Source organism: Simochromis diagramma, unplaced genomic scaffold (genome assembly GCF_900408965.1).
Source record: "Simochromis diagramma unplaced genomic scaffold, fSimDia1.1 OVJJ01000646.1, whole genome shotgun sequence".
NCBI classification, from domain to species: domain Eukaryota; kingdom Metazoa; phylum Chordata; class Actinopteri; order Cichliformes; family Cichlidae; genus Simochromis; species Simochromis diagramma.
In genome coordinates, this window is record NW_024387279.1 from 1,220,937 (window position 1) to 1,332,019 (window position 111,083).

General features: G+C 40.8%; 4 protein-coding genes across 7 annotated transcripts; 3 read left to right on the top strand and 1 right to left on the bottom strand.

Moving 5' to 3' along the window:
* Positions 1-1,559: 1,559 nt before the first annotated feature.
* Positions 1,560-4,858, bottom strand: barx1 (BARX homeobox 1). The gene is made up of 4 exons (XM_040003228.1): positions 4,220-4,858; positions 2,887-3,166; positions 2,338-2,422; positions 1,560-2,059 (listed from the first exon to the last, which is right to left on the bottom strand). Exons 1-4 carry the CDS (start codon positions 4,419-4,421, stop codon positions 1,895-1,897), a joined length of 732 nt encoding a protein of 243 aa, XP_039859162.1. The 5' UTR covers positions 4,422-4,858; the 3' UTR covers positions 1,560-1,894.
* A 3,355-nt stretch (positions 4,859-8,213) lies between these two features.
* On the top strand, positions 8,214-13,629 carry LOC120715933. The gene is made up of 3 exons (XM_040003227.1): positions 8,214-9,759; positions 9,835-10,008; positions 13,172-13,629. The coding sequence occupies exons 1-3, from the start codon at positions 9,114-9,116 to the stop codon at positions 13,189-13,191; spliced, it is 840 nt and encodes a 279-aa protein (XP_039859161.1). The 5' UTR covers positions 8,214-9,113; the 3' UTR covers positions 13,192-13,629.
* A 5,757-nt stretch (positions 13,630-19,386) lies between these two features.
* Positions 19,387-53,231, top strand: ptpdc1a (protein tyrosine phosphatase domain containing 1a). Of its 4 annotated transcripts, XR_005691763.1 has the most exons (11): positions 19,387-19,807; positions 27,018-27,113; positions 29,825-29,996; positions 30,389-30,469; positions 30,590-30,708; positions 40,138-40,275; positions 40,367-41,466; positions 42,457-42,642; positions 46,168-46,278; positions 46,360-47,946; positions 52,380-53,231. XR_005691763.1 is itself a non-coding variant. In XM_040003206.1 (10 exons), the coding sequence occupies exons 2-10, from the start codon at positions 27,026-27,028 to the stop codon at positions 46,471-46,473; spliced, it is 2,109 nt and encodes a 702-aa protein (XP_039859140.1). In that variant the 5' UTR covers positions 19,859-19,877; positions 27,018-27,025; the 3' UTR covers positions 46,474-47,465. The 4 variants fall into 4 exon arrangements, 3 of the variants coding, with proteins under 3 accessions (XP_039859140.1, XP_039859139.1, XP_039859141.1); XM_040003206.1 differs by lacking the exons at positions 19,387-19,807; positions 52,380-53,231 and adding an exon at positions 19,859-19,877 and having other exon boundaries at positions 46,360-47,465; XM_040003205.1 differs by lacking the exons at positions 19,387-19,807; positions 52,380-53,231 and adding an exon at positions 19,942-19,984 and having other exon boundaries at positions 46,360-47,465.
* Positions 53,232-53,355: 124 nt separating this feature from the next.
* Positions 53,356-70,654, top strand: wnt7aa (wingless-type MMTV integration site family, member 7Aa). Its single transcript, XM_040003224.1, has 4 exons — positions 53,356-56,568; positions 56,817-57,043; positions 61,501-61,772; positions 69,104-70,654. The coding sequence occupies exons 1-4, from the start codon at positions 56,498-56,500 to the stop codon at positions 69,581-69,583; spliced, it is 1,050 nt and encodes a 349-aa protein (XP_039859158.1). The 5' UTR covers positions 53,356-56,497; the 3' UTR covers positions 69,584-70,654.
* The last annotated feature ends 40,429 nt before the right edge of the window (positions 70,655-111,083 follow it).

Below are 111,083 nucleotides of genomic sequence, written 5' to 3' on the forward strand. Positions count from 1 at the left end.
TTTCTACCACTCTTCTGTGTTTCTTTATCCATTACTTTTACCTGTTCATCTACTACATTTAGCTGTTTCCTACAGCTGTTATTTTACACTGATTACTTTTAGCTAACCACCCAGCTAATAGTATTACTTAAATGTGCCTGTTGTGCCGTTTTCCACATTTGCTTTGCATTTTAAATTAGTCTTTTTTCTATTTAGGAAACCTTTGAACTATAACTTTGAGTCAAAAAATTGAACCTGATTTATTATTAATAATAATATGAAAATACTGTTTTTTATACTCATGTAGCATTTGTATTTAGAGGCAGTGAAGCTTTGAGACTCCACAGTTCTAATGATGAGAGTGATGACAGAGCCCGCGTTTGTGATGATGCACCGATGCCTGAGAGTGTTTAATGCGAGGAGCCCGACGAATTTCCGGCGGAATTCGCAATTCCAACTCACCATTTATTTTTTATTAAAGACGCAATTCAGCGTTTGTTTTTCTCAAGTTGATCAGCTGAAAAAGCTAGAAATGCATAGAAATGTATGGCTTTAATGAACATTTAATTTAATTTAATGAACATTTAGAAAATACGGGATTAGGCCCCCGACGTGACAGCAAAACAACAAAGAAGAAAAGAAGAAAAATGTATTCGAAATAGTTCGCCGATCAGCTACGCGTCAAAGTAATAATGTGTTCAGCAGGATAGCTTTTTAATGAAAGCTATCCTCATCTATCTATCTATCTATCTATCTATATATCTATCTATCTATATATATATATATATATATATATATATATATATATATATATATATATATATATATATATATATATATGAGGTCTGCGAGTAAAGAGAGTAACAGAAGACATATTCCGGCATTTTTATTTGATGTATTTACTTTTTACTAGTAAACCTTTATCTGTTCACTGTTATCGTTCAGCTTTGGTTTACTGAGATCAGAATTTCGTTTTATTGCCACAGAGGCGTTAAGGGAAAACTGTCTTTAATAACAAGCTAAAGAAATAATCTTCTCACCTCAGGTTTTCACTATTATTATAATTATTATAATTATTATTATTATTATTGTTGTTGTTGTTATTTCGCAGTGGTTCTTCCTGTGCAGTCCAGATCTGTCAAGTTATTACCTTTTATATATTCTGATTAACATGTTCACGATAAATTCAAGCTAACGATACTGTAACATATTCTCCTGCATTCGCATTCACCTAAATGGCCCTGATACGCTTCATGTGAAAGGAGACCTATTTTGTATTCTCACCCCCCAAAAACTCCTCATTAAATAAATCCATATTTTTATTTCGATTAAGAAAGAGAAGCCCCAATGCTGCTACATGGAATCATGACATTACCACAGCAGGACACACAGGTCAAGAGCAAACCTGAGCGCCTTTACGCCCCCGTGTCTCTGTTATCTGGAGCCTCGTGATTCGCTGCGAACTTGTCTGAATGTGCAGATATGTATCCATGTTAGTCGCGTGTGAACAGGGCCGCGCGGGGCCGGTGACGACACGCTTATCTTTAACCATGCCCCCTTTGCAATAAACGGAGAAGAGCCTTAGTGAAAATATATTTAATAATTAATCAAATGCAAAGTTACACAAAGGGAATGCAGGACAGATAAGTGAGAGCTGATCCTTAGAATATAAAGAGTTAGACCTACTGCAAATATTTGAGTCCCCTCCTCAACAGCAGCATCACGAGGGAATGCCACAAAAACGCCGGGCTGCTGGAGGATGTCGCCTCGTGCACGTTAGGTTTCTGTAGGGCTTTTTTTTCTTTTTCTTTTTTTCTTTTCTTTTTTTGCACCAGGTGGCCGTACGGTCCAGCAAAAAATCCCCCTTTTTTCAGGCACTCTGAGCGTCCCACAGGTTCATAGATAAAGAGGCTGGTCATTCCTCCTGAGCGTTCTCTAAGTGGGAGCTGGAGCCATCGGGCCGGTCAGCCTCTGCGGTGGATCGCTCCTGCTCAGAGAGCTGCTCGCTGCTGGGGATGGAGTTCTTCTTAGGGCGACCTTTGGGCTTGGTCGGGGACTCCAGGCCGCCGCCCTGCAGCACCTGCGGGAGAAACTCGGTTTTAGCCTCAGAGTACAGACGGTGACTCATACATGTGATTTGGCGTCCTTAACAAAGTTGCACACCAACATATTCAATGCGAGACCCCCCCCCCCCCCCCCCCCCAAGAAAAAAAAATACTGCTGAATTTATTCCGCTGAACTGCATTTCCCATCAGGATAAGTTGAAAGAATGGAAAGCAGAAGCATCTCTTTACTTTTGCGTTGAGCTTGCATGTTAAACAGACTGTAGGGATTGTATTGTAAGTCCAGCCAACTTACAATTTTCTTCCATTTCATCCTCCTGTTCTGGTACCATGTTTTCACTTGGAGCTGACTCAGACCGAGAGACTCTGCGAGATCTATTCTGTAAGACACAAAATCAAACATATCATTAGAAGAAGAAAAAAGCAGTGTGGACCACACTTCCAAAGACCTCATCAAGTCACCAGGATAATAATGAGGTTTTATTGCTACCTGTTGCAGCTTGTAATAGCCTCATTTCGCTTTAGCTTTCTAAAGGTGGAACGACCCAGATCAAATGGAAGCTCTCACCACCGGCCACCGTGAAAGCGCTCAGGTGTGGTTTGAGCAGCCAGGTTAACGCAGCAGTTTTAGATTAAAAGCTGGACGAGGTTCGTTCGTTTAAACACACACTCAGTGTTTCAGTGCAAATAGGAAACAGATAATAAAGACATGAATCAGTGATGTGAGAGAAGTTTTGCAGTGCTGTGAAGCAGTCTGCAGGTTACAGGCTGGAATAAATCCTACAGTAAGTCCCGGAAAAGCAGCTGTCTTTTTCGCCATTATCCTCGGCGGTTTCCTGCGCACCTGTCGGGTGTAGAAAGGTACTTCTGCTTCTCGAATCGTTTCTCCAGGCCCATCAGCTGCAGCTCGGTGAACACGGTGCGGCTGCGGCGGCCCTTCTTGGTCTTGCTGCCTGCGTCGGCTCCGTGCTCCAGCTTCCCGCGGAGGTGGAGGTCCAGCGGCAGGTGGTGGGACGCCGCGCCTACCTGAAGGCCCGGGGCCGCGGACAGGAGCGGGGAGCCCAGCGAGCAGGACAGCGGGGACATGGGGAACTTTAGGAGGCTCGTCTGGTCGGCTTTAAGCACTGTGAACATGCCGGGGAAAGGAAACAACATATTACCCACGGCAATGAGGAGCAGATTTCAAAACGAGTTGGTTTTATTTACTCGATGTTTTCGAGGAGTGGGGACCCAAGGGGAACAACGGCGTAAACTACAAGTGGACCTTTAAAATCGATTCCCTGATCGTTTAAGGTGGGCAGCTCTCGGAGGCTAAACGAGTTCCCCGCAAACGAAAAGTCGTTTTAATATCGTGTGTTTTCTGCAGAGGACGCATGTGACAGCACGCACACGCTGGAGCAGATTTCAAAGCGCTGCTGCCACACGGACAGAAAAGCATGAATGACGTAGATACGATCAAGTTCTACTTATTTCTGATACCAAACATTATAAGCGTGGAAGGTTAGAATAAGGCGTCAGTATTATTGTGTTATTGTCGTTAGACATGTTTTCAAAGGTTAAAGGTCACATGATGTGAACATTAAACGAAACAAAGCACAGCTTCAAGCTTTAAAATTGGAGTAGCTACTGTGAATATTAAAGAGGCCTGAAATTATTATTAATAATCGGGAAAGGAAATTAGTCTTTCTCGTTCTGTGACTCGAATTGGAAAAAAGGCAAAAGCAGTTCTACCCTAAACTATTATTATTATTATTATTATTATTATTATTATTATTATTTCTAGATATCGATCCATCATATTTAGATACCGTCACCGAGCGCTCATCAAAAGAAGAGCAGAGATTAACATGAATCTCATCGGTGATCCACGCTTTAACTCATTTAAGCTTCTAATATGTTTTTGTTTCTTATGTTATATTCTGTTTCTTAAACAGATAAAACCCATTATTTAACAACTTTACAGTAATTCATTTTCATAATGCGCCAGCCTTTTTCTTGTTTACAGTGTTACTTAAAAACAGCGATAAGAAAGGAACCATTTCCCCCATGCCTACATTTGTAATTAAATGTGAAATCCCCTTTGAATATTTCGCTATTGTATTAAATATTAATGCGTGTATTATCCCGGTGTGTTTTTTCCACACCGCTATGAAAGACTCATCCATCTATTGCCTTACCCAGTTGGTTATGGAAAGGCCGCGCGGAGAGTAGAGCTTGTACTCCGAATTTAAGCAGCTCCCCGGCCGGAGCCGAAACTTTGTGCTCCGGGTGATCTGTGAGGATCTCCTCTATCATGAAACTCCTGTAGCGATGAGTTCTGTGGTCTGCATGAACATCCGGAGGATAGTAATGCGCCCCCATGTCCAAAGGATGCTGCATAATCTGGCTGTCGGTCACCGGAGCGCGTTTACCCGATTATCACTCCCTTTCAGTGGCCCAAGCCGGAACTCATATTCCCTCTGTTGCGCTGCTGTAGTCCGAAGATCAACGCTGTGGGCAAAGTTATCCTCAGATTTAGGATCAAGGCAAGTATTGAGTACAGGTTGCCGACTTTTTCTGTGCGCCTGCGGCTCCTGGTTTCTTTTTTTCTCTTTTCTTTCTTTGTGTTTGTTTGTTTGTTTTTTCTTACGCTCTACTTCTGTCCAGATTTGATCCCATGTGGAGCAGAAATCTGGAACCGAAAGCAAAACTTTGACCCAAAACTCCCAAATCCTGCCGCGTTCATGCCCGGTCCCTGCGTGTGAAGCGCGGAGCTCGGAGCTATTTGTCAGGAGCGGAGCTCGTCACCTTGGCAGTGAGTTGAGGAATAAGCTTCGGATTTTAAGAGTCTCGTCATAGCTCCACCTCTTCTCGGGGTTTGTGTGCTGTCTGCCTTTGCTGACCCAAAGTTACATGCAAAGCCACACTTGTCCTGCATGGATTTATGCAAAAGGGAAGAAAATAAGGACCTGAGAGGACGGGCCTGCAAGTGACTTTTATATGTTATTAAAGTCACGAGCCTGGAGACTTGGAGCAGTTAGTGTGATACTGCAAAATGGAACACAGGGAACAAATGTTTGATATGTGATGCTTTTTCAGAATGTGATATACTTTTTTATTCATAAGCAATCTGTTGTTGGTTATTACCCATATTAGGCCATTGCATTAAAATGCATTCATTTCGCCTGTAACGCTGTTGCCAATAAATAATCAATAAATGAAACCCATCCCCTTTTCTCTACTGCTGTGTTCCTTTATATGGTGCAATGAATGTAAAAAAAAATATTACCGCAGATATGATTCAAAATCATTGCTGTCTCACCGCTGAGGTAGTTCCCTGCTTTAGGTGAAACATCTCCGGCATCTTCACTTTTCACTATTTTTTCTCTGAAATTGTGAAAACCCTCCCACAGGACAGCTTCAGCGGCTTTGAAAGGCGCTTGGTCGCACTGTGTTTTAATCTATAGAGCGGTAGAAGTAAAGGACAGTGATTCACACAATATTTGTTTTAAGTTAAAGAGCAGAGGATAGTAGCTAATGGATCATACCACTGTGAGGCATAGGAAGGGGAGTTTTCCAAAACGTAAACATGTGTTTTTATTATTATTATTATCATCATTATTATTAATAATAATTCGTTTATATTTATTATATATTTTAACATTATATAATTCTATTTACTCTGATGCCTAAAGATGAGGAGAACAAAAGGATGATTTTTATATCTGGAAAGTTTTTAAGTGAAACAGCTATGAAAATTATTTTTACAGAATTTATTTCTCTCTCTCTTTAAATAAATACGTAAACAGGTCTAAACAGAAAATCTAAACACCATCTAAACACCACCACAACAAAAGAAATGACCAGGAAGTAACAATAAGGGCATGTTGAATATCCAATAATCTGCAAAAGGTTTTAACCACTTGTTGGTTTCAGTTCGCATTCTTAAATCCACAGTCTCTGGGACTCTAAGTGCACTTTGTGCAGCCACATGGCTGTGAATGATAATTCCTGAGAGCTCTGCTCGATGTGCAAGAAGACACCGGGTCAGAAGAATAGTGCTCTGTGTTCTCACAGATCCTTGTACCTGTCAAATAGACTCTGTGTGGCAGCGTACAGATGAGAGCTGATGCTATTTGGTAAAGTATGATAATGATTCAGCTCTGCACACTGCAGGTTGTTGGGTAACAACCTCCCCCTGGTGGTCATTTCGGAGATTGCAGATTATGCTCCTTGATAACGTTTCTGCAGTAAAAATCAAGAAAAAATAAATATACGTGCCTTTAGATGCTTCTACTGCTGCCCTCCATAATCACGTACACAGGTTTTGCTTTCCTCACCTTGTATGTTTTCTTAACATACATATTTCTCACCAAAAATAACAAAACAAAACATAAAACCCCGAATGTGAATATTTTGTTCTTTTCTTATGGATAGTTTTCACTGTTTTTCATTTTCAGAGAACGACACACTCAACGGTCATTTATTAAAGCAAAAACTAAATACAGATTATGTTTTCTGAACAATATTATAGTTACAGTGCACAAAGTAATCTAAACCATATTGGTCTGGCTCATTATTTACAATGTGGAGATATAGAATAGAATAGAATTCAACTTTATTGTCATTGCACATGCACAGGTACAGGGCAACGAAATGCAGTTTGCATCCATCCAGAAGTGCTTTAGTGATATAGATATATTACAATATATATTATGAGTGTTTCTTGAATCTTTACATAGTCAAACTAATAAATTGTATTTAGGAAAAACAAGGCGAGTTCCAACAAACAATATGCTACCACTAAATGAGAAGAAACATTACCATTTTTTGAGACAAAAACATTTAATAATGTCACTCATTTCAGACAATGAAGCAGTTTCTTCACAGTTGATCACACTGACCTTGATTTTCTATACACAAAACTTAAAAGAACATCAGAATACAGTCGCTATTCAGTATACACACCTTATCCTATGTATTGTACCAAAACAATGTCCATTTATTTTTCAAATATAGAAAGAGCATCATCTTTTTCAAATTTTTCATTTGCTGACACTGATACAAAACTCAACGTCTTACAGGGTATAAGTGAGTTCAGCTACAGCAATGTTCAGATTGATGTGTGTGGTAGCTCATAGTCACTGTCAAATATCACTCATGACAACTTTTTGCTGGTTTGTATGCTTGTATTTGCTGTTCTGACCTTCCTTTACCATGCAGCCTACCTGCATCACTATAATAAACAGCCACTAGGATGCACCAGTGGACTACAGGAACGAGCTCTGTTTCTCAAGGATCATCTTTCTGTTATCCCGCAGAAGCAGCAGTGTGGCCTGTCGAATGAGCTCTGTACAAAGAAAAGAAATCTGACTTCTGCTCTCCTAACCTTTACCATATCATTTTTCTGAATTCAGGGGGTCATTTCAACAGCTAAAAATAATTGCTGGTACCCAGTGGTGCTTACATTGTAGGTATAGTGGAACAGGGGAGTAAAAAATAGACAAAAGCAGTTTAGCACTACAGCTAAATATTGTTTTGTGTTTGTTTTTTTCCTCTTCTTCTCTTTTGCCTACATTTTAAGCACCATTAGTTGCTAAGTTCTTTATATCAAGGGCGCAGCTTTGGTTTAGGCATTGGTGGAGACAGATGATTCAACCACCGAACGCTGCCCTGTTTCTTTTTTTTTTTCCTTTTTGTCTTTGCTTCTTGATAAAAGCAGAAATATACTTGCCTACATATGCCATTCTACATGCTTTTAAACCATTTAAAATTACAATTCATAGTTTTATATGTGAATTATATGAAGTTAAATTACTATTAAGCAAATGACTGACTAAGTATTTTAGGCTTTAGTTTACTTCAGCCATGTAACACAGGGTCTGGCTACCATAATCTGTAGTGGGCAAAAGCAAGATGACTGATCAGAGTGAATCACAGTCTGGCCCAAATAGAGAAGCACCAGTTTCTAGTGCAGGGTTTAGGCCCTTTGGTATGATCCCTATGTTTAATATGGTCACAACTGAATTTAGAGGGAAGGATTCAGATATTAGTCTAGGTGAATGGAAAAGTAATTTGCAGACAACATTTTCTTTGCAAGGAGTTCCTGTAGATTTTAGAGCAGAATTAACACTCTGTTGCTTAGAAGGCAAGGCTAAAAGAGATTTTAATTCTAGCACCAGAGAAGTGTAATTGACCTGAGCTAATTTTTAATGAGTTAGATAAGTTGTATGGAGATAAAACAACTGCTTCGGTCCTGCGCTCTCAGTTCTTCAACGCTCGCCAAGAAACACATGAAGACATCAGTTCATTTGCACTGAGATTACAAGAACATTTTCTCAGGTTAAAGAGGAAGGACCCTAGAGGTATGAATGACGAAGATATTCTTCTCAGAGATCATCTGGTTGAAGGCTTGAGAGACACTGCCCTTAGAGGTGAATTCAGAACAAAAATTCTAATGAATGATCAGTTGACATTTGCAGAAATTAAAGCAGAACTAATCCTGAGGGAACACGTTTATGGTGAAATGGTTGATCCAGTCCAGTGTTTTGCTGCCAAAGGTGAAAGATACAAGACCTGTAATGCTAAGGATATGGAACAGATCAAATCAGAGTTGTGGGAGGACATGAACAAGCAAATGACCACACAATTCAATGATTTATCACAGACTTTGATCAAAGAAATCCGATCAGAACTTCATCAAGCTACACAAGGGACTTTGGACTGGAAACAGACTGACCAGTCCAGATCAAGAAAGAAAGGAGGGAGCAGACCCAGAGTCTACTCAAACAGGTATGATGAACAAGGTAGCCCCATCTGTAACACTTGTTCCCAGCCAGGCCACATAGCTCTGTTCTGTAAAAGCACGCCTAGATCTGGATCGTTAAACTAGACGACACCACTGTGGCGGCCCAGACAGTGGGTTGTGTCGATGCCAATGGGCCTCAAACTGATGTGAAAAAACTGATTGGAAAACTTCCTAAAGTCAGCTTGTGTCTTGATGATGTCCCAATACAGTGTATTCTGGATACTGGATCAAATGTGTCACTGATAAAGAACAGCTACTTCTCTAAACACTTTGGCAGTAATGGTATGAAATTGAAGGATGCAAGCAGCTGGCTGGCGCTCGAGGCTGCTAATGGACTAGATATTCCATACCTGGGTTATGTATTGCTACATGTGAAGATTGGACAGGTGGAACTCCCTGAATGTGGTTTTTTGGTGATTAAGGACCAATGTTTAACCGACAGTGAAGGCGTCCTGGCTATGAATGTTATTTCACAGTGTTACGAAAAAATGGATCAGGAGAAGCCCTTAGCCTACCTCTCCTCTAGTGGAGCCGAACAGAGAGCTTGGACTACTGCTTTTCAGATTTGTGCCAGTCAGGCACGGTTTGCAGCTTTAGATGGGTCCATTGGGCATGTACGTACCATAAATCGCCGTCCTATACAGATTCCCCCTCGGAGTGAGATGTTGGTTTGGGGTCGTACGAAGACTGGAGTGGACGGCAGGGATTATCAATGCCTGGTGGAACCTGTCGAGGTGGGTGAAGTCTTAATTGCTAGAACATTATCTACAGTCCATGATGGGAGGCTTTTGATTAGGGTCCAAAACCTTAATGACTCACCAATGTACCTTTACAGACATCAGAAGTTGGCTAAGACTTTTATTATTGACCCAGCAGATATCATACAAGAGAATAGTGTGAACATGACTCGTGTTGGTGTAAACACAGTGAGTATGGACCAAACGCAAGCCCTGCCCAAGGAGAAATGCATGTTCCCTGATTTAACTGGTCTTCATTTGTCCACAGAGGAATTGGAGAAACTGCAGGCTTTATTGCATAAGCACAGAGCAGTGTTTGCTGTGCATGAGGAAGATTATGGATTGACAAGCACCATGCAGCATTCAATTCCTACAGGCAATGCTGCACCAGTCCGTGAGCGCTATAGACAAATTCCACCAAAGTTATATCAGGAGGTGAAGAGTTTGATTCAAGGTATGTTGGATGCTAACATCATTGTGCCTAGTTGCAGGCACAATCGGCTTCTCCGATTGTGTTAGTCCGTAAGAAGGATGGGACACTTAGATTTTGTGTGGATTATCGTAAACTTAATGCTGTGACCCATAAAGATGCTTACCCTCTTCCAAGAATAGAAGAGTCACTTGCCAGTTTGGGTAACACAAAGTATTTTTCCACACTTGATCTTGCCAGTGGATATTGGCAGGTTGGGATGTCCCCACCAGACAGAGAAAAAACTGCCTTCACTACAACACCCATGGGTTTATTTGAATTCACCAGAATGCCCTTTAGCTTGTCAAATGCACCAGCCAGCGAAGAAAAAAAGAGGCAAACACAGCGCGGACCCGACGACACATCAAAATCTGATTCTGACGTGTCGGGTCCGCGCTCTGTGTTCACGTTTGTATGCAGAATCCATAAACCTGCTCCCAGTTACTGTTTTAGCTGTATGGTGTTTGACGACATGTTGTGAGGTTTAACCTGAGATGCTGGCGTTTCAGGCATAATAACGTTAATTTACAAATCGACACAGGATTGTAATGAATCAATATCACTTTATTCAATTTAGCATGGATTGTAATCAGAAAAGCGATAATCAAAACCAACCCCTAATCAAGAACTTGCAAAGTAAAAACATGATTTATGTCAGGTAGCCCTTTTGTTATTTACAGTTAAAAAGAGGATTAGTGTTACTGTGCGCTGGCTGAGTCTGTTTCTTTTCTTAGAAATAGTTTCTCCTGCCTTAGAGAAAATCCACTTGCATGGAACAGAAGAGGCTGTGGAGTGCAGGAACTACACTGCAAGCTGGTAGATATGCAGGTATTCCTGGGTCCTGCAGACTATCACCTAAAACCAATAAACAAAATGATTTTCTAAACTGTAGCAATGTAATGTACGTATAGTGTCAAATACATTTTTGTAGTCTTCATTAGCTTTAATTCACATGGAAGTGTTCCTAAAGTCATATGCTGTAATGATATTTACATTATGAAAACATGATTTTGGACATTTCAGGTTTTTCACTTCGGCAGATAAAATGAATTGAGCAAAATCAACTCAAAATATTCCCACACGCCAGAACGTCCTCTCTTCCTCGCTGGCTCCATATCTGTCAGTGGAATGATCACCTCTTCGCTCTCTGTCACCATCAACACACTCCACGAATCCCGTGGATGATTCACTTCCTTATATCCGTTTGAATCAGGTACCGAAGCAGTTACGTGCGTAATGAAGCTTCGGACGTCACTGGTCACGTGACTTTTGCCAAACGAAGCAAGCCTCGACACAGTGCTTCTGAACCAGTGTGTTGTTTTTTTCGACACACGCTCCGGAGCGTCAGCTTCAAGCGGGCCATCACTACGAGCAGGTATTCCCCCGTAGGGAGTGGTCCATAAAAGTCTGCACTGACACTGTGCCAGGGCGTTTCCGGTAATGGTGACATCTACAGAGGGTCAGTGTGTGTGACAGGTGTGCTAGCTTGGCATGGCAGACAGTTTTGAACTGCAGATTCTGCTTTCTGATCGATCTCTGGGAACCATACTTTGGTACGTAGCAGCGCTTTGGTCTTGACGATACCCTGGTGCCCTTCGTGTGCCAGTTGTATTGCTCTTTCTTGTAGGACAGTTGGAATGACTATCCTCGTGCCTCTGAGAATGAAGTCAGATGAGTCGGCTACTGTTAGTTCACTTTGAACATGTTTGAATGATTTCAAAATGTCAGCATGCTGGGATTTCTGTTAGATGCCACGTGTTGTTCCTGATGTGACCGATGACTTCCTGCAGAACCTGGTCTTTCAGAGTCTCTGTTTTTATCTCGTGAAGTGTCATGGCTTTTGGGGTGGAGTGATAAGAGAAGAAATTGACATACTCTTCTGCAACCTTACATGCACGAGCACTTTCAGTCTCCTGTGTTGGCACTGGATGACGTGACATAAAGTCAGCTGGATTATCAGCACCTTTTCTGTATTCCACTCTGAAGTTATATGGCTGAAGTCTCAGTCCCCATCTTTCTATTCTGGCAGGTGGTTTTGATCTTGGGTTATTCCAGATGATTTCGAGTGCCTTGTGATCGGTCACCAGTGTGAATGGATGTCCATAAACATATAAATGGAAATGTTCGCAACTCCACACAATGGCGAGTGCTTCTTTCTCAGTCTGCGAGTATCTCGTTTCCACATCACTCAGTGCTCTGCTTGCATATGCAATAATGTGCTTCATCCCCTTTTCATCTTTTTGACAGAGAATGGCACCCAGTCCTACTGGACTAGCATCAACTATCAGTTCAGTCTGTCTGCTGGGATAGAAGTAGGACATCGTCGTGTCGCTTGTGAGACTGACCTTGAGTGCCTGCAACGCAGTTTCTTGGTCTTGACCCCATGTCCAAGGGGTGTCCTTGTGCGTGAGCCTGCGCAGTGGCTCAGAGATCGATGAGAAATCTCTGATGAACCTTGAGCAGTAATTGGCCATGCCAAGGAGACTTTTGATGTCATCAGGTGTTTTTGGGTTGGGAGCGTGTTGAACTGCTGCAACCTTTTTAGGATCTGCTGAAACGCCACCTGCAGAGAAGATGAAACCAAAAAACTCAAGTTTCGTTTTATTAAATTCACACTTCTCTCGATTCAGAGTAAGACCTGACTCTGATAGTCGCTTAAAGAGAGCTTTAAGATTGCTGTCATGATCAGCCTGGTCCCTGCCAAAGACTATAATGTCATCACTGAGATTTTTGACTCCGTTCAGTCCTTGCAGCGTCTGATAAATAGCATTTTGGAACACTTCAGCTGCAGAAGAGACTCCAAGTCCCAGATGAGTAGTGAATGTCGTAATGTAGCGGCTGTCAGGGTGTAATTCAAGTTGGTGGTATCCTGCCCTGAGATCAAGTTTTGAGAACACCGTAGATCCATTCAGCTCATGGATTACATCATCAATCGTGGGCGTGACGTGTCGTTCTCGTTCGATTGCAGTGTTCGCTTGTCTCATGTCCACACATATCCGTACGTCATCCGGATTCTTTGGTTTTGGCAGTGTTACAATGGGTGAAACCCATGGTGTTGGTCCAGTAACCTTTTCAATAATGTCATCAGCTTTTAATTTCTGAAGTTCGTCCTCCACTTTTTGACGTAAATGAAAAGGAACACGTCTGTGTGGTTGACAGGTTGATTTTACATCTGTGTTTATGTGCAGTTTCACTTGAAAATCTTTGAGTTTTCCAATTCCCTGGAAAAGTTCTGGGTGTTGTTCTACTAGCTTGTCTGCAACAGAACGTTGAGACTGAGAAGAGACCGCAGTGACAATATGGAGGAGTCCCAAGGCTTTTGAGATTTCAAAACTCAAAATATTGAAACCTCCTCCTTTAATGACAAAGAAGGAACACCTAACTGTTTTGTCTTGTTTTTCCACACTGCACCTGAACGCACCACACACTAGGGAGAGACGTAGATGAGTGGTATGGGTAAATCTTGATGTCTGTAGAAGTCAATGTAGGACGTGGTGTCAGTTTGTTGTAGGTAGCTTCAGTTAAGCAGTTAGCAGTGGCCCCAAAGTCGATTAGCACCGGTATCTGGGTGCCCCTTACTCTGATTTCAGTATGTGGGAGTTTAGGATGTTTAGCTGTGTTCACCACATATACATAGGCGTCATCACTGCTGGATGTGTGTCCTGTCTCCACATGTGCAGCGCTATCTGTTACTTGATTAACAGTTTGCGGTGGCAGATTTTTCTTATACTTCTTTCCACAATGTGTCTCTTTTCTCTTTGAGCGACATTGCTTTGCAAAATGATTGTATTTGCCACAAGAATTACAGATTTTGTCTTTGGCTGGGCAGCCTTGCTCATGAGGATATCTGCCTCCACAGTTTCGACAGCGGTTATTCGGCTGCCATGAGGGTGTCCATTTGTTTCTAGCCGTGGTGTCACGTCCTGTTTTGTGCTGTACTTTATTAACTGCAGCTGTCTTATCAGCTTCCATCCCTGTAGCTTGCAATTCAGACAACTCACATGCACGCCCATGATTTAATAGATCATCCAAAGTTAAATCAGGTTCTCTGAGTGCTTTTCTACGCAGCTGTGATGATGTACAGCTTTGGATAATTTGTGTTTTGATTTCTGCAGTCATGTCTGCAAACTCAGTTTTTGGCTAGAATCCTAAGCCTGGTGTGATAGTTGTCCAACGTTTCACCTGACTCCTGCACCGCTTTCCTGAACAGATAAATCTGATACTGCACGTTTTTCTTAGGCGCAAAGTACGCTGACAATTTCTGTTTTGTATCTGCGTACTTGTCGTCATCCGTTGCTAACGTGTCGTAAACGTCATGCACTTTTTCACCAGCCACATGCAGCAATAATGCTCTTAATCTCGCACCCCCAGTAATATTCATTGCGGTGGTGTAGTTTTCAAACCCCTGAAGCCATTTCGTCCGGCGAGGTCCGACGGAACAGAGGTCGGTCTCCGTGTCGAAGGGTGGAAGTGGAGTAGCGTGTGCAGCCATGTTCTTGTCTCCTAAGCTCCGGGTAGGGCAACTTCCTTCGTCTTGCTTTGGTTGTAACCTTTACTCTCATCGCCAATGTAATGTTTGCATGCCTCAAACATTAATGATGACACCTTCAGTATTTCTCAGTTCCATTCTTTAATTTTCAGGCTTGCAGCGGCAACACAGTCTGCAGCGCTAACTTGTTCATCTACAGTTTTCGGTTGTCTCCTTTTTTTTTTTTTTTTTTTTTTTTTTTTTTTTAAATATCTCCTTCCGCCTTACATTCGACCTTTCAAAATAAAAGTTCTGTAAACATCACAGGTGTAGTGAAGGCAGTTTTTTTCTCTGTCTGGTGGGGACATCCCAACCTGCCAATATCCACTGGCAAGATCAAGTGTGGAAAAATACTTTGTGTTACCCAAACTGGCAAGTGACTCTTCTATTCTTGGAAGAGGGTAAGCATCTTTATGGGTCACAGCATTAAGTTTACGATAATCCACACAAAATCTAAGTGTCCCATCCTTCTTACGGACTAACACAATCGGAGAAGCCGATTGTGCCTGCAACTAGGCACAATGATGTTAGCATCCAACATACCTTGAATCAAACTCTTCACCTCCTGATATAACTTTGGTGGAATTTGTCTATAGCGCTCACGGACTGGTGCAGCATTGCCTGTAGGAATTGAATGCTGCATGGTGCTTGTCAATCCATAATCTTCCTCATGCACAGCAAACACTGCTCTGTGCTTATGCAATAAAGCCTGCAGTTTCTCCAATTCCTCTGTGGACAAATGAAGACCAGTTAAATCAGGGAACATGCATTTCTCCTTGGGCAGGGCTTGCGTTTGGTCCATACTCACTGTGTTTACACCAACACGAGTCATGTTCACACTATTCTCTTGTATGATATCTGCTGGGTCAATAATAAAAGTCTTAGCCAACTTCTGATGTCTGTAAAGGTACATTGGTGAGTCATTAAGGTTTTGGACCCTAATCAAAAGCCTCCCATCATGGACTGTAGATAATGTTCTAGCAATTAAGACTTGCACCCACCTCGACAGGTTCCACCAGGCATTGATAATCCCTGCCGTCCACTCCAGTCTTCGTACGACCCCAAACCAACATCTCACTCCGAGGGGGAATCTGTATAGGACGGCGATTTATGGTACGTACATGCCCAATGGACCCATCTAAAGCTGCAAACCGTGCCTGACTGGCACAAATCTGAAAAGCAGTAGTCCAAGCTCTCTGTTCGGCTCCACTAGAGGAGAGGTAGGCTAAGGGCTTCTCCTGATCCATTTTTTCGTAACACTGTGAAATAACATTCATAGCCAGGACGCCTTCACTGTCGGTTAAACATTGGTCCTTAATCACCAAAAAACCACATTCAGGGAGTTCCACCTGTCCAATCTTCACATGTAGCAATACATAACCCAGGTATGGAATATCTAGTCCATTAGCAGCCTCGAGCGCCAGCCAGCTGCTTGCATCCTTCAATTTCATACCATTACTGCCAAAGTGTTTAGAGAAGTAGCTGTTCTTTATCAGTGACACATTTGATCCAGTATCCAGAATACACTGTATTGGGACATCATCAAGACACAAGCTGACTTTAGGAAGTTTTCCAATCAGTTTTTTCACATCAGTTTGAGGCCCATTGGCATCGACACAACCCACTGTCTGGGCCGCCACAGTGGTGTCGTCTAGTTTAACGATCCAGATCTAGGCGTGCTTTTACAGAACAGAGCTATGTGGCCTGGCTGGGAACAAGTGTTACAGATGGGGCTACCTTGTTCATCATACCTGTTTGAGTAGACTCTGGGTCTGCTCCCTCCTTTCTTTCTTGATCTGGACTGGTCAGTCTGTTTCCAGTCCAAAGTCCCTTGTGTAGCTTGATGAAGTTCTGATCGGATTTCTTTGATCAAAGTCTGTGATAAATCATTGAATTGTGTGGTCATTTGCTTGTTCATGTCCTCCCACAACTCTGATTTGATCTGTTCCATATCCTTAGCATTACAGGTCTTGTATCTTTCACCTTTGGCAGCAAAACACTGGACTGGATCAACCATTTCACCATAAACGTGTTCCCTCAGGATTAGTTCTGCTTTAATTTCTGCAAATGTCAACTGATCATTCATTAGAATTTTTGTTCTGAATTCACCTCTAAGGGCAGTGTCTCTCAAGCCTTCAACCAGATGATCTCTGAGAAGAATATCTTCGTCATTCATACCTCTAGGGTCCTTCCTCTTTAACCTGAGAAAATGTTCTTGTAATCTCAGTGCAAATGAACTGATGTCTTCATGTGTTTCTTGGCGAGCGTTGAAGAACTGAGAGCGCAGGACCGAAGCAGTTGTTTTATCTCCATACAACTTATCTAACTCATTAAAAATTAGCTCAGGTCAATTACACTTCTCTGGTGCTAGAATTAAAATCTCTTTTAGCCTTGCCTTCTAAGCAACAGAGTGTTAATTCTGCTCTAAAATCTACAGGAACTCCTTGCAAAGAAAATGTTGTCTGCAAATTACTTTTCCATTCACCTAGACTAATATCTGAATCCTTCCCTCTAAATTCAGTTGTGACCATATTAAACATAGGGATCATACCAAAGGGCCTAAACCCTGCACTAGAAACTGGTGCTTCTCTATTTGGGCCAGACTGTGATTCACTCTGATCAGTCATCTTGCTTTTGCCCACTACAGATTATGGTAGCCAGACCCTGTCGACAACGCCAGTTGTAACACACCCAAAGAAAGACTCTAGGTCTGACCAACCGTCTCAGTCGTGAGCAAAAAGATGACAGTCAATAAAATTCTAAAAGATAATTTATTGACAAAAAAATATATATCAAGAGACAAAAGATAAAACAGTCCAGTGTCCCATTTATGAATCGTATAAAAACACACAGTCCCAAGGCCAGAGCCAGCTATGCCACACGGCCAGTTGCACTCCACGTGTTGCCTGTAACAGGGTTAGGAGTTGTCCTTGGAGACCCACCACCCTGCAAGCATATAGCCAGTGGTCACTCCAGCCTCTGCAACTCTGCTACCTTTAGGCTGTGGCATATAATAGGCCCCGGCCTGCACAGAGAGACAAAACGACACTTTCACTATAGAATTCATAGCACAAAACCCATCCATCCCAAACATCTGATTTCATCACATTACATACCTGCACAGAGAGACAAAACGACACAGCAGTGTTTGTAGTATGGGCTATAAGTAGACTAGTGTATCAGTGCAATCAAGTACACCTGCCTCTAATTAGTCCAACCCCATTCCAGCCATTGGCTCACCAAAAATGTGACACACACACACACAAAACCACTCCCAACCCAGTGCAACTTCACACAATAATATGGAGCTGAATTAACACAGGCACATTAGTCTACCATGTTACAGCCATATTCCATATAAATCAAGTATCATACAAAAATAAAAATAGCTTCAAATACAGTTAAGACAATAAAAGGATATGACTTTAAGGACTTCACAACATTAGTTCAGTTATACTACACCAACATCTGTTATACATTAGCACTAAGGGAACACTGAATGACCTGGTGGGTTTTGTCCATAAAACTACTCGTCTAAGATTACCACAAAATTATCAATTTCACCAGTGATCTTGTATCACCATTGATCTCTGAGCTTTGTGTTGGTTCTTCTGTCACCTGACAAATAGGACATACATGACAATAAGAATAAAATGTGTAGCTGCTTCAGTGTTTCTGTCAGTTATGGTAAATGGCCTGTATTTATATAGCGCTTTACTAGTCCCTAAGGACCCCAAAGCGCTTTACATATCCAGTCATCCACCCATTCACACACACATTCACACACTGGTGATGGCAGCTACATTGTAGCCACAGCCACCCTGGGGCGCACTGACAGAGGCGAGGCTGCCGGACACTGGCGCCACCGGGCCCTCTGACCACCACCAGTAGGCAACGGATGAAGTGTCTTGCCCAAGGACACAACGACCGAGACTGTCCAAGTCGGGGCTCGAACCAGCAATCTTCCGATTACAAGGCGAACTCCCAACTCTTGAGCCACGATCGCCCCAGATCGTGGCTTTAGTTTGTGCAGATCTAGACTCATCAGTAATGTTTGTAGTGTGAGTGCATTTTAAAAACAATTTGTGCAAACTGCACTACAAGGTGGAATATTTGCAAAATCATGACTACTTTGTGATATTTTGTCTCAAAAATTAACCCTATGAAAATATCATTACCATTAGGATGAAATTATTGTGTCTCCAACATTTTAACGTTAGACATATAATTCTAACAGGCTCTGTAAACTAATATCCTGGCTTGCTCGAGGCTGCTGTTTTCTCTGACACCTTCAATCAAAAATAGAAATGCTGCTCTGAGACTGAGAGAACTAATAGTGCTGCATGTTGTTCAGTTAGTTTCCAAAAAACGTTATTCATGGTTACATACAATTTTAGACTGATGTTGGCCAAAGCCTAGCATAGCCTGTAACATTATTGTGACGGACACATTTTATGAGTTAACTTGGCTTTAAGTGACTTACAGGTTTCTTTGAAAAACACTTTCTTATATCCAGGTTCTTCCTTTTTGCTGCCATCCTCCTCTCCTCCTTGCAGGTCCTCGCAGCGCAGGCTTGCCGCTGCTAAAACTAAACAGAGCTCCCTGAGAGGCACAGCCAATCACATTGCCCATATTTGTCACATGAGGTAGGACTCCAGTAATTTAACGCTTTCTGCACCGCTGGGTGAATGAGACGTTGACAGATCGTTTTTTTCTTTTTCTTTTTTCTTTCTATCGATCAAATTATTGGTGGGGACATGTCCCTTCCGTCCATGCCAAATCTACGCCCTTGCTTTATATACTGAAAATGATATCTTAAATTTAGATGAATAATTGTGAAATTACATCACAGGTGAAATTCTTTACAGCTTTACATCGGTTGTACAGTTCCATTGTTTTGTTTTGTTTTTTAAATTCTATCGCAATAGAGCCCAAATGCCTTTGTTTTCACTTTGGGGACAGTGGCTCTGTAGCTTCTGGATAAACAAACTACCAGACTACAAAATGCAAATTGAGGGGTGCTCGTGGTCACGTGACGCAATTGGACCGTTCCCCACGACCAACGTGTCAGGTTGCTAAGTTAGCTAGTAAGCTAGCTGCACTTAGCTGACCAAATGATGTGGTTCGAAGAAGAAGATGCCGCTTTGCGACGTGCCAGCGATAAGACTGTTAGCTGGAAGAGATGAATCGACTATGTCAAAAATTGTAAAGACAGCTACGTACTCGGACGACAGGCAAACAACGGTAAGCTGGGCCTTTTCTAGTCACTGTGCTGGCTTCAGCTAATACAGCAGAGTAAGCTAATCAGCTAGCGGTAAGTCCTCATCTTGCAGCATCAGCACCACCGGGCCAGCGTTACCCAACGCTCCGGAGTCCGTCCTGGCCAAAACAACAGTGTGTCTCACACAAATTCTGATACATGTAAGATAGTGCTTGTGATGTTTAAGCCAATCGCATCGTTCATAACTATAATATTAATGTAACCATTAAGACTTTTAGCCAAGCGTTAATTGTTAACGCTGATAGCGGGACCGAGGAAATCAGAGCTATAACCTCAGCAACCGCTGACAGCATGCTGTTTGTACAGGGACAAATCTGCGTTTTATATCAGGGTGCTAACAGCAATGGGGGCAGGAGGTAGATGATGAGCACAGCAGGTCAGCGTAAAGATTCTCTTGAAAGCTTAGGAAGGCAGCATGTTCACGTTGGTGTGGAAAAAAAAGAAACGTGTCAGTGTGCTGCTATGTTTGCTCAGACGGTTATTATTATTACAGAATGTAGTTCTCTGTTTAAATGTGCTCACTCCGGTAAATCTTTCTTCATTTTAATGCCAGGCTCATCTAATAGCCGGTATTTCTTCAGTGTTAAAAGAGTGAAATGTATGTTGTTGTTATTATTATAATATATTTAATATTGTAAAAATTTGACCGATTTGAAAGCTTACTCAAAATGCAGTTTGATGATATGACAGCCAAAGCTTCCTGAAGAAACATTACTCTACAGATTATGTGACATTGCCCACTTATTCTTCCAAACAATATAATTTGAAGACAGATATTATGTGCACCTTACTGAGGCAAATGTGGGAGTTAATGATATTGATACTGCTGAATTGCTTTGCCTGATCCTATTTTTTTAAGCAAGAAATAGTCACTTCCTATTGTGCACATCAAATACGTGAATGTTATGAGGCTCAGTGCTTAATCTGACCAAGCAGCACCTTCAAAGGTGGTGTATTTGGGATCTGATGATCATTGTTTTCCCATTATGTGACATTTGTTGATTTAAAAAACAAACAAAAAAAACAAGCAGAATAATCAGCAGTGGAAATGCTAGTACATCGCCGTACTAATTGTTGCTCAGGACATTTAAGACTTGAGGGCAAGACTTCACAGACTTGCCCTCAAGAAAGATCATTCCATGCCTCTAATTGTGTTATTTATGACTCTCACTCATAAGGGTTGTCAGTGGTTAGGGGTCATTCATAATTCTCCTGTCAGACTTTTCCCTGTGTTGTGTGATTCTGCCAGACAGAAGAGACTGGGTGTGTGAAGTGATTAGTAAAATGTCCCACTGGGGTTTTGTTGCTCTCTGGTTTAGCTCGTTAATGAGTGACAGGTGAAATAGGATGAACACCAGCTCTTAGCCTGACAGTAAATTGAGCATTGTGCTAGGGCTGCTCAATTAATCGAATTTTAATCACGATTACGATCTGGGCTTTCAACGATCATTAAAAATGACTGAGCCGATTATTAGCCCCTCCCTCATTTATCCGCGACACCTCAAAGGCCGGTCCGTGAAAATATTGTCGGGCATAAACCGGTCCGTGGCGCAAAAATGGTTGGAGACCGCTAATTAAGAGGAAGCTCGGAAAGCTAAGCAGAAGTTATTTGGAGAGGAGAGTGACTGCCGTTGGTTGAAAAGAGAGGTAAAAAAAACTTCAGTGGTGTTGCACACTATTTTATATTATTTTTTAAAGTCATTGTTAACCCTTTAAAGCCGGTCAGAGCAGCACGCTCTGTTTTGTGTAACTATTTTTAAGTCCCTATAGAACCTGAACCGTGTAAGCTAGCACAATAATTTGTTTTGCATATGAAACCGGAGGAGTTGTACTTACATCTTATGCCATCAGCTTGTCCTCAGTCACGGTTTCCTTCCACATAAAGCTTTGCAAAAATTGCATAAAAAGCGCTTGCAGGAACAAAAACATAATATTCCAGAAACACGCTTTGCCGATCCGATCAGCTGTTCATAACACTTCCCACAGTTAAACAGACGTCAGCGCGAACTATCACATGTCCGCCATTTCCTCCCCGAAACCGGAAGTGACGTCATTTTCGCGGAAATTGTAGTTTTTTACTCGTAGGCCTTAAAAGCCTATACTGGTCATGTTTGACTTTTCTGAATAGTTGCTGGGATGCTTAGAACTTGAATTGCACTGCTGGAAATAGTTTATTTTGATGCACATGCTGTTTTCTTTGCAAATTTGCATCATAGGATTGTTTTTTTTCGTTTTTCCTGCAGTATATAAAAATTGGTGTATCTCCAAAATAAAACTATGAAGACACTCAAAATAAATTTCCTGTTGTTGTAAACGGACTTGGTTCTATAGTAGGTCTTAAAGGGTTAAATAAATACCGTCAAATAATCGCGATCTCAATTTCAGTGAAAATAATCGTGATTATCATTTTTGCCATAATCGAGCAGCCCTACATTGTGCTCTTTGGCACATCATCCAGGTTTGTGATCAGACAGTCCAAAAACATTGGTCTCTTGTTTTTCCCTAATCACTTTTCTTTACTTTGATGGAAAATTTTATGAGGTGAAGGAAAAGATTATAACTAGTCTACCTAATAATGTGACAGTGGATGTTGTTGACATAGATCTGCTCTGTTGAAACTAATGTCCTGAAGGTGGATTACGAAAAGCTTAACTTAGGTACTTAAGTGTCATGCTATGTTCTTAGTGTGTTTTTCATGCAGCCTATTTAAAGAAAAATCTCACTTATCGGGTTGTATTTTCTTAAAGGAATGTATACAAAGTGAATTGAGATGTTTGTCATCCTGAGGTTAGTTGTGCACTCTGTTTACTCGTATGTTCTCTTCCTGTTGGAGAGAGATGAGAGATGATTTCATTAAACAAAGGTCTGAAATATCATCGTCTGTAAATAATGGCTGTCAAATAACAGAAAATACAGTTTAACAGTATTTCAACAATGCTTATAATTATTATTATTTTTTTTAAATGAACTGGAGGAACTCTAATAATTGGGTGGCTGTAGCTCAGGAGGTGGAGTAGGTGGTGGTTCGGTCCTTGGCTCCCCCAGTCTGCATGCCAAATATCCTTGGGCAAGATACTAACCCCAAGTTGCTCTGTGATGCATCTATCGGAGTATGAATGTATGTGAATGTTAGCTAGAAAGCACTTAAGTTGTTTTAAGTTAACTGTTACTTTAGGAGTGTTTGCATTCATAAATAATAAAAAAAAAAAAATAGAGCTTTTGAAAAGGTTTCCCAGTTTCTTCTTTTTCCTTACCTACATTTTACATATAAACCATCTCAGCAGGAGGAAAAGGAAAAGTTTCACATGTTAAAATATAAATGGTCATTCAAAATCTAGCGATAGGTCTGGGTCGCTAAAGAATGACATCTGGTCCAGATCTGGAACAATGTCTGCCTACTCTAGAGTTGGCCTGTGCTCTAAAGTAACGCCTGTGACTAAAATTAATAAATGATGATAATAATAATAATTCATAATAATCCTTAAAACAGATAATACAGCAGCACTTAAGTTGAGGCTACAAAAATTGCAAACTGGATAATAGCAAACCATCGATTTACTCTGCTCATATACTTTATTGAAGATCTTTTTCTAAATCTGTGCCACATAATGGTTCATTCCTGTGAACAACTTTATAACAAGCACATTGTATTTCAGCAGCGTGGTGTTGAGGTGTAATTTCATGCATGATATGGTCCATCCTATCGCAGCTGACAGGGTAAAATGCAGGTTACACCCTTGCCAGTCAGTCGCGTGGCTAACAGATGGGCAGCCATTCACACTCACACCTACAGACAGTTTCAAATCACCAGTTAGCCTACATTATAATGCCAAAAGTATTCGCTTGTCTGCCTTCACACAGATATGAGCTTGACTGCCATCCCACTCTTAATCCATAGGGTTTAATATGATGTTGGTCCGCCCATTGCAGCTATAACAGCTGGTGAGGCAATCCTTACCAGAAGAGTTGAAGCTGTGTTTACGTGTGGGAATTTGTGACCATTCTTCCCGAAGCACATTTGTGAGGTCTGACAGTGATTTTGGATGAGAAAGTCACCTCTGTAGTTCATTCCAAAGGTGTCCTGTCGGGTTGAAGTAGGGCTCTGTGCAGGCCAGTTCAGTTGTTCCACACCAAACTAACTTATCATGTCTTTATGGCCCTTGTTTTGTTCACTGGTGCACAGTAATGTTGGAACAAGAAGGAGCCATTCCCAAACTGTTCTCACAAATATCATCCAAAATGTCTTGCTATAGCATTAATAGATTATTTTCACTAGAACTAAGCTGAGCTCAACTTCTGAAAAACAACCCCACACCGTAATCCCCCTTCCTAACTTAACACTTGGCACAATGCTGTCAGACAAGTACTGTTCTCCTGGCAACCATCAAATCCAGATTCATCCATTGAATTTGTTACTCCAGAGAAAACATCTCCACTCTTCTAGAGTCCAGTGGCGGCTTGGTGTACACCACAGCATCTGATGCTTTGCATTGGTTGGTGATGTAAAGCATGGATGCAGCTGCTCAGCCATGGAAGCCTATTCCATGAAGCGCTCTAAGCACTGTTCTCGAGCTAATCTGAAGGCCACATAAAGTTTGGAGGTCTTAGGTCTATTGACTCAGCAGAAGGCTGTGGACCTGTGCACACTATGTGACTCAGCATCTGCTAACCCCACGCTGTGATTTTACATGGCCTACTACTTTGTGGCTGAGTTGTTGTCATTCCCAGTCACTTCCATAATGCCAATAACAGCTGACTGTAGACTATTTAGTAGTGAGGAAATTTCAAAGCTGGTTCATCCTGTCACAGGACCATGCTGAAGTTCACTGAGCTCATGAGAGTGACATATTCTTTCACAGATGTTTGTAGAAGCAGCCTGCATGCATAGATGCTTGATTTTATGCGCCTGTGGACATGGAAGTGATTGGAACACCTAAATTTAGGTGATTTAGGTTGAGTGAATACATTTCACAATATAGTGTAGCATGCTTGTCCTTGGACTGTGAGAGGAAGCAGGAGACAACCCAACATGCATGGAGAGCACACTCAAACTTCACATTTAAACTAGGATCTCAGCACAGCGACGAGAGAGAGGGGGCCAGGCTATGCAACCGGATTTGTTAATCACCAGTTGTTAGCCAGCGCACTAGAAAAGACGAATATATGAACTGAGACACAGAGTTGTGCTATATTCTTATGGAGGCTCTTTACTCTGCTGGCTGACTTGTTTCCAGATTAGTCACATTACCGTAACTGAAACATGGTGTGAGGAAAACCATTTAATGGGCCATATTTCTTTATTAACACTCAGTGGAAGCGACTGTCACATCCCACACTCATTAGCCGGTAACGCTCAGCTTTCACACACTGGGTCATGTCCACCAACACACCAGCTTCCCAGAGGAGCTTATGGATACGGCACAAATGCGTGAGGCGTTTTGGCTGATTTGTGTCTAATACTCTGTTGAGTGAAGAGATTTATTCACAGTGGCTTCGTTAGATCAGTTTCACATAACTGTTAATATTTGATACACATGCGTCACGTTGGTCATGAAGAACAGCTTCTCACTCACCAGCTTGTTATCGAGAGCTTCCTATAAACAAAGCCAAGCGGTGTCAGGCTCCAGCCCAGCAGAGTCTTGAACTGATTGGATAGGCTACCTATCCAAAACACAGGCTGAAGGTGGAAGCACTTCAGCCTGTGTCATACTAAAAAGACAGGCTATAACTTTACACTGTCAATTATTCAGAGACGTTAGGAGTCTCAACAATAGTGTCCTAAACGTGGAATGCTTTCAATTGTGTTTTTTAAAAAAAAAAAAAAACCCTGAAGGGATTGAAATCTCTTAAATGACAGAAGCGGCTGCCTGAATGTTTACTCTTCCTGTTTGCAGTACTAGTCAAATACTTATTTTTAGGCCTCACAAACACAGACTGCTGGATGCACCAGAGTTTTTACACTTTCAGTCTGCCTGTAGGGTGCATGTGTATTTGGTACCAGACATGAGTTGACGTGTTCACAAAGAATTGGTGGATGCATGAGTCTTGTGCTCAGTGACTGATAGAACTGTAAGACTGGTTAGATCACTCCTCAGTACCTTGTGATTTATTTTGCTGGAAAAATAAGAGCAAAATTTTCAGCGATTTCTGAAAAAACAGACAGGTTAGAATGATTTGAACATTTTGTTGGTGCACATTATGTTCACGAGATTGCTTGCTATTTTTTATTATGTGTTCAAAGCTGAGCTTGTGTTTTACAGCTTAGCACAGACTTGGTTGTTATCGTGCAGCCATCATTAGTACACACTTGTTGAGCTATTCACTCTTCTTTTATATAGATAGATAGATATATATATATAGGTGTGTGTGTGTGTTTGTGTGGCAATAAAGCAGGCCATTAAGGCCATTAGTAAATCTGGCCTGCAGCCTCGTTGCTCTTTGATTAAGCTCTCTGCATTAACTTCAGGGAGGAAGGAAAAGTCAAAGGTCAGGGAATCATTTGCCCATCAAAAAGTCAGCATGTGCGATACAGTGACCCTGCTCAATTTTTGATGGGTCTCACAGACAGCCTGAAAGGTGCAGAGTTTCACTCCTCCAGCAGTAGTTAGCACGCGATGTTGAAGGCCTATTAGAGCTCTGGGTGTAACGTGAGAGATGGTTGGTCCCCAAAGTTAAATTGACACTCTGGAAGATTGGTGTGGCACAACTGTGATATCAGGCTACATGTTCAAGTAAGGTATTGGTGCTCTGAAAGAGGATGTGGTCACCTGAATAATTGATAAATGTGTCATCAGTCTTGTAAAACAGGAGAAATCGGAACTTATTGAAGTGGATTTGGAACAAATTATCATGCAGCGATTTTACTGCGTGCTCATCTTGTAGTCTTTGTGATTCTCATACTTTGTAATGCAGCAGCTGCTGCTGTTGTCCCCAGGCTGTATGCACCTGCTCCCAGAGGTGCAGTGGTCAGACCAACACACAATCTGCTGACACGGTGGCTCAGTTTGCACATTTCCCTCTCTCCCCTGGGCTCTCCTGCCAGGCAACGCTCTTATATCTCATCCGTGTGCACACCTTGTCACTGTTTGTGTTATCGGCACGAGAAAAGCTCCTGCTATGTTTTTTTTTCTCCTCCCACCTGCGTTTGACACAATGTTTATTCCCACCTTTCAGCCCGTGCCATGGCAGCAGGTGTCAGCATACTGAGTGACCTGCCTAACTCCATCGGTGGAGCCCGCAGTGGAGAGACCAGCACAGAGATGGAGGCAGGTAGGAGAGCTCTGCACCACACAAACAACACAGGAACAACACCTGCTTTTTATTTGGCAAGGAGATGGCACAGGACTGAGTTAGGAGTGAATTTCACGTCTGGTTGGGTTTTCTTTAATGTAGGTTTACGGAGCATCAAGATAATCCTTATTTTATTCTCAGCTCTTATACGCAAAACAGATGAATGAAAATGTGTGTGGTGTACTGTATGTAACAGGTGGATGAAATGAGAGTGTGTTGTCTGGCTATTCCAAAACTTGTTGAATGATTAGAGAGCCACTCAATTCATAATTGTCGATTCAAAGGTCACTTTGAGTTTCAAAAAACAAATATGGTGGTCGAAAACCTATGTTGGAGTCCAAAATCAGAGGCTGATGTAATGGTGGCTGGTTCCATCTTTTTAATACTGTCACTGTTGATAATGGGTTGGGAGTATGTAGAGGCAAATATATTGGGAAGTGAAGTTACGTTCCTGTCTCATTGTGTGTCAAATTGTGAGTTTACAAGCCTGGGGATTTTCACAGTGTGTACCAGCAATCTTTTTTCCAATATACACTATGTGAAGTAAAGTACTGGACAAGCAACAGGTAACATCTACAGGAGCTGCTCTGCCGTGGAAACCCACGCCATGAAGCTCCCAACATGCTGATGTTAATGCCAGAGGAGGTTTGGAACTTTGCATTTACCGAGTGTTGGCAACTTTCATGCACTATGCACCTCAGCACTTGGTGAGACTACTCTTTAAACTTTACAGGATTTTTCCCTGCAAAGTTGAGCAGCTGTGGGTCGTAAACAATTAAATTCTGCAATAAAACCACTTGGAACCCCTAGAAGAGAAGACATTTCACAGACTGACTTGTTCCAACTGTGACATCCTTTTTATACTACTGTGTTTGAATTTGGTGAGCTCTTTAGAATAAACCATTCTTCCACAGATGTTTGTAAAGACAGACTGCATGCCTAGGTGTTTGATTTCACACACCTGTGGTACTGGGACTGTGGGCCAAACTCTTGTCCATGTCATGTAAGTTTGTGGTGTGTGATTTCTAAACTCAGTGAGTAAGGAGGCAGTGTTAGTAATGTCAGGGCTGCAGACCCCAAATCATCATCAGATTTATAACACGTGTTACCTGGAGAGGTACGTTTTCACTGAGCCAAGAAAGAAGAAGAAAGTTATATAGGGTCCGAGTGAGAAGGCACAAGACAGACAGCTTTCCAAAGCGATTCCACTGCTGTGACAACCATTTAATAAATATCTAAAAAGTGATGCTCAGGCTGAAAAAACAGAGGTTCCTAATAGTGAATCACTAACTCAATCACTCAAGTTAAAGTCTAATTCTCCAGTATCCATGTGATAGTACCAAGAAATATAAATTCAATTTATATATTGATTAATATGAATGTTTGTCTGAATGTTTTTGGCTTTCTGTGATAGTTTATTAGTACTGTCAGATGTCTGCCTGGTTGCACTGACTGAAAGACTGTAAGACAGACTGATCTGTGAAATATTACAGTAGGAAGTATGAAGGTGGCAGATTTTCAGCCGGTGTTGTTGAGGCTCTGTCCCTTGCAGCTAGTGAAAGCAGCTCTCACTTTTTTGTCAGCCAGCCGTCCTGCTGCTCCCATACACTCACAGAGCCCACAGTATCACTTCACCTTTTGGATGCAGTTTAGTGGTAGACTAGCTGATGAACTGTAGCGCAGCCTTCAACCACAGCTTGTTGTCTTCATTTTAACCAGTGCATTCACGTTGTTACAGCAGTTGAGTTTGTTTGTTGATGCAAAGACATAATTGCTCTTGTATGTGTGTTACATGTGTGTTATATATACAAGAGACATGCATGCATATGTCTCTTGCATTGCTTTAGATTAATATAATGTGGGAAATATGATTCGGGCCAATAACAAGGATTTCATTTAAGCTATCCTGTGTATAATTGACGATTACATTACGTTAATATGAATAGGAACTCACCTGGCTCTCCAGTACAGTTTTCTGTTGAATATATTTGGATCCAGTGCACTTGGTTAATAATGATCCAATCAAAAGCAGAAAAAGGTGTGCCATTGTACCTGCTGACCAGTGCCGTGTGTTCGTGGCTACTGTAGATGTACAGCTTTAAAAACCAAACAAGTGTGACATTTTACAAGCAGCCTGCCTGCCTCAGATCTGTGACATGGTGTGTGTGCGCACTGTGTGAGAACAACATAAGCCCCTGTCCCACCTCCCATTGACGACTTTGGAGATGGTTGTCATGGTGACACTTCAAATGCTACTGATGAACTGATCAGCAATGGGCGATTGTTGAGCCATGATTCATCATGGGCACAGAAGTGCTGAGCCAGGAGCCTTTGTTAGCACAGAGGCGCTGGCTGTGGTGTGCAGGCAGCAGCACTATAGGATGCAGCAGCATCAAGCACGCCACTCCTTCGCCGGTGAGATGTTGGCCAGAGTGAAGTGGCATGACCGCAGGCGCTCTGCCTCGGACATCCTGCTGAGGGTTCTGCAGCGGCAGTGCAGATCTGCCCTGGAGTTCCTCTCCTCCTCCCACACGGTCATGGTGGCTGTCAGCATGAACCAGCCTCAGTCCGTCACCCAGTGCAAGACCAGCAGATGTAACCACACTGAAGAAAATGAGAAATGTTGCAATTTCTATGATATCTTCTTCTGCAAACAAAGAATTTCCTTATGTTTCTTTTTGTACCATTAGCCAATACAAGGGTCCCTACTGCAAAGTACACCAAGATGGGTGAGACCCTGAGGCATGTCATCCCCGGTCACATGCAGTGCTCCATGGCCTGTGGAGGGAAAGCCTGCAAATATGAGAACCCCTCTCGCTGGAGTGATGAGGAGCAAGCCATCAAGGGACTCTACTCATCCTGGTATGTCGATATCTTAGAGTGTCCATGTAGTTTAAAGTGGGCAGATGTACAGATGTACTGTTCCTCTAGTGGAATGTTAAATAGCCGCATTTAATAGCCATATTAAATGGCCATTAACATGGCCACAATTTCAAATAATGAGGGCAGTGTATGTTTAAGTAAACCCTGTGAGGGTTGTCATCTCAGCCACACAGCTCTGACTCTTAGCAGGGCAACCAATCAAAAGGAAGTAGAGTTAAAGGGAGAAGAAGCTAAAACAACTTGTGTCAGGCATAGAATAAAGTGAGGGACTGCACCAAACATTCAGTATTAGATACTGAATAGTTTTTAGTATTGATATTGACCATCTTGCTGTTTTTACTTGTTCAACCTTTCATCTTCTCTTATTACAGGATTACTGACAACTTGCTAGCTATGGCAAGGCCTTCCACTGAGATCATAGAGAAATATAACATAATTGAACAATTTCAAAGGTCCATTCTATTTCTTTCACATCTCATTTAAAATGAACATCGTTATAAAGAGAAGAACTGTGAGACATAGAACAGCTCTGCGTGTCTGTGTTGACTTGTTTTGTGGACTGCTGTGCTCAGGTGTGGTTTGAAAACCGTTATTAACCTGCAGCGACCTGGAGAACATGCCAGCTGTGGAAACCCACTGGAGCAAGAGAGCGGCTTCACTTACCGACCTGAAACTTTCATGGAGGCAGGCAGTAAGTTCTCATATCTACTTATTGCTTATACACTGAACTGCCCCAAACATGGCCAAAAACGGTGTGCACGAGTAGTTGTGTGACTAGGTAATACCCTTTTATAATCATGGTGGAATAGCTTGTTTGACGGCCTCATTTCTAAAACTCTTAATGTCCACCACACTTAACTTTGCAGCTGGGCTTCATTCATGAGGTTAGCAAGGTTTGGCTAAACAAGTTGCAAATATAAATTCTATTCCTTCAGCAGATAATGTATAGTTCAGTTAAAACATGTGCAAAAAAACTGTACAAAAGCACAAAAAAAGAACAGTTACACAGTTATTCACTGTTATCATACAACACTGTGAAAAATTCTTATGCCACCCCTCATTCCTCTGTGCTCTGCTTCCACGTAACCAGACATTCTTTGTCAAGTTTTTTAAGCAGTCTTGAGCAATTATTGTATAGTTTTTTTTAATGTGCTAAGCACATGTGCACCTTTATAGAGCTGTTGTAATCTTGTTATACTGTGTATAATGACAATGAAGGCTTTCAGTTCAGTTCAATTCAATTCAGTAGTCGACCAGACCTACTGAAGGTCTTTTAAAGACTTTTCAATTTCCGTCCAGTGCTTGTACCTAGGGCTGGGCCATATTATACCGTTCACGGTAATACCGGTATAATGTTAGGCAACGATAGGAAAATGAAATATCGCGATAGAATATGAGTAAAACGCGCATGCGCAGTGCCTTTGTTTTCATACGCACATGGCCGATTGTTGAGTGAAACAGATGAACCAGAATTGGTTTGTAAAAATGGTGCAACTTCAGTGATGTGTAACTGGTTTGGTGTTTGTCTGTCAGATACACGACAAAGCACATTTTTTTGCAGAACATGCAAGCGGCCAGTCGTTATTGTCGTATTTGTCGGACTAAGATGCTCTTAAATCTGGGAGTAATCTGGATCCTAAACTCCGTATTCTTCAGGTCAAACGAACACTGCAGCATCACTGAGAGTTAAAAACTGTCTAAATTCTTTCATCTTTAGGGCGATTGTGGCTCAAGAGTTGGGAGTTCGCCTTGTAATTGGAAGGTTGCCGGTTTGAGCCCCGGCTTGGACAGTCTCGGTCGTTGTGTCCTTGGGCAAGACACTTCATCCGTTGCCTACTGGTGGTGGTCAGAGGGCCCGGTGGCGCCAGTGTCCGGCAGCCTCGCCTCTGTCAGTGCGCCCCAGGGTGGCTGTGGCTACAATGTAGCTGCCATCACCAGTGTGTGAATGTGTGTGTGAATGGGTGGATGACTGGATATGTAAAGCGCTTTGGGGTCCTTAGGGACTAGTAAAGCGCTATATAAATACAGGCCATTTACCATTTACCATTTAATAAAACGATCAGCATTGCTGCTTTACCAGGTGTAACTATGAAGTTTAACTTCCAGGCATCCATGAAAACAAAATCTATTACATTTAACGGAGTTAGAAGTTAGCAGGAAGCTAGCGGAAGTTAGCTCGCTAGTTTCGCTAGTTACCTAAGCATGATATTGCATGTTCTGACTGAGAGATTTCTGAAAAAATTCAAACGTACAGCTCTGCTATCACTTCCAACATAAATGAAGACAGGAAACTAAACAGCAGTGACGTTTGTAAGGTTACTGAAGTTTGGCTAGCTGGTATACAATGATGTGCTACGTGATCGCTAGCGACACAGCTATGTTAGCATAACATAAACAGTGAAGCTGGAGGGCGAACACTAACTTTTTTCCACTTATAAAAGTTAACGTTAAGGTTCCTGATAGTTAGAGACAAATGCAGTCGCATGGCAGGATGCTGTAAACGGACCAAACTTCAGTCAGGAGAACAACTGAGATAATCCATCCACAATACGGGGTTAGTCATTACTGCAACAATATGGGAATAGAGCAGCTGCCAGAGAATTCAACATTAATGAATCAATGGTACAGAAGTGGAGGAAGCAAGAAGAATGAGTTTAATAAAGTTTGATTTATCTGACTGCTTTGTTTCGCTTAATGTGCCTTATAATCCCGTGGACCTTATGGTCCGAAAAATACGTACTGCACACTGCAGTTTAATGTTGCAAAGCACCTCTTTTTAACTTCAGTGGATATTATACATGGTTACGCTCAGGATATGTCAGCCCATTTCTACTGGAAATGCCTTTTGGTTAAACTTTCAGCAAGGAATTTGCATTTGCACTGTTAAATTTTTATAAAGCTTTAATGTACATAAAAACCAGCTTCTTGTTTAAGTGAAAATAAATGGAAGGTTGTCTTTTTGCGCTAGTAATGTTGTGGAGTTGTATTTTGTCTCGCATCAATTATATCGTCAGTTATATCGTTATCGCAAATTTTCAAATATATATTGTGATAAATATTTTTGGCCATATCGCCCTGCTCTACTTGTACCTCATCATTTATTTGTTAAGCCACTCAACACTGACTTATGAACCTTAACTTTGTATTATTGTACGGGCTTTACCTTACAATATAAAGCACCTTAAGGCAACTGTTGTTGTGATTTGGTGCTACATTATATAAATAAAATTGAATTGAGTTGAATCAATTTTTCAAGCATAAAAAGCCACCAAACTCAAGGGATGTGTGTTGTGTCTACACATAATAGACAACTTGGCAAAGAAATAATCTTTTTTTTAAACTTTAATGTTTAGGTACATTGTTACTAGTCTGAAAAATTTCAAAGGTATTATGTTTGACAGTCTTCAGATAGTATTTTACAACCAACAAATTGCTTCCCAAAGAGCGACTGGCTGAAAACTTGGCATATCTCAGCATAGTGTGCAGTGTGTTTTTAAGAAACTGGATAAGTGGAGGACAAAAGAGAACATGTCAGGCCTATAAAAAATATGTATACAGCAGATGAACACTGTGTGAGAGTCATGCCTTTAAACAATAGGAAAAAATCTAGAAACCTGAGAGATTGGTCTGTTCGCAGAAGACCCAAAAGAACTGACCTCAGTGGAATGGTAGCCATGTTTTTTTTTTTTTTTTTTTTTTTCAAGAAGTCATTTTATGGAATGGCACAAGTTGAGGTTAAAGCATGCCAAAAATGGAAATCTTTGTTTGAAATGATTGTCACCAGACAGAGGAGGTCAGGACGAAGGTATAACAATGATTATCTACAGCCATCTAAAGCACGGTGGAGGCTCAGTCATGGTTTTGGGGCTGCAATTTAGCCTGTGGTGTTGGGGATCAAAAATGAATGTAGAAGACTACAGTCATATTTTGATCCACCATGCAAAAGTGTCTGATTGGCAACAGCTTTATTTTTCAACAGGACAGTGATTCGAAAGACCTACCAATGCAGTAAAAGCGTAACTGGATAGAAAAACACACAGCGGATCACTATCAGTCGTGGATTGGCCCGATGTGTTAAAGGCCTTTCAAGCTCAGAATTGTTCAGACTTTGTTTTTGCCTTTGGGCTGCAACGATTCTTCAAGTAATTTGAATGATTCCATTATAAAAAACCTCGACACAAGGTCTGTGCTTTCATGTGTTGTTTAGTGCACGGCTCTGTAGCGTGTTGATGTGTTAGACGGTGTAAACGCCAGTGTTTTATTAGCTAAAAACAGACCTGCAATACAAACGTATTTAGGAGCAGCGTGTGGGCAAGAAGTCTGACATGAAGTTAGGGGTGGGCGGTATAAACGGTATACGGTAGAAACGATATGAATTTGGCCAATGGTAGAGATTTTGACACTATCACGATAGCGCATGTTGATGGTGACATCAAGCTGCGCCTTTTTCGGTCGAAAGCATCGCAGCAGCAGCTGCATGCAATATCATCTGCAAATTATGCCGTGCGACAGTAATAGCGAAGAGACGAAACACGTTTTGGAATATGAGAAAAGCCAAAAACTGCACTTCCTCTTCTCTCGCAGCTTCTCTATTCCCACGTTGCTGCAGTATATTAATGACTAACTAGCTGGATTTCTCAGTTGTTCTCCTGACTGAAGTTTGATCCATTTACAGCATCCTGCCATGCAATTACATTTGTCCCTAACCATCGGGAACCCTCACGTTAACTTTCATCGAGTGGAAAAAAGTTAGTGTTCATCCTCCAGCTTCACTGTGGATATATTATGCTAACATAGCTGTGTAGCTAGTGAATTTAGACAGTTTTTAAATCTCAGTGATGCCACAGTGTTCGTTTGACTTTGGAACCTGAAGCGTACGGAGTTTTGGACCCAGATTCCTCCGCAAGGCTCCTGACTATGGTAGCCATAATGACAATCCATCAAGCGGTGTGGCTTTGTAGCTTACCAAAATCGTATTTTGAGCGTCGTGTACCACATAAAATGGGTTTGAAGGTCAGTAAGCACAACCAGAATTCATAAATAAGGCGCACTGTCGATTTTTGAGAAAATTAAAGGATTTTAAATGCGCCTTATAGTGCGGAAAATATGGTATACACAAGAAAAGAATATATTGAGATATGTATTGTTACCGCACATGTCTCAGATTATACTGCGATATGGATTTCAGGCCATATCCCCCCCCCCCTACGTTAAGCCCACTCAGGGCCCAGTTTGAAACAAAGGCAGCAGTGACGATGACGCTGGCACAGTTTACACAAGAGTGAAGAGGCGGAGCGGTTACTGAGACGGTTTGGTTTTTTTATGATGTTGTACGCAGTCAAACAATTTCTAGAATGGAAGCCAAAGAGAAGTTAATTCTGAAAGACCTTTTTATTAATAAGACAAAAGTATTTCTTATCTGATTAATTGATAGATTACTCGATAACTAAAATTATTGTTAGCTGCAGCCCTAATAAATAAATATATACTGTATTTCAATATGATACTAATACTGTTTGTTCTCATTTTAATAAGTTGCTGCACCTTCAAGGGGTGGCTCAAGACGCGGTAAATGGACTGGTTCTTAATTAGAGCTTTTATCGCCCATTTGCACTTTTTTCTGTGTAAGTGCTTTCAGTCTAACATTCACAGTCCAACGGATGCATCGAAGAGCAGCTTGGCGTTAGTGTCTAGCCCAAGGATATTTGGCATGCAGACTGGAGCAGAAAGGAATTGAACCACCAACCTTCTGATTAGTAGGTGACCTGTTCTGCCTCCGGAGCTGCAGTGTTCAGATAGACTATTGCAACATTACACTGTTATTGTGTCACTGATAGTTTACTCCTGGTTCTGTTTAAACCGTCCGTCTTTTAAAGAGCTGTTTCTCATACGCCACTGACTTGTGTATCAGTAGCTTTTTGATTGGATCCTTCTGGAAGTGGCCCTAACAGCAGATGTACTTGGCACCAACAGCTATTGAAAAAGTTGTGAGGATGTAGAATGAAAAGTGACAGATGTGGGGTTTTTCTTAATGAATCAATGGTTCGGCCCTGATTAGGTAGATTTGTAGATTCTTAAGAGGAGAGACCATTCTTAACATAGAAGATCATGTGACCAGGTGGTAATAATGGAAAAAGTATACATTTAGTTTTCTTGAGCCTGAGTTATGGTACAAGGTATGCAGTTAGTGGAGCAGGTGACAGGCTAAGGTAGATTTAACATTTCCCTCAGTACCATCTGTGTTGTGTTTTGCCTACATGCAGTCCCTAGTAACCAAGTAATTGCAAGGGGATTTATTTCATTCCTTCTTCTTCCTAATAGGCTCTCCTGGGATTCTGACAATGTCACCTCATCAAAACGTGCATTTTGCGTACTCCAATGTTTTATTTGACAGTCTGTAAAAAGTCTCAAGTCTAAACACTTGGCTTTAATCTTAATATTGGTCTTTGTCGTGCAACGTTTTTCACTCCTTGAGAAGCAAATCTTATGAAAAGTGCCAAAGCAACAATCGTGTGAGTCTATTAATCACCTGATCACGTATCATGTTAACATTTTCCCTTTGTGTCAAAGATCTTTACAGAGATGTTGGAAGTGGCGGCTGTAAACTAGTCTTTGAGGTGTGTTTCTAAAATGATTGATAGTTCCTGTATTTTGTATAGAAAATATGCGTCATTCAGTGTAAGACCAAGGCTCCTTTATGCAGGGCTCTAGAGTGCGACCAATTTGGTCGCAAATGTGACCAAATTTTTCAGTGGTGCGACTAAAAAAAAATATTTGGTTGCACCTGTGCGACCAACTGTTCGGGTAGCAAAAAAAAAAAAAAAAAAAAAAAAAATCTGCAACCTTCCCTGTGGTCAACAACAGACACACATTATGCCCCTATCGTGGACTAAACCAATCAGAGATAGTAAGGGGCGGGACCTCTCTGATTGGCCGTGGTCCAGTTGAAAGTGCAGGTGGAAGTGGGAGGTGAGTAGCTTGAATAAAGCGATATCGATTCATTAAATCCTGAATCGACTTTTAAATATAACTGTGTTTTGCCAGAAACGCCAGATTCTCAGATTAAAGCTCACAAAACCATTTCAACAACAACCAAACAGCAAATGAGAGCAGGTACACGGACTCCACACAAAGACGTAAACACAGACCCGACGCATCAGAATCAACTTTGTCTTTCTCGGCTTTCCCACCCGACGGCCCGTAGACGGACACGCTGTCGGAGCTTAGCGATCCTGATGCGTCCGGTCCGCGCTGTGATTACGTCTTTTTGCGCTGATTCTGAGCTGCAGGTTTTGTCTCTCTTTCAACCAAAATTCACCGAGCCAGCAGCAAAAGAAGCAGCAAACTGCGCTTCACATTTGATCAATGTCGTCATGAATTTTGCTGTTTTGCTTCCACGACTATTAAAATCACACTTCATGCACAGCTAGCTCTCTCTCTCTCTCTCTCTGTACTTCAAGAACAGTTTCCCGTCTCCAATCTGTTTTCTGTATTATTCATTCGCTTATTACCCACCAGTCTACCGTTGTTTACAGCGCTGTGGCTGCTGTCTTTTTCTTTTCTTTTTTTTCACTTAAATGACCTCGGACAAGAAAGCCTATATTTTCTGTTGTTCAATACTGATGAAATTTAAACTTTATATGCAGAACATTGTAGAATATTTTTAAGGTTATCTGCTATAAAAAGCCAGACCAGGAAAATCTCCTTCATGTTTTTCTGTGTTTTATTCTCAGTTACTTTCACACAAAGGCATCTGCTGTGATGTTCACAATTCTGATGAAGTCAGTACTGATAAATGATCAGAATTATAATATTTCTGACTGTCTGAGGCTAAGTTGAATCGAATCGGGACTTTAAAAACTGGAATCGAATGGATCATAGAAATCAGTGATGATACCCAGCCCTAGTGAGCAGCCTAGGCACGACAGAAGTGGATGTAGCTGTAATAGGAAAAGAACTATTGCTAACTTTTCTGTTAAGGCCTGATCCTTCTGAAATTCATAGCCAGTGCTCTGACACGGTGTCATCAATCTTTGAATGCTGAAAAAGCACAGTGTATCCAGAAAAACACATTATATTATATAAATTATTATAAAATTTGTGTGCGCCTAACTTTTGTGCCGGTACGCCTAACTTTTTAAAGTTAGGCGTACCAGTACGCCCATGGCAAAAAGTTAGTCTAGAGCCCTGTTTATGTGTTTTGAATCGCTTTTCAGCAACAACTAGTTCAAGTTCAACAAGTTATTAAAAATCCACCAAGCTTTAATCAGTGGTTTATATTTAACCAAATAATAATGGAAGGAGAGCCATTCCATAGAATGGATTGATCCTCTAACAACACATTATTCTGGGAGTTGAATTTAAATGGTAGCAGTAAGTATACTTTTGAGGGGAAACAGTTTTATCTTGAGGTAATAAAATGTGCTTAATGTATTACAAAACTGTAAAACGGTATTACACTGTCAATATTTATTTAACAAAACCCAAGCACAAAAGCTGAAGCAGTGGTTGAAAAACTTGAGTACACCATGAATCAGTACCTTAGAAACACCTTTACCAACAGTAATAGTTTCGTGTAGGGCTTCATTAGTCTTTCATTTCTTTTTTTAGCTCACTTTTCTTTACAACATTGCTTCAGTTGCATAACATTGCATAATTGGTTCAATGCCTTCAAGATGCCCATGTCTTTTGGTTGCAAAATCAGCTCAAGTGATTGAAGTTTGTGCCAAACATGTTTATGGTCAAACATGTCCACTCAAGACATTTCCTGAAAAAGGTGTCAAAACTATTACAGCATTCCGCTTTTAGAGTTTACGCTTCAACCCAGGTAGCTCTGGAGGAATGTTAGGGAAAAATCACGCTCTGCTTTGGTGCAGAAAATGCAACAATGACTGAGGAAGTTATTCAGAACTAATTATATTTATCCTAAACACAAGTAGCAAAATAATTTATTCATCTAAAAAAAGAATTTCTATAATACATTGCTGTTTATAACACTTACAATCTTATTCATGCACAAGATTGATTTATTCCAAGTTACTTCAAGTTGTATGTTTTACAACCCTATTATTGAACCTGGCTGACTGCGCCAGTCACACTAGACTGGAGACCAGTTGGTAAATACTTGGGAACCACTAGTTGTAAGGGAAAAATTTCTGTTTCTCGAGCAGTTCACAGTTGCTGGCAGTTGCTGGGAAATGGATTGTTGAAGTCCCATTCACACAAACCTGAAGACCAGGCTGTGACCCCTCTGATAACCAACAGTTGCTAGGGTGTGTATTCTGTGAATGGTGTCTGGAGGTTGCTGGAAGAGGTTTACAGTGCTGGATCTTGTTTTCCGATAATTTGAATGGAAGATGCCTACTACCTTGCAAACACTCACAAACTACCAAGTGGTAGTGTGAGTGTAGCACAAACTGGAAATGGCGACCATTCAACTTCAAAGTAAAATATGCACCTTTTAAAATGTATTGGTTGCAGTGGTGCAATACTTTACTTTGAAGGTGAACATTCTCTGTTTTTTGTTTGTCATACTGTTTCACTACTGCTCGGAGAGAAAATTGCATTTGCAGACGAGTCAGTGGCTTTGTTGCGACTCATGGTGACGACAGTAGTCTGCAAGCAACCAAAGCAATCGCGAGGTTTTTGGTGCAGTACCTACTAGGAAGTGCAGGAAACCTCCAGCAACCACTTAAGAACCAGTCAGAGAATTCACATTTCTTCCTGGAGACCAGAAATTGCCAGGGGATTGCTGGCTAATCTCTAGGCCTGTGGGACTGAGACCTTGTTTAATTAGCAAGCTAGTTTTGGAGGGAAGGAAAAAAACAAGTAAAACTACCACCAACTTTTCATTGCTGCTCTTGTTTATTAGATTATCTCAACTGATTTAGGGTGCAATGTTTGCATCTCTCGGCTGGCCTGGGAACACCTTGGTGTTGCTCCGGACAAGCTAGAGAAGGTGAGTGGGGAGAGGGAGGTCTGGGCTTCTCTGCTTAGGCTGGTGCCCCCGTGACCCGACCCCGGATAAGCAGAAGAAGATGGATGGATGTTTGTGACCATGTACTGCACAAACAATTTAAAAACTCCTTTTGATTCTAATCTCTGGCTTTTTATCTTTCAGTATATTATTACAATTTTGGATGGAAAGATTATGGTGTGGCATCTCTGACTACAATCCTTGACATGGTAAAAGTCATGTCATTTGCTGTCCAAGAAGGGAAGATGGCTGTCCACTGCCATGCTGGCCTTGGAAGAACAGGTTTGCAACACGAGCAGTCTGGAATCGCTCAAACCTGCATTTGTACTTTATAAATATATCAGTTTTTTAATTTGTGTTTTGCATCATTCAGGTGTGTTGTTGGCTTGTTATTTGGTCTTTACAACTCGTATGAACGCTGACCAAGCCATCCTGTTTGTGCGAGCCAAAAGACCCAACTCCATCCAAACCAGAGGCCAGCTTCTCTGTGTCAGGGAGTTTGCCCAGTTCCTGGTTCCTCTTCGAAGTGTCTTCTCCTGCGCTGAACCCAAAGCAGGTGCCGTTACTTTGTCCCAGTATCTCACCCGTCAACGACACCTGCTACATGGCTACGAGGCTCGGCAGATGAAGAACGTGCCAAAGATTGTCCAGCTGGTGTGCAGGCTGCTAATTGACATCGCAGCCAACAGACAGGTGGTGATTGAGGAGGAATGGTTGGAGATTCCCGACCTCACGGCTGAGGTAGAGAAGACGGTGTCCCAGCAGGCCCTTCAACAGCTTGGGAAGGAAATGAAAGGGAAAGGGATTCCCCTTCTATGTAGTTCATCCCATCCTCTTAGTCCAGCACTGATACAGCCTAGACTTGCTAATGATCAGCCTCTAATTAGTGACAATGAGCTTGACCCCTTGTGGAGGCAGCAGAATGGAGAGAGCCCCCAGAGATCTTCTCTGTGCGAAAACAGGAGCTACAGCGATTCTGTTCTTCACAAGCTGGGGCAACGCCAGCATCATTTAGGAAATCTGAAGAACAACCAACCAATCAACTGCCTGATCAAACATTCCTTGTCTCACAGCAGCCTTACTGCCTGTAACCCTTCCAGATTTTGCAACCTCTCTACTCAGAACATTTTTAAGAACAATCAGAACTCCAGTACAGAAACAAAGGAAGACCTTGGATCTCCCATTTTAAAAAGACCGCTCCGTGAAGGCCATCAGAGTTTCCCTTTAGATTTCTCTGAGGACAGTAGAAGATCCCACTGCAATGCCACACTGCCTGCCTTAGCAGTCAAGAGCAAACTGGTAGCTGGTAAGGAGAATGTGTCAATGGGTGGAAGTGCAGGTGACTTCTCAGAGGTTCCTTTTATCACCCTCCAGTCTGAGTTCTCACCAGAGAGCAGGTGCCTCATGGTGGCAAAAGCTCTGGCCCTGGAACTGACAGACAAGGATCTCACCTCCAAGGTGTCAGTGTGGCAGGTGAGCCCCACCTAACTTGTGCAGGGATTATTACACTTACTTTCCAGCCAGATTTCCAACCTGCTTAACCAGATTTTCTAAACATTACAATCTCAAATTGTAAATTGCACCACCTTAAGTGCAACTTTGGACTGTCTCATAGTCGATACGCTCTCCGGCTAAATTCTTACTTTTCATGCAATTGCCAGAAAAGCTATCTATGACTTTTCATAAGGGAAGGATGATAGATTAGCAACCTTCCAGGATTAGCCTGTTATTTTTAGCAGCAGGAGAAAGAGAGTACCTTTGACTAATAGGGTTTTGAAAAGAGTGCTCTGTTTTTACAGCTTTGGGCTTACCCATCTTTGTGTTGACTGCTAGGTCTACTGTGTGACCTCAAACCATAATTGTTTTTAATGACATTCACAGCTGGTTGCTTTCTGCCGGTTGCACAGGTCATGCTAGGATTAGCCAAAACAGTGATAATACATACATGTGACCGACTAGATTCCAGGACCTCGAGGCACCAGTGCTAACCATTGCACTACTGTGCTGCTCTAATTTTGTCATGCTAGCAAACAGGAACTTCCATTCATGTGATTTTTGTCAGCTAGGTAGCTAGTAGCTAGCTAGGTATAGCTTAGCTGTGCCCCCAGAATCTAGCTAATAAACTAAATTAAAAATGGGCAGCTCAGTTAAATAATCAGATTAAGATCACAGTGGTATTTGCTCCACGTGTAGTTTTAATGTGTTAGCAGACCTACCAGTTTTAGCTTACATTTGCCAAAAAAAAGACAGCTCTGGGTCTCATGTATCATAGATTGTCTTGCAGTGTATTTAGAATCACACTGTCGTTACCATAGGAGATGCGTGTTGAGTTAATCTAGTTCTCATTTTTTTTTTTTTTACAAAAAAACTGTGTTGTACATAGTTTGACTTGAACCTGGACTTGTGTTCTTACTGGCACTTCATTTCAGTCATTTCATTGTCAGTCTGTTTTGTGTTGTGCAGATGGAGCTGAACTCCAGAGAGGGAACATGGGAGAGGCTGTGCAAGGAGAGAGACCCTCTGGTCCTATCTAGTCTCATGTGGTCATGGGTGGAGCAGCTTAAGGATCCAGTCATCAGCAGTGAGGATATAAAAGCCCTCACTGAAAGGAATGTAAACCCACAGAACGCCCTCGATTCACTGGAAAAGGTAGACTGTGTCAAATATCTTCCAAGCATTGCTGTCTAAACCAAACAGGGATAGCAGACTTTGTTAAACAGCTGAATGACGTGAAAGGTTGCACCGTATATTAAAAGAAAATATTTCTTTTAACTTTGAAAAATCAAAGCTACTGTAGTGAAATGTACACAAGAAAACATGGAGCATGAAATTGGCTTAATTAGTTTTTTTAATGTCTTGAAATCCCAACAAAGAAAGTTCTGAATTGGTTTTAAAAAAGTTTGTAAAAAAAAATGGCCCAGTCTGTTAATGGAACTATTGTCCTTCTGTTCAAGGCCCTTTGACTCAGTAATGGGCTTGAAGAATTAGTCCCATGATGCCTTTAATTAAGCTGATAATGTAATTTTGCTTAACATCAATACTAGATATTCAAAAAAGTCTGCAGTAAGGCTCAGGAGTAGTATTTGACTTCCACTGGGTTGTGTATGTCAATAAGTCAGTAAGTGAGGTGGACAATGAAAATGTATTGTTTGTCTAACTTGTTTAAATTGTGAGGCTGGTTGGAACAAGTGTAACTCAAGTTATTTTGTTATAGCTACAATTATAGCTACAATTTACAGATGTCCCCTAAACCCATCACATGTAAGCAATCGTTAAGTTGTTGCTCTCAAATGGCGACACCTACAAAAACAGTGCCAAATTAGTTCATCTTAACTTGCATTCATAAAACTACTTAACTACAAACACGGTTGAAGCTACTAGAATTTTACTCACAAAAGTGAAGCACAAACTAATCTGATCATAGTATTTTTCAGATAACTGCATTGGACGTGCTCCATGAGGCACCAACAACACAAACAAAGTTGTGTCTCCCTGTTTGCTGAGTCTTGAACTTTCGGTCACTTCCCCGACTCGTGACCATAGGTGAGGGTTGGGGCGTAGATCATCAAGTAAATCGAGAGCTTCGCTTTTAGACTCTCTTTTCACCACGACAGACCGGTACAGCGTCCGCACCACTGCAGCCGCAGCACCAGTTCTTCTATCGATCTCCTCTTCCCTTCCCTCTCACTCGTGAACAAGACCCTGAGGAAACTTAAACTCCTCGACTTGGGGCATTAACTTGTCCCTGACCCGGAGTGAGCACTCCACACTTTTCCGTCTGAGGACCATTGCCTCAAGCTTGGAGGTGCTGATTCTCATTCCTGCCTAGGGATGGGTATCGTTTAGGTTTTATCCGATACCAGTACCAAACCGGTACTTTTGAAACGGTGCCGGTGCTTAAACGGTGCTCGAACTGGTGCTTAAAGAATGGAGAACACACACTTTGTCCAAAAACCTCTCATGTTCAGCTGTTTTTTTTGTAAAAAGATAACAATGTTAGCCTTTTCTGCAGCTATGGGGCATATATGGTATCACTCTTGGCTGGAAGCAGTGCTTAAACAATGGAAAAAACACAAACTTTGTCCAAAAACCTCTCATGTTTAACTGTTTTCCACTTTTTCTTTGGTCATTTTAGCCTTTTTGGCCAGGGTGAAGGGAGCATCTGCCATCAAACAAGAAGACAGCCGCATGTAACTACAACGGTGTTTGCTAGTTCACCTTACATGCATTAATGTAATAACGTGGTTAGCATACTCAACGTAAATTATACACGAACAACATTAAGCTACTCACACAGAGAAGAACGGCTGCTGCTGCCGTCATCATCGTCATCATTTCTGCTACACTGGCAGGGCTAGGGGCCAGGACTCTCCTCTTCGTGTTTTTGGGGGATGTTGCTAACTCCGGGTCCGATAACAGGCAACCCACCCGCAGTAGATGTGCACGGTGTGAGGTCTCGCAGCAAGCTATCAAATACGGTGCATTTCTCGGCTTTTAAAAAAAACGCTATGCGTCGCCAGGTGTTTCATCAGATTCGAGGTGTTACCTCCTTTGACAGTATCACAGTATCAGCTTAAAGCACTTGTTGCAGGCTGCTGAGTTTGCATATTTTGCTGTGAAGTACAGTCAGACTTTTGACCGCTTTGCCTTGGGCATTTTTAATCTGTAGCTCTGCTCTAAAAGAACGTACGTACCTGGGCCCGCCTACTACGCTTGCAATTTTACCATTGCAAGCGTAGTAGTAAATGGTAAAATTGGCTAGAATCCAAAGTGTATGACATCTCAGGAAAAAAAGCACCGAAATGTGCGCTGCTTTTCGGTCTGGTTACTACCGTTTATGTCAGAACCGGTGCCATTATGGCACCGGATACCGGTACCCATCCCTATTCCTGCCACTTAACACCTGGCTGTGAACCGCTCCAGTGTGAGTAGGAGGTCATCCTTCTAGAACCACATCGTCTGCGAAAAGCAGAGACAAATTTCTGAGACCACCCAAGTGGAAACATTCTGCCATTAGAATATGCATAGAAATTCTGTCCATAAAAATTAGTAACAGAATCAGTGACAAAGGGCAGCCCTGGCAGAGTCCAACCCCCAGCCAGTCCGACTTATTACTGGTGTTCTGACAAACCATCCTACTTTGGCAAAACGTCCTACCGTAAGTAGTTTATGCACATTTGTGCTGTCACAGAATAATTCCAGCACCAATTTAAGTAGGTATGACTGTTTGCCACTTAACTTTGCTCATCAGATTATGCTTGTAGCTCATTTTCATACAGCCAGGATGGTTTGCCACTTCATTTTACCCGTTAAAGTATGCTTGTAGGTAACATTCACAAAGGTAGCATGGTTTGGCACTTAATTTTACCTGTCAGAGTATGTTTCTAGCTCTTATTAACAAAGGTAGGATGATTTGCCACTGAATTTCGTGTTGTGCGCATGCGCTGAAACAACAGGTAGGATGGTTTGCCAGGTTGATGGATTTCCAGAACACCGGCTGTGTGAACCAAGATGTTGCCATGGTTGTTTAACGACCGAAGGCCTGTGACAACGGGCCAGACACCCCATACTCCTGAAGAAGAATACTCCACAGAATACTCTGAGGGACATAGTTGAACACCTCGAAGTCCACAAAATACATGTAGACTGGCGCCGGTTTAGCTCAGTTGGATGAGCAGGTGACCATATGCCGCATGGATGAGAGCGGCCGATCTGGGTTTGAGTCTGACCCCAGAAAAAGGCCAAATAAAAAGGATGTTAAATGCCATTAAATAGCAAATTTAGAGGCCGTTTTAAAAAACCAGTGTTGACATCTATGGATAGTTTCCACCTTAGTAACAAGATGGTGGGTTTTTTATAACTCACCATTCATAGGATGCTTCATCTCAGCTAGTTCAGTTACTGAACAGGGCCGCTCCACTATATTATAGTCTCTAATGGAATAAACGGACTGGTAAAGTCATTGCAGGGAATAATTGGGTATTAGCAGATATGTGTGTCTGTACATTGCACTTGGTTTTTGGATGTAGCTTGCTAACCAATCTTGCTAAGATTCAGATTCATCCCTCGCAGATTAGCGACAATTTAACTGCTATCCTGACACACCCAGTGTCTCACCCAGCACTATGTGATCCTGTAATGTGACATACAGTATGATCTCCTTCCTTTTGATAGGGTCACCGGCTCACTTTGCTGTGCATCCTCGACTGTGCTGCTCATCTCCTGCCAGTGCCTAAAGAATTGGAGACCAGTTTTCTTAACCAAACCATTAAAGTGTTTACTAAGGTGAGCTTTAACAAACAGCATGTATTGAACATGTTTACTTAAGTTCTTACTGGGCATGATGCAGTGCAGTTTGCTTTGCAGATGGACCCTGCCTCAGAGGAGAACAAGTCTCTGTATGCAACACTGAAAGCAATCCTGACTCTCATTCTTCACGAGCTGCATGACAAAGCTGTTCAGGAGAATGAAGCCTCCTGATTGGCATTGCCCCAATCAGCCTGCCGAGAAGAAGACTCCCAAACGAGGTTCCACTTTTATTTGTGGGCATTACTGCATTAGAAGCCACCTCTTGCACCCGACGCTGCTGAGATCTGCCAGTCATGTAGTGTTTGAAGCTAAGTGTTTTTTCATTCTGTTTCCTTTGAAGCTTGTAATTGACTCTGAGTACTGCTACTCTGTGTTAATGTGCCACTGTGCTCACTCTGAACTTTTTGTTGGTTACCTGTTCTTTGTCTGAGACTAGCTCTTGCTTTATTATCTAACTCATAGCTGTTAGGGACATGATGAAGAAACATTTCATTACGTGAATGTAATGTTATTTAAATGTGTGACTCAGCTCTCTGGGTTCTTGGTGGGGAGGGGTTATTTAAACCAAAATATGTTTTACACTGTGCACATGCTGCAATGTGTCTTATTTATTCAGATGTTCTTTTTTGAAATGCACAAGTCGATAGAATTGCTATAACCTGATAAGTTGCTTTGTTGCTGTAGAATGTAAGGCGTTCTCTTAGTGTTAAACTGTGGCTGTTACAGCAGTGCAAACTCACCAGGCCACAGTGCGTTTTCTTTTTCAATCAATTTTATGTACTTAATACTGTTTACCAAAAAAATCCTCCGTGTATTGTTGTGTCATTCATTCATTTGTAAAGCATCAATCTGCCTCAACTCCTGCATTTAGCACTCTGCCTCGACTCACATGGCCTCTGTTTGGACTCATTTTGTGTAATTTTGACGTGCGTGTGTGCGTGCGTGCGTGCGTGTGCGTGTGTGTGTGGCTATTGACAAAAATCTTCCACCTCATCGCTTATATACGGACAAAATTCAGTGTAGATGCAAGCTGAGTGTGATATACTAATGGTACTGTAGTAATACGAAGAACATGACACGTTGGGCTGTGGAGGATTTTCAACAAGCACTATTTTTTCATTGTTCCAACGGGTTACTTAGAGAAATAAAGATAACTGACTGAGTCTTGTTTGAGTGTTTGTTTGTTTGTTTGTTTTTTACTGGGGGTGGGTGTTGTGTTCCCCAAATTGCTCCTGGGCTGGTTTTTGACTTACTGGAAGAGGCTGCTGCCTGTGGGGAGTACTTTTACAATGGCAAGTGAGCTTGGTTTTCCAGCAAGAAGTTGCACTGTTTTTCGCTACACCAATAAATCGTTTAATGTTGAGGCTAAACATGTACAACATTTTAAAAAAACTATACTATAAATCAGAAAAAACCCTCAAAATTAAATTTGTTAGTGGCAAGCAGAAGATCAGTCAGCCTTGATTTAAAGCAAGTGTCGGAGCATCTGGGAGGGTGAGACGTTGTAGGAGTTAAGTAACTCCTAAAGATGGCAGTAATGTAACATTACGGATACTACTGTTAAACCCTCGAAGAAGTAGCAGCAGCTTCACGAACCACGAAGAAGAAGCAGTCAGAGGGTGGAGGATTCTTTCGACATGGCAGGTAGGTGGGTATACTTTGTTAATTATACATTTTGGATACACATTTCTTAGTAGTTGGGGTAGTATTCTTTCAAGCATACATGTAAAGACTCGGCAGTGCTGCAGAGGCCGCTGCCGCACTTTAGCCTGGCGTTTGCCTTTTGGGACTTCCATGCTGGAACGTGCTGCTAGCCGCTAGCCCGACAGGGTTAGCTAGCCATTAGTAAGGAGTGGTTATTATCGGGCGCAGAATGAAGAGTACGGGGGCGACTGGAGCGCTTCACGCGTCTGTTCTTATTAAGCACTGAGCGGGACTTTACCAGCGAGGGAAATGGGCATATGGGATCTTGTGCTTCTTCTGTTTCTGCTAAACATTAAGCCTCTACACTGGGCAGCTTTGACTGTATTTTAAGAGCAAACACTGGGCAGGGAGCAGTTTCATGTTGGGAAGAGGTACTTCCTTTCTAATGGACACGTTAAGCTCTTCAGAGTTAAAGGGTCTTTGCGTGTAAAATCATTTTACTGTAGTAGTCAATGCCCTCATTTATGAGGCTATTCATTCTTCAAGCAAACAAGAGTTTAAAAAAGACGCTTATTGCGTTTTCCTAGCTGTCTTTAATCATATTTAATATGGGTATTTCAGTTTACATCATAGTGTAATATGTGCATGTAAGCCCTCTAAACAAAAGCTAGGGCTTTGGACTGATCTAACTGCTCAGGTTCACAGTTTTCTCGTTGGATCTTTATGATGTCGCTGAGCTTGGAGCTCTCTAATATGGTCATCTCAGGCACGTGCTTGCCCCACCCACCTGCTGCAGATGAGGTGAGGTGCTGCACCAAGGCCTGAACAGTGTGTGGGACAGACACAGCTGTCTGGTCTGCCTGCTGTCTGGAAAATTATGAGTGCTGTTTATCTGACTTGTAATTTTTTTTTTTTTTCTTTTCCCCTGGCTCAAGTCTTTGGGAGGCAGATGTAAGCAGGGTTGGCCTAAATGTAGTTAATGCAATGAGTCTGTGATGATGAAGCAATTTTAAGTATTCATTTCTGAAGGCCAGAACCTCATTCATCATATTTATGGAGCATGCATTCACAATAGCCATCTCAAATTGCTTTATATTTTAAGATCTAGCCTAAAATATGGGAGAGAGCCCCATCGATCAGATCCCCTATGAACAAGAACTTGATGACAGAGGAAAGAAAAACGCCCTTTGAACAGGAAGAGACCTCTGACAGAACCAGTCTCAGAGGGGAAGCCCTCTGCTCTGACTGGGTGTGAGGTTTGGGGAAAGATGAGATTTCTCTTTATAGCTGCTAATCACCTATTAAAATGCTAACTGTCTGTCAGGATTTAAATAGTTTGAATTGAAGCTGATTATTATTAACTGATATTATTCTAAGACAAACTTCATTTAGCTTCCTGAGTTTAAAAAGTGGTAAATCTATTGTTTTGGGTTTGCATTACTTTACATTATATGATTGGATTGACTTCAGCATACCATGAATGACAGTGGATGAGTTGGTCACATTACAACTACTCTGCTGTTGGATTCAGCGATATTAACAGAACTGTCAGAATTTGTCATAAAACAAACACAAATTCCTGTTCTGAAAAGCAAAACCGATACGGAGGTGCCTTAAACCTGGAATGTCTTACATGACCAACAGGAGTCCTGACTTGTTTGGTTGCAAACATTCACTTCAGTCCAGTTTTAATTATATAGCACCAGTTCATAACAACAGTCACCTCAACATTCTTTATATTGGAAAGTAACAATATCAGAAAGAAATCCCGACAATCACAAGACCCCTATAAGAGCAAGCACTTGGTGACAGTGGTAAGGAAAAACTCCTTTTCAACAGGAAGAAACCTCCGGCATGAAGAGGACATTGACTTTGCTGATGGGTGTCGATCTTGTCCTACTGTAAGGTTGAGAAAATTGAGAAACTCACAGACTCTGCTCATTCATTGGCTAAAGACTTGTGAGCAAACTCTTGCCTGCTTGTCGACGTGGAAACTATAAGGCTGGAGCTATAATGGCTTCCTTAGACGCATGCATTCAGTTGTGCATACCTGGAATTAGTCCTTCCCATTTCTCTTTGTTCAAGTCTGTTTGGAGTGGCCTAAAGGACACATGATTAGTCAGTGTGTTGAAATGCAGTGTGTCATGCATGTCACTCAGATAGTTGTGAACACAGAAACTGTAACCTCTGGGGAACTCTGCTATTAGAGTCGTTGTACTGTAGGGACATACAGTGTCCCTCAGTTTCTTAGTCATATCCATCATCCTGTCCCCTCCCATTCTCCTTGGGTGATGTCATGGTACCGGTATCCAACTTTCGTGTACTGTCGACGTGTCTTTGGGCTGTAAAATGCCTTCCACCTTACAGGCGCTGCCTGTTTGTGATGAGGTTGATCAACACGCGCAGTAAAGCAATGCAAGTCATTGGTAAAGATGTTTGTAATCCCAAGCAGTTTCTAAGTATTTTATCATGCGCGTGTTAGACTCGACCCTAAAGAATGCTGAAGGTTTGTTGTTGTTTTTGCAGTTTAAGATACAATGGCCCCAAAACACTGTCATAATATCCACAACCTTCACTTTAATCAGCTGTGCACACACAGTTTGATAGGCTGGCACAGGACATGTGGCTCAGGGTGTCTTTAGGATGTCAGAGAAAACAAAGCGCGGTAAAGAACATTTGTAATCTCTCTTTGCAAAATGTAATTAGATTGTGACTAATTTTTCTTACAGTTGTTAGTTAATCTGAACCTGCAATAATGTAGAATACCAGCAGTGTTTCACTGTGAGGCAGTATAAACTAAATAAATCCCAGAAGTGTAATAAACTAGGAAAAACAGTTAAAGACAGCAGTGCATTTTCAGCATTAAAAATTTCCTCAGAGTAAAACTGCTCGTCTCCTTTTTTGTCAACACTCACCTCGCTGTTTAACTTTATTGGAATTGTCATCAAAGAAGCTGACTGGGGTCTTGCATTGGGATAACACACTGGCATTTGTATCTACTGATTACCCAGTTCTAACCCAGTACCAGTGTTGGTGAAGCTGCAGTCCTCTCTCTGCAGCAGAGACTCAGAATGTTATTTGCAGAGGTCCACAGAAAGGTTATTGTCACGGGTGTAACATGAACGTTTGCTGTTAGCTTTCTGTGTTAGCTCTTCCACTAACAACTGGTCTGCTGCTGCTGAAGAAAAACAGAAATGAATTAAACAGATCAGCCTGTCGGCGTAGATGCCTCATCAGCTTTTTGTCTCTCTTTCAAATTTTTAACTCGTGTATCCTCAGCCCTGCATTCAGCGTGAGCTCTGTGTGGTGGCTGGTCAGTTGAAATGTACAGTGCGAGCAAGTTCAAAACTCTTGTCCGTTTACTCACAGAGTACAGGCTCCCCCTGGAATGTTGTGGCAACATCCCATAATGAACAGTTGATTGTTATTATAAACAAGCAGGGACTGAAATTAACCAAATGGTGTGTTGGCACAGCTTGACCTCCACCATGTTAGTTTGCAGTCTCCATCTACATCAGAGGTGGGGAACTCCAGGCCTCAAGGGCCGGTGTCCTGCAGGCTTTAGATGTGTCCTTGATCCGACACAGCTGATTTAAATGGCTAAATGACCTCCTCCACATCTCTTGAAGTTCTCCAATGGCCTGTTAATGAACTAATCATGTGATTCAGGTGTGCTGACCCAGGGTGAGATCTAAAACCTGCAGGACACAGGCCCTTGAGGCCTGCAGTTGCCCACCCCTGATCTACATGAAGTGTTCTGGATAGGCTACAGCAGGGGTGGGCAATCTCAGTCCACGAGGGCTGGTGTCCTGCAGGTTTTAGATCTCACCCTGGGTCAGTGATTAGTTCATTAACAGGCCTCTGGAGAACTTCAAGAGATGTGGAGGAGGTCATTTAGCCATTTAAATCAGCTGTGTCGGATCAAGGACACATCTAAAGCCTGCAGGGACACCGGCCCTCGTGGACTGAGATTGCCCACCCCTGGGCTACAGTGTGACCTCAGTTTTTGGTCCAGTATAATGATGGAATGGTTCACTCTGTGTGTTTTGTTATCTTTATCAGTCTGTTGGTGACTGTCATTGTTCACAAAACTCTGCATTTTGGAGTCTGTTTGTTGGCTCAGTGGACTTGGTCTGCGGGTGGATGTCCTGCAAGTGTTCACACTGATGCCAATTCAGCACTCAGCTCAAGGGAAGGTACTGAAACATTACCTTCTGTTAAAGGTTACTAAGCTGTGCATTTGAATCCAATCTGAACGTTGTGATGTGGTCACATGTGGCACCATGAACAGGCAGGCAGATGTAGAGCCACCGTCCAGCTGCGCAGGACACTTGGAATTTAAGGCATCAGTTCAGTGGGCAGCTGGTATACTCGGCTTTCTTTCACTGCAGCCTCTGGTGTTTGTCTCCTCACCGTGCTCTCTGTCTCCACAGGCTTCACTGCTTCACATCTCTGGGATCAGTCGGGTCCTTGTTAAAGCCAACAGCATGTGCACAGTGGGATGAGGTAGTAGGTTGTATAGTTTTAGGGTCATACCCACACTGGGAGATAACTATTCAACCTACTGTCTTTCCCAAAGTGCCAAACAGACATCTCAATGGTCCCTGTGTGGATTCCGGAGGTCTTCTCCCTCAGCGGTGTGTTCGTGGATTCAGATGTTGCTCTGTATTCTGCTGCTCGTCCAGTGTGAGGTAGTAGATTGTATAGTTTTAGGGTAGTGATTTTGCCCTCTTTAGGAGATAACTATACAATCTATTGCCTTCCCTGAAGAGTGGACTCTCTCAAGCTCTCCTTCATCTGTGGAATAATTTTCATAATGTAAGAGTTTTGGTGTTATCGTATTTATGAGGTGTTAACATATATACTCATATTTATATGTTAACACCTCGTATTCCTTATGTTCTTATAACTCTGTTTTTATTCTTGGTTCATTTCTTGTTGCAGACTGCAGTTTGGGTTGTCCTGTGTATGTCCTTAATGTATTCCAGAGCTGACAAAACTGACTTTAAAAAAAATGATAATAATGTTGAACAGTGTTGTGTATCTGTATTGTTTGTGACCTGAGCAGCAGAATGATGAACTAGGACTGTATTTCCACACCTATAAAAGGGATCTGTTTTCTGGATACGTGTTTTTTTTTTTTTTCTTTTTTTTTCTGTTGCTTCTTTTTAATACGCTCTGATATGTTGGACGCTGGACTGTGGATTGATGTGTAAATTTGTAACTTTGTTTTGTTTGTGTTTCTTGAGCTTCCCAATAAAATCTGACCCAGTAATTAAAACAAAGTGGAGTGCTGTGCTATGAATGTACATGAAGGAACTAATCTAAAGGTCCTTAAGGTAATATTTAAAAGACAAAAGGGGAAAAAACACTTCACCTGCAGTTTCAGTGACAGAGAGGGCCTAGAGCCTATCCCACCTACCACAGGGCGAGAGGCCCTACACCTTGGACAGGTCGCCAGGCTGTCGCAGGGCTAACACAAGCAGGCAAACATTGACACCTAAGAGCAATTTAGATTCGCCAGTTAACCTACCCTTCTTTTACAGTTTGTGCAAATTCCTGCTGAAGCGTTTCCCCCGTCCTATCTTTTCCCCAGTTTTGCAGTGATGTGCTGACTCCAGCTTCTTTTAATGGAAATCCAAGGATCCCTTTTAGATTTGGGGATAGGGTGCATCTTGGCATCATTATTCCAAAATATTTCTGCTATTTGGAGTTGTGATGATGGAGAATTCTGTGCAAAATGTCCATAATTCTTCAGCTGGGTTAAGATCTGGTGACTTGGAAGCCCAAACAATCTGATTAGAATGACTGTTGTGCTGTTCAAACCATTTACTGAGCACTACTGCCCTAAAAATATAAATACACACACACACAGCATAACACAGCCACTGGTTCTGTTTACTGTACAGTCAATAAAAAATCTCATCTGGTCAGATGAGACTTAGTTGGTTGATGCACATTCAGTTTATAGCAAACACATTTCCTTAATGATTAATTATCTGAATAAATAAATATTTGATTTTATAATTTTGCACATTTCAGTTGAATTTTACTCAAAGTTTTCTCTTCAAGTTTCTTGAGGGTGTAGGGTAGTGTTTTGGGTTTTTCCTTTGTTACGTGTTTGTAGTTAGGAAATCTCTGCACACTAACAATGAAGGCAGCATTTCCCACCATTGTGTGTGCTGATGTTAACTTGGAGGTAGAAGTGCGAAAACAGCTTTTTGTTCAATGTTAGGTTCACAGGTGTGCCAGCAGATGGCGGTAGAGCGCTTTGACGGCTCCACATCACGATCACTGTGGATCATTTACTGGACATGAGGAAAAAGTCTGATCTGGTCTTTACTAATGTTTCTGCAGCTGTTGCATAATAAACCAATTACTGTTGGACCAGATGTGCTTGTAATGACAGTTTTTAAACAAATAAAACATTTTATGGCTTAAGTTATGTTTCTAGGCTTGTTTTTCCCCCATGACACAGAAACTGTGCACGACAAGCCAAAGACTTCTTATTTAAATCTTTTTTTTTTCCAGTTTTGAAGTTTGAATTTCCATCTGAATTTGCTTTTTAACTGTTTCAAAATATTTAGTTTGACGATCAGACTTCAACTCAAATGCTCCATTATTCTCTGGTGGGTAAAATTCTCTGCTTATTTACTAAGTAAAAGCAGCCTCGAAAACACATAATATAAATGCGCTGTTACAAGCATCCAAAATGACAAACGTTCAAATATAAAGTTCCTCGGTACTCAGAAAAGTGTTCTTGATGTTTGAACCTTACTGTGCAGAAAGTTACATGCTCACAGTTTAACAATCTCACTTTAACGCCTCAGACTCATATTTACATTGTATCCACTATTTATCCGCTTGTGCAATGAAAATAATTGAAGGTTTAACTGATGAACAGATATGTGTGCCATCTAATGAATTTCTGGCTTTGTATGGATTTCCTCCCCCCAAAGAAATCCAGTACTTATAGTACCACAAATTTTAAAACTGGGGGGAAAATAACATCCTAAAACCACTGTTATACTGAGCCCAAGCACTTAATTCAAGTAAATAACTAAAGTAGTGAAATTCATTCGGGGGTCCTTGGCTGTGTAGCACTGACTCAAGGGGAACTGAAAGGAACTGACTGCTCTTTAGCAGTCTCTATTAATGACCAATGTTAAAATAATGTTCAGTCAAAATATTTACCTTTCAGCTTTAATGAATTAAAAGTTGCACACGGACCTGAAATACTCATGTAAATACATTTGCCGCAAAACTGTTCATAATGTAATAAAGACACTGACAGCTGACTGACTGAGAATTGGGGTCTAAAAAACGCAAAACTAGCTCAACAAAATGTGACAAACGACAAAGAACAAAGTGAGAAACTGCAAAAAAAGACACAACGAAAACACAACAGATGAAAAGAAATTCAAACATGCAAAACGGCTACAAAATACAAACATAATTTCATATCGTTTTCAATCATTCATATTCATATTATGATTGTAAGATGATGCCGTTTGACTTCAGATAAAGACGCAAAAAACCCTACAAAATGACTCAAAATGAGCACAAAGACACAAATGACATCACAAGTGTAAAATGACTGTACACACAAAACAACTACAACTAGATACAGCATCTTGGAAAACACACAACATGATTACAAATAGCTCCAAAACAAGACAAACAAACAAACAAAAAACCCCTAACGTAATAATAATAATAATAATAAAAACACTACTGCCAAGAGACAAAAACCTTTAAAGAGACTCAAAATGTCCACAGTGACACTAAATAACTGCAGGTGCAAAAAAAAATGACTACCAAGACACACAATCAACTACAAAAACACAAAATGACCGCAAAGACACGCACACATATTACGCACAGCTAAAGATGACAAATGAATATAAATACAATATATATATATATATATATATATATAAAGTCTGACAGAGTGAGCCCCGTAATCCGTCCATTTGGGCGGAGGTGTGTGTGTGTGTGTGTCGGTGGGAGGGGCTTTTATTTTACTGCTAAATAAAAAGTAACGGTGCCCGGCCGGCTGCCAGTCTGCGGTGTCGCGGGTGACCTGTGGTTTAGGATGAGCCGCCGCGTGTGAGTGTAAGGACGTGACGGCTCCGCGTGTTTACCACACGGGTCTGCGGGAGCCGCAGCGTGTACCTGCAGGCTGTGTGAGAGCGTGTGTGAGCGGCTCGGAGGCAGATCTTCCACAGAACACGCCCTAGTAGAAAAGGTAGACACACACTCACGGCGAGAGAGAGACGCACACAAACACACTCACATTGAGCCTGATCACCGAGGAGCCGAGCTGCCTTACCTGTACACAACAGCCCCAATGCTCCCCTGCAGGCTGCCACCTCCAGCGCACTGTCACCAGATGAGAGCAGGGCGCGTTTACTTCCACACACTCTGGACTTATCGTATATTTACGCGCGGGGCTCTGAACACCTGGAGAGCCTGCGGGACTCAGCAGGAGGAGTAAAGCTGGGTGTTGTTGCAACAGCGGAGCGTTCATCCACCGGCAGGGCTGAGTACCATGAACAGGAATACGCGGCGCTGGATTTTCCATTTTTTCCTGTGCCTCGGGATTGTGTATCTGAAAATCGGGTGAGTGCTCAGGTGTATTTGTTCTGTTGTTCGTGTCTCAGATCAAGTGGGAGATTCTCCAGACACACACACGCACACACGCACACCGGGGTCTGCTGGGTGCTGGGGTCTTTTATGGTTTCAGTTTGTACATGTGTTGTTACAGAATCCCACGCACCTGCCCCCCCTGCATCCACTCACACGTGGTGTTCTCAGAAAGAGCCGCAGAAGGGAAACGCCACATTTCTAACCTGTCACCTTCATCGCAGGGGGCTGTCGTCGGTGGTGGCGCTGGGAGCGAGCATCATCTGTAACAAGATCCCCGGCTTGGCCCCGCGTCAGAGGACTATCTGTCAGAGTCGACCCGACGCGATCATAGTGATCGGGGAAGGAGTTCAGATGGGAATCAATGAGTGTCAGTTTCAGTTCAGGCACGGCCGCTGGAACTGCTCAGCCCTGGGGGAGAGGACCGTGTTCGGGAAAGAACTCAGAGTGGGTATGTAGTTGTACACGCTGTACCTCAGTGACGCGCTCAGTTTAGGAGTAGAGGCTGATTCAGGGGGGCGGTTGGCTTTTCTCTTTCAGTGGCATATAAATTGAATAATACTCCTAAATATAATTATAATGCCATCATAACACTACTGAATGTTTTATCTATATCTGAATAATACTCATATTCAGTGTTGGTCAAGTTACTTGAAAAAAGTAATCAGTAACTAATTACTGATTACTTCCCCAAAAAAGTAATCCCGTTACTTTACTGATTACTTATTTTCAAAAGTAATTAATTACTTAGTTACTTAGTTACTTTTTAAAAACACGATTTACAACCTGAAGAGGTGATAAAGCGATAGATCTTTCAGCCTAATTCTACTTTTTCTGCATAATCCATCATACAAAATGTAATCAAATGGAAAAGTCTCTTTTTAACTTGTTTTATTAGTTTTAATCTTTTAACTTTATGCATCAAGCAAAAATGTAATTATATGCAACATTCTCTGACTTGAATAAATTAGTTTAACATTGAAACCTATTTTCTGTACATTCCAGCACATAAAGTAAAATATTTTTTGTGTTTACACTCAGTCTTTCAAATAGATGCAAGTAAAACACAGCAGAAAATAAATAAAGTCAAAGACTAGCGGTCCTGTTGCTCTATTTTCATCTGTAAAGCAGGACTGCGGTAGGCGGAGGTTTATCCTGGTGCGGTCAGTTGAAGAATCCGCGAGTTTCTCTGTGAATTTCCCATTACGTCGTAGCTACTCGGTGCTTGTTCGGAAGTTTAGGGTTTTTTTGCTGTAAAAAGAAGTTTTCTTCCCACGCACAACGGACGCTAATGGTTTTGTCACTTTTTATGGAATCAAACTCAAAGTAAGGTCAGTACTTCCACGCTTTAAACGCTGCACGCTCATACTCTCTCCCACAATCGATATGTGATCCATTGTTGATCTGCACACAGCTGTTGTCACGAACGTCACACTCGCTTACGTCACTGTCATGAGACATTCTCGCAAAAAAATCACGGTTTTAGTAACGCAGCGTTCCTACGGGAAAGCAACGGTAATCTAATTACCGTTTTTGCAATAGTAATCCCTTACTTTACTCGTTACTTGAAAAAAGTAATCAGATTACAGTAACGCGTTACAAGTAACGCGTTACTGCCCATCTCTGCTCATATTCTAATTTCCTAAAGCACTTCTGTAAAAATAATTGATCTTTGCCTGCTTTAAAGGGTTCCATCTCTCTTGTCACCTGGTTCAGGTGGACTTTTAGTAGAAATAGTTTGTCAACAAAAACAAAATCATCACATTAATGTTAAGATTTTCTGCAGATATTGAAATAAATGTTTGTGTCTCTGAGCTCCACTTTTGTCTTCTCTTTCCCCTCTGTCGATCAAGACAGGTGGCTGCCTCTCGCCCAGAAGTGTCTTTCTGTCAAAAGGGAGTTCTTCCTCCCACCTGTCACCAAGTGCTTCTCACAGGGCGATCAAGTTGGGGTTTTCTCTCTTTCTATTCATCCCCCCCCCAAATGCTGGTGGCAGATGACTCCCCCTCTGTGAGTCTGGTTCTACTGTGAGCCTGGTTCTACTGGAGTTCTTCCTCACAGGGAATTGCTTGAATGTTGAGGTTCTCTCTCTATTATTGTAGAGACTTACCTGAACGTTTAAAGTGCCTGGAGGCTGTTGCTGTTGTGAACTTGCACCAGAGATTTTAGCATGATAATTAAACAACAAGTTTACATGTCTGTAAGCTTTGTTCTTTTGTGGTCGGCTTTAGCGCAGGAGGTAGAGCAGGTCATCTGCTGTTTGGAAGGTTGGTGGTTCGATCCCTGGCTCCTCCTGTCTGTGTGTTAAAGTATCCACAAGTTGCTCCTGATGTCTCCATCTGAGTGCGAATGTCATATATAGAGTGCTCAAGTAGAAAGGCACAATATAAGAACCAGTCCATTTACATAGTGAGAACCCTTTAAAACAGATATGTGAATATATGTCAACTAATAAAATAATTATTACACAATATTTTCTTTAGCTTGTGTGTTATCTTTAGTACATTTCCAGTATCATTCTAGCAGATACAGGGGAAGTAAGCTGGACACTGATTGTTCAAAATTGCTTTTAATTCTCCAAAAACATTTGGAGGAGACATTCCTCCGAGGTACTCGAACTCTGACACTTGGACAGATGTCTGTAAGTTTGAAGCCCAGGCGCACTGCGTCTGCTCTCAGTGGGAAAATAAGCCCCTGATTTGATCCTGTGTGTGGAACAAAGCTGGAGGCGATGCTCGCTCCAGAGACAGCACTGTGGATAAATGAGTTTTTAACAGGCCGGTATTCTGCTGTCCTGTCCTTTAGGTTCAGCCTGTCATCTCAGACGGAGAGCTGAGGGTGTCGTTTTTCATGTTGTGTGTATTATAGCTCACGCTGAGCTTTGATTGCTGCGTTGTGCATGACATACTAGTTTGAATGAGTGCACCAACCCATTTTCTTTGACCACTTATTTAATGTGATGCATTTGACGGCTGCAAGATACACATACCTACATGCTCTCTTCTTCTTTTTTTATCCACTGTCAGTGCGACTGCCTTCATGTATGTTCATAAAATACACCCCTCTCCCCCACCCACACCTCCCAAAGCTTCAAGTTCAGACAAGTACTTACTTCTAGGTTTACAAATTTACCTCCCGGTTCTGCAGCTTTGGCAAAAGACGCTCTATGTAGAATGATTTTTAGTTCAGTGCTTCAGGGCAGAGCAGCACTCTTTATCATCAGATTAAAGTCAGCGAGTAAAGATGAGTGCAGATCTTTTCAGAAAAGCACAACTGCAAAAGGCTGCTTGGGTCCGGCTGCCCAACACCTTGTCTATGTGAATCTATTGTTTTGTTTCAGTGAGCTGGAATGCTGATAACTGACAGAATACACCAATTTGGGATCATTGTTGGCAGCAATGCAGGAGGGTACAGTAGTTTGGCATTAGATTCAAGCATCCTCCCCACCCACCAAGTTGGCTGCTTGATGTAGAGAGTGAGTACGGGCTTCTCCTTTCTTGGCTGCACGGGCAAGCGATTGGACAGAAGAAAATATCTCTAGATCACAAATGTAAAGCCAGGATGTTGCTTTCTGTGATGTCCCATCTACTTTGAGATGGTCCTAGACTGATAGTGAGAATCAGGACTCATTGTGCATGTGCTCCAGCAAGGTTCAACAGCTGCACAGAAGTGTGTGTGTGTGTGCATATAAAGACAAGCTGTGCAATGTCGGAAAAGTCTCTGTGGCAGTTCAATCTCTTAACATCCACTAGCTCATTTGGGACAGGTCCAGGGGGACAAGTATGTGGTTAGGAAAATCAACCAAGTTAAACCTGGAGTAGAGTCAATGACAACGAATGTGCTGGCAAATGTCACTCAGAGCTTCAGTGGAAAGAAAACAAAACAGGAACCCTGAAATGAACATCAGAACGAGGCAGACAAGATCTACTACACAGTTTTATTTACATAAAACAAGTGACTAGGGTTAGGGCGACGAGGATCAGCTTTAAGTTAAACTACATGTTAGGGTGAGGCACTGAAACTGACTTGTTAGAGCTAGAATTAAGCATTAGAACTGCAGAAAGGTATCGCAGAAGGAAAAGTGGTTACAGTTAGACAAGTGTTACAATATGACAGAAGCAAAACCCAGCTCCTGATGAGAGTTGGGTTGTTCTTCAACCACAAAATGTTACCTTTCAAATAAAGTCTCATACATTACATCACTACATATAGTGATTTTCTTTTAAAGGTATCCCATCTGCTTGTCCCATATAGGTCAAAATGCCTCTAAATAATACCCCTAACCTGGGGCGGGTCACCTGGCAGAGGTTAAGAAGTTAGTAGTTGAATATGATGACTTTATTGGCCATTTCTGGATGCTTTCCCATGTGCTCAGAAATGATCTCCGCCTTTAATTAAAAAACTACAGCTGAAGAACTTGGATTTATGGAGTGGAAATCCATCCACGTAGGGAGGTTGTGCATGCCTCTCAGATTCCCCTCCGCAGGGTGGATCCTGGAGAGATGGCGGCTGGGACAAGGGCCAAAGCCGATGCCCGAGCTTTTAATCTCTGATCTGCCTCTACTGTTTCATTATGCTCATCTGATCAGTGAATTAGTGTAATTACTCCTGCACTTACAGTAGTATCCCACCTAACCATACTTCATTACACATTCAATACAAGTTGCTTGAAAATACCTTCCTTTATTAAAGGTGTTCACTATTAGAGCTGTTAGAGGTACGCTTCCTGCTGAAGTTTATCTGCTTAAAGAGAGCTTGATTAATGAAGGGGACTTGGCTCGGCTTGTGTATTTCATGATTTGGTTTGAGGCAACTATGAAAGGTATGTAAGGAGGCTTGACAGTGCCTGAAATAGTGAATCCTGTTGTCTGTGATAGTGATTAGAAATGTCTCTCCTCTTTATCGCAGGCAGTAAGGAGGCTGCTTTCACCTACGCTATCATAGCCGCAGGGGTCGCCCATGCAGTCACAGCGGCCTGCACCCAGGGGAGCCTGAGTGGCTGCGGTTGTGACAAGGAGAAACAGGGTTTCTACAACCAGCAGGAGGGCTGGAAGTGGGGTGGCTGTTCTGCGGACATCCACTATGGACTGAGTTTCTCCAAGGTGTTTGTGGATGCGCGGGAGATCAAGCAGAGCGCCAGGACACTCATGAATTTACACAACAATGAAGTGGGACGCAAGGTAGGTTTATACATCGTCATCACCTGATGGCAAGCGTTCTGACAGAGCTTCATGCACGGTTGTAATAAAGCCATGCAAACGGTATATCACAATGTGCAAGACAATGTAGGCAAATCAGAAATGACATACACACCGTCTCACATGCTGTTAACGGGGTACAGCCTGGACATGACAGCAGTCTGCAGGCAATCCGATTTCAAACAGCCCACATTTGCTCCCCTAATACCTCAGGCCAACTGATGTTAAGTTTAAAGTTTGTGTCACTCCCTGCATGGATCTCATGGGGTTCAGCTTTTAAGTGAAGCAACCTGAGATCAGTGTTGACAGCAGCACTGAAACCTGATTCAGCAGCATGGCTTGATTGTAATGTAACTACTAACAGTTGTAATGTGGATTGCTCACACTATAACTGATATCAGATCCAGCACTCTTTACAACCAACACATGTAATTAGGCAAACACTTCCATATCCACACCTACAGGCAGTTCAGAGTTTGTAGTTCTTTGTTAAAAAGACAAAAATCTGAAAATGCTAACATGGTGTTGTAGTGTGTACAGAGAACATGTAACTTTGCCAATTAAACAAGAAGAATAGCAAGAAGAAACAACAATGTGGGCTTTATTAGGGAAACTGTAAATGAGACTTTTTTTTGACTTTTTTCTCTGATTAAACTGGAGAAAAAAAATCAGAGAAAGTATCTGAAAGTGATGAAACTCAAACAACAGTTGCACACAGAGTGGTGGACGAGGTAAATGTTAGAATTTGTTATACCCACAGCAGCGAGAGCAGCAAGTTTTAGTTGTTTGAGTATACTTGAGTCAAAGATAGCACCCACTCAGTTTAATAATGATTGCTCAACAAGGCACATACCTGTCTTCTTTTTGCATGTTCTACATTCTTCATGTGTCTTTTCCAATATAATGTCTATGGAGAAAATGCTGTTTTGCCCACATTTTGACTTCTATTACCTTCATTTGTGTTACCTGCAAGTGGCACACAGAGGTCTCCCAAAACTGTGAAAGCAGTTTGACATCTGCTTAAAACTGAAATCTGTTGTTATCTATTGTGTTTTTAACACTGTGTCCAAAACACCAGAATGTTCTCATGGAAACAAGGGTTTTAATGATTATTTCTTTAATCTTTATTGGTTTTCTGTCATAAGCTTCAGTGAGCTCTACAAACACATTCATCTTAGAAATAGAATTAACGGTTTGGCATTAAAAATGGTGAACCTCATCCCCTTATTTACCCATACAGTACTTTCCTTCCATGCATACACAGATTTATCTGTCACACACATCTGCATCGAGGGTTATTTCTATCTTGGACACTTTAACATGCAAAGTGGAGGATTACAACACAACATTCCAATGAATGGACAACCTGCCCCACTGCCACATAAATGTATATAGATACACTGACAAAAAAATACCTGCAGGTAGTTTGTACAGGTTGTATCAGAAAAAAATTGGGTAGTAAAATATAGTACTGGTTCCTACTGTTTAGTCTTTGTTAAAATCTTAATGGCTCATATCAACATGAAGGTAAAAAACAGTTGTTTTTTTTTTTACATAGAAATTTCAATATCAGGAGCCACTGAGGGCATCGTGTGGTCATTGCAAAACTAGTGCAAATATCATTTTGAGAACACGAACTCATGAAGTAATAGTATTTTCAAAGAAACAAATTAGGGTAAACCCAAGACGACCATATTATTATTATTATTATTATTATTATTATTATTATTATTATTATTGTTAATTTATTTCAAACATGTAAACAATATACAGGTACATTTAGTAAAGAAAATAAGAGTGAGAGAAAAAAATACTATACAAAAGTCAATACATTTCAATATAGCTACCGTCCTGATTCATTTACATGTTGAAAGAGAGTGGGAAGAAGTACACACTTATTTAATCCCACCCCTTTGCCAGAAGTTATCAGTTAATAGTTTGTCATCTTTCTTACTGATATAATCTGTAATAAAAACAGTGAACAGATTTCTGATATAATATATACTATATACTATAAAATCACATCATGAAATTTTTTAAATAGAGACATTCACTTAACTTCAATATTTTTCCTTTCTTTATAGTTCGAGAAGATCATATTTTTAAACTCTTTTTGAGCTGTTTTATGTTTGGATGTTGCTTTAATTCCGTATTCAAACTGTTCCACAGTTTCACTCCATGCACAGAGACACAAAAGCTTTTTCTTGTAGTACGTACCTTCCCTGTTTTGAACTTACAAAAACCCCTTAAATTGTAACTTCCTTCTTTCAAAAAAACATACTCTGAATATTACCTGGCAGTTCTTTATTTTTTGCTTTGAATAGAATTTGTGCTGTTTGGAATTTCACTAGTTCGGCAATTTTCAATATTTCAGACTGCAAAAATAGTGAGTTTGTATGTTCCCTATAACCTGCTCTGTGGATGATTCGAACTGCTTTTTTGATATGGACGAGCATTACCCCGACGTTGATATCATTAGCAGCAGACAGCAGTAAGGAGCCAGATGACCGACTGATCAATAGAAAAGATTGTCCTCAAAACTCAACCACAAGAAAACAGTCCATTGAAAAAGCACTGGAAGGCATCGAAGGCACATCCTGCTCCTACTATTAAAGTGGACATGAAAGTCTGCATGCTTTAACCTTAATTTACACCACGGAGTCCAACTCTAAAAACAATGTCACAGATTTAACACTGTCCATGAAGCTAGATTTAAAATTTTTTATGGTGTTTAGAGCATGTGTAGTGCCATCTTGTCAAGTACAGACAATTCAATTCAATTTTCAATATTTATACAGTGCAAATAACAACGACAGTCACTTCAAGGTGCTTTATATTGTAAGGTAGACCCTACAATAACCCATACAGAGAAAACCCAACAATCATATGACCCCCTATGAGCAAGCACTTTGGCGACAGTGGGAAGGAAAAACCCCCCTTTAACAGGAAGAAACCTCCAGCAGAACCAGGCTCAGGGAGGGGCGGGGCCATCTGCTGTGACCGGTTAGGGAGAGAGAAAGAAGACAGGATGAAGAAATGCTGTGGAAGAGAGACAGAGATTAACAACAAGTATCTAGAAAACAAGAAATTGATGTCAGTAGGTTGGTTGGTTACTACTAATACTGCTACACCAGTTTATGTTAGCTAACTAGTGACAGAAACAATTATTAATTGGAAAGTAAGTAAGTAAGTAAGCTTCTTCACTGTTGGCTAGCTGCACTGAAATGGGAGAATCCTGCTGGGCTTTGTTGAGCACTTTATAAATCAGGGTCTTTGATTATTTCTTGTTGGGCCAGACAAATATAGAAAACCATTACATCATGTCAGACCTGAAATCTGATTTTAAAAAAGAGAACTTGTAAGCTTAATATTTCCATTTTTATCAAATGCCACTGAGGAATCCTTACCTTTAAACATAAGCTTAGTTTCTTCCTCCATCTCTGAGTGAAGTTATCTTGCACTGTATTCTTTTCCTTGGAAATAAAGCAGCCATACTTTTAGCTAGCAGATGCACTGTGGGACAACCTGCACACAACATTCTGTGTGTTCGTTGAGGTGATGGAAACATTGTATTTGATGTTAATGTTTCTCCCTTTATGCTCACACCTATTCAGTAGCACTTGCTAGATGCTATACCATGAATTGTGTTCATCTGCATCAAAAGCACTGTTCTATAGCACCATAAATGATGAATAAATTAAAGGTTTTTGGCTCTTTTCTCTGTTGGTATGTGTTCTTCTATGTGTTATTGTTCCCCCCAGTTAGGCTCAAATTGGTATGAAATAAACACTTCCCTCAAATGTGTTAAGTCTAAAGTAATAATAATAAGTAACAAGGTACAAATATTTTTATTACAATGTGGGGAATAAAAGCGAAAGATTGTCAGATAAATAAAACCCAGCTGAAAATTCTACTTATAATTGGTAATGTGTACATCATACTTCCCATCTCTGAAACTCACAGAACAACTGCACCCATTCATGGGGTTCCCACCTGCTGAGTGCCTGTTTAAATTAAACTTATACTTAAAATTGTCTCCAGTACAGTGCTTATGAAGTAAATTAGTAAATAATAGTTATAGAGTAAGATAAATGTTTTTGTTTAAGGCTGTGAGCATGCTTATTTCAATTTAATTCAATTTTACTGTATTGATTACACATTCAGATGAGCCCCTATGACACTGCACTTGGAGACAGCGGGAAAGAAAAACTCCTTTCAACACACAGAAACCTCCTGTAGAACTAGGCTAAGGGAGGCGAGCCTGCTGGTGTGTTGGGGGAGAAGATAGGACAAAAGACACACTGTGGAAGAGAGCCAGATAACTAATGATTAAACACAATAGTTGCGTAGAAGCACATTGAGAGTGTTTATACAGCTAAGCAACAGCAACTAAGGGGTGATTCAGGGTCTAGCCCTAACTATAAGCTTTATTCAAAAGGAACGTTTTAGCCTAATCTTAAAAGTAGAGGGGGTGCCTGTCTCCAAAATGCAAATTGGGAGCTGGTTTCACAGAAGGGCCTGAAAGCTGGAGGCTCTGCCTCCCACTCTATTTAGGAAAACTCTAGAAACCACAATTAAACCAGCGATCTGAAGCAAGGAGCTCTATTGATACAATAGGTACTATGAGGGCTTTAAGATGGAATGATGCCAGATTATTCAAGACCTTTCTTTGGAGGAAGGAGATTTTAAATTCAGTTTTGCTAGTGAACAGATCCTAATATTGGAGACATATCAGTGTCAGTATTCTCACTGCAGCATGCTGTAAGCAGTCCTAAATATTTGTTTGTTGCACAATGGAGGACATAGTCTGGTCAAAAATGACTCAGAGATTCCTCACAGTGTTACTGGAGCCCAGGGTAATGCCATCAGAATATGTCTCTGTTTAGACAATATGTTTCTGAGATTTTTAATGCCAAGCACAATAACTTCCGTTTATATTTAGATGCAAGAAATCAGAGGTCATCCAGGTCTTTATGTTTTTAAGACATGTCTGTAGTTTAACTAGATGGGTAGATAAAGCTGGGCATCATCTGCATAACAATGAAAAAGTAGCTATGCTGTTCTAATAACACTGCCTAAGGGAAGCATGTATAATGTAAACTGAATGAGTCCTAGCACAGAACCCTGTGGAACTCCATAATTAAGTTAATGTATGAAGAAGACTCCACATTTATATGAAGAAATTGTAGTCTATTAGACATTATTCAAACCACTGCATCACAGTACTTTTGATACCTATGTTTATGCTCTAATCTCTCTAATACAATATTGTGGTCAGTGTTATTGAAGGCTGACACGTCAAACATAGAAATGAGTGGATATTAGTATACTATTAGCTAAGACAGCTGTTTAAAGTGATGACTTTTTACGTAGTGGTTTAATTAAAGCCTGCACTACATAGTCCATTAAGACAGATAAAGACTGAAGCATTAATAAATGGTAGAGCTTCTTTGAACAGTAGTAATGGGATCTAATAGACAGGTTGATGGTTTGGCGGATGTAATTATTCTGTTGAAAATTTGGGCATTTCAAGTCTTTGGAGACTGATTGACCTTTGAAGAATTTCAAGGAACATTAGTTCAACGCTGGCCTTACTACTCAGCCTGAGAGGTTGCTGCTTGCTCTGGTATCTCAACTGTTGAATAGCCTGCATTAATTTTTTATATAAATACTGATGGTTCAGCCAGAATAAATCCTACTGAATTTTGTTATACCCTGACTATGTCCACACATGGATGGTCATTGAAATTTTGTCAAGATAAAATATATGCTCCTTTATTTAATCTCTAACTTTTCTGAAACCGGTAATACGAACTCCAAGATGTTTAGGAAATATTTGCATTTTCAACAAGCTAAGGTTTTATAATGACCACAACATTGTGCAAATGCATCATTATGGAGGATGCTCTTGAGATTTCTCTAGTGTAGTTGATTTTAGACCTGTGGTTGGACACACAGGCAAATTAAAAATGTATCAGGACCTATTTAGCTTCAACCTTTTTTTTTCTTGCAGTTTAATGGCATTTTGGTACTAGAATAGTATTAAAAGCTAATAGATGAAGAGATATGAAGAAAGTTAATTGTAGTCAAACAAAAGTAAAAAGGAAATCCTGCTCAGTCTTTTATGCAGTTCAACTCAATCAAATATTAGTTTCTGTTCAATGACATGCATCAGATCATGTAACTGACCATGAGATGAGATTATTTTAGGATGTGTATAGATTTGATGAAAACCTAATTTCTATGTATTAAAGACAGAAATAGCAGTTCCTGCAGACCCTTACCTTACATGCATCAAATGAAAAATCTAAGCAAATCTTTGTCAAAATTTCTCTGTGTGCCCAGCTTTATTTTAGAGGAATGCATCTAAAATGTTGTTTGCAGAAGGCTGTGCGAAGTCTCTCGGGATGAGGCTTCATATTTTAGGCCTGACATCAGTCACAATGTGATACAGTGCGTGGATCTCTTAATATACACTTACTAAACTGATACCTCTGTAATTATTGTAGGAAAGCTTTCATGTTTAATTGGAGATAATGTCAGTCTGTGTGACTTGAGTGCCAACCTTCCAATTTCTTGAGAAGAATAAACAAGAGTGTAAAAGGTGCCACAGGAGGCTTACGGGGCTTCTGTTAGACAAACAATGGCATCTTCACTGGGATTTCACTTCACTGAACTCCATGAATTAAATGTTTGCTGGGTCTCGGGGGCATGACCACACTAAGCTGTATGCATCCAAGGCTTTTGACAATTACCCCACGAGACTCCAGAAAGTCTGAGGCCACATCAGAGTAGAATAATTAAAAAGCAGGGTGAGGCTTCTCTAATGCGTGCAAGGGTTCCCACTCAGTGAGGAGGAAGAAGGGTAAGTTGATGTCATTCAGCCAGAAGCACAGAGTCCCCTGGCTGTAACAAATACACTGAAAGGTTCCACTCCTAAACTGTAATTCAATTCATTTCAACGACTACGGATACTCAAGATTGTCTTTTGAAGCTCATCCTGACTCGTAAAAATGGCACATGTATTGCTGGTAGCTATAGACTGACATACTGTAGCAGCTCTGAGATCCCTGGAATGCTTGTATTCATTTGGAATGCTAGAAAATGTTTGTCTCAACCTGTTGAAGCGTTAGACTCCCCCGCCCCACCGACTCATTATGGAAATACAGCAACAAACAGTCTACCGAAATTGTATAAGATGACAAAAATTATGCACGCTTCTTTTATCAGGAGGCATGCATTAGTTATAAAATAACAATTTTTCAATGGCTTAAGTTTGAAAAGATTACTTCATCTGAGCTTTTCCTCTATAGGTCCTGGAGAAGAGCATGCACCTAGAGTGCAAGTGTCATGGGGTTTCTGGATCCTGCACCACGAAGACATGTTGGACGACACTCCCCAAATTCCGTCAGCTGGGATACATGCTCAAAGACAAGTACAACCACGCTGTTCACGTGGAGCCTGTGCGCGCCAGACGGAACAAGCGCCCCGCCTTCCTGAAGATCAAGAAACCACACTCCTACCGCAAGCCCAAGGACATGGAGCTAGTCTACATCGAGAGGTCTCCCAACTACTGCGAGGCTGACCCTCTGACCGGAAGCATGGGGACGCAGGGCCGTCTGTGTAACAAAACAGCTCAGCAGCCCAACAGCTGTGACCTGATGTGCTGTGGTCGGGGATACAACACACATCAGTACTCGCGTGTTTGGCAGTGCAACTGCAAGTTCCTGTGGTGCTGCTATGTCAAGTGCAACACGTGCAGTGAGAGGACAGAAGTGTATACCTGTAAATAGATATATTTACTGGACATTCCTTTAGCGTGTGTTGTTCGTGGGTTTCAGTATCTGTGGAGAGACTGCCTTGCTGCCCTTGTGTTACAGCAATCACAGCTTTTTCATTCAACTTTGTCGATTATAATGATGCCAATGGACATCTGCCACGACACTGGACTTGAGCTATCAGCTTCACAATTGTTCTTTTTGTGTTTCAAATTGATTGACATTTTGTGCTGCATGCTTAACGTTTTCACAGGCCGTACTGGTCTACTGGCATGACTCACCTTAAACAGTAGGCCTAACAGGTTTTTATTTTATTTTATTTTTCTTTTGTTAATCGACTAATAATTTATTTGATGAGAAAACTACTGATCATTTTGAAGATTCACTGCAACTAAATCTAGTAAAGGTTTGGTGGTGTAGATTCCGGTTTTTAAAAAAGAAAAATGAAACGGGCACTTAAGGTTTTTCTTTGTTACTTTTTTTGAAGACTTAAACACTGGATATAAAAACTCAAACAGTCTGAACTAACCAATAGTGAATATTTGGGAAACTACAGCAGAACATTAAACTACTGATTATGGGTCAAGTATGATAGTATTGTTTTCTACTTGTTCTCTGTCCCATTTCCTCTTTACTTTGCTGCTAGTTGTCTGGAAAGGTGTGGTCGAGCAGCCACATTTGTAGTTAACCCCAGGAGCAAATGCAAGCTCCCAAATCTAAATCCCCATGTTGCTGGTTAATATAAAATATTTTGTAAGAGTTTATTTTTATATAAATATTTCTTTATTTATTTCCCATCTTTGTTTAAGATGTGCTTTCCCTTTATGTTAGTAATTGTGTGTGTTACTGATTTCAGGAAATGACCCACTACAATTTAAATATAAGTCCTGCACACTTGCTAACACGTTTATTTAGTCACAACATTTTGGTCTGACTGACCTTCAAGAGGTACATTGTATGTCTGTATATTCACACACACACACACGCGCACACACACACACACACACACACACACACACGTGTGTGTGTGTATTCATATCCTTGTGGGGACATCTCATTGACATAATGCTTTCCCTGGCCGCTTACCCTAACCATGAAAAATGAATGCCTAACCCTAACCTTTACCCTAAACCTAACCATAACCTCACTGTAACCCTGACACTAAAACCACATTTTGAGTCTTCAATCCTCTGGGGATGGGCATTTTGGTCCCCAAGTATACAAGTATAGTAAACTTCCAATTTCTGGTCCCCACAAAGACATCTAAACAGGTACACACACACACACTGCTGTGAAAAAGTATTTGTCCACTTTCAGATTTTGTTTCGGGTCAGCTAACAAATTGTAATCTTAGACAAAAAAAATTATGATTTGATTTATTATAGGTAAAAAAAAATCTGACTCTGTGTGAAAAGTCAGTGTTAATGATTTAACAATAAGAAAGAGACTGGGCAAGGCACGTCTCAGATTTGCCAAAAATGCCCTGATGATCTCCAAGACTTGGGTTAGGGTAGGGAAAATATCCTGTGGAATATTACTCTGTTTGAGCTCTGTTACTTTTTGTGTAAAAATAAATGTAGCATCATACCAGCAGACAGACAGGGTGGTGGTAGTGTGATGGTCTGGAACAGTGTGAATTCTGCTCTCTACCAGAAAATCCTGAAGGATAATGTCCGGCCATCAGTTCATGCCCTGAAGTGCAAGCACATTTGAGTTATGAAGCAGGACAATGACAAAGAGTGGGCCAAAATTCCTCCCCAGTAATGCGAAAGACTCATTGGCAGTTATCGCAAACGCTCGATTGCAGTTCTTACAGCCAAGGGTGGCACAACCAGTTATTAGGTTTAGGGGGCAATTACCTTGTCACACAAGGCAAGGTAGGTTTAGATAACCTTTTCTTTCCCTCAATAAATTAAAACATAACTTAAAAATTGTTTGTCTAATATTGTTTTATGTATGAAACATTTAAATGTGACAAATATGCAGAAAACTAAGAAGTCAAGAAAGAGGCAAATACTTTTTTCACCCCACTGCATATAATAATCACTTAATGGATGACACTTCCCATGTGTATATGCCATTATTCAGATAAAAAACCATTAGTCTGACATGTTTCAAAGCTAATCATAACACATATACAACTACTCTCCTCTACAGAAACATCTGCACAGATGGAAATGGTACAATGGCTAATCGTTGTTGAATGAGTTATCTTTAAATTGTTGTGGCATTTTTCCCTCCATGCACCTGTTAACCATTCAAATGTACAGAGGTTTTTTGAACTATGAAATCATTCGCTGAAACACTGTTTTAAAGATGTGCCTTTATCCTTGTTAGCACAATATAATTCTTTTACACTGAAATGTGTGTTCAGGAAAATGCTAATATTACCTTCAGGATAGGTGTTCCATGAATGTTTCTTTTGTCTGTATTATTAAAAAAAATACCATTACAGTTTCATCTTATCTGAACTTTACAAGCTTCTTTATTCCTTAATTAAGCAGGCCTAGATAAGGGTCGCTGATTCCCTGGCTGGTCGTTAGGGGAAAATGCGTACACTGCAACCAGTTGTGAATTTATGCTAGAGGTTGCTGGCAGTCACTAAGGCGAACGTGATCAAAAAGACGTATACAGTGTTGCACTGAAAGCCTCCTCACCATTGCTTTGGTCGCTAGCAGGTTGCTATGGTCACTAGTAGTCACATGGAAGACTAACTTGTCTTCAAACACTCATCATTTACTCTAGAAAAAGTGTGACACAGACCTCCAATGGAGACTATTCACCTTAAAAGTAAAAGCGCTCGACGTTTTTGTATTAGCATAACCTTTTCCACTTCTAGTTTTAGCTATACCTTCTCAATTGTTTAAAGTTTTGTAAGTGCTTGCAGACAAATCATGCAAACTATGGGAGACCATGGCAGTCTATAGTGACCAAAGCAATCACAAGGAAGTTTTTGGTGCAGCACTTTCTTTGCAACCGATTTCACATGGTGATATCAAGCAACCTCGGGCAACCATTCACCACTCAGTTGGCTAATAGACTTTTTCCGCTTGCAGCTAGAAGTTGTCAGGGGGTTACTGGCCCCAAGACCTGTGTGACTGAGGCCTTAGCCACCTAGCTAGGTAGCTTGTTTAGCTAACCCTTTAGCTAAATAAATCAAACATGGATTTTGTTAGCATGCAACATCAATCAACTATGAAATGCCTGTGGCACAGATTCTAGTTTTGTGTTATCATTCAGCTTCATTATAAGTTATATTATAAATTCCTATTCATTTACTCCATTGAAGTTTCAGAAACTCCGTATAAAATCCATTTTGAACGTATCCAGCCAACTATCAGGTGAATCATGACCATAAAAAGAATTTTGATCTGCATCAAAAACAAAAACAAAAACAAAAAGGTCAAAGGTACAAAACTTTTTCAAAGTAAAGAAATTACAACTACTGCCAGTCCCAAATTCCACAGCTTCCAGCCTTCCTAAATCAGCCTTCTTGAATTTAATTTTTTTAGTTACTATAGTGTTGCAGAACAATATTTTATACTAATAAGTTTTAAATGTTTATAGTTTGTGATGTGTGTAGAGTGAAGTGCAGTCTATGTACTGGTATAGTGCAGTGCTACACTCATGGCTGTACACGGTTTCTGAACCAGATTGCGACAAGTTTAAACATCTATGGTAATAGTAACTCCACCAATCAGAGACATTGAGTTTAGAATATACGATTATAGATAAAATGGTTCTTTTCCAAAGCATCGCCAATAAAACAAGTCTTTGTTAAAACAAGGCTTCTGCGTATACGATTGTTTCACAATGTCACAGCTTGTATTAAGTTTACTTTGGATGGTAACAACATAATTACAACACGCAACCATAATCAATTTTTACTTGAGGAAAATCACTCTTGAGCTCAATATGTCATACTCCCATCTTTTTATGAGAAACTACATTTCACTTGCAAAACAATTTAAAATAAAATTTGGCTTCTGGAAATTGTGTAATTAGATTTGTTCAAGTTTCATCACATGAGATTTGATTCAGTTACAAAAATCGCATGTTATTAAAATGATCTGTATCAGAGTTCATGGGTGACTTCATGTAAAACCGTGCTTCTCAGCTCTTGTCATGGTTTATTTGGGTAAACTAATGTCTCAGAATTATCAGCAGGAATTCATTTTATGTTTAATGCACATATTTCAAGCTTTGCGGTTACTGTGAGGATAGTTTGGAGCAAAGTGGGTGTTACTGACAGCCGTGGTGCCGTGCAGAGGGTGTCACAGCAGCGTTGTTCCTCAGTGAGCAGTGGGAGTGTGGAGCTGCTGGCTGATAGATCACTCTGACATCTGCTTCATTCAGCCCTCAACAACGTTGCTACAACAACCAAACCGTGCCCCACAAAAATGTTCCTCCTCTCATCGAGAGGCCAGGCTGCCATTAACAAAATGGTAACCATGAAAATCCCAGATAAAATCTGCATGCTGTTTATTTTCTGGAAATGGCAAAAGGGGAAGAAAGTGGGGAGGGGGCTTTACAATTGGCAAGAGGATGATGTCAAGAAGGATTTCAATCCGAGCAACAGAAAAGATCTTAACTCCGTGAATAATTGGCACAAAACATTCCTCAGCTAAACATTGCCTCAATAGTGTGACGCTTTCAAAAGGCAGCTGGCCAAACAGCCTTGGTTAGAGTAACACCGAGGCTCTGTCACTAAGAGCTCAACAACACTGTCCAAGTGTCTCACACAGCACAGCCTTGTTCAAATTTCAGTTTTGATAATAATATGACTTCCATCTAATTCTGTGAACATACAGCAGACACAAAAGAGGAGTTGAGGAACTGAAACCTAAGTATAGTTATTGTGTTTGCATCTGTGAAAGGAGTTTGACTATTCCTCCCTTTCCTTCAGATTTTATGTGTATCCCTTAAATATTTGTTTCCACTTCTGTTAATGCCACTTATACTTTGTCTCATGACATGGTACGTCTTAATTGAGGAACTGTGCTAACTATTGTGGTAACGTGTAGTATCCTGACCAACTAGCAAGAAGCCAGTAACTACACTTTTATTGTCACTCTACTATAAATAGCACCAAGCCAAAACGGGCAAACTATAAAAGGTTTGATCTTCAAATCACAGGGAATATGGACCATTTAGAGTTTCCAACACCACACATTCTGTAATATCCACGTCAACATGACAATTTCTCATCATTTCTCTCATCTAGATGCCCATGCTGAATGACTGTGTGCTGCATAAAATTTTTACTGGTTTGAGGTGTCAACTAATGAGACAAATGTTAAATATGAGGACTTATTAACTTCTATAACTAGAAAATTTGCTTAAAGGCTCAGCAGACTGCATTGTTTGCGTGTGGCTGTATGGTATGTTAGGTAAGTTTTCTGTGAACTGTGCAGGAAAAAAAATCACAGAAAAATCTACAACTTCAAAAACATGAACTTGTTTTTAAGGTCAGCTGTTGCAATGCCAGCTTTTCTAGCACAGCACAGCTTTTGGGTGTTGAGATGATTTTACTCTTTACTATGTGGCAAATGAACAAATTCAGCTCTAAATGGAAGATAAAGAGCTACTACTGGAAGTTTTGAGCCGTGTCGTGCTTGAATTGAAGGTTCCCACAAAGCATCTTACAATCACCTCCTCAACAGACTATTGAAAGCTACTTGTTATTACTCATTAGCAGAGATGGGCTGTGATCCCATTGCTTTTTTCAAGCAACGAGTAATGTCTATTGCAAAAAAGTAATTCGATTACTGTTACTTTCCTATAATCACGTTACTAAACCGTGATTTTGTTTGCAAGACTGTCTCATGACAATGACGTACGAGCGTGTGACGTCCGTGGCAGCAACAGACGTGTGCAGATCAACGATGAATAATATGGAGAGCGGGAGAGAGTACGACCGTGCAGCGTTTAAAGCTTGGAAGTACTCACATTACTTTGAGTTTGATTTTGTAAAAAATTACAAAAACATTAGCGTCTGCTGTTCACTCTGTGTGGGAAGAAAATATCTTTCTACCGTGAAAACTTAAACTTCAAATCTGAGCGAGCTCTGAGCACGCTGCCACGGGAATGTGACATTCACAGAGAAACCCCCGGATCCTCCCACTGACATGAACGCTGTGGCACCGGGCAAACCTCCACCCGCCCCACTCCTGCTAAACAGGTGACAATAGATTTAAGAGCGACAGGACTCAGTGCTGCTGAATCTTTGATTTTATTTATTTTTTGCTGTATTTTACTTGCATCTATTTGAAAGAGTGTAAACACAAAACTTTGTTTTATTTTATAAGCTGGAATCTGCAGGAAAATAGGTTTAAATGTTAAACACATTTCTTCCAGTCAGAGACTGCTGCATATAATTAAAATTTTGCTTGATGCAATGTGCATGAAACTAAAGATTAAAACTAATAAAACAAGTTTTAAAAACAGACTTTTTCATTTGATTCAGTTTTATATGATGGATTATGCAGAAAAAATAGAACTGGGCTGAAAGATCTGTTGCTTTATTACTTATTCAGTTTGTGTATCAAGTTTTTAGAAAGTAACTAAGTAACTAATTACCTTTGAAAATATGTAATCAGTAAAGTAACATGATTACTGTCTTAAGGAAGTAATCAGTAATTAGTAATTAATTACTATTTTCAAGTTTATTGACAAACACTGCTTATTAGTCATTACTAACATCATTTCTAAACTGATTTTCTTGTGAAAAATGATCAAACAAAAGCAGAATACGTCCACATCATTGAGCTCCGTTTTTCACATTTTTGGGAAACATTTTAACCAAGTAGCATCTCTGGGGTTCAAACATGAAGCCAAGTTCCTCAAGTGCCCACCTGAAGAGTGAGTCAGTTCCAACTACAGTCTCATATTAATTTCATCTGCAGGCTGAAAGTTAGCAGTGTGTTGATTGACAACGATGCTGACACTGGCAGCTGTCTAGCAGCCGTCATCTCTCCTAGTTTTCTATTAGTCTCTTCTATCAGCTAGCTCTAATTAACTCTGTGCACTGTAGCCTTACTGTTTATGGATGTACTTTTTAACTGAGCTTGTTAGCCTCAGCTGATAGCATAGCATGCTACTGTCTCTTGTAAATATGCCCATACTTACATATGGCAGTATTTACAAACTGTTAGGTGTTGCCTTTCTATTATTTTTGCTTCAAACTTTTTTGCAGCCATGATAATGGGATTTTGGGATTTTTACCTATAGCAGATGGCGTGTATTAGCAAAATGCACAATAAAAAATGATTTCATGCTGTTTATTGGCTTCAGTTTTCACTTTACGTGACATATTCTCGAAACTAACCTTAAATCAAACGATGCATATTCAAAGAGAAAATGCACCACGGCCCGTTTCAACCTTTACAAGTCAAGAGCAGCTCACAGATCACTGGAGCATTAATGAACTGTTTCATGGTGTTGTTCCTATAAACAGTGTTACGTCACTGCCACGGTTCCAGGTACAGTGGGGCAAAAAAGTATTTAGTCAGCCACCGATTGTGCAAGTTCCCCCACTTAAAATGATGACAGAGGTCAGTAATTTGCACCAGAGGTACACTTCAACTGTGAGAGACAGAATGTGAAAAAAAAATCCATGAATCCACATGGTAGGATTTGTAAAGAATTTATTCGTAAATCAGGGTGGAAAATAAGTATTTGGTCACCTCAAACAAGGAAAATCTCTGGCTCTCACAGACCTGTAACGTCTTCTGTAAGAAGCTTTTCTGTCCCCCACTCGTTACCTGTATGAATGGTACCTGTTTGAACTCATCATCTGTATAAAAGACACCTGTCCACAGCCTCAAACAGTCAGACTCCAAACTCCGCCATGGCCAAGACCAAAGAGCTTTCGAAGGACACCAGGAAAAGTATTGTAGACCTGCACCAGACTGGGAAGAGTGAATCTACAATAGGCAAGCAGCTTGGTGTGAAAAAATCAACTGTGGGAGCAATCATCAGAAAATGGAAGACATACAAGACCACTGATAATCTCCCTCGATCTGGGGCTCCACGCAAGATCTCATCCCGTGGGGTCAAAATGATCATGAGAACGGTGAGCAAAGATCCCAGAACCACACGGGGGGACCTGGTGAATGACCTGCAGAGAGCTGGGACCAAAGTAACAAAGGTCACCATCAGTAACACACTACAACGGCAGGGAATCAAATCCCGCAGTGCCAGACGTGTTCCGCTGCTGAAGCCAGTGCATGTCCAGGCCCGTCTGAAGTTTGCCAGAGAGCACATGGATGATACAGCAGAGGATTGGGAGAATGTCATGTGGTCAGATGAAACCAAAGTAGAACTTTTTGGTATAAACTCAACTCGTCGTGTTTGGAGGAAGAAGAATACTGAGTTGCATCCCAAGAACACCATACCTACTGTGAAGCATGGGGGTGGAAACATCATGCTATGGGGCTGTTTTTCTGCCAAGGGGACAGGACGACTGATCCGTGTTAAGGACAGAATGAATGGGGCCATGTATCGTGAGATTTTGAGCCAAAACCTCCTTCCATCAGTGAGAACTTTGAAGATGAAACGAGGCTGGGTCTTCCAACATGACAATGATCCAAAACACACCGCCTGGGCAACAAAGGAGTGGCTCCGTAAGAAGCATTTGAAAGTCCTGGAGTGGCCTAGCCAGTCTCCAGACCTCAACCCCATAGAAAATCTGTGGCGGGAGTTGAAAGTCCGTGTTGCTCAGCGACAGCCCCAAAACATCACTGCTCTCGAGAAGATCTGCATGGAGGAATGGGCCAAAATACCAGCTACTGTGTGTGCAAACCTGGTAAAGACCTATAGTAAACGTTTGACCTCTGTTATTGCCAACAAAGGTTATGTTACAAAGTATTGAGTTGTATTTTTGTTATTGACCAAATACTTATTTTCCACCCTGATTTACGAATAAATTCTTTACAAATCCTACCATGTGGATTCATGGATTTTTTTTTTTCACATTCTGTCTCTCACAGTTGAAGTGTACCTCTGGTGCAAATTACTGACCTCTGTCATCATTTTAAGTGGGGGAACTTGCACAATCGGTGGCTGACTAAATACTTTTTTGCCCCACTGTATTTAATGCCTGTGCTTGTTAAAGGGGTCTGTGTCTGCCGGTGCCAGTCTTGCTGTGTGCAGTGCACCTGTGAACACCTGCACTATGATCGTCTGAGATTTATGACTGCCTTTCTAAACTGGTTGTCATTCTGCCCCTGCCTCCATTCGGTGGCTGTTCCTGGAGCTCCTTGTCTTAGGTTCCTCAGAGATTCTCAGAGCTGTAACCCAGAATTTATATTTATATTTTCAATAAAGGTCTTTCAGCATGACAAGCTCGCACTTAATAGCAGGTGGTTATGCCTGACTTGTGCAGGAGTCTTTGTCAGAATGTTGATTATTTAAGACAGGGGCTGCTTAATAACTATCATTACAGCAATGCCTTGAGAGCGAGGGCCAATCAGGGTCCAAACAGCAAGCTCTTCTGCCAACAATGACGTTGACGTTGAGGAATGAAGAAACAAGGTACACATACTTTGGAAAATCAAAGGGTGTTAGGAAATTTTTAATTTTAGGATGCATAAATCAAACATTTCACTTTAAACGCTGCATCTATAATAAATCAGAACCTGCCTTAGAAGAGATCAAATAATGAATGATGTGTTATTTGTTGGTTAAAGCGGTCCACAGTTGAATCATGCCATTTAATGATAACTGTATAGCCCTGAGCTAAAACTTTATGGTGTGGCTGTAAAATGTTTTTATTGTTAAAATGTCTTCATCGTTCAAGAAAACTCAACAAAACAGCTTCGAAAACATATCATGTTTCATTCTTGGTCATTTGAATATAAAATCAAACTCAACTTTGTCTATTTTTATCTGATGCAGGCTGTGATAAGACCACGACTGTCGTGTTGGAGTGTGTAGGTGAGATCCCAAATGCAGTCATGCAGAGGCAGACTTCAACTAATAAAAAGTGAGCAGTTTTAAAGTCCACAAATCAAACTCCAACAAAGAGACAGAACACACACCATCGAAACACAAAAGTGATAAAAACTGTGGAGTTTAACCAGGAACAACAACAAAGCAGAGACGGGCCGGCGTATGACGTGACAAAGGACAGAGGCTGACAGAAGGTAATCAGGGAATTACACACAAGGGGGTGATGAGGATTAAGTGAAAGGGATTACACAGGTGAGCTCAATCAGGGTAAACACGAGGTAGGAGTAAAACTGAGGCACACAAGTGAAATTACGGGAAACAAGGCTTCAAAGTAAAGTTGAAAATAACCGAAAGACGCTTGTAAACAGAGAGGCGAGAACTCACAGTGAAACGCCAAGAGGGACAAGGAAACATGGAGAACAATGTTGCAAAAAATGTGCCACAAAGAGCAAAGATAAGGGAGGAAATCCAAAAAGCATGAATTTGATTTATGTCAAAAGTTGGAACTGGGAGTGAGTGTCACTGCTGAGTTGAGCATGTTTCAATACCAAAGTTGGAAAAACAGGATTGGTTTTGCTCCTTAGCAAGATTCAATAATAGAACTGTGGGGATTCTACTATTAATACTTCAGTTCAGTTTTTCACTTATGTAGCACCAAATCACTGAAGGCACTTTATAAAGATTTAGAATCCCAAAAATCAGATGAACCCCTATGAACAAGCACTTGGTGACAGTGGGAAGGAAAAACTCCCTTTTAACAGAAAGAAACCTCCAACAGAACCAGCCTCAGGGAGGGGCGGGGCCATCTGCTGTGACCGGTTGAGGTCCCACACTGTGGGAGAGAGCCAGAGATTCATAATAATGAATGATTAAATGCAGAGAGGTGTATAAACACACATAGTGGACGCTCCAAGTAGCCTAGGCCCTGTTGCAGTGTAACTAAGGGAGAATTCAGGGTCACCTGATCCAGCCCTAACTATATGTTTTATCAAAAGGGAAAGGGTTAAGCCTGATTTTGAAACTAGAGGGTGTCTGTCTTCTCAATCCAAATTGGGAACTGATTCCAGAGAAGAGGGGCCTAAAAGCTGAAGGCTCTGCCTCCCATTCTACTTTTAAATACCACTGGAATTTAAAATAAGCCACAGTCTGAGAGCAACGTGCTGTATTGGGGTGATGTGGTACTATGAGGCCTGTAAGAGAAGATTATTCAAGACCTTGTATGTGTTGAAAGCATTTTCAACTTTGATCCAGGGTTTGATAGAGAGACAAAGAAGAGAACTGAGAGAAGAGAACGTCTTTCTAGTGCCTCTCAGATATACTGTACAAATACAGCACAATAACTTGTTCTGTGTCTAAAAACACCAAGTGCAGCATATTAATGGATGGAGCCTGGCAAACAACAGTGGCAGTACAGATTAAAAGTTTGACAGGTTTACTTGTGTTTATATTGACTGCCACCATCTTGGATTGTGTGTGTGTGTGTGTGTGTGTGTGTGTGTGTGTGTGTGTGTGTGTGTGTGTGTGTGTGTGTGTGTGTGTGTGTACATACTTGGAACAAAGTTATGCCAACATTTTCAGCTTTTTCCAGTCCAAACAGAAATCAGAGTGTGGCAGAGGTAAAGATCTCCTGCCATTAGCACTGAGACCTCATGCTATTATACTATGGTTTTGCACATGAAGCCATGCTGGAGGTCCCAGGCCTCCCTTTGTCTCCTTCAGTTATTGACAGGCAGCTTAATCCCACAGCCAAAGGAAATAACATCAAGATGCAGTTAATTGCATTTTTTTCTCTCCTGCAGGCCTTTCTACCCCATGTGTGGCGTATACCTAAAATTACACTCCATGTATGAAGAGGATTATAAATGATTGTCATGCTTGTGTTAGCTTGCAGTTCATACCAATTTGTGCAGTGTATAGAAGAGTATCGTGCTGTTATTAGAGCTTTCAGCATGAAGGGGTGGGGGGGACTAAATTATGAGTTGTCCATACAAAGGTTTACATCAGACGCTGCACCCTGGGCTCCTTTGACTGTAAAAATGTGCGAGGAATGTAGTAATAATACATGGTGAGCACCTTATGCACTGACAGTACACGGGAGGTACTGTATGTCCCTGTGGCCATGCTTACATGAAAACCAAATAAGCAAGCCTCAGCTACACAAACGACTTCCTGCTTCACACCCATCGGGCTATAATTTTTCCCAAATAAGAGGATGTAAAAACTTCTCAGAGCATACTGAGGCATGAAATTATGAGACAACTCTGATGTTTAAAGCCTGAAGGAGGTGGAGGTTGAACTGAGAACTAAGGCAAATGCTGCAGCTTTAGTTTACTCGCGATATGGCAGCCTCGCTTCTGTCAGTCTGCCCCAGGGCAGCTGTGGCTACAACTGTAGCTTGCCTCCACCAGTGTGTGAATGTGAGAGTGGATGAATAGTGGTATTGTAAAGCGCTTTGGGTGCCTTGAAAAGCGCTATATAAATCCAATCCATTATTATTATTATTACTCCAAAAGCACTTCTGATTAAGCAAAGGAAAATCATTCTTTGCAGAGGCAGCGGGTATGCTTTAGGTGGCACATAAATTCCTGTGTAGAATCTGCTCGTTTGCGATGGTTTCATCACCTCGTGCAATTCACAGGTGATTTGGACTAAGGAATGTGGTGGTGATCCTGCACTGAGAGGGCGGCTGGGGAAAGCTGAAAACAGTTGTGACAGTCATGCTAAAATAAGTTTGAGTAATGAACAACCTGATGACAGACTAACACTGTATCAGTATACGCAAAACAACTGAGTCCTCGTTAAATGACTTGAGAGATGAATGAGAGGGATTTCTGGAAACATTTATACCACAATAACAGAGCTGGTAGTGAAGCTAAAACCAGTGGTGTGTTCTCTGTATGCGTCCAAGTTACTGTTCTTGACCGCTGACTGGTAGATTTGATCATACTTGTAAGTTTGTTGATGATTAAGCACTCTAGTAGTTACATATTCTAGTTTGATTAATCTTACCCTATTCTGAGGTCAGTGACTTTAATAAACTTGGCAGTTATCAGTTTCACCTTTAGTATTTTAAGTTATGTGAGCAGTTTGAGTTGACATTTAATCTAAAATCTGTTATGATTTACACCTCATAGCTTTTTATTCTATATAGCTTTGATACATCTATGTACATTTTTAGATCTAAACTGCAATGTATTCTAAATAGAGTATAGGAGTTAATAACAGTATGTGTTTTTTGTCACGAGCTGGTGGAGACCAAAACAGTGCTTTAACGATAAAATACCAGACTTATTGTGTCGACAGACACATAAAACGCTTGTTTTGTTCCATATCAATTGGAACTTTTGCATTTAGCACCATTAATGAGAAAGCAAATCAGAGTGTAATAGATTTTTAAAGAAACAGCTGTTTGTACCCATTTACACTCGCATTTAAACTCCAAATATCTGCCCAGAAGTAGAATTTATGTATGTATCTAATGTGTATATATATATATATATATATTTTTTTCACTTATATATATTATTTATATATTTTCACCACCTTCTATAACTTATAGTTTGTCCTTCATGTGTGGATGTTTTTGCTTTAACAAACAACAACTGTGAAGTAAAAAGGCGTACTCATCTTACCATAGTACACAGCTGTCTGTGGTCACCACCTCTCACGTCATCAGGAGATGAGCAGCTGTACCTGACACACAGGTGCATCTTAGGCTCCTGTATCAGACATCATTATATTGCTTAGCAACCGTCTAGCAATAGGCTAAAATGATCCATTGTCACACTTAATTTTTCCGCATTAACATCTCCAAGACGTTAGTTACATGTGATATATTATGGCACCATCAGGTTGCTTGGCAACAGTTTTTTAGCCTTTATATTTTGCAGCCTTTTTGCACTCTATTACACCTAAAAAAAAGCATCCTGTCATTTTAATTTAATGTCATGAGAATAACATCTCATTCATATCCACAAAAGCTGAATTATGCATAACTAGCTCTTTTGTTTATTTTGACAGCAAATGTTGAATTAACTTTAGTCAGTCTTTTAACTAAAACTAAATTCAGTTTTAGTCATAATAATTCTTTTAGTCATTCCCTCTTCCTCTTCCGCTGCCTTGAAGCCTTGAAATATGCAATTGTTCTAAAAAAAACCCAAAAACAACTCATTTTTTTAGACAGACTAAAGCTAAATCAAGCTTTACTGACAGTCATCCATATCATCCGTAAGATTCACTAGTAACACTTTCCGAGCACAAACACTAGACCGGACTCCGCTATGACAGATCAAATTCTTCAGACCTAGAAGGCCTCTCAAAAATCAGGAACAGTTAAGAAATCTGAGCTTTGTTTTCCTCTGAGTGCTGAGTGTGCTTACACTACCTGTGCAGGACCTCGCCACATGTTATCTTTATGTCCAATCACCTGTCTGTTTTCGTCTGTGCATTGCTTCAGTTAGGAAACTATTCTGCTCACATTCATCAAGCACATATCTTTATGAGCTTCATGAGGAATTACTGAGATAAGACATGCTCATATTGTAAATGTGCAAGACTCTGGAGTTTGCACCAAACCTTCATGCTTCAGCTGCCTCAGAGATACAGTTCTTAATCACAGGAATCTTTTTCACATGCAGAACAGAAACTCCATTAAAAAAGTCTTTTGATTTGTCAGTTGTCAGGTTCACAGTAAGGTCATTATGATGGCACAGGCGTATAGGCTGTGGAAACTAGGAGATTAGTATAATAATGATGACTGCAAAGCTTAGTCATTTGTGCTGGCAACATTAGCCCTGGATTGGATCATTGAGCTCTCGACTGTGTTGCTTTAAAACAACAAGTTTCAACAAGTGACAAGACATGGGTTCTACAAAGGGAAAAAAAAACCTCGGCTCTCGTCTGAGCCAAACGTCATGTTTGGGAAGCCAAGACAGTCTTGACTACTAGTTGTCTGTGCACATTATGCAGTTTCATTGTGCATCTGGGTAACATATAAAAAGCCAGATTAAATGTCAGCTGTCAGGGTAATGATACTGTGGAGAAAACAATATCTGCAACATTACTGTACCTGTGAGTTCGGTGACCTTTCATCTCGCTGCAACCTCTGATGTTCAGACAAAGCTGGCACAGATAAAAAGGGAGACAGAGATCAAAAACATCTGAAGATCTATAATGCAATTATACTCTCTATACACTTTTTTTCCAAGTTGAAAGAGATTCCGTCATAGTTTCTACAGGCCTGTGTCCTTGGCACCTGCCGCACTGGTGGGATGGGTCCACAGCGAGTTATTGTTTAAAGAGCAATTACATAAATCTTTTAAGAAGAGTAGGAACCTGAGGCACTCTCCCTATTCAGCCCAACAGGAAGGTTTCTTTAAGGGGTGAATTTTTATTCTGCACTTGACAGAAAGCTGAAGTGTCAGTGCAAGAACATAATGAGTACCACTGTGGGAACGTGAGGTTGGTCATATTTGACATTCATGCACATTTGATCCAAAATTTATAGGAAATATTCTGGGGGGGGGGGGTTTCAACTCTAGGGCAGATATTCTGATTATTCCAAAAATATCCTTCTGTTATTTTAGCAGTGTTAGATGACAGATCAGTGCAGCTCAAATGTGTTTGCAGCTACTTAGCTTTGACAGAGATGGCTTAAAGTTCCAGGTGTATATTTTTATTCTGAGCTAAAAACATAATTATTTTTCTTTAGGCATCATGCACTCAGTTTAGCCTCTGTCAAAATCAGGACCAACAGGCATCACTTAAAATTATGTTCTCTGAGCTCAAAGCAGACCTTGATAGAAGTAAACGGGTGATCCGTAGGCAGCAAAATCAAAACAAATCTATAAGAGTGATGACAGGAACACAAGGAGAAGCCAAATCAACAGTTTGATACAGTCTCGGGGAACAAAGAACACATTGGTTACCTTGGCAACATTAAAAAAAGACATCTGGAGAAGACAGCAGCGGTGAATGATCACATGATCTTTTTAGTGGTTAAGAAAAAACTGCCAAATATAACAACACTGATTGGACTGTGACCCAAAACTACTACGAAAGCAAACCAGATGTGATGGGAAACAACTCCCTTTGAGCAAGCATCTGGTGAAAGTAGAAAAGAAAAAATTCCTTTTAACAGGAAGAAACCTTTGGTGGAACCAGGCTCAGGGCTAAGCAGTTGGGGGTAGCTGAAGGCGTGTTTCCATTGCTCCCTTATTCACACTGTGTTGCTGCAGCAGATGGATCTGTTGTAGCTGACCAGATGAAGCAGGTCAACGGTACCCTCTCTAGGGTTAGTATTAGGGTTGGGTTTTGTTTTAGATGTATGTTACACCAAGAAACTAAAATATGTTACTTTTCAAATGAAGACTCATATATTCACTGTGGAATTACTATTTTTATGACTTACGTTTCCATTTGGAATTTTAAAAAAACAACTAATCCCTAACCATGAATGTGTTGCTGGTGACCTGGTCATGGTTAAGAAGTTAACCATAGTTTATTTGTTGTACCCAGGATCTTCTCACAAACATTGGTATTGCACCTAAGAAAATTGAACAATGAACATGATATGGGGTTTTGCAGAATTGTTTCCAAGTTCTTGCCTGGTCATGAAGTTGTGTATTTTAAAAAGAGAAGGTCACATTTATCTTATAATTTAAGGTGACATATAAATGTGGCACTCGGGTAACCAACACTCGTGCTTTTTAAAAACAATAACTCTCATAAGGTTTTAATTAATGTTAGCTGCTGACTTACCTGCAGTGCTGACAGAATCATGACACTTCAAATGCACAGATTCTTGCTTTTACCCTGGCAGCTGTCAGCATCTCAGTGTCTAAATTCTCATGTGGTTTATGACTGTGTATATGTAAATAACATCACGTCTGGAATCAGTGAAGCTCTGCACCTGGTGGCTCTAAAAGTTCAAACAAACACATGTGGGATCTAAGTACATATTTCTCAGAATAAAAAAAATAAAGGCTATTTCTTCCTCCTGCTTCCTGAGATGTGCATTCTGCTTTCCCATGGCTGCCTCATGTTGCTTGTTGCTGTCCCCCTTCTGTCATTGTTTAGACAGCTTGAGGCCTCCTCAAGAAGGGAAAGTTCATATTTATGTTAAGGCTTTCAGACTGACCGTAAGCAGGAGTAGCTTTTGCGCAGACTCAGGCAGTCTGACACTGATACAAAATATTGCTCAGGACTAGTAGGCAGGTTCAGACAGTGACCTTGACATGGAGCAGGTGAGCCCTCTTTGTGTCTCTTGTATCCTATAAGCTCTAACAGGCTGTGTCGTCAAATGCTCCAATTCTTCTGAAAAAGATGCTCCATCTGTATTTAGGTCTTGAATTTGTTCCAATGATGGCTAACTGCGAGAGTGGATCCCTGCTGCTGCCTGATTGGCTGAGAGTGTAGTTCAACATGAGGTCGGAGGCATCTGTTGGTGTCATCCTCCGCCCAGAAAAACACAGCTGGCCTGACCAGTGATGTCAGGCTGAGGATGATAATTAAATAACTGATGCTGGCTGGGCTGATTGACAAGGAGCAAATATGCTGTGTGGAGACACAGGATGAGCCTGAAGAAAAGGCAAGATAACTGCACTGGAAAGCACTGACTACTCAGCGTTTCTAATTATAAGCTGCAGTGACCTCTTGGGATGTTTTGAGGATGACTGTGACACATACTACGAGTGGAAAGTTTGGACACTCTTACTTATTTTTCTTTCTTTGTGTTTCTAAAACAATAAGCTGAAAAAGTCACATTTAAGATTCTCAAAGTAGCCACAGTTTCTGTTGATGGTAGCATGTGCACAATATACTATTAGGAGCTTTATACCCCTCCTGTAAGTTCTGTTGAACCTCTGCCACTGCAGCACATCTTTCAGTGCTATCAAAATGATTTCCATTGTTTCCACATGCCGTTCTCCCTCAGGCATTATTGTAGAACTCACCAATAACCATAAAAGACAAAGTCATGAAAAACAAACAAATACAATTCTCTTTGATATTTGAGCTTTTGAACTTTGATCACACCTCATATGAACCTATATATTTTCACCACCTTCTACATATCATCACTCATTAAACCCTTAGATAAAACTGGCTCTCAGGGCTCTCAGTGGTCCAGGAATTAGACAGGAAGTCAGGATGTTGTTCTAATTAGCGATTTTGATTGTGACCACTGTGACTGTGTGAAATGGAAAAATCTGGAATGATGGTATCCGTGTGTGTGGTTCTCTTTGAGAAGCACTGAGGAGGAACTATGATGGTATGGGTGATATTTCTGGTGACATGGTTAGCTACATGGTGTGACCATAGTCTGTGAGGGGTAACTAGTGATTGAAGTAACTCTGATGGTCGCTAATTGTTATTTTTGTTTGACACATAGATGGAGCAGGCAGCTACATAGTCCTTGACATCTTTTTCTAAGGTTCACCACCAGAAGTGATGTTTGATCATGGAAATGGGCCTGCTTACTCTGGGATGGCAGGGGAATCTAGTGGTCTGAATCCAGTATGGTACCTGGGTGGGTTCATCCTGTAGTGCCTGATTGATGGTGTCCTCGACTTCCCAGGTGATAGCTCCCACCTTGCAGGTGGCAAAGAGGATATTTTAGGGCTCTGGTAGTTTAGCATTGGTGGCGAACTGGTGTGACAAGTAATCATGCTTGACATAAAAATATATACTTTATTTATCCCGTAGGAAATTTCTTGGTACTCTGCATTTAACCCATTCACTCAGTGGGCAGCTACCAATCCAGCAACCAAGGATCAGTGTGTGGAGATGGTACCTTGATCAGGGGTATCACTGGGTAGCCGTTTGATGGATTTGAACCCCTGACCTTCCAATCATGAGACAAACACTATCTACTGAGCTATCATTGCCCCTAACTGAGCTAGCTCTGCCCCTGGAATTCCTGAAACCTGGACTGTATGAGATGATGAAGTGAACTAAATGCTACCAGCTGAAGATTTTTTGAGTGCCATGATTCCCACTCTGCAGTTTACTGCTTTTGTTAACATCTCGATACTAGTGGTGCAAAAGAGTTAGTAAAACCAAGTTAGTAAAAGTAAAAAGTGCTCGTAGTGCACCTGATGTTGAGAGAGAAAGCCAGATCAAGTGTAGCTTATTTGAACACTGGTCCCTAATTTCTGTGCCACACAATAGGCTTTAAGAGAGACACAATGGCTATTCTTCCCCCTGGAATAATCCAGTGCTCCTTTGGAATGCTTAACAGCCTCCTAGAAGCCATTCCCTGTTCGGCAAATAATCAGTACCAGGTAATAAAAGAGGCATTTGTCTGATATGTCAGCGGTGTGTGAGGCACCTAAAAGCAAAGAGATGGTGTGGCGAGATTGCATTCACTTTTTTCTCCCATAGGGGAAAGCTATACTATTATTACCAGTACCTACTGACACAATTACAGTACTTGGAATAAAATGTGGCAAAGACACGGTCAGATGATACCTGTGTGATCACAACCAACATAATTGACAGTTCCTGTGGCCCAATGCGTCTCTGGTTGCAGCTTTACATACAACAAAGGCTTGTCCTGTCTCTTATTCCTAACAGAAAGAATTATACAGAGGAATTTGACAGAATTTATTCAGTTTGCCTTCTTTTACAAGCAAAACTCTTTCCAAGTCCAAAAGATTTTTTTAATCATTTTTAGTTCTATGTGCTAATTGTAGTAGGGTTTCTCCAATTCACTTTGCAGAAAGCACCACTCAGTGAATCGGTATAGGGGCATTGGTTGCAACATGTTTTGTCTACCAAGGAAAAGCGTGGGCTGGTAAAAATATGTGGTCAAAGTACCGGTTAGCTATCGATCTGCTTGTCCAACAGGATCAACAAGAACTATCAAGCCAAATTTTAAGATCAGCTATATGTCTACTGTCGATAACTATCATAATAAAAAGCTGCTGGTTATTATTTATTTATTTATTTATTGTCTATTCAGTCAGTCCTTATCTTAGCCGAATCTATTGAATCTCTACACCTGAATTTTTGCATTAACAATAATGTATTAACAATGCTTATATCTGTATTAATGATAGCACTCAAAAATCTGCCTTCACTCTTCCTAAAGACCAGGAAGAGCATGCATGAAAACGCTATAAAAATTGATTCTTCCTCACACACTAAGGTTGATAAATGAGTTCCTCATAAGTCTGTGCTGAGACCAAATATGTTTCCATTATACATGCTTCCCTTATCTAGCATTGTTACATGTTATAGCAAATATATGTGCTATATGTGTTATAGCACATATTTTCATTTGCTATGCAGATGATACTCATATCTATCCATGAAGCCAGGTGATACACACCAATTAGTTAAACTGCAAGCATTACATATCTTTCATCCTGTCTTCCTTCTCTCTCCCCAACCGGTCACAGCAGATGGCCCCGCCCCTCCCTGAGCCTGGTTCTGTTGGAGGTTTCTTCCTGTTAAAACTGAGTTTTTTCTTTCTACTGTCCCTCACAGGGAGCCATCTGGTTGTTGGGGTTCACTGATATATAGATATAGTTCTTGTTTAAAAAAATCACAATTGTCAGTTCAAGGTATGAAATAATAGAGAGAAAAGTCTTGAATATTGAATACCTTGCCAATGTACATATCTCAGAGATGCTATCTATCTATCTATCTATCTATCTATCTATCTATCTATACATATATATATGTATATATATCCCGGCCATTGCACCATCGAGCTAAGATCCTCTGGGATGTCCAGATACAGACGGACAAAATGGTGATGGCTAACCAACTGGACATAGTGGTGGTAGACAAACAGAAGAAGACGGCCGCAGTGATCGATGTAGCGGTTCCGAATGACAGCAACATCAGAAAGAAGGAACACGAGAAGCTTGAGAAATACCAAGGGCTCAGAGTAAAGCTCGAGAAAATATGGAGGGTGAAGGTAACAGTGGTCCCAGTGGTAGTTGGAGCACTAGGCCAAGCTAGGCGAGTGGCTCCGGCTGATCCCGGGAACAACATCGGAGATCTCTGTCCAGAAGAGCGCAGTCCTGGGAACAGCTAAGATACTGCGCAGGACCCTCAAGCTCCCAGGCCTCTGGTAGAGGACCCGAGCTTGAAGGATAAACCACCCGCAGGAGCGAGTGGGAAATTATTATGTTATATGTTTTTAAAAAAAAATACATTTTAGTGATTGTGATAGCAAATAAGACAACACCTAGTCTGTGACGTTATGTGCACCAAAATACCTGAGAAACCACCTTACTAGAAACAACACACACACACACACACACGCACACACATAAAAAAAAACAGCCCTCAGAAAATTATCTTAATGATCTCACTTTGCACTGCACTAGTCTGACCTGTAACCCTGGGACAAATCTAATAACCACTGATTTAAGAGCTTGAGAAAATTCTGGTTAACAAGAAAAATATTCTGTTTTGCATGTTGACTAGTCTTTCAGTCGTGCATAAAGAAAGGCAGCCAGAGAGCCATAAAACTAGTCTGTACATGTGTGTTTTCCACATGCTACTTAAAACTCATAGAATCACACAGGCTTGTTTTGTCTCATCTGCCTGTAACTGTGAGCTACAGACTTATTAAGCCCATTCATCATTTCACCCAGCGCAGACCGTGGCAGCTGGAAAACACTGTGGAAATATCAGCGTTTGTTGACATTTCCATTTATTCTGGTGTGATTTTGGTGAAGGCACGAGACTTTTTCCATCTTTTTCCAGTGTGTGAGGGAAACAGGGTCACATGTATGAAGTGCACGTACGTTTGAAGCTGCTGAAATATATACAATACAGTAAAAACACTTGAGCTGCACTTTGAGCTGTCATGACCAAGAATGGGTAATCTCACACATGGTTATCATATATGCACATTTGTCCACTGCATCATGGTTTACAGCTGAGCCCCCACATGTGGATCTTCACTAACTCTCAGTTAATGACCTCATCATTCTGTCACAGTAATTATGCCTCTGACAGACTGTCTAGATAACAAACTCCTGCTTTATTTTATGAATAATTCAGAACACTGTTGTCCACTTGTGATAAGATACTCCCAGCCTATGATGTTATGTGCACCAAAACTATTCTAAAGCTATATAAAATGTAATCTTAGTCAAATGAGTGAGAGGTTTTTCCTCAGACAGGCCTGTGATTCATGGTTAAAGAGTTCTATAAGAATGAACATATGTGCCCGCTGACTGCTGGAGTGTGAGTTTATCCTCTTAGCTGCAATGCAATGTCAAATACTGACAATGGGTACCCATAATGTGGCTATCAGGAGCAATCTCATGGCAGTGGAGATGCTAAAGAGCCTGGCGTGTTGGGTTAGGGCCCCAAAGAGAAGAGTGAGCCTTCAAAAGAAAGAATATATTCCTCAGATAGGGTGGCTCCTGAGCTATGACAGAGATGCCTGTCACATTTTTCTCCCTGACTACAGGGGCTCCCTTTCAGAGGAGCTCTCCGGTACTCTGACACACAAGCACCCTTCCAGCCTTGTTCGCATTCAAATGTGATAAAACTAAGAGGTGACTTTCCCCCACAGCTGGACAGAAAATGGATTAGGTCAAAGAGTCAGGCTTCTTGGAGATCCTGCCTCGCTGGCTAGTCACACCGAGGAAGAAAAGAGGCCTCACTGAGCTCAGCTTTGGAAGCCAATTGAGGCTCTTTGCCATCCTTTTCACAGTCTCAGTGTTCCCAATGGCAGCTAGCCAGCTATAGTGACCAGACAAGGTTAGTCATTCAGCCCAGTCTTCTTCCATTGCCAAGAAGTAAACTCCTCCCCAGCTCTGCATCACTGTGGGGCTACATTTTAATCGGGGGTATCAGATAAATGTAAAGTGTTTTGTCATGTTGAATGGAATTAGTTGGTTAATACATGCAGTCATCCTGTAGAAAGAAGCCAGTTGTTCAAGAGCATTATGATCTGTTCGGTTATGTGTTTTTTCCTTCTTTCTGTTTTTGGGAGCATATCTTAAATGCTATTGTGCAAATGAAAGTCCAATTTGATTTGCAGATTCATTCTTCTTGCAGACCATATGAACTTTTCTAAATATATATTTAACAAATAAAATGCAAACAAAGCTCTAAAACCTAAAATAAAACACCATCCAAAAACTGATAAATCTAATAAAAAGTAAATAAATTTTGAAGGCCAAATTCAGAGGATATGTGCATGTCTGCATGTTTCGCATGTATCTGTCCACTTAAACACACAATCATGAATATGAAGGCAGAACCACCTCTCTGGATACTTTTTAGAATATTTTTAGACACTGGTTGACTGTTTATTATTGAGCCATGTTTCACTCTTAAATGTATGCCATGCTCCATTGAAGAGTTTATTTTCTAAAAGATCCCTATCCTCTGTTTTTTGGCCCCAGATTAGAAGGGGTTGACTGTCTCTACAGCACAGTTTGTTTAAAGCTTAGCTCCCTGTTGACATTGGCTTAATCCACTGGAAGACACAGGATGCTTCTATTTGAAAACAAGCAAACACAATTCCATCTACATGCTATGGGACAGAAGTTCACATTGCCACATGTTCGGGATTCTCTGTTCTTCTTTGTTTAATACAGTATTGAACATGGAAAAGATTTTACCTAAGCACTCAGACGGCACGTGAAACGACCATGTTGCAAAGTATTACCACACTGCCTCTAATATTGATTTATTCAGTGTATTGATCGTGGTTGTATATTCCGACCATGTGTTTGTACATAGATTCTCCTCAATGCTTGGCTTGATTATTAGGGAGCTCAGGAACTGGGGCGCCATCTGCAGGTAAGTTCTCTCAGAGGGCTCTTCCGTTCACAAGCTCTGGTCTACCTGACTCTGAAAGAGTGGTTTAATAGCAGTTAATGAGTATAAAATACACGAGTTATATAGATTTTTTTTTTTTTCAAATAAGAGTTTTTTCAAATGTCATTTTTTGGGAGACCTGTCAGATCACAGAATAAAATCAACGCTAACTCACATGCTATTAAGGAAATATTGTCTCTGAGTATTGAATGATATTAAATGTTTCTTACCTGACTAATACTTGTACATCACTATGAAAATAATGAAAACTTAGAGTATCTCTATTGAGTCTTGAGAGGGAAAACTGAGCTATCTTTATTAAAGGAGAGGATAACATGTTGTGTGTAAGAGAAGAGCTGTTGTTTCATGAGGCAAAACTCTTTGAAGAGCTTCAGAAGAAATATCAGAGACACCTCAAAGATAAGTGCCAAACTGCCAACCAGACATCTGTGTGTATCCCATGTCATCACTCACACATTACCTGTCAACACCTTAGACACACACACACACACACACACACACACACACACACACACACACACACACACACACACACACACACACACACACACACACACACACTATGTGCCTCAGCACTCTGTGACCCTGCTCTCTAACTTAATGTGGTCTGCCACTTCGTTGCTGGATTGCTGCGCTTCCTAAATGCGTCCACTTTGCAATAATACTACTTACTACTCGTGGAATATGTAGGATATGGTGTCATCCTATTACTCTACCATGTGGAAATTCAGTCAGCTTTTAAGAATGACCCACTCTTTAAAAAATGTTTGTAAACTCAAAATGCATGGATAGCTGCTTGATTTCATACACCTGTGGCAGAGGGACTAAAAACAGCAGAACTCAAACATTAAAAGGTGCGGTCCATACAATGTACCTTAGCTTTAAACCAAGTCTTCATACTATGGACTTTTTACTGCTAGCTCCATTAGAGGGGTGCCAGTGATCTGGTGGATTTGAAGGAATGAATTCATAATGAGTAAATATGTTTCAGAGTAAGTGTGCACTTTAACACAAACATGGATGCAGCTTCTGGGTCTGAAATGTGAAGCTATTACAAAAAATCCTTCAGCCTGTGTTCTTCCTACTGGCTAGCACTGGAAGAGTCATGTTATAGCAAAAAGCAACCTAGTTGTGTAGAAGTCTATATGAGCCACACCTTTCTCGACTTATAACCTGACTAAACACTTTCCTTATGAGTTTACGGTCTCAGTCTCAAGACGTATTAAATATAACATCATATTCTTTTTTTTTAATCGTAGTCCACATTACAGTGAAAAATAAGGATAAAGCAGCATCTACCAAGTCACTACCTGATCAGCATCATGTTTTTCTCAGTTGCTGGATGGGAACTACTCTTCATCATCATGCCTGTCATGTCTATGCTAAGTGACTACAGTGACTACACGACACCCATCTACATGAATAGATTTAGAGGGGCACCAGTTGAGCTCACTGACTGTGCACATGTCCATAGGTGAAATACAGCAGGTTTAAGCCTGACCTGTGGCCTACTCTTTTACTGATGCATGCAAAAGGCCAATCAGCGAGCACATGCAAGCGCTTAATTCACACAGATAAGTGTAATTATATGAAGAATAGGAAGAATCAGAGCAACAATGCAGCCAAGAGAAGGTCTTACATCACAGCTACTTCTACATCTTAAATGATTTATTACCAAAAAATCACAATCTTGATCTGAATCTTCTTACTCTAATCTTAGTTTTCCAAAACCATAATTCATCTTTATTATATAGAGTCTGTATAAAGTCTGAGTCTATTAAAAAATCTGCTGGGTTAATAATACCTGAAAAACAAATTCTACTGCAGGACACCTTTGCTGTCATCAGTGTTTTCCATAATAATTTTTTTTTTTTCACGGAGAGTTGTTACGGGTATATAAATGACAAGGATGGCACAATTACAACATGAATCACCTGCCATGCAGATGGCTAAAGATTATAACTGTAGTTTTAATATAGATGTGCCTCCTGCTTCACTTTTACACAACAAGACTGTAAAATATTGTGAAGAATACAGCAGAGACAACACATTCAGTCAATAAAAGTTGCAATGAAGTCAGTTTTGTCAATCAGTAACATCTTACTAACGTAATAACACAGCCATAGTTAAAGTGGGTTCTTTCTTGGCTTATCATGTTTCGCCAATCATGTTTCTGATGACTCCGTCATGTCTGTGGATAGAAACCCTAAAGACTGACAAACAGTCTTAGCTGTGTTGTCAACATTCTTAGCTAAGAAAGGCGAACATCAAACAAAAAGGAAATGTTTCAGGACCTTGGAGAGAGACGCAATAGACGATTAAACTGACCAAATGGCAGCACATTTCAAAATGGGCATATAGATTGGTACATGTACTTTCCCGGTAGTTCTTTGACTTCCTTTCAGCTTGTCTTGAGATATAACTTTGAGGGTATTGGTGCTGACTTAATGCTGAAATATACAGCTATCACTCGGGCTTATGAGAGTAGCAGGACGCATCTATGTGAAGTACTTGAACACATATTTATAACAGTAATCTGGCTTTTTTGTAGCTACTATTGTTCCTAGTAGAACTCATAACTTTTAAGAGGCAACCTATTAGAACCAAAGGGGTGGCTCATAACCACCTATAAAATGGACTGCAATAGGTCAATGCTGAATTTCCTGAATGAATATTCAATAAATTAATCAATCAGCCAACATTGTTGGACTACCAACTTGGCAGTTTCATTTAATTAAAAAACGTTGTTTACACAAGTAGAACAATATTCACACAAGATATGGACATGTGCAAATAACAATAACAAATAATAATAACATGTTTATAAATGGAAAAAAGGTATTCAGACCTGCCTGTCTCTCTGTGGAAAAGAAATTGTATGGTTAAGTCAAAGTGAAGTAGACTATGAGATTTCAAAAAGCAGCACAACATGCAATAATCTAAACAAACTCACAGATGAGAAACAAAGTCAACAGCATCTGCCAGTTTGGGAAGTCTTACAAAGCTACTTCTAAAGCTTTGGACCTTAGGGAACCACAGTGAGAGCTGTTATCCACAAATATAGAAACCGAGTGGTGAACCTTCCCAGGATTGGCCAGCCTACCAAAATTACCCTAAGAGCGCATCAACAAATCATCTTGAAGGTCACAAACAAACCCAGAAGAACATTTAAATGACTGCAGACCTCCCTTCCTTCAGCTAAAGTCAGAGTTCATGATTCAGCAGTGGTCAAAAATGGCATCATGGGAGAACTCCAAGCAAAAAACACTGCTGGCCAAAGAACACAAAGGCTCATCTCACATTGGTCAAAAAACATCTTGATGCTGCCTAGGAGCAAAAAGTTGGACTTTTTGGAAGGTTTGCCTTCTGTCACATCACAACATTTCATGAAAAGAACATCCTACCAATGAGCTGATAAAAGTTTACACAGATTTTATGTGGAGTCAGTTATGAACTGATTGGATTTTGGTTAACTTCAGTATAACCTCACATCCATGCCATTCATCTGAAAACAATATATAGGAAGTACTTGAAGAAGGTTTTGTTACCATTACATCTATTTTGATTCAAGGACACTGGTTATTATATTATATATAAGAAATGCCTCAAGGGACTGTCTTTACTATTATGCCCACTTGAAGTTTTTATCATTTTTCACAATAATGCAATAAATCATAAACTCATTATGACAAATTTCCACTCAGGCCTAAGATGACAAATGAATAAATGATGACATTTTACATCTAAGGTGACAAATGTTATGTGTGGGACCCAAAGTGCAACTTTACTGCCTGGCTGAGGCATGCAACTACAAGGCAGTAATTTGGACGAGAGATAGATGGTTGGTAAAAGGCTGTTTGACTGTTCAAGGTCACAGTTCACATCTGCACCTGGTGTCCTTAATGACACTAAATAATGTGAATTATAGGGTGCGTTTGATATGTGTTTTATCTAGTCTATCATCACCTACATATAGCTGCACTTTGGAGCTAAATTGATGTCTTTATTATTGGATGTGCTGATAGAAGGAATCCTGCAGGTGAACATACTCACAAAGGAATGATGTCCTGAATCAAGTGATTCTAACTTTGTAGAATCAGAGAGATGTGGCTCCACACCTGTGCTTCAGAGCAAAGTTTACACGTGAAATCATTGTGGCAAATGTTACTGTTTAATACCAAAGCCTGGCTTTATCTGAGAGCTATGAACCTAATTATATCTTCAGGTACTCTGATGACTCAGACGGGGGGAAATTACGGAGCTGTTGTCATTAGTCTGGCTGCAGAGCCAGACCAAAGAACTGTCACTGTCACCTGTTGGCACAGCCTGTGTGAGTTAGAGAAGACGCAAACAGCGATAATTAATAGGAGTAGGATACAACACCTGCATTGCATATTGGCAGGAATGACTATGAGCTTCTGCACATTAAATTCCAAAGCCTGATAAAAACTTACATTTCCATTAAGTTGAACGTGTTTATTAAGACTCTGGGTGTCAACAACACTTTGAGTCATCTGCTGTCAAAAAGTTTTTCTTGTAATACTGTTACCGCTTATAAATCTTGCTTTTGATATATGGTCTCCATACAATAAAAATCAAAAAGACTGAAACTAGCACTGAAAATAATAAAAACTAAAATAAAACAAAACATTTTCAAAATTTTTCAAAACAAAAAGCCAAAATGAAATAAAAATACACACTAATCATTAATAACTCAATGGTGATGCTTGTTTTATAGCGAGCAAATATTTTGGCATACAGTCAAATATCAGCATATGTACATATCTGCAGTGCAATAAATACCGTTGCATGTGAAACATATAAACAGGGTCTGAGGAGGCCCTCCTAGTCTCTTTTAGGATGTTTTCAGAAGAATGTGCACTGACATACTTTTAACCAGAGCTCGGCATGCCTTTGGAATGACAGGGATAATGTGAAGGAGGTATTTATAGGTAATGAGAGGGAAGGTGACAGCCCTTTCACATGTATGCTGAATATGTGTATTCAGGAAGTTCAACACCTGGTCTGTGCTCTTCATTGTCATGGTGAGTTTGTGCAGGCTACCTCCTCAAATTATCACGTCTTCATAGTTGTCCCCTAACTGATTCCACCTCCATATTAAGTCATTAAGTTCTCAGCCTCTCCCTTGCAGGTTATTAATAGGCATAATTTGGACTTAATTACAGGTTTACAAGTAACCAGTAATGATAGGAAGCCCTGAGCTTCCCTTTGAAGGAAGATCCCAATCTTCTGGAAGATGGATAAGCATGGGTTCTGCAGATCACACTGATATCTTCATGTCGAAAGCCTCAGGCGTTATAAAGAGAAAGGCCTGTTAATTTGTAAAATGCACTCCTGCATCAGTTGAGAAGATTACACACAGCACTCACGCTTGTATACGGTGACACACTGGAAGTGAAAAAAGTATGTCCTGCTTTATATGTGTGCTTTTGAGGGTCTGAGAAGTCATTAGTTGAGCCTTAAATGTCAACATTTTGCTTGAACAATATCTGTGATGGAGTGTTCATTTCACTTTGTATTTTGTTAAGGAAAAATAATACCTCTGCATTTAAGACAGTTTCATTTTGTCAGGTTAATTAAGGTCTGATTAGGTGAATTTCTACTCCCACCAGTTAACTATTAAACACATAAAAGAACATGAAAGGCTGATTCAGATGCAGCCTATTTTGAACAATGTTCCCTTTATGTGTGGCCTTCTGTGATCGTGTGTCACCTCCCCCCTTTCACATTTGATGCTTTTTTTGTTTCCCCACATTCAGACAGCTCCAGGTCAGGTAAGTTTTACCTGCAGATGAACTCTGCACCACCTCCTGCTGTAGCTGGCAGCACTGGCAGCGCTCACATATCCGCTAAACAAACGGTGAATTCCAGGTTTGTGCCCTGAGGCTGTGAAACGTCCACCAAACCATAGCCCTCCATGTACAAGTATATGGTCTAAATACTTTTAGCTGCAGCTCATATCATGCTGCTTTTTTGTCAGAACATTTTCCTGCTCAAAATGGCATTTGTATCAGTTCACTTTGATGAATTGTCTTCTCATTTTGTACATTCCCCAGTTGTGTTGCAAGATGGTAAATTACAGTCTTACCCTTAAAAGAAAAATAAAAACCTGTGATGATTGTAGGTTTACCTATTCAATTCAATTCAATTCAATTCAATTTTATTTATATAGCGCCAAATCACAACAACAATCGCCTCAAGGCGCTTTATATTGTACAGTAGATCGTACAATAATAGATACAGAGAAAACCCAACAATCATAGGACCCCCTATGAGCAAGCACTTTGGCGACAGTGGGAAGGAAAAACTCCCTTTTAACAGGAAGAAACCTCCGGCAGAACCAGGCTCAGGGAGGGGCGGGGCCATCTGCTGCAACCGGTTGGGGAGGGTGAAGGAAAACAGGATAAGAGACATGCTGTGGAAGAGAGACAGAGGTTAATAACAGATATGATTCAATGCAGAGAGGTCTATTAATACATAGTGAGTGAGAAAGGTGACTGGAAAGGAAAAACTCAATGCATCATGGGAATCCCCGGCAACCTACGTCTGTTGACGCAAACCAGATATGCATAGTGTTGTAGAAGAGTAATTAATTATATTTTGATTGGTTATTCATTTCTTTTAAGTGTTATTATGAATAAATAAGCAATAAAATAAAAACAAAAAGTAAGTTAATCTGCTTCATTAGTACTGTATTGGTGCAGTTTTATTAAATTCAGTGTTTGTGTGCTTACATCTAGCTCTTTATAATTCTACTCTATAATTTAACATGTAGTAGCCTATCAGGTCTTTAAGTCTGACGTCATTAGTCATTTCTGGGTCCAAACTCCGCTTCAGGTCCCAAAGTCAAACGAATACTGCAGCATCACTGAGAGTTACAAACTGTCTAAATTCTTTCATCTTTAATAAAATGATCAGTGTTGCTGCTTTACCAGATGTAACAATTAAGTTTAACATCCAGGCATCCATGAAAACAGAATTTATGAAATTTAACAGAGTTAGAAGCTAACAGGAAGTTAGCTCGCTAGTTTCCATCTAATGATAAACCACCATGTTCTGACTGAGAGATTTCTAAACAAAAATTAAAACGTACAGCTCTGCTATCACTTCAGAAATAAATGAAGACAGAAAACTAAACAGCAGTGACGTTTGTAGGGTTAATGAAGCTGGACTAGCTGGTATATAATGATGTGCTATGTGGTGGCTAGCTACACAGCTATGTTGGCATAACATAAACACAGTGAAGCTGAAGGATGAACGCTAACTTAAGATAAAAGTTAACGTGAGGGTTCCCGATGGTCAGGGACAAATGCAATCGCATGGCAGGATGCTGTAAACGGGCCAAACTTCAGTCAGGAGAACAATATGAGGTTCGTCATTAATATACTGCTGCATGGGCTGGGCTGTAGTTACATCGTAAGGTTTTAAAAATGGAGCTTTAATATGAATAGTGGTAATAAAAACCGAGAGAGGCCGACAGTGATCACTGACTTTTTAGGGGCTTGTTGAGATTAAATAGAAGAAGATACAAAACATTAAAACATGTTAAAAACACAACAGCCTTAATAAACGCAGACTCGTTTGGACCCGGAAGCAGCTTTCATACATCATCACTTAAAGACCAGATAGTCTGCTTTTGGCTGCTCCCTTGTCACAGCGGGCAGCTCTGCATGTTTGATTTGGCAGATTTTTACACCCGGCCCTTCCTGCCTCTTGAAAAAAGCCCTTTCAGTCTCAGGCTGGAATCAAACCAGTGATCTTTTGGTTCCTGAGCAAATGTGTTAATCACTACATTTTCCATGATGTTGTCCAAAACAATTCAATTAAATTTTATTTATATAGCCCCAAATCACGACAGCAGTCACCTCAAGGTAAAGACTGCATTATTGCACAGGTTTGAGAAATGTTGATGTTATTACAAATGTTTTAACAATTCCTACGGTGCAAAAGTCAGCGTATCAGCAAAAGCAACAAAGTGCAACAGAGTGTTAGTGAATAAGGGCTGACAAACATCAAGCGGCTGACTGGAGAGATGAAAAATAGCAGCAAACAAAGACAACTGTGTGGAGCAATGAGGAAACTGGAGTCTTCATTGAAGAAATCAGTCTTGACTCCTAGTGATTATGATCCCATACCACCAAAATGCAGTTTTAATTATGTTTTATCTCCAACATAATGGCAGGACTTTTAGAGGACTAATGAAATCAGCAAGAAAGGCCGGTATAATCTTTGTATAATCCACAAGATTTTCAACCAGGAAACAAGGGCCCAACATCCCTTAGTCACCTCTCTGGCAGGCAAGAAGAGCACTTTATTTGAACACTTAAAACAACAACATGTCTCAGTCAGTCAGACTTTTTCTGTGTGAAAGTGCTTTCCATAGTAACATTCTGACACACACACACGGGTTGATTTTGTATTTTGTTAATGCTTAAAATTAAAAGCAGTCCTGCTTTAAAGTCCTGCTTTTTAACAAAGGCAGATGTAGCTGACTGCTAATTAACGGCTATAACCACACAACTATTTATGGTTTTGTGAGACGTACAGACGATCTGTGCTTCAGTTTTAGTATGTCAGATGATATTTTATTTGTCCATTACACATCTGTGTGTGTGTGTTGCACCTTAAAATTTATGGATGCTGTTTGCCAGGGAAGCTTGTAAGAATGACCTGATATCTTTACCTTTTTCTTCAATACAACGTGACTTTAGCCAAAACAGTGCTAAGCTTTTCAATTGCAGAGTTCAGAAATGTCAGACCTAATTTGGCCTGGTTTAAATGTTATGATTTGAATCGATAGTGATCTCTATGAGTTCTGTACCTTTTAATAAATGCAGCACCAAGGGTAAACTATTTGTTATAAAAATGATCACCTCCAACTCTGGCCATGGTTCTCAGCCTGAGAAATGTGTGCAGTGAGTTGCTTCATCTATATCAGAGTCTTGTTCACAAATGAAAGAAAAGTGAAACAGAGGAGTTACTTGCCGATCTAGGTTCCTACACCTATGGCCACAAACTGTAAGAATTCATAAATACAGGGAGGTGGAAGTGAGCTTCCTCCAAATGAAAGAGAGTTTTTGTTATGATTGTCTAGCATGTAAAATATTATAATATAATATAATACTTTTTCAAAGATGTCATTACTAACAATAGTTTTCTGGGGTTATGTGAAGCTGTTTACAATATGATAACTATGCTTTATTTATATTGGGAAATTTAAGTGGGGAAATTACAGTTTTACAGCAGTCAAACATGGAAAAGAGCTTCGATCAATAAAATAAATACAATATGACCAAAGAAAATATCTCAGAAAGGTGAAAAAAACAAATGAAAGCTCAATGGACAAATACATGTGGACAGAAATACACGCCACTAGAACCTTCAAACTCAAATTTCAAAATGATTACATTTCAGTGATAGCAGATATTTACCCCCATAAATACAATTCATATTATTAACTTGAAACAAAATAAAACAAGAAAACATCCCTTTGGAAAAGTAAAATGAATAAATAACAAAAAATTAAGACCAAATGAAAAATCTGTAATATTTCTCCATTTCTAATAAAAACACCTCATAACTGTACAATCTGACTAATTTTTAAAACAAATACTTAAATGGATTCATGCAGAAATCAAAGATTTTTTGGTGGAGAGTTCAACATCAGCCGCTGTAGGGCACCGATAGCCAAATATTAATGTTTAACCTGCCACACTGTACAAAACATATGTACAATGTAATATAATACAATAATGTGACGGCCAGTTTACAAAGAACACGAAATGTCAGGCAGAAAAGGAGCTCCACTGCAGCTCTACCTGACACTCTTGGCACTCGTATAATGAGTCTTTCACATGGAGTCATTGTTACATCTAAGTGTACGCTGTGCAGGTTTAAATTGCTCAGAACTGGCTGGCACCACAAAACATAGGGCTACAACTGTAACAGAGTAACACAGTTGGGCTGCACACAATGGCAGGTTTCATTATACTTTCTCAGACAGGGTGGCATGAGAAACCAAGGGAAGGAAACCAAGTGCAATTAGGGGTTTTTCTGTGTTTTGTAATATGTTTTGCAAATGATCAAAGAGGTCCTGCAAGACATAATCACATCTACTAGTTTTATATATATGATGAGAAGTAGAGATTAATGAAGAATCCTGAGGTTCAGAGCATTTTTTGAACCTTATTTCAACAATATTTCATTCTCATCCCACTGAATCATCAGCACTGAATCACCAGACTGTCTGCAAGGCCTCCGTATTATGGTAAACAACAGCAACAGTTGCAAGAAGACAGGAGGGTGTTGCTTTTTGTCTCGATTTATTGACAGGTTGAAACAGAAGCAGAAGATGCTTGTGCTTTGCAGGCACTATCGCACACAATTAAATACGGGGCTGTTTGGAGTTGAGCACACAAGCAGGTTTTACTAGTGAGGACAGGATTGCGCTGGAATTCTTGAGGTGTGCAATAAGTCGGCAGTAAAAACACTCCATGTATCTATCCAGGAGTCCCACACACATGCAGCCCAGTGTAAAGTGATCACGCATCCTGACGGATCTGTCACCAGATGCTTAGTATGTCCCACAGTCGCTGACGGCCCAGGCCCCGGCTCTTTGTCTGCCTGACTGCTGCACAACAGAGCAGATTCACATTCCCCACATCCACAGGCAGCACTCTGCTCAGCTCTGTGGGAGAATACTTTATGACACACATTTTGTCTCCACAATTTGTCATCCACTGAAAGGATGTTCATTAGCTGTGGATGGGAGCTGTTTCCAAGCTCAAAAGCATTTGGCCTTTGTGGTGTGGTCAACTGCAGTCACAGATCCTTCAGCGTAGTGTTGAGGTTACATTTAGCCTAAGGTACCCGAAGCTGGGAGTGGGTGAAGTGTAAATCAGAGCTAACCTAGTAAATAGTCCACACTGAAGACAGAAATATATTTTTTACTAACAAATACTGGAGCAAATCCTTGAGAAACATTGTTTCTTACAAGAATTTTCCAACTTTATTGTGCAAGTCTGTACATTTCTTAGCTGTTGGAAATTTACTGGCCTTTCGCATTTGCAAAAGACAACATGCATTCCTGAGCTGATTTGTTACTTAGGGCAGTAACACTACTCAGGCATATAGGAACAGCTGGAGAGGAAGGTGGAGATACAGACACAGACAGAGATTAAAACGTACACTAACTAAAAGTAAGCTCCCTATAAAACCAGAGGTGATAACTATCTTTAACATTTATACCATTGTTTCTAGAGTTATAACATTGACCTTAAAGACCCACAAAAGCACAAAGACCTATGTCTTTCCCCCAACTAGGATGTTCTATGACTCTGAAAACACTAAAGCCGTCAACACTCCTCCCACCCAGCGTGTTCCCATTCCAGCGTGTCACATAATGCAGTTCTGTCAAAGTTGGCCTGGCCCATTTAAGCAGAAGGTGTCTGTGGCCTGATGCTTATGGCACATTAGTGAAAAGGGTGTGTACATTCCAGCAAGGGTCCTTCCATCAAAGACCAACCAAACCTTTTGGCTGACCGTCTCCAAAAGTTTGATGGTGCTCGGTTTGAACAAATATAATGCAGGCTGCAACCTGCAGTCGTGGTCTTTTTGGGTCTTCAAATTGGACCGATATCGTTCGGTGGTCGATACTGCTGTAGCCCACACATCAGTGTAACAAGGCCAAAGAAAACTTAATGTGGGGATGCAAGTAACATCGTTGTTTAAACTTTATTTTACTGTGTGGTCAAACTCTTCACATCACTCTCATCCTGTCTCATACTACCGTGTCCGTGGGCAGAAGTTGCATTGCCAGCAGGGGGAGATGATATATTTAAAGCCAAGAAGAAAACATATGAAGTGTATTCCAGGGTCTTTAATTGCCAAAAACTATTAAGGTAGCTGGCTAATATGTATGTACATGTAAATGTGTTAATAACGTGTATTTAAATGCTGTCCTGTGATTATTTTCATGTTGGCTTGAAATAATACATCTCCCTCTGATGTCAGCTTACTGCAACTTTTGCATCCGTGTACATTTCACACACGGTGGACTTTAAATTATGATTCAAGTGTCCAAAAATGCGTACTGAAACTATAAACCTGTTTGCCACTGCTTTTGCTTTTCTTTGCATGACCAGTTGTATGAAAAAGGATTTGTCCTCTGCCTGGTTTCTTATTTGTTGCATATTTTCACACTTATGTTTCAGATCATCAAACAAATTTAATATTAGACAAAGTTTTTAAATCAACTTTTCATTTATTAGGTGAAAATAGTTATCTCTGTGTTAGTATCCTGGCTGGCTGAGGATAACTTTCCTTCTTGTTGTCCTTTCCTGTAGGAACAGGTAGGTGGCTGGGCGTGGCTATGGTGCACTGGGTTTCCCTGGCACAATTCAGAATTCCAGTTTAAACGAATCACAAAACCAACTGTTTACCACTAAAGCAAAGTGGCAACCTGCATTCTCCTTGTTTACTTCTTGCCAATTCTCTGCTCAGCTCACCAGCTTCCCCAGAAGCTTGCTGAAGGTCACCTGCCAATACTTCATTTCACTTCCACCGGCTCGGTTCACCAACGTATATCCTGCACCTTGTTTGTCAGCCACTAACTGCCATTTCCCTCTCTCCTTAGATCGCCTGCGATCCTTGGTCCAATTAGCTTCTGTGCCTAGTTATATTCAATTGTGATTGCATTTATTTTCTCACTGAAGTGTGTGTTTGAGTTGCTTCTGTGATGCACGACACCACAACTACCTACCCCTGTTTGGAAAAAAGTCCTTGCACCCTAAATTAAAAATTAGTTTTCTTTACTACCCTTTGCAGCAAGATTTGTAGTCACCACTTTCCAGTGAGTCTTTCACATCACTGTACAGGAATTTTGTACCACTCTTCTTTGCTAAATTTTAATTTTGCAGCAATACTGGAGGTTTTGAGCATGAAGAACCTCTTTAATGTCAGGCCATAGTGTCTCAGTTTGCGTTTAACTCCAAATTTTGACTAGGCCACTCCAAAACCTTCTTTAGTTTGTGAACCATTCAAAGGTAACTTGTTGGTGTGTTTTGGACCATGCTGCATAACCCGAGTGTACTTGCGCTTCAGAGCCCACTCCCCTTCAGGATTTTATAGTAAACAGCAGAATTCATGTTTTCATCAACTAAGCTTCCAAGGTCCCGAAGCACACTATCACCACCAAGTTTAACTGTTGGTATGTTATCTTCTTTTCATGAAATGCTGTACTAGTTTTACAGCAGACATGATGGGATGCAAACCTCCTGGAAACTTCAACTTCCACAGACTGTTTTTCACTGTTTCTTAGGGATCATCATGATAATTTGGGGTAATTTGGTCAACACTGGTTTTCACCTTGGAACCTGCATGGATGCAATTTTTGCCCAGTCTCTTTTTTATTGTTGAATCATGAACACTGATATTAATTGAGAGAAGTGAGGCCTGCAGTTCTTTAGATGTTGTTATTTTGCAAGCTGCTGGATAAGTCATCAGTGTACTGTTGGACTGATTTTGGTAGGCCGGCCACTCCTGGGAAGGTTCACCATCGTTCTTAGTTTTTCCGTTTGTGGATAATGGTGCTCACTGTAGTTTGCTGGAGTCTCAAAGCTTTAGAAATGGCTGATAGACTTTGTTTCTCAGCCATTTTTTTAGATTGCGGCATGATATAGGTTGTTTTTGAGCTTGCTTCACTATGCCAGACAGATTCTATTAAATCATCTTTTTTCTTCCCCCAAAATTTGGTTAATCACAGTTAATTCATGATTTGCGAGTGTGACAAATATGCGCAAAAGAAATAAAAAATAAAAGAAAAGAAACATCAGGAAACAGCAATGTATGTATGTGTGAAATCCTGTGAGTGTGATTCTCTTGTGTCTGCTGGAGTCTGGTATTTTCTCAGCGTAAAATAAATCACCTTGAAACTGAGCTGATCTCTCAGAGCCCAACAAGAAGCTTTGATTGAAGTCCAAACTAATGTTGTAAAATGTGTGCGTGTGTGTGTGTGTGTAGTGCATCAGTGGTAGCAGCACAGGAGCAGAATGCATGCCACACAGTGAGACAGCTCTGGTATCCGTCATCACGACCATTATCCTTTGTTGTAGTCAGACCCACCTACGTCAGGCGATGAAAGTTCAGGTTAAAGTGCACTCGGCTGAGAAAAAGCTTCTGGCTCTCAGTTTTCTTAAATCCCTAATTTAATTTGGCTTGATTGGACAGAACGTTTTGCATCAGTTACGTGACTGGATGACTCACTGTGCAGTGACCTTCAACGGGAGCTTTTTAAAGCACTTTTACAAGAGAGCACAAGTTGTTTTTAACTCCTGTAATGATGTATTTTATATTCCTAACGTCACATCCGAGAGCTTTAAACAAAATGTTCCTAAAAGGAAGTTTGATTTGTTCATGAAATTCTATTTGTATTTATCTAGCATTAAAAAAACATACACTGCAGTTTGTACATATTAGTTTAACAGCTGCATTCTGTTATGGGCATTTCAACAGGAGATATACTGTCTCAGAAACAGGGGTAACTTCAGTTTCTGTCCCAATATGTAAATTCTGTACGAATGTACTGAAGCTGCCAATATTTACCTTTTCAAGGGTCAACAAGATACATATATATTCCCAAGTAAAAGGTACATATTTGTACAGATTTGTCTTGATTTCAAAGTGTAATATTAGGAAACAGTCTGTGTTTGGACAAATTAAAAAAGTAATCGGGTAAATTCAGGAAATGTCACCCGAGGATTAAATTTTAATTGTTAAATTAAATTAAAACCATTTAATACAATTTGATGAATTTCATTCTTTGCTTTTGCCTTGCACCTCTGTTCCAGGATTTTGCACTGGTTAACATTGGTGACTCCCAGAGATTCCGGTTTTAAATCTTCCTGAATCATTCCTTGTGTCTGCTGGGTTTTAGCTGAGTGCTCTGTTTTCCTCCCGAAGGCTAATTGGTGATTCTTAATTGGCTGAAGTCCCATGTGGATTAAAAAAGCTTTGAGTGGTCAGTAAGTAGCGTAGTAATGTAGGAAAGAGCTCATGATTATTATGGTACAAACATAAAATTTATAATCAAATTAAAAATGAAGTTTCCATCAGATCAATTGAGAGGAAATAAAAACAGGATTTGGAGCAGGGGACTTTTTCATGACTTTAAACAGGCCGTTCAGGCTTGAAGACCCTCCATTGTGGTTGAATGAAACACTTTTAAACAATTATAAAAATGAAGATTGGGACAAAATTCCTCCACAGTGATGTGAAGGACTCATATTGAGTTATCGCAAAGGCTTGACTGCAGTTGTCACTGGCAAGGTTGGCACAACCAGCTGTTAGGTTTAGGGGGCAATTACTTTTTCACACAGAGGGAGGTTTAAATAACCTTTTCCCCTTAATAAATCAAATAAATAAAAACGTCTTTCAAAAAATGTGTTTTGTATCCCCTCTTATCTTCATCTAATATTGACATTTGTTTGATGATTTGAAATGTGAGTGTCACAAATACTTTTTCACATTACTGCACTCTTAACTGCTCCACCGCCTCGCAAATTCTGCCATCAGCAACATCCAGCCATTCTCAGACTTCTTATCTTTTCACTCCTCTCTCTGGCTAGCTTTATTCCTTTTTTGTTCATACTGCCACCAAGTCCTCACTCTCATGGTCTCCTTCATACAAATACAGAAGCTGTCATGAAAGCAGTTTACTTCCTCTTCTCCAGTAATCCAGGCGCTTTCTTCTTAGAATTAAGCAAGCTCTTGCTCTTTTGGATTTGCTTCCTGTTTGCTTTATGCTTGTTGATCATCATGCTGAGCCTCTTAACCTGCAGCTTCAGGGCTACATTTTCTTGTGCAACAAGAGCTTGTCTGAGCGTGTGCACATCCACACTGGGAGCTGCTTATTCAGTTGACCTGTCTGCCTTCTTCAGGGCCGTTGATGTGTACACAGAAACATGTCTGCACTATTCGGATATTTTTGCGATCAGCTTTTTATCGTGACATACATCGTCATTTGTTTCACTACAAGACATCGTCATAACAGATCTGCCAAAGTTGTTAAGAGTGTATATAGGTGAATACCAAGAAAATAAATGCTTGCACATGCTATATAAAAGACATTGTTCATTGCAGATATTTTGGCATGTTGTAGCAGGAAAAGCTCAGGTATAGCTAATGACATTAAAATGATTGCATTCCATTTAGGTTAGCTGGTCCCAAGGTCCTGCAGCTGTGATCGGCTTTATGGTCTCTTGTTGCCATTTATACTGGTTAAGAGTGCATACTAAATGTTAGAAGCAATGAAAATACAACTTCATGCAATGCAAAATAACAAAGCTCTTTTTGCTCAGAATGGGTATCTCTCAAAAAGACAGATTTCTGCTACATCCTTAATGACAGCTCTGCACATTGCTGTTAAGTATTAAAAAAAATGGAAGGTCTCTGACAGGATGTCCCAAGATTGTCTGAATTTAGCCACAAATTCTATATCTGACTGTGATCTGAAGAATTGTGCAGTTATGTAAGTGAAAATGTGAGAAAGGAGAAAGCAAGGTGTGACACAAAATGTGACACAAAGGGTCATTATGTGACAGGCTGGAACTGATACTGCGTTTAAGCAAGATAAAACTGCAATAGTTACTCAGGTTTTCAAGACCAAACTGATAAAAGTCTGATTATATATATAAAGAAATTCCCCACTTGCCCCTGCAGGTTGTCTATCCTTCAAACTCAGCTCGGGTCCTCTACCAGAGGCCTGGGAGCTTGAGGGTCCTGCGCAGTATCTTAGCTGTTCCTAGGACTGCGCTCTTCTGGACTGAGATCTCCGATGTTGTTCCCGGGATCTGCTGGAGCCATTCGCCTTGCTGGGGAGTGTCACTGCACCTACTGCTCCGATTACCACTGGGACCACTTCACCCTCAAACTCTCGAACTCTTCTCTGAGCCCTTGGTATTTCTCAAGCTTCGTTCCTTCTTTCCGATATTGCTGTCATTCACTATCGCTACATCTATCACTACGGCAGTTTTCTTCTGCTTGTCTACCACCACTATGTCCGGTTGGTTAGCCACCACCATTTTGTCCGTCTGTATCTGGACGTCCCACAGGATCTTAGCTCGGTCATTCTCCACCACCCTTGGGGGCATCTCCCATTTTGACCTCGGGACTTCCAGGCCGTATTCGGCACAGATGTTCCTGTACACTATGCCGGCCACTTGGTTATGGCGTTCCATGTATGCCCTGCCTGCTAGCATCTTGCACCCTGCTGTTATGTGCTGGATTGTCTCTGGGGCATCTTTACACAGCCTGCACCTGGGGTCTTGCCTGGTGTGCTCGACCCCAGCCTCTGTGGATCTTGTACTCAGAGCTTGTTCCTGTGCTGCCATGATTAGTGCCTCTGTGCTGTCTTTCAGTCCAGCTTTGTCCAGCCAATGGTAGGATTTCTGGATATCAGCCACCTCCTCTATCTGCCGGTGGTACATACCGTGCAGGGGCCTGTCCTTCCATGATGGTTCCTCGTCTCCCTCCTCTTTCTTGGGTTTCTGCTGCCTGAGGTATTCACTGAGCACGTGGTCGGTTGAGGCTATCTTCCTGAAGTATTTGTGAATGTTCATTGTCTCATCCTGGCCTGTCGTACTGACACTTACCTGTCCCCGGCCTCCTTCCTTCCGCTTAGCGTACAGCCTCAGAGTGCTGGACTTGGGGTGAAACCCTCCATGCATGG

What these genes read in the sequence shown, in the direction of transcription:
- barx1 (XM_040003228.1), bottom strand. Translation starts at nt 4,421, where the DNA reads ATGCAGCATCCTTTGGACATGGGGGCGCATTACTATCCTCCGGATGTT. An exon ending in GCCTTTCCATAACCAACTGG is followed by an intron (nt 3,167 to 4,219) that starts GTAAGGCAATAG and finishes GCATGTTCACAG; the next exon opens with TGCTTAAAGCCGACCAGACG. An exon ending in TACCTTTCTACACCCGACAG is followed by an intron (nt 2,423 to 2,886) that starts GTGCGCAGGAAA and finishes TGTGTCTTACAG; the next exon opens with AATAGATCTCGCAGAGTCTC.
- LOC120715933 (XM_040003227.1), top strand. Translation starts at nt 9,114, where the DNA reads ATGAAATTGAAGGATGCAAGCAGCTGGCTGGCGCTCGAGGCTGCTAAT. An exon ending in TGTTGGTGTAAACACAGTGA is followed by an intron (nt 9,760 to 9,834) that starts GTATGGACCAAA and finishes ATTTGTCCACAG; the next exon opens with AGGAATTGGAGAAACTGCAG. An exon ending in GTTATATCAGGAGGTGAAGA is followed by an intron (nt 10,009 to 13,171) that starts GTTTGATTCAAG and finishes GTAAATGAAAAG; the next exon opens with GAACACGTCTGTGTGGTTGA.
- ptpdc1a (XM_040003206.1), top strand. Translation starts at nt 27,026, where the DNA reads ATGGCAGCAGGTGTCAGCATACTGAGTGACCTGCCTAACTCCATCGGT. An exon ending in TGCTGGCCTTGGAAGAACAG is followed by an intron (nt 40,276 to 40,366) that starts GTTTGCAACACG and finishes TGCATCATTCAG; the next exon opens with GTGTGTTGTTGGCTTGTTAT. An exon ending in CCATTAAAGTGTTTACTAAG is followed by an intron (nt 46,279 to 46,359) that starts GTGAGCTTTAAC and finishes TTTGCTTTGCAG; the next exon opens with ATGGACCCTGCCTCAGAGGA.
- wnt7aa (XM_040003224.1), top strand. Translation starts at nt 56,498, where the DNA reads ATGAACAGGAATACGCGGCGCTGGATTTTCCATTTTTTCCTGTGCCTC. An exon ending in CGGGAAAGAACTCAGAGTGG is followed by an intron (nt 57,044 to 61,500) that starts GTATGTAGTTGT and finishes TCTTTATCGCAG; the next exon opens with GCAGTAAGGAGGCTGCTTTC. An exon ending in ACAATGAAGTGGGACGCAAG is followed by an intron (nt 61,773 to 69,103) that starts GTAGGTTTATAC and finishes TTTCCTCTATAG; the next exon opens with GTCCTGGAGAAGAGCATGCA.